Source organism: Diabrotica virgifera, chromosome 3 (assembly GCF_917563875.1).
Source record: "Diabrotica virgifera virgifera chromosome 3, PGI_DIABVI_V3a".
NCBI lineage: Eukaryota > Metazoa > Arthropoda > Insecta > Coleoptera > Chrysomelidae > Diabrotica > Diabrotica virgifera.
The window spans coordinates 31,694,664-31,810,193 of record NC_065445.1 but is presented as its reverse complement, the minus strand read 5'-3'; the positions used below and the strand labels follow the sequence as shown (position 1 = coordinate 31,810,193).

At 33.0% G+C, this 115,530-nt stretch overlaps 3 protein-coding genes across 4 annotated transcripts; 2 read left to right on the top strand and 1 right to left on the bottom strand.

The window, feature by feature from the left end:
• Positions 1-43,696: 43,696 nt before the first annotated feature.
• Positions 43,697-58,712, bottom strand: LOC114324251 (eukaryotic translation initiation factor 4E-1A). The gene is made up of 5 exons (XM_028272045.2): positions 58,547-58,712; positions 58,149-58,324; positions 53,077-53,254; positions 51,412-51,499; positions 43,697-44,485 (listed from the first exon to the last, which is right to left on the bottom strand). Exons 1-5 carry the CDS (start codon positions 58,571-58,573, stop codon positions 44,322-44,324), a joined length of 633 nt encoding a protein of 210 aa, XP_028127846.1. The 5' UTR covers positions 58,574-58,712; the 3' UTR covers positions 43,697-44,321.
• Positions 58,713-66,301: 7,589 nt separating this feature from the next.
• LOC114324249 (elongation of very long chain fatty acids protein 6) lies at positions 66,302-91,441 on the top strand. Of its 2 annotated transcripts, none has more exons than XM_050646399.1 (2): positions 66,302-66,371; positions 80,275-91,441. In XM_050646399.1, the coding sequence occupies exon 2, from the start codon at positions 80,791-80,793 to the stop codon at positions 81,655-81,657; it is 867 nt and encodes a 288-aa protein (XP_050502356.1). In that variant the 5' UTR covers positions 66,302-66,371; positions 80,275-80,790; the 3' UTR covers positions 81,658-91,441. The 2 variants fall into 2 exon arrangements, with proteins under 2 accessions (XP_050502356.1, XP_050502355.1); XM_050646398.1 differs by lacking the exon at positions 66,302-66,371 and adding an exon at positions 68,204-68,314 and having other exon boundaries at positions 80,683-91,441.
• LOC114324250 (elongation of very long chain fatty acids protein 6-like) lies at positions 68,311-69,743 on the top strand. The gene has a single exon (XM_050646397.1). The coding sequence runs from the start codon at positions 68,423-68,425 to the stop codon at positions 69,287-69,289; it is 867 nt and encodes a 288-aa protein (XP_050502354.1). The 5' UTR covers positions 68,311-68,422; the 3' UTR covers positions 69,290-69,743.
• Positions 91,442-115,530: the final 24,089 nt, after the last annotated feature.

Sequence of the window (115,530 nt, the reverse complement as noted above, 5' to 3'; positions counted from 1 at the left end):
ATTATGGTACATCAAGTTATGATTATCCTCTGTGTTTCTGCGACATTTCTTTGTGCTTTATGAGATTCTGTGTGTGGAACTGTTCGTATTGTGTTTGTGTATTGTGTGTTGCATATGTATCTATTGTGTTTGATTGAAGTCGTGTGTCTCACATTTTCTTATCCGCTATTGTTGGTATATTCTTGTTGTTCACTTCGTTTTAAGTATTGGCAACCAAAGCCTCCTTCATTCTGCTCATGGATTGGCTACACATTTTCCTTTATTTATTAGGATGAGAGCTACTGCTTCTTTGATCTTTATGTTTCTCAAGTCTTGTTACCTTGATAACTTCATAATTGATTTTTTTTATTTTTACATAGTGGACTTGATTGATTCTTATATTTATGGTTGATGTCAGGAATTTATTTAATGCTTCTGATCCGTGAGGCCAAATGGATGAGAAAACATCGTCTACATAATAATATGACCAACCATACTACAGTATGTTGGTTGTTTATTGTTTTATTAATTAGTGTACCTACAATATTTTGTTCGAAATCGTCCATGAATATATTCTGCTAATAATTGAGATAAAGTATGAGCCCATGGCTAATTCGAAATTTAGCTTATAGAAATCAATCATTGTTGAGTTGAAAATAGGTATAATATATAGGTATATTATACTTCATTGTCTGTGCGCAGTGTTATAGCACCGGTTATAGTAGCTCCATGACAGCTTTGATACATTTTTGGTCACTAAGTTTGGTTTTTGTTGTCCTTGTATCGAAGAAAATTTCCTAACAAGAAAGGTTCCTGTCCACTTTACATCAACAATAAATTGAATAAGAAATTGACAAAGTTATTCAAGGTCAAATTTGACTTATACAAAACACCCAATTTTGCCGTGAATAAAAAGAAAATAAAGAAATTTGACAAAATAAAACATATCCAATTGTTCTATTTCATCAAATTCCTTCATTTTCTTTTACAAACCATACATTTTGTACACGTTAAATTTGGCCTTGAATAACTTTGTCAATTTCTTATTCAATTTATTGTTGATGTAAAGTGGACATAAGGCATTCAAGTGTGATATTAAACCCAAGGAGATATCTTTTTTGTAATTGTTTTTGGCATAAAACCAAAACTTCCTTATATTCAGTGATATTCAGTAGGTAATTCAGTCAAGTTTAATTTTCAAATTGTTGCCCCACTTATTTTTTCCGCCCAAAAATTGCGCCCTCTAGCCAGTTTCATTCGTCTTAATTTTTTTTTGCTTTCCTTGATTCTTGATTTCATGACTGTTTCATTTCACTGACACAATGTCACGTCACTGTCAGTTGTCAAACTTCGAGGTATGAGGTCGGTGTTCAAAATAATAATAAAATTAATAAAACATGTAATAAGGTAATTCACATTTTTGATAATTATAAAATTATTTTTATTTTAGACGTATATTTTTAAAAGTTAAGACTGCGGGACGAACACCAGTAAAGAAAAGTATTGGCGAAATTAAAAATGATTGCTAATAGGAATAATTTTGCCAATTTTGCTGAATCTATAAACAATGATTTCTGTACAATTAGACAACTAGACTTTTTGAAACAATGTTTTAAAGACGACATCGACTCTAATCGTACATTTAGCAGAATTCATACTCTTCAAGATTTGAGAAATATTTTAATAAAACGTGATTGTGACCTGCAGTTATTAGCTCATAAATTAAATCAGATTAGACCAGACAGACCTAGCAACATAGTACAGCCTGAACAAGTTCCTGTACAAAATGGATATATCAGAAGAGAACCAGTGAATGTCCCCGATATTCCAGGTAAACATACATCCTTCATAATATAATTAATATACTGTACCTAGTCTTTTGAGTCCCTTTTACTTTTCAGTGTTGGGACTGACAGGTCTTTTCAGGCATGTACAAATGTTGACCATTGTTTCTTGTTATATGCTAATCTGCTTGCTTCTGCTTTTGTTTTTCCCCTTCCTTTGTATGATTTTCACCACTGCTGTATACCAATCTTCTGTAGGTCTTCCTCTATTTATTTTCTTTTGTATTCTGGCTTCCCATATTATCTTCACTGGTATGTTGTCTTTCATTATTTTCATGTGTCCCCACCAACTTAGTTGTTTTTCTTCAATATACTCAAGTACTGATTTTGTCTTAAGGTCTGTCCTTATATCTGTGTTTCTTATTATGTATCTCATTGTCACTCCTGCCCCTAACTCTTCATAAATATTTCCTCTCTAGGGTTTGTATATTACTCTAGTTTTCTTGTTAATATTAATCCATGATTTGCAGCCAATGAACTGTCAATACGGATGGAATAGGCACAAAGACAACTAATGCAGCCACGATACAAGAGAGAGGTCCTAGAGAGAGACAGACAAGGTGGTGGAAACTTTGACAGGCCGTGTAATTTGAGTTGCCTAATCAACTTAAATCGGGGAAATGGACCTCATATTTTTTTAACTGGGCTGATGGGGCAGTATTTCCAAATTTAAATACTTTTTTGTATTTAAATACGTCAGAACTCTCTTCTTCATTTAAAGAAGTACTCGTTTTAATCTGTCTTTTTGTCATTAAGTGATACACAATAAAAATGACATATATATCATGGCGTAGTTCTAAAACCTACAAAATAGAATATGCCAAAAGCAAAGACTAAAACCAGTACTTCTTTTAATGAAAAAGAGAGTTCTGACGTATTTAAATACAAATGAAGGGATTTAATGCGGTCAGAATGAGAGCAATAGCCAGGGAAAGAGGGAAGATAATCGCCACCTTTCGTAAACAAACAAATTCATAGTGGTAGACGGTAGTTGAGGGTTGTAGTAATAAATATTTTACATCAAAAGACATGAGAGACTATTTGTAGAGGATTGAAATCTATATTAAAAACAGCTGTTAAAATTGTTCTACAAACATATTCCGAAATTTTGTAAAAAATGTTATTCAGTTTTTAAATTAACATGCCACAGTTAAGTTAGGCCACACACATTGCAACGCTTTTTTCGAATTTAATTCTTTATTATAAAGCTTTTTTAAAGAAGTGGCACACGAAAGTTAAAAATATTGAACACAGAGGTGAAACTGATATTAATTCAGCAAATTTATTACTACATATTACAATGCTATTACCCTTAATAGACCTGTTGGAACCGTTTCCTAAAAGTGTTTATGCATTGTGGGAGTTTTTTTTTTTTTTTTTTTTTTTCTTCCGGAAGCCGTCTGTGCATGCACCCCGGTGGCACTGCAGCTTTTCAGCTTATTGTGCTTCCTTCCATTTGTTCTCATGACACCCAATCCAATAATGCAGTGCCCTTTACTAGCCTGTAAAGGTCCATTGGGTTAGTGCCATACACTGTCGGACTTTGTTTGCAGTCTCCATATATTGCTTGTCTCTTACGATCCAGCGCCTCGCAATCGCACAATAAATGTCTGACTGTCTCGGTCTCTCTATTGCATAGTCTGCAGCTGAGATCTCCGTTATATAGTCCTATCGTGTGTAGGTGTCCTTTTACTGGAAAGTGTCCAGTTAAGAAACCTGTAATAATTTTGAGCTGATTCCTGTTCATTTTGAACAGTTCTTCAGCTCTTTTTGCGCATGTCTGAGGTATAAATCTCTTCGCATGCTTTTGCGTGGGAATTTCTTCCCAGTATTCTTTGTGCTGTCTTCGTATCCAGCCTCTTAATCGGTCTCTGATTGTGCTTTTGGGCACTCCCAGTGCCGGTTCTGGACCGAAGTATCCTGTTGCTGATCCTCGTCTAGCAAGTTCGTCAGCTTTTTCATTACCAGCGATCCCTTGATGTCCAGGCACCCAAATGAGTTTTACCTCATTATGTTCCGCCAGGGTGTCAAGTTCTTCGCGGCATTCCCATACAAGCCTTGAGGTTATCCTTGGGTTCTTTAAAGCCCTCAAGGCCGCTTGGCTGTCTGAACAGATATTGATTCTCTTGTTAGTATAAGTCCTCAATCTGTTTATCCGTGCACAGTGCAGGATTGCATATACCTCCGCCTGAAATACAGAGGTATATTCTCCTAGTGGGATGGAACCGTTATAGTTCCTATCCTCACTATATACTCCTGATCCCGAACCATCTTCTGTCTTGGACCCATCTGTATACCAGGTGTGGCCCTCATACTTCAGATGTCTGCCAGGATCTTCCCATACCTCTCTGGAGTGTATTTCCACCTGAAAAGGTATTTCCATTTTATATTTGGGGATACAATGGTCTGTTATCATCTCCCATATTGGATCCCCGCATATATCATTGATGCTGCAGTGTCCTTTGCCCACTGCAATTTTGCTTTGATTACCCTGCAGTCTATGTAACCCCATCCTTGCCTCGCCCTTCACTGTGATGTGTAAGGGAGGAAGGTCTAGTAAGGCTTCCATTGCTGCAGTTGGTGTGCCTCTCATTGCTCCTGTTATGCTGAGACAGACAAGCCTTTGTATCTTGCCTAACTTCTCTATAGCATTTCTCTGTTGCACCTTTGGCCACCAGACCAATGCTGCATACGTTATTGTGGGCTTTACCATCATGTTGTATATCCAATACATCATGTCCGGTTTAAGTCCCCATGTTCTGCCATGTGTGCGTCTGGTCACCATTAAAGTGGCCATCGCTCTTTTGGTTATTCGTTCCAGGTGTTGATTCCAGGTAAGCCTTGAGTCTATTATGACTCCGAGATATTTTACCTCCCTCTCCACCTTTAGGGAGATCCCCATGAGATTCACAGGTCCTATTCCCTCTAATTTTGTCCTTCTGGTGAAGGCTACTATTTTGGATTTGTGAGGGCTTACGGACAATCCTACCTCACTTGTCCATTTTGATACTACATTCAGGGCCTGTTGCATGTTATCCCTGACAGTTGTATTGAACTTGCCCTGAGCCAGAATGACAAAATCATCTGCATAGCCCAGGACATTATATTTTTTCCTTTTGAGCGTTCCAATCAGTCCGTCCATAACCAGATTCCACACTAACGGAGATAATACACCTCCCTGTGGGCATCCTCTGGCAACCCGTGCTGACATGGTCTCGCCCATCAGTGTCGAATATACCACACGGCTTTTAAGCATGCATTCTATCCACCTGCAGCTTATTTCATCCACTCCTTTCAGCCGGATAGCCTTTGTGATTGCATCGAATGAGGTGTTGTTGAAGGCTCCCTCTATGTCGAGAAAGGCTCCCAACATCACCTCTTTGTTTTCCAGAACATACTCCACCCTCTGTACTAGATGGTGCAGTGCTGTTTCTGTTGATACACCTGGCCTATATGCATATTGGTCTTGTTCTATTGGTCTTTCAACCAATATTCCATCCCTAATATGTCTATCTACCAGTTTTTCCAATGTCTTTAGTACAAAGAACATCAGACTTATTGGTCTAAGGGACTTCGCAGTCATACGTCCACCCTTACCAGGCTTAGGTATGAATGCTACCCTTGTCGACCTCCAAGCAACTGGTACATACCCCAGCGCAATACTTGCACGAAGTATTGTACACATTTGCTTGTACATTGCTTCTGTACCTTTTTGCAAAAGTACAGGATAAATCCCGTCCGTTCCCGGTGATTTATATGGTTTAAATGAACTTACTGCCCATTTTATTTTGTCTGGTGTCACCATCTCTTTTGCAGCTCTCCAGCTTCCCCTATTTCCATATTTCATGGTAACTGGTCCTTCTTGCTGTAGAACTTCTGGTGTCATCATTCTGGTGACCGACCCAGGGAAGTGAACATTGAAGAGTTCCCTCAGCGTCTCTTCACTGGTCTGTGTGTAATCGCCTGACTCCATTTGGAGCGTGGCGATATTGCTCTTAGGTTCTTTCGAGAGAACCTTTTGGAGTCTAGCCACTACTGCAGTCTGTTCTATCTCCTCGCAGTGCTTCCTCCATGATTCTCTTTTGGCTTTCCGTAGAGCCTTGTTATATTCAGTCAGAGCTTTGCGATATTCGCTCCACTCGCCTGATCTCTTGGCAGAATTGAATTCTTTTCTCGCATCTCTCCTTCTTTTAGCAAGTTCATTGTTCCACCAGGGCACTTTCCTGTTGGAGCTCCTCACTGTTACGGGACAGTTATCTTTATATGCTTCTATGACTATATCCTGAAATTGTTCAGTAGCCATATCTAGCTCTATTGTGTTCCTTATCCTCTTTATAGCCCCACGAAAACTATATGTCAGGTCTTCTTGATACGCTTCCCAATCAGTTTTCCTGGGGTTTCGATAAGTCTCTGTTTCGTGCTCATAGCCCGTTATTTCAAAGTATATGTGTCTGTGGTCTGAGAAACTCGCCTCATCAGACACATGCCAGTTCCTAACGATGCTGCTTGCAAATGCAGTCGCCATCGTTATATCGATAACCTCCTTCCTATTAGCAGTCACAAAGGTAGGTTTGTTGCCTACATTTAGTATGTCTAAATTATATTCCATAATAAATTGTAGTAAGTGCTCACCTCTTTCGTTGTTTCCGGTGCTCCCCCAGCTGATGTGATGTGAGTTGGAGTCACAACCGATGATTATCTGTGATCCTTTGCCTCTGCAGTCTCTCATCAGCTCCTCCAATTCCCTTGGTGGTGGTGGGTTAGGATCATCATAGGGCAGATAGGCTGATCCGAGTATTATCTCCTTCATCCTACCTCCCTCTGTAACTTTTAGTATTACTGCTGTTAGATCCCTAGAACAGAAATTAGTTAACGGCAGTACCTTAATGTTGCTTTTAGCTATTATGCAGGTTCTTGGTACTTCAGCGGATCTACTGTAAATCAGTTCTTCACTTATTCCTGAGAGACCTTTTATTTTACCCTGGTTTACCCAGGGTTCTTGGATGAGAGCAACATCAAACCTTTCCATCGCCACAGCAAGTTCTGCCGAAGCTGCCTTACTGTGTTGAAGGTTGGCTTGGATCACTCTCACCTTTGTCATCTCCATCTGTCTCCCGCACGATCTTGAATGCTACCCTTCCCATCCTATAAAAGGCCTTGAGTTGGGTCTGCTTCAAAGCCCTAAAGGAGACCTTGTCGATCGAGTACGCAAGGATTTCTCCTTGCCCCTCGACCTTCTGGCTTTTCAGTGTCCAGTCTGTCGTATTGAGCCCTGCATTCTGCTTGCCCAAGCGACTCCTGAACACTTTTTCGCTTATGCCGGTCTCAGGCACGTGCACAAGCACAATCGGTCTTCTCAAGTCCTTGGATTCGATCAACTTCAAATCCGCCGACTCCCAGAGATCCCGAAGCTCTCGTACCGTCCCCTCCAGCCAAGATTTGGTAGGCTCATTCGCGCAGTGGATCCACAGAATCCCCGCGCTGAATGTAGTTCTTAGGAACTGCAGTGGATTCTGACTTCCGCCGGGTGCCTTATCCACTGCCTCTTCCAGTTTTGTTCGAACCAGTTCTGCTTGTTCCTGGTTCAGTTTTACCTCAGGATGACGTCTGTCTACCACCGCCATCCTCAGTTTGTCTGTCACTTCGCCGTAAGTGCCAGTCTGCGTTTTACTGCCCCTTACCTCTTTAGCGCTAGCAACTGTGCCAGTCTGCGTATTACCGCTCCTGGTCGCGTTGTTAGCTGCTTGTTTCGTAATTCCCTTCGGTCTTTTGGCCTCGTGGTTTTTTGTTGGGGTCGAGTTGTCAGACCGGGTCCTTTTCACTCCCGTGGTCTGGTCACTTTTCCCCTTTTGGCCTTTGGTCTTATGTGGGTTCTCTTTAACCCACGTCCCAGCAGCTATTTTTTCGGCTTTCTTAAGCCTCCGTTTTTAAGCCCCAGATAGCTTTTTTGTCCCGAGACTTAGTTTCTCGAGGCTTGTCTCTAGCTGGTCAGCTTCAATACCTCTCTCCTCGGCATGGTCTGCTGTTTCCACAGCTCCCTTGTCCGTGTGTTCTATATGGTCTGCTGCTCCCGCAGCTTCCATTCTTGTTTCTTCGGAGAGGTCGCCCATTTCTGAGTCCCTCTCCGCTTGTTTAATGTTTCTCTTTGGTTCCACATTGTGGGAGTTTAGTTACAATAGAATAAATTGTATGTATATACCTACGTAAAATTATTGAAAAAAAAAGTAACAATAACATAATCAAGGGCTTCTTCACTTTATATAAAACACTAATTTAGCATTTAAACAGTTTTAAAACTATTTAACTCCCAAATACTTTAGGAAAGTAGGTATTTGTTTTGATAAATACAAATAACAATTCTGAAAAGTATTTAAACACCAAGTATGGCACTGTGTACTCTATTTATCCCCTAAATACAAAAAAGTGGTTGAATTTTGAAATATGTACTGCCAATCAGCATTAGGCCTTAGCCAAGTTAAAATATAAGTTAAAATATTCAAGGAACTGTAAATACTGATTCAATCGGGTCCATTTATATAGGCAACTCAAATTACACGGCCTGTCAAAGTTTCCACCACCTTGTCTGTCTCTCTCTAGGACCTCTCTCTTGTATGTTGGTGTCAATCTTGCTTCACTATTTGAATGGGACATGGCCATTCCATCCGTATTGACAGTTCATTGTTTGCAGCTGTAAGTACAGGTCTACATGTGGTTTTAAATACAGATAATTTGGTTTTCCTTGTAATTTCTTTCTTGTTTAAGAAGCTATTTTTTATTGCATGGAATAGTTTTGATGTTTTACTAATTCTCTCTTCAATATCTTTGTCCTGCCTTCCATTATTTTCAATTGTAACGCCTAAGTATTGAAAATGGTTCACATATTCTATCTATTTCCTCTGCATTAATTTGCATATTTATTTCAAGTTGTTCTTACAAGATTGCTGTAGTGTAGTCTTTTATGTATTAATCTTCATGCCATGTTTATACAATGTGTTATTCTAGGTCCGCAGGTTATTTTGCAAGTCTTCTTCTTTTTCTAACATAACAACATCATCTACGAATGCACATTCCGAAATGCTTGTAATTTGGAGATTGCTGTACCATGCATGCAATTTCTTTAGTTACACTATACAATCCTTTCATGATTTCATCCATAAAGATGTTGAAGAGGGTTGGGCTCATGACACCTCCTTGCCTTATTTTTTCAGTTGTTTCGAATTCTGTTGATTTCATGTTTTTATGTAGGTATTATGTAATTCCTATTTTTCTAATATAGACTTTTGATGATTTCAACTAATTTTTCCTTAAACACCTTCTTATCAGGCTTTCTCACACAGTTTATATTAATGATCTTCCACAGACAGACCTTACCAGTTCATTTACTCTTTTTGCTGATGATACTACTATTAACTAAAATAGGACGGCTGCGTTGGATGGGACATGTAGAAAGAATGGAAGAAGGCGAAATACCAAACAAAATATTCAAACAGATGCCAGTAGGAAAAAGAACAAAAGGAAGACCGAAGCTGAGATATTTAGAACAAATAGAAAATGATATAAAAACCTTAAAAATAAAAAACTGCAACTGACTACTATTAACTGCAAAGATTGGGATTGTAATGCAGCAATAGTGGCATCAAAACAAGCACAAGATAAGGCAGAACAATGGTTTGCAGCAAATATGTTGCTTCTAAACATCAATAAAACCCAGTCTTTGATTTTTTCAACAAGACAGCTTCCATCCGGAGATACAGACAAACAAATAAAATTTTTGGGCTTGGATGCAGGACTATGTTGGAAGGCTCATACACGGTCCCTTGTTGCTAAGTTAGGAACTGCAAGTTTTCTGATTAGAAGACTTTCTGAGTGTGTATCTCAGTTCACTTTACAACAGGCTTATTTTGCACTGTGTCATTCACACATCAGCTATGCAACTTTGGCATGGGGTCACAGTGCTGGAGCCAAAGATGTCTTTTGTATTCAGGGAATAATAATAAGGATAATTGCTGGCCTGTCCTATCAGAAAGAATGTCGGCAAGCATTTGTTGCACTGCACATACTAACTCTGCCTTCGCTATTTATTCTAGAGAGTCTTGTTCATGTGAAACAAAATATAGATTGTCATCAAAGACATGTACACCGATATGAAACCAGAAATAAGCATGGCTTAATACTGCCCTAGACCAGGCTCCAAGGAAGTAGAGACGGACCAAACTCTTATGGTGTAACATTCTACAACAAGTTGCCTACTGAAATTACTGAATTGCCAATTTTACAATTTAGAAAACAACTAAAGAATTTTCTCATAAGTCAAGCATTTTACAGTAGTGATGAATTTTTAAATTTTAACTTTAATGTTTGGAACTGGGTTGTGAATTGTTGAATTGTACTTTGTTTATTCTTAGGAACCCAGAAAGTGTTTGTCTTAATTGATGTATGTAGTATTTCATATTATGCCTTGTGTTTTTATATTTGTATTTTATATCTTGTGTTTTTATATTTCTATTTTATATCTGAGAACCAAAGTTGTACACTATTTTTTGACGTATGTAAGTACTTTTGTATATTAACATGAATAAATGACTTGATTTGACTTGAGTTTCACCCTGTCGAATGCTTTTTCCAGGTCTATGAAGGCCATATATTATGCTTTCATTTTAGACAGTAACGTTTTTTCTATAATTTGTTTTACTGTGAAAATATGATCTTACTACTGTTTAATATTAATTTTTTGTATTCTAGCTTTTCCGTCTGTACCTACTGATCCTATTGAAAGAATAGACCAACTTATTTCTTTAGAAATAGGCCATAAATGGAAGGATTTGGCTCGTGCTTTGTTAATTCCAGAAGGACAGATTGATGAACTAAATAGAATTCCTATAGATGAAGCTACTAGAAGAGTCCTACGTTATCATCGCAATCGTGAGCCCATGTGGAAAACATCCCTTGTTAGAGGTTTGCAAATTGCTCGACGTGGCGATTTAAGTCTGCAGGTGCAGACTATTTTAGAACGTAGTAATTTAATTTAGCTAGATTAGATATTTGAAGGATAAACTTCAATACTCATACACTCTTACACTTTTATTTTGATCTTGATGAAATGCTTAGGGTCCACCTATACGATTTTTGAAGAGGTAAGGCATATACAGTGGAACCCCGATAAGTCGGCCCCCGATAACCCGGAAGTCCGGCTAACCCGGACCGATTTTCATCAGATAAACGTTTTGATTTTCAATATTTTGTATTTTTCAATTTAATTGTGGCTTATTTCCAATCAAAATAGTTAATTATCAGACAAACCTTTCAACAATAAAAATGTATGTAATATAATATTTGAGAGATAATGTGTACTTATGTGTGTAATTTAAACTATATGATATTAAAAATGAAAAAATGACTCATAGCACACGCCGCAAAAACAACAGCCACCTGTCTGTAGTATATATTCCTTTTTATTTCAAACTGTCAGCATTGTTTAGGAAAGACTATTTAAAAAATTCTTTTATAACAATGGTCTTTAGTATTGTGTGTCTTGTATTGTTCCCTTCCATTTGCTTATGTTTGGGTTTGGTGTTTTTTTTTAGTAATTTTAATGAGTAGGTACTGTGCATATTTATAAATATATTTCATGTTATTTCAATTCTAACGGAGTTTATCTGTAAGTATACCGTATTTTATTAATTTTTACCATATTCTCCGGCTATCTCGGATTTTCGATAACCCGGATCGGTCGCGGTCCCGATTAATCCGAGTTATCGAGGTTCCACTGTATAGAATAAGCTATTTATTTATGAAAATATTTACCCGCAAATAACTCGAAAAGTGTTAACTTAGTGAAAAACGCTATAGAACAAAAGTTGCCTAGAATTAGTCAGTTTATCCACTTCTGGACTTATTTTGAATGTATATTTTTTTATCCCCAAGAAGGGGTGATACTCACCCTCGAGGGCAATAGCACACATTGGCACAATATCACTTTTTTTCTTTGACATGTTAGCTACGTGTATGCTAAATTTAATGTGAATCCAAAGCGGTTCTTTAAAATTTGGAGCAAATACCGTGAGTAAATGGACTAAACTGCTTTCTGGTCTTTATTAAATTTATGGCCATATCAAAAGTAAATTTATAAGGATAAGGTGTATGTGTTGAGGTTTATCTACTTATTTATGATTATTTCTAAATCAGATCAGTATATGTATGTATATATACTAAAGTTACAATCAAGATGCAGTAGAAATAAACCAACCAAGATACGTTAAATGCTACTAGGGGCACTCCCAATTGATAATTTACAATGTATATACATTGTAAATTCCAAATCATGATTTCCAAAGTTTATACATTGTAAATTATGATTTGGGTGCTCCTAGTAGCATTTAACGTGTCTTGGTTTGTTTATTTCTACTGCATCGTGAATGTAAATTTAGTATAGTTTACCACTAGTGCTCACAATTTTTTTTATAGCAGATCATTGGTCATACAACCAGACTGATACATATTGGTTATACAAAGTCATTAAGGGAATTTGTAGTGTGGAATGTGTATATGTACTACAAGAATAAAACTCGAAGGCTCCCTGTCAGACGAAATAGGCATTCAGAACGATATACAACTGGGATGTATTCTCTCGCCAATTCTTGCCCAGATTAACTCGGCAAGTCGATTATTAGGGAGCCTATGGACTTGTGATTTAATTTCTTGGATGACGTTATATACCTGTTCGACAACAAGTTCTTGTCAATAACATCAAATATGCTGGCAATACAGCTATAATAGCCACAAATTTGAGAGACTTCTAAAGACTCTTTGAGAAAATATCAATGGTTAGGATGATTTACGGTTTACATATCAATATCAGGAAAACAAAAGGATGGTCGTTTCAAAAAATGTTCAGTTAATAATTTTGTTTGATTAGTGTTTAATGGACAGGTCAAAAAACTGTTGACAGCACCGTTTCTCTCTAGACTCTGCGAATCAGAATGGTATGTATTTACTTTTATACCCAGAGTGTCCTGGATGGATAGACTTCCAAATGAGACAGTGCTGAAAAGACTGAATATTGAACCTGAAATTATATTACTATAAAGAAGAGAAAACTTGAGCTCCATCTCTAGGAATCAAGATAATGAGTCCCTACAGCTTATATTCCAAGGGAAGATAGTTGGACGAAGAAGCATGGGATGTAGAAGAATTTCTTGACTGAGAAACCTTCGCGAAAAGAAACGCAAGACGACTGCAAGAAGAAAATGGTTTATGGTTAAACATTGTAGCACATTGTTATGGTTAAACATTGTAGCACATTGTTTGTTTTTAGACTAAAACTGAGGTACAGTTTTTAGTTTAAACCGACTTAGGCAAAATTAGCAGTTAAGTCCACATAGATTTTGTCTTTAAGGGTGTCACATTTGAGTAATGCAGACAAATCTTATTTGACTTCAAATCAATATATCTCTCTCTATCTCTCTCTCTCTCTCTCTCTCTGTCTCTCTATCTGTCGCTCTCTCCCTCTCCCCTAATAACCCTTAAAGACTCAATCGCTGCAATGTGTTTTAAGTCTTATACTTAAGTTTAGTTAGGAGTCCGTTATCCGGAAACACCTAAAATAAGTGAGAGTAACGTTTTTAATGGAGAACATAGAGTGCAGTTCTGCCATTTACATGCAGTTAAAAATATAGTTAAAGCATAAATGGTAATTTCATTTTTAAAGGGTACCGGCTAGATGCTCTGATAGGGACTGTTAGATATTTTTATCTATCTACTGGTTTTCTATCTTCATAGCGTCTTCCGTAACGGGTCAGTCAGCCTGACGATGCAACGAGACGCTCTTACTGTAAAACATGTGTGGCTTCAGCCTTGAATCCACTGAACTACTCGCACTAGAGTGAATCTGTCAGTCTGCTGAATTGTCGACCCGGCTAGATACTTTTTAACGAAATTTATCACAGCTGTAGATTTTGTGGCATGTCTAAGTTAAATATTGTGTTTATATGGGATTAGCCACAGTTGATTGTAAGGACAATTGCATTTTTACCTAAAAATATTTGACATTTCCATTCCGGAAATCGTTTTCAAAAAAGATTATTGAGAAAATTGTGTTGAAAGAATGTATAACCGCCAAGGTGTTAAGGAGGTAATAACCTCTGCTGTTCAATTTCTGCTCACGTGTTACTTTTCCTGGTACTAATCCGCATTGTTCTTCAGCTATCTCTGGAAGTAGAAAATTATTTAGCCGTCCATTGATTATATGTAGCAGGATTTCGCTTTCATGAGAAATAAGGGCAATGGTTCTGTAATTGCTGTATATGGTTAGTGATCCTTTTTTATGGATAGGGATAAAGGTTGACTCGCACCACTCGTCAGACTATTCACCTGTGATCCATATCATCTTAAAGAGCAGTGGATAAATAAATTGTTACAATTTTAACTCAAAGCTGCATATCCACGTTTCGGTATGCAGCATATCTATTAGGACCGTGCAAGTTCGGAAAAGCGACACCTGGTTTCATAGCTCGGCAACATTTTCGCACTTTTAATTATATTGGCCAATCATATTGGTTCTGGTTACTGGACAATTGTCAAGGCCATAGCCCAGAGAAATTATAAGAAGAAAAGTAATATTGAGGTTATGTTATTAAAAGGTAAACAGCTGTAAGTAGTAAATAAAATTAATTATTAAAATGCACTACTACAAGCAAAATACAATTAATTAAATTTAATTTTATATAATAATTGCATATCATACCAATATTGTGGAGCAACATATAATTTTTCTTCTTCATTGACAGTAGATATGAAATATACGTCAATTTGACAATGAATTATTTAAGAAAGTTGCAGGATTTTTCCGCTATTCGTGCACGATCGTTTCTCGTATCCCCTCCAAGTACTTGCACATGACGAGTATGTTGCGTTTAAAAAAAAATCTGATGTCATGGCCGTTGAATCATCAAACCAGTATGTATCTTTGTTATTTAACAGTTCTGATTTATGAAATAATGATAAATTACGGGACACACTGCATATTTTTTGTAGCTTTAAGACTATAATTTTAGAATAGATCGTAGTGTATTAGATATATGAGATTTTTAACGGATACTGGGTAGAGCACTGAGAAGTATAATATTTTCCGTGCAAAATGATCTACAAGTACAGAGAATATAAAAGGTATATTTAAAAAACAAAAGTTTTTTTATCGTATCATTGCTTACCAGAATCATTTAATGGAGAACTTTATTTTAAATATTTATTTACATTGCAATAGTAAACGCCACTGACAACATTGAAGATACTCGTTTTCGTACTAAATTTTAGATTTATCTGCCAACAAGTCTAATCCAACGTTATTTGCTGCTCTTTTCAACACTTCCGCTACCCTCATTTATATGTTACTCAGTATGGGTACGACTATATACGAGGATAGTCTTTTTAGTTTTGCATATAGCCATAAAGACAAATGATATATAGACTTAAAGTACTTAATTGCTTTTCAAAATATGTCCCACCAAAATGGATACACTTTTGCATGTTCAAACCAATTGGTAAAACAGTTATTGAAGTCTTCAGTTGACACTAGCAAAATCGCTGTTTTAAAGGCGTATTATTGATCTTTGGGAAAGTGAGGAAGTTGTTGGGACTTAGTGGATAGTTTAACAATTCGATGTTTTAAAGCTCCAAAAACTACTGTCTTTTAGGCAGTGTGAGCACTTGCATCGTCCCGATGTAGGATGATTCGGCGTTGTGTGTTCCTTTGTCGGAGTCTTGCGATAACTTCTGGTAAACAAACGGTTATATACCAACCAGAAGTAACCGTTCTTCGATCTTCTAAAGGAATTGTTGCCACGTGACCAGATTTTGACATAAAAGTTGCGACTATTTTCTTTGACACGAGGGAAATGAGGAATCCAATGGGAAACCAACTTCGTAACACCTAGTTCTTCAGGTAGGATCTTTTGGGCCGAGGTCTTTGAAATGCTCATAGATCTCCCGGTATATTACACGGCGGTCATCCTTAATTAGTTGACGAACCGCATCAATGTTTTGCTGTGGACCAGCGGGAAATAGTTGACTGGTGTGATGCTTCATTCCCAAATACAGAAAACATTTCAGCGAGACGTTGCTGTTGGGATAATTCTCTCCGAAAATTGTAAAAATTTCTGCTAAGATCTATTTCTCTCTCGACTTGCCAATTTAAAAAATTCACTGTATATGCACGACTTGTATCGCAATGAAACTCTGGATTTATGTCAATTAGGCAATCCATCGACCTGTCAAAGATAAACCACGTGATCTTTGGTTGGCACACAAAACTGTTCTTAACCTAAACTCAATGTAATTATTGATTTTTCTTATTTGTTTTTTGTCGTGATTTTGAGGTAGTATAGTATTTAAAGACATTCATTAGATTAATTATTTTATAAACTTTACGTTTTTGGTGATTTTGAGTGCTGACAACATGCCTGTGACTTGTATAGTAGTGAACTGTGGAAGTCCAACTGATCGGGATAATGTTAATTTTAGTTTGTTTTTTGTCCTGATTTTGAGCTAATATAGTATTTAAAGACATTCATTAGATTAATCGTTTTATAAACTTTACGTTTTTGGTAATTTTGAGTGCTGACAACATGCCTGTCACTTGTATAATAGTGAACTGTGCAAGTCCAACTGATCAGAATAATGTTAATTTTAATTTGTTTTTTGTCGTGATTTTGAGCTTAATATAGTATTTAAAGACATTCATTAGATTGATTATTTTATAAACTTTTCGTTTTTGGTGATTTTAAGTGCTGAAAACATGCCTGTAACTTGTATAGTAGTGAACTGTGGAAGTCGAGCTGATCGGATAATGTTAATTTTTTTCGTGTTCCCTCTATAGGGCTTTTCATTCACAGTCATTTGTTTTGAGCTTCTGTCATATGTCGTATAATCCGTGTATAGTAATATTATACACGGATTATACAACATCTAACAGAAGCTCGAAACAAATGACAATCGATGAAAAGCCCTATTAGAAACTCATTTATGTTTCCTCGCCTAACTAAATTATCAAAAACAGGACGCACTCATGCTAGGACATGGTTTTTATTAATATTATTACAATCATTTATATGTGACACTAACGTAACTAGTGACCTTAATTTTAGGCCAATGTGACAAACTTTATTAATACTAAATTTTAACATTTATCCCCTATTTTGTTAAAACAATATTATTTTGTTTTTCATTCTATTCAAAATAAATGCAGTTTTGACAGGGAATTTGTTTTGTTATTTATTTATTCCATATAGAGCTGGATCCCGCGTACCAAAAAAAAGTTGATTAATAGCAAGCTGAAAATTTATTAATAGCATAACGGTGTCTAGTCCGACAAACTTTGATGTATGGAACACTGGAAGTTTTAACTGTGGAACAGGTTAAAAATTTGGAACGTCAAACTACGAAAATGTTTATGTAATTTGTCAGATAAAACTTCCAATTGATTTGCTACCAATTCATTAAACTCTCATGCAAAACCAGACTGGTGAAAAAATCACCAACTGGGCATTTTAATGAGTAGAACACGAAGACCATGTCAAACTACAGGAATCATGTTGGTTAGTAATAGCAGTCTGATTTTTAACAGATCAATTGGATGTTCTGTCCGACAAAATATATGGGATGTTTTCGTAATCTGATGTTCCAAATCTGAGTTTTAAACTGTTTCACAATTAAAACTACCCCTGTTCCAGTGTCACAATACATCAAAGTTTGTCCAACTGGACACCGTTAAGCTATTAACAAATTTTCAGCTTGCTATTAATCAATTTTTTTGGTACACGGGATCCAGACCTAATAGGTTTGTTCGTAGTACGACACAAACGATTAGCAACTGCTGCCAACTATCAGATGCATGAGCAGTTAACAGTTAGCGTTGTGTTAGCTGTTAGCATTCATAGACTACGAATGCGCATGTGTCTGATGGTTGGCAAGAGTTGCTGATCGTTCTACGAACAAACCTATCAGTAAGCACAATTTGTGATATCCATGGGTAGTTACTAACAGAAAGAGGCAGGATTCGATTTTTAAAACATTTATTTTAGAGTCAAAACATAGTCATACCAAGGGGATTTTTCCACATTCTTTATTTCATTTGTTTAAACGATAAATGTATATTATCATTACAAGTTGATACTAATTACAAAAATAAATACACATTTAAAAGACCAATACATAATTACTCATGATGAAGTACATTATAATTAAAAATGAATAACCATTTTCATATCGCTGCAACACAATGCCAAACCCATCTTATATTTCAGTTCGTTTAGTGAGCGCAACAAGCACTCTGACCGAACAGTTTCAAAACTCATTAGTTTTTCATCAGAGAATGCATATGTTGCTATCTCCAAACCATGTAGCTGTAACATATGTACATGCATTGGGTTCTTCTTCGTCTGTCTTGCCCTGGGCATACTCAGCTAAAAATAGGATTGCTGCAGACTTCACTATTACCGGCCATACGCATACAATGTGCATTTGCTATGTCATCAGAACTGGCTATCACCCCACCCAAGCATTTAGTCGTTTAGCATTAGCTTTTTGGAAATGCTTCACCTAAAAAAAATATTTTATTTTTTTGGAAATTCTTCAACTACAAAAATTTATTTTTATTAGAGTATTTGCATTCTTTACAATGATTGAGAATATTTTATTTAAAATCAGACATTCATATAATATAATTTTAGAACAATCATGACAGTAATTCAAATAGATGGCAGTAATAAATCATTTTCAGAGAATTATGGAGTTCGTAGTTTACAGATTAGGACGACGATATGTCTGGTTTCATACAGATATATAAACGTAAATAAATCTAATATTTAGAACCAATTTATCCAAAAGACACTAATACTGTTATCCATATGTTTCTTAATGGTGAATAAATAAAATAAAGGCATACCTTTCCAACAATAATATGGAAATCAGGAAATCATTAACAATTTTTACTCCATTCAAAACAAATCCAGCTGTAAAATATTTATGTGCCTGAAGGCTTTTGTATGCTTTCATCTGCTGCTTAGAGTAGCAACTGTGTGACTGATGGACTGATGTGACAACTTGATGGACTGCACTTTACTGTAAAATCCAATTCTGACTGAATTGCGTATGGATCTAAATCCCCAATTATTTTCAGCTTCAATAAATATCTAAAACAATAAAAGAAATAATGTTATTGCTTGCAAAATTCATCATTATTGATAAATATCGGGGCAAACTGAACAGTAAATAAAAATTGTTTGGCCTACCTTTCTCGCAACATCTGGAGTTTCCAATAATAATTTCCTTAAATAATCACTTTGCATTGTGGTAAAGTTTATAAAGTTCACAAAAACAGGAAACGAAGTCCAAATGAATCCAAAATAGACAAAATACGACGATAAACAATGAAAAATCATTGAAAAATAGATACAAACATAACCTCTTTGTTAGTTTGTGTGCCAACCAGAGGTCACGTGGTTTGGATTGCCTAATCAAAGAATGAGGTTACATTTGTGTAGCAATGTTTTATTAGTTGCACCCACTAAGCGGCTATATGCAGAACTAAAAAGACAAACCTCGTATTCAGTTACTTTAGTGTGAAGCCTATACGAAAAGAACGTATTTCATTCCAGTTTATGAACACCAGAAGGCGGCAGTGGGACCTGATTTAAGTAGATCAAGACGCCTTTTGGCTACAGATGACACCGAATGTGATAACCTCTTCAAGCACTTCAGGATTTTCTTGCATGTCGAGTTTCTCTACTAAATATTTCTCTCGCTCTCTCTATAGGCAGTTTTACATTATGCTATTTTCACGCTAGGCAAGATCCATGCAAGACAGATCACATTACTGCGCATGCCCACGCGCTATTTCCGTGCAAGTCCTGTCAAAATTCATGTTGCCAATATGACAAAATTTATAGTTAGAAAAAAACTTAACCTTATTGTGTAAATTTAAATGGTATTTATCGGATGTAATATTTTTTTTTATTATCTCCCTTTATTGACAATCAGATATAAAACAAACATCTATAAGTCAATTTGTTGGTCTTACATTAAATTAAATTATTGTAAATGTGGTGACGTGGAGAGGTAAACATCCAGCGATGTTTCCTCAGTTACCTCTTAGGTCGGAGGGCCAGCTTCTTCTGAGTCTTCTATTGTGGACAGGTTGCAGTAGTGGATGAAGTAGTGGATTAGGATGGTCTTCTAGTTTGTTGTGGTGTTTTCTGTTGTTTTCTCGGATGACTTCGGTTACATATGGAATTTTTAGATCTTTGTGTAGAGTTTGGTTTGATACATACCATGGTGCATTAACTATTGCTCGAAGTATCTTGGATTGCGCTCTCTGGATAATCACAGTATTGGATTTGCTAGCACAGCCCCACAGTTCAATGCCATAAGTCCAGATTGGCTTTATCACTGCTTTATATATTAGCAATTTGTTTTCTATTGAAAGGTGGGATTTTCTTCCAATGAGCCAGTAAAGTTCTTTGGTTTTTAGGTCAAGTTGCATTCTTTTCTTTGTTATATGGTGTTTCCAGTTGAGTTTATTGTCAAAGTGTAGCCCTAGATATTTGACTTGATTACTTTGTGGTATTTTCATTTGATTGATGGTTACTGGTGGGCAGGTTCCAGTCTGGAGAGTGAATGTTATATGGGATGATTTTGTTTCGTTTACCTTAAACTTCCACTTCTTCAGCCATATTTCAAGTGAGTTTAGATGCTCTTGGAGATTTTGTGTTGCTGCAATAGGATCGTCATGCTTGGCAAAAATAGCAGTGTCGTCTGCAAATGTCCCGATGGTTGTTTTATCATTTGTAGGCAAGTCATATGTATATAGTATGTAAAATAATGGCCCTAGTATGCTCCCTTGTGGTACGCCAGAGTGAATAGGCTTGTATTCCGAGACTTCTTCATTAACTTTTACTTTAAACTGCCGTTCGTGTAGGTAGGCTTTCAGTAGGTTGTAGTAACTTGCTGGGAGAATTCTTTTTATTTTGCATAACAAGCCTGGATGCCAGACTTTGTCAAAAGCCTGACTGATGTCTATAAAGGCTGCTGTGCAGTACTGCTGATTTTCAAGTGACTGGTTGATGGCGTTGACTATGCGATGGCATTGTTGTATCGTTGAATGGCTTTGTCGAAATCCGAACTGATGATCTGATGTAATAATTTGTGATTTATATTTGAATATATTTAATTATGGACTGAAATTTCCAAGTGAAATATATACAGTTAATATTTTGATATATTTCTTCTATTGGCAACAATGAAAGTGGTATCTGAAATTGCACAGAAATAGCTCTGATGTAAAAAGACCAGGCTAGGCAAGAGATATGCCATGCAGGGTTGGCAAAAACCAAGGCTTTTTCGAAAAAACCAAAAAAAACAGGTTGTTTGGTTTAAACGAGGTTTATTTGGCTTAAACCAGGTTTTTTTGATACAAAGTATAATAAGTCTAAAAACTTTAAAAATTAATAAATTTATAAAATTAACTAATAAACAATGAAAAAAATGGACAGTTTTTATTTTTATTTACACATACAAAAAATTAATATAACAAAAAAAACATTATCAAACGTTATAATATTCAAAATAACTAAGTTCAAAAGTAAAAAAATAGAAATTATTTATCTTAATTTTCTTCATTTGCGGCAGCTGTAGTAAAAAATAAAAACACCAGTTTGGAGGCTCAGTAAAAAAAATAAAAATAAAAAACCAGATTTAAACTAACTGGTTTTTTTAAGAAAAAAGCCAGTTGGTTTAAACCAAGGTTTTAAGCATGTTGGTTTAATTAAACCTGCCAACCCTGATGCCATGCAAGACGGACTTGCATAGCATGAGACTTGCATAGCCTTGATGTAAAGCTGCTTTATCTCTCTCCGCGTTTAAGTATATATTTCCTTGCTTTCCCTTTCTCCTGAATGCTGTTATCACAAATTCATCTCTTTCATAGCCTTAATGGATTAGATTATTTTATTTTAGTCTTTCTTCGTGCATTCTAAAATTTATCTGAGCCTCAGTTATTCTTTCTGTATGCTTTCTATCTATTCCTTTTCTCCCATATACAGGGTGTAACAAAAATACAGGTCATAAATTAAATCACATATTCTGGGACCAAAAATAGTTCGAATGAACCAAACTTACCTTAGTACAAATATGCACATAAAGAAAGTTATAGCCCTTTGAAGTTACAGAATGAAAATCGATTTTTTCGAATATATCGAAAACTATTCGAGATTTTTTATTGAAAATAGATATGTGGCATTCTTACGGCAGGAGCATCTTATTATTGTGGTACCATTAGTTAAATTCAATATTTTTAAAACTTTTTTGGCTCTTAGTATTTTTTCGATAAGGCAGTTTTTATTGAGTTGTGGTTTCTTTTTTAATATGTTTACATAAAAATTTTATGTGGGTTTTGTTCCTTTAAACACTCCAAATGTTTGTGTACGCTCCAATTAAACTATTACTGCGATACCATTAGTTAAACAAAATGTTTTTAAAACTTTTTTGCCTCTTTGTAATTTTTCAAGAAGGCAACTTTTATCGAGATATGGCTTCTTTTTTAATACGGTTCAAAATATACCTAAAAATGTAAATCGTACATAAATTTTCATATTTTTTACCAAGTCTCCATAATCGTACTTAACCACATACAAATATGTGGTGGATTTGACAAATATTTAAAATATCTCGATAAAAACTGAATTTTCGAAAAAGTACTAAAAGCCAAAAAAGTTTTAAAGATATTGTGTTTAAGTAATGGTACTACAATAACAATTTATTTGGAACGTACACAAAAGTTTGGGGGGGTTTAAAGGAACTAAACCCCCATAAAATTTTTATACGGTGTCCAAATTTCACTATAATTTTTTCTTAAGATGCTACTGTCATAAAAATGCCATATGTCCATGTTCAATAAAAAATCTTTAATAGTTTTCGATATATTGGAAAAAATCGATTTTCATTTTGTAACTTCAAAGGGTTGTAACTTTTTTTATATTCACATTTGTACTAAGGTAAGTTAGGTTCAATCAAACTATTTTTGGTCCCAGAATATGTGATTAAATATATGACCTGTATTTTCGTTACACCCTGTATTTCCTTCTGTTGTCAATTGCAACTTCTCCTATTCATCACGACTCATTTATGTCGGAAATATGACATTTTTCTTATTTTTACTCACCATTCTCAAAATTTTTTCGTTCGTTATCACTCTAGTTTTTTATTATTTTTTTTAATGTACAAAATGTCGATGGTACGATAAAGCTTTAAATGTTACTCGAAGACTATGTGATTTAAATATAGGCCTGTATATTGTCAACCAACGAGACAAGCGAGTACTCGATTATCATAAATCTCATAATCTTCTTGTAATATTTATAGTTATAAAACTAATATTATCATATAAATATTCTATCTGTAACTTTTAAATGTCTAAGTTATAAGGTATAAGTCATATCCAAATATTTTTAGTTTTAGGAAAAATCAAAATTGACTGGCAATATTGTAGTATATTTAGTTTTATTAATTGTAATCACATTGTTAAAAAATACCAAAGTTAGTAGTTTATTTAATTTTCTTAATTGTTAACTGATTGTATTTGTCATATGGATTTTAACTCTATGTATGTTACCTACTTTAAATAAATATATTTTTTGATGTTTCTAATTGTCAAGTTTTTTTCTAGCTAAATACGAATAAAATAATAGTCCAGGAACCGAAGCTTTTCACCTCGCAATTTTTACAGAATGGATCGATTTGCTTGAAAATTTGATAATAAGTAGTGGATAGTCCAAGGATCAAAATCTATATAATGTCGAAAGGCGCTTTTCCCATGGGGGTGGTTGCCGCCCCATCTCGGGGGGTGGAAATTTTTTATTATATTTTGACCGCAAAAGTTGATAAAATCATTCATTCTAGGCAAAAAATGTTCTATATATTTTTTTGATAAAATTGATAGTTTTCGATTTATTCTCTATCGAAAGTGTTAGTTTTATATCGAAAAAATCAATGTTTTTCGATACGACATACTCATTTACGATCCACTTAATTTTTGCCGTAGAAAAAATTTTTTCAAGCCAAGTTCTTGGGAATTAAATAACCTACAATTTCATATTTAAACATTTTTTCGTATCTCTGATGCTAATCTTTCTATTCCGAAGAAAATGGCATTTTTTACCAAACTACAAAAATTCGTTATTCGCTTTACATTCTAAGCCAGTCAAACTTCTAGAATCTATTAATAATACACAAACAAAGAAGAATGAATAAGGCCAATGACTAAAAACACCGCTAACTTACATTATTATGCTTCCAATTGGATTTCTCCTTTTTTTTTCAAAAAATATATTGATTTTTTAATCATAACTTTTTTATTTATTTTTTCTTAGAAAGTTTGGTAAAAAATAATTTTGTAGTTTTTGACAAGATCTATAAGCATATTAATATTAAATCTCTTTACAATCCTCAGTCGCAAAAAGAGGTGACTTTGAAAGTGTTGGTAAAGGTGGTTTTTGCATGTTATTACAAGTTTAATTGTCAATAGCTCACTCAATTTTTGCCACACAAAAAATGTTTCCACACCAAGTTCTTGGGAATTAAATAAGCTACAATTTCATATTGAAATATTTTTTCGTATCTCTGATGCTAATCTTTCTATTCTGAAGAAAAGGCCACTTTTTTCCAAACTACAAAAATTCGTTATTCGCTTTTAACTCCATTTTTTTTAAACTAATCGTTATAAGCCAGTCAAACTTCTAGAACTTGTTAATAATGCATAAATAAAAAAGACCAAATAAGGTCAATGGCTAATTTTAATTAGGGTGGTGATTAGGGGGTTGCTTCCGATCACTTTTTCGTTGAAAAAAAATTTGGACTGACATTCTTTTCATTATAAGTCACTTAATTTTTGAGCTAGACTTTTTTTATTTCTGGAGATAGATACTTTAAATTAGTTTCAACAAGCTATCCTCGAAAAATGCATAGTTTTCCCGTCTTTTGACTTTGAAACTACAATATTTAGCATTTGACGAAGAAGAGTTAACATATAATAAAGTATAGCTCGATTACTATTGGTCTTAAAAAATTAAAAAAATAGTTTTGTTTATTTTTTCAAAAGGTACATTTTTGATAAGTCAAGTTGTTTTGATAAAACGAAAACTTTTGGAGTTATTAGCAGAAAACTTACTAAAAACATTAATTTTTTCAATATAAAACTAACACTTTCGATAGCGAATAAATCGAAAACTGTTAATTTTATCAAAAAAATGTATAGCACGTTTTTTGCTTAGAATGAACGGTTTTACCAACTTTTGCGGTCAAAATATAATAAAAAATTTCCACCCCCGAGACGGCGTGGCAACCACCCCCATGGTAAAAGCGCCTTTCGGCATGATATAGATTTTGATCCTTGGACTATTCACTACTTATTCTCAAATGTTCAAGCAAATCGATCCATTTACCATGCTTGTATCAACCCCTTACCAATCTCGCAAGTTCTTCAACCATGAGGTAATGAGATTCTTCTTCGTCCTGGACTGCGTTTGTCTGCTATTTTCCCTTGCATATTTTGTAAAACCTTTATTTGGGACATCTCATTACATGTCCGAAGTACTCTAGATTTCTCTTCTTGGTGCTTTTTATAATCTCGGTAGTCTTGAGACTGTCTAGTATTGTGGAATTTCGAATCTTCTTCACCCAAGAAACTTTTAAAATTCTTTCCACACCATATTTCGAAAGTCTCAAGGCGACTTAGATCGATTTTATTCACAGTGCAGGACCATGTACTATTTTCGGTGACTAAAACAGCGCTTCCAGTTGCATCTCTGCAACCGGAAGTCCGAGGTTAAATTTCTCACCTTTAATACCGGGGTCCGGACAAAAAATCCCCACAAATTATCCCCGGACAAATAATCCCCATAAATTTTTTTGGACAAAATATCCCCACAAAAAATTTCCAAGAAATATTTGCAGCCGAATAGTTCTCTAAAAGTTTTCCCGAAAATTCACCAAATCTCGAATTCCAATTCCTTGCTGAAAACCAGTGCCGGATTAACCATTAGGCGCACTAGGCGGTCGCTAAGGGCCCGCGCACTTGATGGGGCCCGCGTTTCACTCAAATGCATTAATTAATATTGAATTATTTAAGCAGTAATATTTAAAAAAAAAAAGTAAAATGTTAAATAAATCAAATAGAGCTAACGGAGACAAATAAAAAAGAGAATGGTTAATTTATGATTTCCAATCAAATTCAGATTTTTGTTTTGTCTTCTTTAAAATACGTCAGGAAAACACAACCGACTTCAAACCAAAATTAAGCAGTTATCTTCAACGGCATTTTATATTCCATGTTCTAATCATTCCTTCAATTTGGTAATCAATTTTACAAGCAAATTTTGCTTAGAAGCTGTGAATTATTTTGGTATGGTTCAAGAACTATTCGTTTTTTTTTTCAATTTCTACCCACCGATGGGCCTTATAGTCCATTCACTCACGGTAAAATATTGCAAAATCTCCGGATTTTAAAGAACCATTGGAATTTAAAAGAAGAGCTTGGACTGACATGAAATTTGGCACACACCTGTATGCCAAACATGTCAAAGAAATAAAGTGATATTGTGACGATGTGTGTGTTAAGTTCAGGGCAATCCCATCGGGGATGAAAAAATATACGGTCAAAATACGTCCAGAAGTGGATAAACTGACTAATTCTAAGCTACTTTTGTTCAATAAAGTTTTTTCACGAGGTGAATACTTTTTGAGTTATTTGCGAGTGAATATGTTAATTTTTCAACAAAAAAAACATGCCTTTTAGGCGGTTTTACCCAATAACTCAAGTAAGTATTTTATCGAAAAAAATATTATTAGTAAAAATATGGCTTAAGGTGATACAGTAGCGATCAACAGGTAGCACAAACGCGTTCCAAGATTGCGGCTGTAATTTTGAATATTTTTTCGAGATATTTGGCACACGTATTCGTAATATAATAAAGAATGGCGGTACAGAGCCCAATTTGAAAAATATATTAATATGTGGAAATTACTCTGTAATTAAATACAATATTAAAAAAACGAGCATGTACCGCCATTAAGAAGAACACAAAAATACACTTTCTTCAAATAAACTTTTTTATCCGATGCCTAGATTTTGTGTCATTTTGTAACTACTAAAATTTTTTATTTCATTACTAGTTCCAAAATCACACAAAATCTAGGCATCGGATAAAAAAGTTTATTTGAAGAAAGTGTATTTTTTTGTTCTTCTTAATGGCGGTACAGGTTCGTTTTTTTAATATTGTATTTAGTTACAGAGTAATTTCCACATTTTAATATATTTTTCAAATTGGGCTGTGTACCGCTATTCTTTATTATATTACGAATACGTGTGCCAAATATCTCGAAAAAATATTTAAAATTACAGCCGCAATCTTGGAACGCGTTTTCGCTACCTGTTGATCGCTACTGTTTCCTCTTAAAAAAAGTGAAAAAAATGGTGTATGTGTGAAGTCTGTAGACCCAGTAAAAGCAGAGTTGTAGCTAATGAAAAGTAGATTTTTATTCGTTAATTGAGAAATCGAATATTTCAACGTGAAATAACCAAAAAATTAAGCACTTTTGAAGTGTTTAAAAAAGCTTTATTTTTGTATTTTAAAAAAGTTTCTAGCATTAAGAGTAAGCAAGATGCGCTCAAAATAAAGTTGATCCCTTTTTTTAGGTAAAAAACTGGTGAAAGTCACCTCTTGATTAGCATCTTAAATGGAATTAATCGATACCGCTTCACATGCTACTTTTTTTCTTCTTTTATGGCCTTTAAGAACTGCGCCCATCTAGCCAGACCTGCTACTTTACTTTACTAAACAGCTGTAGTAGAAAGGGCTTGAACAAGTCATTAATCACGAGTGTATGCAAATTTTGAACATCCAATTTTTGTCTTACAGTAAAACAAAAAATCCTATTTAGAATAGCAAAACCTATATTTTTACGCTTGATTTTTGAGTATTTTTGGCATCACTAATAATTTAAGTTATTTTGGAAAAAAACATTTTTTCTAAATTTAAAAAATTGTTTTACTTTAAATCCCAATGTTTTGAAATATAAGCACTGTGAACCAGTGAAACTTAGAGATCATATAAATAATACATAAGTACAAACTGGGGGGTGAGTTTTAAGATATTTTTGAGAAAAAAAGGGACCAACATTATTTTGAGCATAACTTGCTTAATTTTAATACTAGACATAAAATAAAAAAAAACAAAATTTAAGATTTTTTAACACTTTAAAAAAGTTGTGATGAGTTTTCACCGAGAAGTGACTCATTTTTTGGTTATTTACGTTGAAATATTCGATTTGAAATGTGTCGAATAAGAATCTACTTTTCATTAGCTCCAGCTCTGCTAATACTGGATCTACATACTTCATACATACCCTTTTTTTACTTTTGTATACGCTATATTTTTTCTAAGAATATTTTTTCGATAAAGTACTTAATTTAAGTTATTTGCGAAAAACCGGCTAAAAACGTATTTTTTGTTGAAAAATTAACATATTCACTCGCAAATAACTCGAAAAGTATTGAATTAGTGAAAAAACTCTATAGAACCACAGTTACTTAGAATTAATCAGTTTATCCATTTCCGTACTTATTTTGAACGTGTTTTTTACCCCCGAACGGGTGGTAGTCATCCTTAAGGCAAAATCACACATCAGCACAATATCACTTTTTTTCTTTGGCATGTTAGTTATGTGTGCCAAATTTAATGTCAAGCCAAGTGGTTCTTCTATCAGAGCAAAAACCGTGAGTAAATGGACTGTTAATAACAAGTTGTTACGAAATGTCGCTTAGAAGAATACTAGATGGTATAGTAGATGATATACCATAGATGGTATATAAAATAGACGTATACTAGATGGTCAGCTAGATTTGTACAAATGTTATAATATAGGAAAATGAATAAGTATCAAATAGCTCTTTTAACCATTATGTGATCCAAAATTTTAGAACGTTTTAGTGCTGCTAGTAAACATTGAAAATTCTAACTATAAATTTATCAGATGCAGTTATTTTACTTAAATCTTTAGCAAAGTAACAGAAGTAAAAAAGAAAAATAATCTTTTTTACATTGTCGGAATTTATTTTTGTAGTAACTACTTTCCAAAACAACATAAATATCTGTGTTAAGTAAATGGTCGCTTTAAAGGGGCCTACTTCTTATGGCCGCCTAGGGCCCCATGATACCTTAAACCGTCACTGCTGAAAACTTCAAATTTTATATGACAAAAGAGTGTGTTTTTTTCAAAAATCGTGGAAGATATGGGGAATGAGCTAAGGCCCCGTTCTCATGACACGCGCTTCGCGCGCGTTTTTATAACGCTCCTTTACAACTACATACATTTTACTGAAGACCGTTCACATGCCAACGCGCGTTTTAATGACTTAAACCCAGGGCCGTGCGGTGCTATGATGCGGTGAAGCAGTCGCATCAGGCGGCATCACAAGGGGGCGGCATAATCAGTAAAATCAAAATACAAATTGAACCATTCAATAATTAAAAATATTTATATAGGACCAAGTGTCAGCCGAAAGTATAAATATTATATATACAATTCTTATCTATTTCTATATAATTTCTTTGTTATTCCGACATTTAGGTATACGATTTATGGATTTTTTTTAAGCGCTCATCAAAGGAATTATGGTCTGACAGCGTAACTCTATTATTTTTATATTATAAGGTCGGTGATTGTGGATATTTTGCTCACTGAAAATATTTGAATATTTAGTATTAATTGCTCTCCAGTAGTTGCAATCGACTGTGTTGTGTTTCAAAATCAGGTAAGTGAAATTTATTTTCATTTTGTCAAAGAAAATTGTTTGGGAAATATTTATATTTAACTACTTTCGCTTTGTTATTACTTTATTTTTTACTAAATTCATTTCAATAACGAGTTAAAGAAAGACAAATATTAAAAAACTCAATAGGCTATTGAGAGTATGTATTTATTATGTTCGGTTTCAAGCAAATTTTGTTATTTTATTTACTTTATTCAAATACTGTAATCGTATCATCCTATTTTATTATTTGCAATACCCGTCTCTTCCAGTCCTGATTGCATTTTTATTGTTTTCTTACAGTCTGTAAATTGTAAGGAACAAAAAAAAATGTCTGGAAGTCAATATAAAAAGAAACGCATGCAGAAAGATGAACAAGGGAGAAAATTAAGCAATGTTATGAAAGAATTCCCTGAGAACTTCTATAATGTTTATTTTAATAAGTTACAGGGGTGAAAAGCTAAGCGAAAATTTAGTGTTATTTTTAATTTCAAATATCTCATTCAAAATAAACTTTTGACTTATTCTAAGGGGCTTTCAGCCCTCGGTAATAATTTAGTCTTTCATTCTGCGTTTAGATTTTTCAAAAATATTTATTGGTTTTTTCAGGATTCGAAAAAAATTAACACAATGTCCGTGGTAATTTTCCAAATCTATCTTTGTCATACAACGCACTCAGTCGAATAGAATATTGTCAGTCAGGCACTGACAATCAGTGACCATTTTAAATAATTATTTGACATGAATCGGAAATATTTTAAGTTGTTGGTTAAATAATATTGATATACAGTGTATTTGATAAATAATTGATTTAAAAGGTGAAATTAATAAAAAGTTATTTATTGTGTATTATTTATGGAAGATAGAAGCAGAGAATACATCAAGATATATTCTGTGATCCAAGTATTTTGTTGTTAAAGATGTCCAAAATTGTAAGAGTTCCATAGTAACAATATATTATTAAAAAATCACTTTAACACTTTCCCTCTTTTCTCGATTGAGTACTAGTTTTTGTTGTAGGTACATATAAATTATTACAATCACTGAATACATAGCTAGTAAAAAAATTATCACATTTATTAACTGAATTAATAATTTGCAATTATACAAAAAATAACAGTTATCCAAGAACATTCAAAAGCTTTTTAAGCTAGTTATAACATTGTCAAGTAGAATGACATTCTAGTAATATGTACATATCCATACCAGTGTGAATTTTACTACACGTAATTTGCCATGTAAAGACAGAAAAGGTAGGGATAGCCGTAAAATATTTGCGAATTATGTACCCATGGCCTTAATAAAGGAAGGTGTAGAAATGAAGGTGTATGAATGTTCATTCAATAACTTCAATGGAAAAAGAATCGGACATAGAGGCAAATAATCTCCTGTCTTAGAAGAATTGCATGATATACCTATCCCAAATGATACCATATTCCATGAAACCTTTTCCAAAATTAAAGTCAAATGGTAAAATTGTAATTTTTGTAAATATTATTTAATGTTAGTATCTACATGCTTCATTTAATTTAAAATATGTTTTGTTTTTAAAATAAAACTTTCGTTCATTTTGTGTAATTTAATAAAAATAAAAGTTAAGTTTCAATAATATTTAAGGGGCGGCATTTAGAAGACTTGCATCATATTGACAATATGTACCGCACGGCCCTGCTTAAACCGTTCACATGCTAACGCGAATTTTAGGTCATTAAAATGCCATGACATAGCTGAATCTTTGAGTCAACATTTTTCGAATTCCGTAAAAAATTTAATTAGTCAAACTTCACCTGACTATAATCCTAAGAATCTTTCTTCGCCTATACACTCCCTTTTCCTTTATCCTGTTAGTGATGAAGAAATAAAAAGTATAATTAAAGATATCTCAAAAAAATCCTCGGCTGGACTGGATGAGATCCCATATTCTATGTTAACAGATGTATCTCATAACATATATAAACAATTGACATTTCTAGTAAACCTTTCATTTCAGGAAGGGATTTTTCCTCAAATTCTAAATACTGCTTTAGTTGTGCCTATACATAAAAAAGGTGACAAATCAAAATTTGATAACTATCGAGGCCTATCACTTATGAGAAGTCATTTCACACACGTCTCATCTCGTATATTAACAAGCACAACATTATAGAAAAGTCTCAATTTGGTTTCCGTGAAGGTATAAGTGTGCAAGATGCACTACTAGCGCTGTGCAATCATATTTTATCGAACTTTGATAAGGGTAATAAAGTTATCTGTTTGTTTTTTGACTTAGCACGAACTTTCGAAACTGTAAATCATCCAATGCTGCTGGAAAAACTTAGTGGTGTTAGAGGAACTGCGTTAAAGTGGATTCACACCTTTTTATCGAACAGGTTTCAAAAAATTAAGGTCAATGTGAATGGAAATATATTTTCTTCAGAAGAAAGTGTCCTCTCCGGAGTTCCACAGGGAAGTATCATTGGCCCTCTTTTATTTTTGATTTTCGTCAATGATTTAGATCAAATGATAAACGATAGCTCAACATGTTTGGTTCGGAATCCATTAGAAAATTTTTCTGATGCAATAAGCCTTCGAGTAGAAAAGGTGGAACAGCAATCTGGCTGTTATGTCCGCTCAATTTGCTGACGATACCACAGTTGCACTAAATTCCAATAATTTTTTTCATGTAGTACAAAAAGCAAACTGTCTTGTAAAAAGTATGACTCATTACTGCTTAAATAATGCCCTAATCTTAAATGGATCAAAGACCAATATGGTAACCTTTTCACCTTCTACTATGCAGATGAGTCCATTAGTAAAACTTGACAATGGGTCAGTGGTAAATAGCCACTCCACTATGTTGTTAGGTGTTTACCTGGATTCTAATTTGTCTTGAAGCTCTCACGTTGATTATGTAGTGGGAAGATTGTCTGTGCACTGTTATGTTCTAGTATTCTAGTGCAACTTAGGAATTTTGTCTCCCTAGATATTTTAAAACTTTACTATTTTGCTCATGTACAGTCAATTTTGCAAGATTGCTTAGTTTGTTGGGGAAATTGCTCGCGAATTAATGAGGTGCTTGTTCTTCAAAAAAAAAAAATCATTCGTACCATGACATTTAGAAGGCGCTTGGATTCCTGTAGACCAGTTTTTAAACAATTAAATATTTTAACTGTAATTTCGCTGTATATTTTCAGTTGTGTTGTTTATGTAAAGTCACATAGATGCAATTTTATTTCCAGAAATGATGTTTCCTTAATGAGTGGCTACAATTTTCGTTTCAGAAATGATTTGGTGACCCCTGTTCGCCACTTGACCATTGTGGGCAATGGTCCTTACCCAACATGCGTTCGTTTGTATAATAAATTACCTAGTTATGTTAAAGAGTCAAATATTTATGTATTTAAGAGAACAGTTAAGGACTTACTTCTGGAAAACACTTTCTATTCGTTTGAGGAATACTTGCAGGCATCTTTTTAACAATTTGTATGTTTTTGTGTATATTTTATATGTTTTTCTGTTAACTGTTTTTATGTACTTATAGTTTTTACTGATTATAGATTGTATTTGACGCATTTCAATACTTGTAAAAGTCAGATGAAATAAAGAATATTGATTGATTGATGCGCGTTGGTATGTGAACGGTCTCAAATAAAATGTATGTAATTGTAATCGCGCGCTAAGCGCCTGTCAAGAGAACGCGGCCTTAGCTCATTCCCCATATCTTCCACGATTTTTGAAAAAACTCGCTCTTTCGTCATGTAAAATTTGAAGTTTTCAGCATGGAATTGGAATTCGAAGTTTGGTAAAATTCGATTTTTTGTCCGGGATATTTTGTCCAAAAAAATTTATGGTGATTATTAGTCCGGAGATTTTTTGTCCAGGGGTAATTTGTGGAGATTTTTTGTCCGGGGATTATTTGTCCTAGCTTCTTATGTCATCATTACCAAAGGGAGGCATAATACATCCCTGCCTAACTCCTCTCCTGATTTCAATTTCTGGACTGGATTCGTTATCTATTACAATTTGTGCTCTACAAGCATATTGTGCTTGTGTTGGTTGGCTATATTGTTCGTATAGTTCTTAACTATACCTAATTTGCCAGTTGCTACTTTAGACCAAGAGGCAGCGCGAAAAATCTCTTTGAATTTACTAAAGCTAGATTTTTCAGTTGATTACTGTGATTGTGTAGAGAAACATACTGCGGTCGGTCAAGCGGAACGTAGAACAGGGGTTACTGAGAGGGTATCAAAGTTGCTTTCCTACGAAGGTAATTATTTCCATTTACTAAGGCTGAAAATCAGTACATACATTCTAAATTAAATATAAATAAAAGTTATTATACTCGGTCAGCTGTGACGAGACAGAGCCGGTCGGTCGGCCCCAATAGTCGATTGAAGAAATAAAGCATTTTGGTTCGCAATTTTTCGTCCAGCATGGATTTACTTGGAATTTTCACAGAAGGTATGGAATAGTCCAAGGATCATTTTATATATCATGCCGCTATCATACGCTAGAACCTTGGGGGTGGTTGCCACCCCATCTCGGGGAGTGGGAATTTTTTATTACATTTTAACCATGTAATGAGATGGAAAAAGTGATTCTAAGAAAAAAATGTTTTTTACATTTTCTTCGTAAAACTAATATTTTTCGAGTTATTCGCGCTTGAAAATAACAGTTTTTCGACGAAAAAAATCGACTTTTTTAGAGTTTTTTGAGAATACCTCGAAAAATATGCATTTAATAAAAAAAAACTGTAGATATCGAAATTGTATCTTTTAGTAACACAAACCAAATTCTTTTCTTATATCTTTAAGACCAATACAAACCGAGATACGGCATGTGAAAGGTTAGCTTTTTTCGTCAAATGCACAATATGAAATATGTATTCAAAGCCAAATAATGGGAAAAATTTACATTTTTCGAGGAAAACTTAAATAATATTTTTTCAAGCATACAATTAGACCTTTCAAAAAAAAAATGATAAAAAGTTTTTTATCATGAAAATTATGCGACTTAAAAAAATGTCGGTACCTGCTTTTCTCTACGAAAAAATCAGTGAAAACAACCCCCTAACTACCTTCCTAATTCAAAGTTGGTCTTCATCTTTCTGTAGTTCCTTTTATATTTATATTATCAATACACTCAAGGAGTTTGACCTATTTAAAATGCCTAATTTTGAAAAAATTGGAGTTTAAAGAAAATAGATTTTTTGCAATTGGGTATTTTTCACCTTTTACTTCAAAATATTTCCGAAAATACTGAAGATATGAAAAAAAATATATATATACTACTAAACTGTAGCTTTTTTAATAACTAAAATTACCCTGTGCATAGATTTTCATTACAGTGAATAGTTAGCAAGATATAGCTGTTTAAAACCTCTATTTACCAGCAAACACCCCCTTATTCGAGCCCTTTAAACCCGCCCCAATTAAAATCTAAGGCATCTTACGAAATTTAATTTACAGTCTTATTTTTCTAATTCTAATTAGCCTTCTTCGGTCCATCTTTGGACATAGGCCTCCCCAATCCTTTTCCATTCTTCTCTGTCTGTCGCTACAGTTATCCACCTAGAGCCAACGTGCTTCTTGACATCATCTGCCCATCTCATTTGTGGTCTTCCTCTGCTTCGTTTATATTGCCACGGTTTCCAATTTATGAGAATTTTGTTCCATCGGTCTTCCTTTTGTCTTATAGTGTGTCCGGCAAATCTCCATTTCAACTTTGCAACTTCTTGCCTAACATCCCTAACTTTGGTTTTCTCTCTTATCCACTCGTTTCTCTTTTTATCCAATAGTTTTATGTGCAACATTTGCCTTTCCATTGTTCTTTGCGTCTTTATGATCTTGCCCATGTTTGCTTTTGTAAACGTCCACGTTTGTGAACCATAAGTGAGAACAGGGAGTACGCATTGATTGTATACCTTGGTCTTAAGATGTTGTGGATATCTTTTGTTTTTAAGGATGTAGCTTAGTTTTCCAAATGCCGCCCATGCCAGTCTAACTCGTCTTTTGATCTCTGCTGTTTGGTTTTCCTTGTTAAGTTTTATAATTTGACCCAGATATATATAATCGTGAACTTGTTCTATTTCATCTTGTCCGATCCTCATTGTGATGTCCTTACAGTCTTATAGCTCTTTAAAAATTCTACAAAACCATTTTTGAGGGGTCTTATTACTGAGAGGGTATCAAAGTTGCTTTCCTACGAAGGTAATTAAATCCATTTACTAAGGCTGAAAATCGGTACACAGTGAGATATATTTCTCCAAAATTAGGCATTTTAAATAGGTCAAACTCCTTGAGTGTATTGATAATATAAATATAAAAGGAACTACAGAAAGGTGAAAACCAATTTTTTGAATTAGGAAGGTAGTCAGGGGGTTGTTTTCACTGATTTTTTCGTAGAGAAAAGCAGGTACCGACATTTTTTTGATTAAAGTCGCTTAATTTTCATGCTAGAAACTTTTTATTATTTTTTTTAAGGTCTAATTGTATACTTGAAAGATTATTTAAGTTTTCCTCGAAAAATGCAAATTTTTCCCATTATTTGGCTTTGAATATTTCAAATTCAAATTGTGCATTTGACGAAAAAGGCTAACCTTTCACATGCCGTATCTCGGTTTGTATTGGTCTTAAAGATATTATAGGAAAAGAATTTGGTTTGTGTTACTAAAAGATATAATTTTGATATCTAGTTTTTTTGATTAAATGCATATTTTTCGAGGTATTCTCCAAAAACCCTGTAAAAAAGTCGATTTTTTCGTCGAAAAACTGTTATTTTCAAGCGCGAATAACTCGAAAAATATTAGTTTTACGAAGAAAATGTAAAAAACATTTTTTTCTTAGAATCACTTTTTCCATCGAATTACATGGTTAAAATGTAATAAAAAATTCCCACCCCCCGAGATGGGGTGGCAACCACCCCCAAGGTTTTAGTGTATGATAGCGGCATGATATTGGGACCGTGCAAGTTCGGCAAAGCGACCTCTATTTCTACGCTCTGTACTTTTATTCGCACTTTTAATTATATTGGCCAATTATATTAGTCCTGGTTGCTGGATAATTGTCAAGGCCATAGTCCAAAAAAATCGTACCATCAATGCAAGACTATCACAACCCAAAAAATTACCATTTTTTGTTTTTTATGAATCTGTAATGGTAATGGGTAGTCTAACATAATGCAAGAGTATTATAACTTAACATTAATATTGTTTAATAATGTCTTATATTAAATTTTGAGTTATAATACTCTTTCATTATGTTAGACTACCCATTACCATTACAGATTCATAAAAAACAAAAAATGGCAATTTTTGAGTTGTGATAGTCTTGCATTGATGGTGCGAAATAATAAGAAGAAAAAATAAGATGCAGGTTATGTTATGCAAACGTAAACAATTGTGTGTAGTAAATAAAATTAGTTATTAAAATGCAGTACTGCAAGCAAAATACAATTAATTAAATTTACCTTTATATAATAATTGCATATATCAATATTGTGGAGCAATATATAATTTTTCTGCTTCAATGACAGAAGGTATGAAATATACGTCAATTTGACAATTTCAATTGACAATATGAATTATTTAAGATAGTTGCAATATTTCTCCGCGACTCGCGCACGTTCGTTTCTCGTTTCCGTTCCAAGTACTTGCACACCGCGAATAGAAAATGATCCATGGACTATTCCCTACCTTCTGTAAAAATTTCAAGTAAATCCATGCTGGACGAAAAAATTGCGAGCCAAAATGCTTCATTTCCTCAATCGACTATTGGGGCCGACCGACCGGCTCTGTCCCGTCATACAGCTGACCGACTATAAAATAACTTTTATTTATTTAATTTAGAATGTTTGTGCTGATTTTCAGTCTTAGTAAATGGATTTAATTACCTTCGTAGGAAAGCAACTTTGATACCCTCTCAGTAACCCCTGTTCTACGTTTCGCTTGACCGACCGCAGTATGTTTCTCTACACACTCACAGTAATCAACTGTGAAAACTCTAGCTTTAGTAAATTCAAATAGATTTTTCAGCGCTGCCTCTCCGTCTATTTTCACTTATTGAACCCAGTATCCTACATATTTTTCTTTCAAGCACGTCTAATGTATTGGCAGATTTCTGTGTCACAACCCATGTTTCACTTACACGGTAACTTACTATGGGCCTGATTATTGCCTTATAGACCCGGTGTTTTGTTTCCCGGTGTACGTCTCGCGACTTTAATATGTGGCCCATCGCGAAATAGGCTTTATTTGCCAGCATAAGCCTCCTATTTCCGGTTCTTTTTCATTGTTTGCAACCGGGTCCATTCCTCAGTATGTGAATCTATTCACGTGTTCTACATTGTCTATAAACTGTTGTTTTTGCGATCTGGTTTGTATGAGTAGTTTCGTTTAATTTAATTTAATTTAATTTATTCAATTTATTCAATAAACGGCAGAGCCAATTTACAAAAAATGTATAAAAAAAATGAAATATTATGGTAAACAGTAAAGATAACCAATTTTAACCTAAAATAACAAATAACAAAAGATAATAAAAATGACAACAATAAAAACCAACAAAATTAAATTAGTAACAATAATAAATAATTAATAAATTATAGGAACTTAGTACTTTACTGGATATCGGAGACCAAGATCCGGCAGGGGAGGCAAATCACAGATAGACCACAGGGCCTCTCAGGTCGATATCAAACGAAATCCCTGTGAAATACCCATCAGTAACACATCGTCCAAAAAGAAGACTAAAATCGACAAAAAGTGCATGAAGGTAGGCACGTGGAATGTTAAGTCAATATACCAAGCAGGTAAAGTCCATAATGTCATTCAGGAAATGGAAAGACTTAACATAAAAATATTAGGATTAAGTGAGACCAGATGGCCCAATTCAGGTGACATATTAGTAGGCCAAACAAAGATATACTACTCTGGTAATGACAATGACCCAAATCACTGGAACGGGGTAGCGATATTAGTTGATAAAACCACCCAGAAATTTGTAACTGGCTTCTTACCCATCTCGGATAGAGTTATGATGGTAACACTCAAAACAGCCCAGTCTAGAGTCAATATAATTCAAGTATATGCTCCCACAGCAGATAAATCGGATGAAGAGCTCGAACAGTTTTATAACGAATTACAACAAGCTTTAGAAGTAACCAAGTCTAGAGACGTTACAATAGTAATGGGAGATCTAAATGCAAAAATCGGTAGAGGAAGTCAAGGGGATTTTATTGGAAACTTTGGACTGGGCACTCGTAACGAGAGAGGAGAAAGATTGGCTCAATTCTGCCAAGAGACCGATTTTATTGTCACGAATACTTATTAAGGCCGCGTCTCACCATCAAATAATTTGATCAAACAGTTTGAGCAAACTTGACGTACTTGAGGAAGTACGTCAAAGTGACGTCACAATTGCAGTTTTTTTGAAATTCTAAAAATCTGTGCTCTCACTATCAGTCTAGTTTGATCAAATTTTTTGTATTGAGTTGTCTAACTTGTTTGTACTTTATTTAAAATTAAAATGTTTCATTATTATCCACAATGAACACTCAGGATGTGACGTCACTAACTGTCACTTTCAGTTTGCTCAAACCAGTTTGATCAAATTATTTGATGGTGGGACGCGGTCTTTATGATCTGCCGACCAGGAGACTCTATACATGGAAATCACCAGCAGACAACCAACATAACGTCATCAGAAACCAAATTGACTACCTTCTCATCTGCAAACGATACCGAAATTCCATATAATCAGTAAAATCATACCCTGGAGCTGATGTGAGGTCAGATCACAACCCAGTTGTAGGAAGGTTTAGAATTAATCTAAAGAAGCCTGTGGTTAAAACTAAAGTAGAGACGATACAAGTATCTCGTTTGAGAGATCCATCAACAAAAGAGCAAGTCACACTAAAAATTAAAGAAGAGCTCACCAAAATAGAAATTATTCCTACTGAAGATGCGAACAGGAAATGGCACATGTTAAAAGATGCTCTTATCCGCACATGTGAGACAACACTTACACCTAAACTAATTAAGAATAAAAATGAATGGATGACCGAGGAGATTCTAGATCTCATGGAAGCAAGGCGATCTTATAAAACCAAAGACAAAAACATGTATAATATTATACACACAGAAATAAGGAGAAAGATCAGAGAGGCAAAGGAAAGATGGTATAGTGACAGATGCGCAGAGATTGAACAGTTGGTAGAGAAACATGATAACTTAAACCTTCATAAGAAAATTAGTGAAATAGCAGGCACTAATATTAAGAAAAAATCAAACATACTGCTGGATAAAAACGGAAAAATAATTATAGACGTCGGTGAAAGGCTTAAAAGATGGCAGGAATATATTCAAGAGCTATTTAAAGACGAACGGACTGAAATAGTACTAGAGCAGGAAAAGTTCGACAACGGCCCAGACATAACAGAAGATGAGGTACTAGAGGCGATAAAGCGAACAAAGAACAACAAGGCAACAGGTCCTGACCAAATACCTGTAGACATAATACGGTTAATAGAGGACCAGCAAATTGGAATATTGGTCGACTTATTTAATACAATATACAGTACAGGAATCATTCCCAGAGATTGGCTGCTGTCAACGTTCATAACACTGCCAAAAAAACCAAATGCAAAAGAATGCCAAGACCACCGGATAATAAGTTTAATGAGTCATACACTCAAAATATTTTTAAAAATTATACACCGGAGAATACATAACAAACTTGAGCAGGACATAAGCGACACGCAATTTGGATTTAGAAATGCAATGGGAACGAGGGAAGCCCTGTTCGCTGTAAATGTACTTGTGCAAAGGTGCATGGATGTTAATCAGCCAGTATATATGTGTTTCTTGGATTACAACAAAGCCTTCGATAAGGTCAGACATAACCGCCTTATCGAATTACTTGAAAAGAAAAACTTAGATATGAGGGACATCAGGATCATTAGTGCTATCTATTATAATCAGATCGCTGTGGTAAAAGAGAACAACGCCTTTTCAAATGAAATACGTATTGAGAGGGGCGTCAGACAGGGCTGTGTCCTGTCTCCTACTTTGTTCAATTTGTATTCAGAGGAAATAATCCAGGAAGCACTAGAAGACCTAACCACGGGAATAAAAGTAAATGGTCGACCAATCAATAATATACGGTTTGCCGACGACACTATTTTATTAGCCGAATGTCTTGAGGATTTACAACAAATGGTTGACAGAGTGGTAGAAGTCAGCCAAGAAAACGGACTGTCCCTAAACACAAAAAAGACACAATTTATGGTAATCACAAAAGTTCAACAGCGCCAAGAAAGCATAACAATACATGGAGAACAAATTAAAAAGGTTGAAAAATATAAATATTTGGGTACAATAATTAATGAAACTAATGAGTACACAGAAGAGATTAAAGCAAGAATAGGACAGGCAAGAAATGCTTTCAACAAACTAAAAAAAGTACTCTGTAGCAGGGACATTACAATTTCTTTAAAGATAAGACTTCTGAGATGCTACGTGTTCTCCGTATTATTCTATGGGTTGGAGTCTTGGACATTAAAGAAGGATGTTTCGGACAGATTAGAAGCCTTCGAGATATGGGCCTACAGAAGAATATTAAGAATAAGTTGGGTGGATAGAGTCACGAATATCGAGGTGTTGAGAAGAATGGGAAAAGATAAAGAGGTTTTAAATACAATTAAAGTCAGAAAACTGCAATATCTGGGACATGTTATGAGGGGCGAGCGTTATAACTTGTTACAATTGATAATGCAAGGAAGAATACAGGGTAGAAGGAGTCGCGGAAGAAGACGCATCTCCTGGTTAAACAATTTGAGAGCTTGGTTTAATTGCACTTCTGCTGATCTCTTTAGAGCAGCGGTATCGAAAGTGCGAATTGCCGTGATGGTTGCCAACCTTCTTAGAGGAGATGGCACATGAAGAAGAAGAAGTACTTTACTTCAGTTACTGAATTATGTATGCTTCTTTTAAATACACGAAGACTGTCCACAAATGGATCAAGACTGTTTTGATTATGATTAATTAGACGCAAGGTGCGTGACAATGGGGAGTAAAAGCAATAGTTCGTATTATGATAAGGTATGCGAAAAATTGGGGAAACCCGTCTTTGGACAGTATTGAGGCTTATAGCTTGTAAGATAGTTGGGCAATGATATAGACCATTTAATATTTTATAAATGATTGTTAAATCTGATTTAGCCCTTCTTACTTCCAAGCTATCCAATTTAAATGTTTGATTAACAAGATCATAATTAATGTTAAAACCCTGACAAATATTGATATGAGCTCGAAATGCCAAAGAACGAAGAAATGTTTTCTGGACGGACTCAATATTTCTAATGTGACAATCATAGTAAGGTGACCATATAATTGAGGCATATTCCAGCAATTAGCGCACAAAAGAAACATATAACCTTAAAAAACAATTCGGTGACAGTTGAGAACTATTACGTGTTATAAATCCAAGATTTCGCATACTCCTATTAATCATGTCTGTAATATGTGGTATAAAAGTTAATTTTCTGTCAAACAAAACACCTAAGTCTTTAATACAGTCCACAGATTCAATAACAGTATTGTTCAATATATACGTTTTTACAATGGTATTGTTAGAGCGACTGAAGGTAATACTAAAGCATTTTTTAACATTTAATTCTAGACCATTATCAGTACACCATACACATAAGTTATTTAGATCCTTTTGTAGCAGTACAGTGTCTAGTTCGGACTCAATAACCTTATAAAATTTGAAATCGTCCGCAAAGGCCAGAAGTGCAGAATGTAATGTTATAGTACTCAGGTCTCTAATAAACAAGTTAAACAAGACAGGGCCTGAGTGAGACCCCTGTGGAACACCTGAAAGCACCTGAATCTCGCTAGATAAGTAATTGTTAATCCGAACGAACTGAGTACGCCCAGTTAACAAACTATACGAAAATCTTACAAGGCTCTCACCCAAACCCATTGCACTTAGTTTGGCAACAATATGTTTATGACTAACTCTATCGAATGCCCTTGAGAAGTCCGTGTAAACACTGTCTACCTGTTTGGAGCTCTCAAAGGCATTCAACAGGTCAAACTGATACATTAAAAGGTTGGTCACGGTGGATCTACCTTGAGAAAATCCATGCTGCTCGTCATTTAATATTTTGCGACAGTGCCAGGATAGATGGGTGGAAAATAATTTATCAAAAAGGTTAGGAATAGCCGATAGTATGCTAATCCCTCGATAGTTACGAACGTCACTCTTATTGCCACTTTTATGGATAGGTGTAAGAAAGCTGACTTTCCAAAAGTCGGGAAAAATACCAGTGGAAATGGATAAGTTAAACACATGCAGCAAGGGTTGGCTCAACGTACAAACACATTTCTTCAGCAGCACAGAGGGAATACCATCTGGGCCATGTGAATACCTACTCTGCAAACTATTTATACCATCAAAGACCTCTGTTAAAGAAAATTGCACTGTATTAAGATCCAAACTATAATTGAAGTTATAGTCAGGAATCTCCCCATCATTGTTTTTATATGATAAAGCAAAATGTTTTGAGAATAAATTTACAATTTCTTGACCACTGTCGGCAGTCTCATTATCAAGAAACATACTATTAGGATATGCACTTGATCTCCGTAAATTATTCACATGTTTATAGAACAGACTAGGGTTAACGGACAATTCTGTATTTATTCTCATTATGTAGTTGTTGTGACATTCATTGCGTAAAATTTTACATCTATCTCTACTTTGTGAAAATAATTGATAGTCCTCATAATTCCCAGTCTGCTTAAATTTACAATGTGCTTAATGTTTATTTGTATTTATTGCTCGCCCTACAGCTTCTGTACTCTGTCGGTTTATTTGACAGCATTTTTTTGGTTTCGTTCACATGAAAGGATTCATTTTTTCGGGCATGCATATTTCCAAGCTTTAGCAGGTTTAAAATTATTGTACTTATCCCTCCTCATCTCTTTTTTTCTTTTCAAGTTTCTGCAACAGAAACCGAGTGATTGAAAATACCATTCAAGTTTATCGGTTTTATTCATATAAATACAGAAAAGCATAAATATGTACCTTTTTGCTAGTTAAAAAAAATAAACAAAAAAAATAACCTAAACAAATATGTAGAATTTCATTCATACCAAAAAAAAATCTAAATTTCTGTAACAATAAAAAAGTCATTCAAACTAAAAATTATTATTGAGTACTAGAAGATACAATTTCAAATTAACTATGAATGTTAACATTAACTGATTAATTAAGTTGACAACACAGATTTCCAAAAAATCGTCCAGATGCAACGTTAGTAATAAGCAAATTCCCATGGATCAACCAGCAAAAGAGAAAACAAAAAGTGATATAAATGTTTATATTATGTTGTCTGTTATGGCAAAAAAAATAAATACTGGAACTACTTTTGTAGCTTTGTAACAACAATCAATGTGTTACTATTTTTAAGTAAAAGTTAAGCATGCAATGATAAACTTAACATTTATACCACCTTTGAATCAAGAATGTGATTTGTTGTATGATATATAAGTTAAGTTTAAAAACGTTAGATGTATAACAATAAAAGTATGTGCCATTAGATTGGTTGCATCTGAATTTTCTATTGCTTATCCGTGATATCTAAAATTCCCTGCAGTATTATACAGTATATGAATATTTTGAGACGGATCCAGTCTTCTGAATCGTATCTTTATGTAACTGGTAACCCAATGTAACTCTAGAAGGTATATGAAGCCTTTCCTTTAATTTACTTCCAATCTCTAGAACTGCGTGACTGTTCTGGGCATCAGCGGTCCAAACAGCTAAAAATAGTATATTTTAATAAAACGTGAAATTGGACAGTTAATTAACTATTTAGATGGGAAATGTAACTATTAAATTTAACTATTTAGATGGACAGTTAATATTAATAGGTGCTCAACACAGTATTCTAAGAGAAGTGTCTGAGAAAATATTATTTAATTCTTTTTTGCGATTAAAAATGCAAACAATTGTATGTAGTAAATAAAATTAATTATTAAAATGCAGTACTGCAAGCAAAATACAATTAATTAAATTTACTTTTATACAGGGTGAGTTTTTAGTGCGGGATCGGTCGATAATTCCATTACGGTATAGAATATCGAAAAAAGTTATTTAGAAAAAATGTAGGCAATGATATTCTCCACGCTTGGAAAATATGTCCATTTCTACAGGGTGATCAATAATAGCGTGGTATATCAAACATATAATTTTTTAAATGAGACACCCTATATATTTTTTCATATTTATATTCCCCTCATAATTCTTGTTCATATAATATAGGGTTTTGCATTACTATCAGTGTATTTAACAAGTTATGACCATTTTTATTTCGAAATCCCTATGAGATTAACACCCTGTATATAAAGAAGTAATTCATAGACAATAATTTGTTTTATGTAGTAAGATAAACAATATACTGTAGTTTTTAAATTAAGTCCAATTGAAATCATTGACGAATGTTTGTATACAGGGTGAACTACAAAACCAAATTACGATTTTCTCTATTTTTTTAAATGGATCACCCTATATTTTATTTTTCAAAAATATTGTATTTATTATACTCTTTCATTTTTATATAGCATTCCCTATATCTAAACTTATTACTTTCGGAGATATTTTTAGTTTTCTTCAACTTTCGGGAATACATTCAATTTTTCTAGTAGAAATAAGTTGGTATTGAATGATAATTAAACAAAATTATTTTTATTCAATAAATCACTATCACAAAATATAAACCATAGCAATATGCAATGAATGTATCAATAAATGTGATATTAAGGAATTATCATATTTCCCTAATATACAAGAATCATACAATTCCTACAAAAAAAATATAGGTATGTTGTGTATAATAAAATTACAAGATTATTTTTATTTAATAAACAACTCACACAAAACATAAATCAAAACAATATACAACTAATTTAATAGTTTTTAGATTATTATATCAACAGCATTCTAAGCCAAGAAGTTTTTACTAACACATTCCTAATAGCAGATTGTGACCCGCAGTTATTAATAATATAATTTTCATATTAAATTTCATTAATATGCATCAATAAGAAATTCCTACTTTGTTAACACTCAAACTAGGTGATCTATAAATGTTTAAGGTGATATTGTTAGAGATTATGTGATTGGTCCACATTTTTTGACGGTTGAGGTTTTTATACGACGGTGCTCCAGTTCTTCCAAAATTGATTTTTTCAAGTGGGGCTATATAAAAAACCTTGTATACCAGAAGCATCCAACAACGCTTGATGATATGAAAAATGGAATAAAAGAAGGTTTTAATAATATTGACTTACAAAAATGTTAGAAATGTGGCTCGGTCATTTGAATATCGGTTACAAAATTGCATATACAGTAGAACCCCTCTAATCCGTCACCCTCGGGACTAGGAGTATGGTCGGAACGCAAAAAAGGTCGGATTATCAGAAAAAGTCATTAAATACGTCTGTACAAGAAAAAAGCCTGTATTATTCTCTTCAGTGATATAATAACCATACATATGTACATAATTATATTGCATTAAAATGCCAGAATTCTTTGTTATGTATTTATTAAATTAATTGCAAAAAAAAGGTACATATGTACTGAAAAAGTTAGTAGTCTACTTGGAAAAAAAGTCAGTGATAGATTTCTGTTTACAAGACGAAATTCTGGAATTAGCTGCAATGTTTCTCCAATTTTTGATCCACAAGATGTCCATCGGTGTTGATGCTGAATTCTGCTCTATGTACTGAAGGCCGATTTCAAATGCATTCTTGGCATCGGTGTGTGAAATCTGGACAGGAGGCTCGTCAACATCACTGTCGGATTCTGAGTTCACGTTTTCATCACCACCATGTTCCAAAACCGCGGCAACAATGTCGTCATCATTCAGCACTTCACTGGTTTCGCAGTTTTTGTCGCATTGTTCAATCCACTCTTCAACTTCACCAGCAGGGATTGAATTATTCAGGGTTTGAAGATTTTTAACGATTTCCTGTATGTCGTTTTGCTCATCTTCGATCTGGTCAATTTCGTTCATAACTTCTGGCCAAAGCTTACGCCAAAATTTTCTTAGCGTGTCAGGATTCAGTTCTGCCCATGACTCAGCCATTGTATAGATAGCATCTTTAATGTTGAAGGATTTCATGGCTTGAAAAATGTCATATCCTTCTTCGGATTTTTCTAAGATAGAACTTATGTATTTTCGGCGATAACGCCTCTTAAAACATTCTATCACTCCCTGGTCCATTGGCTGGATAAGTGATGTGACATTTGGTGGGAGGAAGATAGCTTTTATATCTCCTTTTACTAAATCCTCCTCAGAGGGATGCGATGGTGCATTGTCCAATAGCAGTAGAGCTCGAACGGGAAGATTTTTCTTTTTCAAATCCTTCTCAACACATGGCACAAACTCGTCAAAAAACCACGATTTGAAAAGATTGCAGTCAATCCAAGCAGATTTTTGATTGCGGTAATTAAACCGGCAATGATGATAAATTGATGTTTCTGAAAGCCCTGGGCTTCTTAGATTTGCCTATAACAAACAGGGAAAGCTTGTGTGTACCATCGGCATTGCTACAAGGAGCAACAGTTAACCTATCTTTTAAGAGTTTCGTTCCCGCTACGGTTTCATTTGGCGCACTTAAGGTTTTACTGGGAAGCATTTTGTAATTTAGGCCTGTCTCGTCTATGTTATAGACTTGGCAAGGTAACAGTTCATTTTCTTTTACGATTTCTTGAAACTTCACCGAAAACTCGTTAGCCGCCTCAGCATCAGCAGATAATTTTTCACCACAAATTGAGATAAACCGGATACCATGACGGGTTTTCCAGCGATCAATCCAGCCTTCACTAGCTTTAAACTCACTTCCGACTTCTAGTTTTTTGTGCAAAATTATTGCCTTTTCTTTTATGATTGGGCCAGATATCGGAGTTCCCTTCCTTCTTTCTTGGCTGAACCACATCCATAAGCACTATCAAGCAGTTCAAGTTTAGGCTTTTTCAATGTTTTTTGATTCTTAAGAGCGTTTTCTCCATCTATCGTCATTGTATGTGATTCAATGTCTTTCCGATTTTTTCTCCAATCCTTAATTGTTGTCACGCCTACGTTCAGTTCCTTGGCAATTTTTTGTAGTGATTCACCTTTATCCAGCCTTTGAAGCACTGCAAGTTTTTCACTTAACGAAAGAGTAATGTGTTTACGTTTCGCGGACATTTTGAAAACATATGTACACACCACAAGGTTCGAAATAACACTGAAAGAATTGCGAGCAGGCACTGAAGGAATTTGCCGGGGCATGCGGGCAGGTCGGATTACCCGGAGCGTCGGACCATCCGAGGGCGGATTAGAGGGGTTCTACTGTACGTTGAAAGTGGTCATTTTCAACATTTACTTTAGACTTATATCCTTAACATCATATTAATTGGTACATTCATTAAATTTTGTTATGGTTTATTATTTTTTTGTTAGTTATTTATTGAATGAAAATATTTGTTATATTATTACATAATACTTATTTGTTAAGTTATTTACATTTATAAGAATATGTAATTGAATGTATTCCCGGCAAATGAAGAAAACTAAAAATATCTCAGAAACTAATAAGTTTAGGTATAGGAGATGCTATATAAAAATGAAAGAGTATCATAAATACAATATTTCAAAAAAATAAAATATAGGGTGATCTATTAAAAAAAATTGAGAAAATCGTAATTTTGTTTTGTAGTTTAAAAGTGCTTATAAAAATGAATGTTCTACTAAAAAATTCTTGGCTTAGAATGCTGTTGATATACCAATTTAAAAACTGTTACATCAGTTGTATATTGTTTTGATTTATGTTTCATGTAAGTTATTTATTGAATAAAAATAATCTTGTTATATTTTTATATACAATACAAATTTTTTTTTGTAGGAATTTTACGATTCTTGTATAGTAGGGAAATATGATAATTTCTTAATATCACATTTATTGGTATATTCAATGCGTATTACTATGGTTTATATTTTGTGTTAGTTATTTATCTAATAAAAATAATTTTGTTTAATTATCACTCAATACTAACTTATTTCTACTAGAAAAATTGAATGTATTCCCGAAATTTGAGAATAGAGAATAGAGAAAATCGTAATTTGGTTTTGTAGTTCACCCTGTATACAAATATTCGTCAATGATGTGAATTGGACTTAATTTAAAAACTACAGTATATTGTTTATCTTATTACATAAAACAAATTATTGTCTACGAATTACTTCTTTATATACAGGGTGTTAATCTCACAGTGATTTCGAAATAAAAATGGTCATAACTTGTTAAATACTCTGTATAGTAATGCAAAACCATATATTATATGAACAAGAATTATGAGGGGAATATAAATATGAAAAAATATATAGGGTGTCCCATTTAAAAAATTATATGTTTGATATACCACGCAGTTACTGATCACCCTGTATAAATGGACATATTTTCCAAGCGTGCAGAGTATCATTGCCTACATTTTTTTTAAATAACTTTTCTCGATATTTTATACCATAATGGAGTTATTGACCGATCCCGCACTAAAAACTCACCCTGTATAATAATTGCATATCATATCAATATTGTGGAGCAACATATAATTGGGCGTAGTTAAGCAGAAAACGTCCAACCCACATATTGTCAAAAATGAGATTTTATTACCAGCGAGTACAAAATTCCTGTTTCTGTAATAGGTGTGGATCCCGCGTATGAAAAAAAAAAGTTGATTAATAGCAAGCTGAAAATTTGTTAATAGCTAAAGGGTGTCTAGTCGGACAAACTTTGATATATGGGAACACTGGAACAGAGGAAGTTTTAATTGTGAAACAGCTTAAAAATTTGGAACGGTCAGACTACGAAAATGTCACATGTATTTTGTCCGACAGAACATCCAATTGATTTGTTACCCTTTCATTAAACTCTCATGCAAAAATCAGACTGATATTTATCACTTGTCATAATTCATTATAATTCCCAGTTGGTGATAACTCGTAGCAGCCTGATTTTTGCATGAGAGTTTAATGAAAGGGTAACAAATCAGTTGGAAGTTCTGTCAGACAAAATAAATGTGACATTTTCGTGGTCTGACCGTTCCAAATTTTTAACCTGTTCCACAATTAAAACTTTTCCTGTTCCAGTGTTCGTATATATCAAAGTTTGTCCGACTAGACACCCTTAAACTATTAACAAATTTTCAGCTTGCTATTAATCAACTTTTTTTTCATACGCGGGATCCAGACCTATAATGTGCAGAAACCGTCCAAGCGAAAACACTACCTTTTTCTTACAGAATAGCCAAAGATTTAATCCACAATCATGCCTAACTCAGATTTCTAATATGAATAATAAGTTCCAGTGGTTTGAGCGTTTTCTAAAAAATATAAATTGATTTCAATAACCGTATCAAAATAACCATTGAAGTGTGCCAAGTGGTTTGAATCAATGTTTTATCAAAACATTTTCTCTTATTACCATTTAGGCAGTATACGTCAAACCCGTAATTTTGAATATATCTTTCTTAAAAAATGCTCTTTTGAAAAATTACCTAACTAAACTCTTCATACAATTAATATCAAGTATTATAGTCACTGTCATAGTAATCAAAACTATTGTGTTTTAGAGGGGTACGATAATAATACTTAATTCAATTTCTCAACAATTGCTATTTGTGGGTTGGACTTATTCTGCTTAACTACGTCCAATTGTTCTTCTTCAATGACAGTAGGTATGAGATATTCGTCAATTTGAAAACTTCAATTGGCAATATGTATTATTTAAGAAAGTTGCAAGATTTCTCCACTAATTGCGCACAATTGTTTCCCGTATCCCCTCCAAGTACTTGCACACTGCGAATACTAGAATGTCTCAGCAACACTAGCGAGATTATAAAAAGCATCAAGAAGAGAAATTTGGAGTACTTCGGACATGTAATGAAAGGTCCAAAATATAGGTTGCTACAAAATATTATGCAAGAGAAAATAGCAGGACGAGGAAAGACTACATGGTTGAAGAATTTGTGAGATTGGTATGGTATTGATACAGAGGCATGCTACTTGGGATGGCAGTAAATAAAATTAAGATAGCTATGATGGCGACCAATGTTCTGAAAGGTAATGGTACATAAAGAAGAATGGCATCAAGAAAACATTCAACTAATGAGAAAGAAGTGGATGATGTAGATTATAAAATTAGATTTACCCAGAATGATTAGAATTTAATGATGATCAACCAAGAAACAAACATTCCAAACCACTTGAGGTAGATTATAATTACGCATTGAAGAAAAAGAGATGACAATTCGGACATAATAAAATGGTACTGATTCATCTGCAAGTGAAAATGACAAGAATGATTAAGACTATGTAGTTGCTGCAAGGATGTATCCTGCTGGATAAATTCTGTATCCTGCTGCAAATAAAATCATAACATAATCGAATCAAAAAGAAGCCAGCAAAAGGTCTGCATAAGTTCTAGAACCATGGATTGTTTATTTGAAGATACCATGTTAGTGATGATCGTGACACATATTAACCAATACACTGACAGCATAAAAAATGATAATCACTCCCTATGGATTCTGCAAATACGGACATTGTTGAAATTAGAGCATTCTTAGGCTGCTGCATTTCACAGGCAGAGTAAAACTAAAGGATATAGATTGACTAAAATCATTAAAAAATCTAATATCTTACCTATTTTGTCGCCCTTTTGCCTTATATTAACAACTGCTCCACATATTTCTTCAGAATTTTCAAAAGCTTCACCAATAAGGCATAATATCTAAAAGTATGTTTTCTATTATTTTCTATTGCTACTCTAATTTATAAAAATAAAAGTTTTATTTTTTTATGGACAGTGGCAGATAGAGATGTTGAAAAAGTATCTATTCGTTACAAAGTACTTGTTACTTACGAATACCGAAAGTAAGGATTACTATACGAGAGTCAAATCGTTACTTTGATTACTCTGATTACTTCGTACCAATCGTATCAAAGCGAGTAACGACTAATATATCTACTTTGATTGCTCTGAATACTTCGTATCAGAGCGAATAATGACTATTGTATCTACTTTGATTACTCTGATTACTTCGTTACTTCGTACCAATCGTATCAGGGCGAGTAACGACTACTGTATCTATTACCAGTACACTTAATTACTTTTTACCAATCGTATCCCAGCGATTAGCGGACAGGACCGGTATATTACTGTTATCAAATATCGTTATCGGTATGAAGCGTTTTAAGGGTATGAAGGTGAGGAAAAGATAGAAGATGAAACAGAGGGAGGTATAATGGTATACGTAAAATATGTAAAGTATGTCATTAACAAAGATCGAATGCGAGAACCCTATATTTTTATCTAGATCTATGCGATTTACCAATGTATATTAGATAGTAGATCTTGTTATACGGAATACCTATACAAAAACCTACCTACAGTGAAATAGAATTCTTGATATGATTACCGGTACTCAAATACAAAAGTATTAAAAGTAATCATAGTAATCAAATCATTTTTATCCCTTAAGCCTTAAACAGATCGATGAAGGTCGTTGTTATATTGGAATACCTATACAAAATACCTACTTACTGAGAAATACGATTCTCGATATGATTACCGGTACTCAAAAATACAAAAGTAAGAAAAGTATTCATAGTAATCAAAGTAACGAATACTGTAAATGATTACTTTATATAAAATTAACGATGTGTAACGAATACTTGAAAGTTACTATAATCAACATCACTAGTGGCAGACTCTAATAAGGGTATTAACTAAACTGCGTATTTATTGACAATTTTAGGTATGTCGATGGCACAGTGATAGTGGTGGATAGCATCAAAGATCTTCAATGTCTTTTAAATGATCTGACTCTTGCAAGTGGAGCTTTGGGTTTGAAAATAAATATCAAGACAAAAAAAATGAGTAGCAGTAGCTGGAGGAGAAATCAAGCAGTCAGGCAGTTTAAATAGTTGGGGTGTCTGCTAACTGACAGTTGGGACTCTGAGACTGAAATAAAGAGCAGAGTAGAACAAGTGAGAAATTATTTTTTGAAATGTTGTAAATTTCTGACTGATAGCAAGTAGTTGCATTTCAACCTGATATCCAAGATGGTAAAGTTTGATGAAGTTTTTAAAATGTGGTGGCTGCTTAGAATACCATGGAAGGCCAGATTCAGAAATTTGGAAATATTGCGAAAAGTGTTCCTCCAGGATAGAGAACTTTTTGATTAATTTTACAGGTTGGAGTAATAGTTAATAAGGTATGAAATATACATTTTTTGGACTGCATGTTGATCATGTTAAAGATATATTTATTAATGAATATAACCAAGAAATGCTTATGATACTTACAATATCTAACCAGTATCTATCTAGATCATTGTTTCTTTGTTTCTTTTCTAAGCTGAGCAGCCATCTGCCTCCTCGTTTATTGGCATCATCTTCCCACATGGGTCTAATTCCTTTCTTGAATAAGGAATAATCAGTTCCTTGCCTTAATTCACTTGAAGGTTTGATGTGGTTGTAAAGGCTAAATAAATAAAAAGCATACTTATTATTTGGATACATAGAATAAGCCAGAAACAAAAATCCAGCGTATGGAAAATATATTAATAAAGTTCAACAAGTCTTATTTTGATTTTGCTTTATTGGCTTCAAATATGTAGTGACTTTACACAAAGTCACTCAGTATAGTTTATACTAAAATATAATTTAATTCATTTGATTCTGTATATTTAGGAATTATGATTCTTGGTTTTGTTATCAAATTTTTGTACTGAAATTTATAAATTATTAGTAACTTATTTTTGTGTAATTCTAAATAATTTTGCATCTGTTAGTGGGAGTGAATTTTTTATTCCCAATATTTATTAGTTAAGTTTTCAATGGTTAATAATGCCACATTTGTTAAAAGATCTGACTTAGTGTTTCTTAGCTTTATGCAGTATTTTTGAGCTAAAAGTTATCTATGTAATTCTACTGGGATTTTATTACTCTGTTAGCATAAAGTTTGTTGGAGTTGATACCATTGCACTTATTCTCCTAACATGTTCTCAAGGGCATATACATCCAAGGACCTAATACAAGCATTGTAGAACAATAAAGCTATTTTGGGCAATATAAACATATAAGGGCTAACATATAAAGCAAACTGTCATTATTTTTTCATGCAGAATTACCCCTTAAAGTTTGTCCCACTTATTTAGAAACACTGTGTATTGATGAAGAACATGTCTAGTTGTTAAAGTACCTAACTTTTTTATTATCCAACATAAACGAATGAATCAAAAAACAGAATGTTAAGAAAACCTGAGGCTATACTTTGGTTTTAATTTCAGTATTCCACAGTGTGATGCGAACTTTGAGAAATAAACACAGTTTGATTCGTACACCAGGTATACAATAAAAATTTAACTGTTTATCAGCAATATTATTACAGCAATATTGCTGAAGAATCAGGCTATAACATATTTAAAAAATCACTTAAATCGGCCAACAGGTTTAGGAAATACGAGACATCAAAAATGACCAAATTTTTAAGTGGGCCAATTTCTATGCACGTAAGTTTATATTATTATTAAAATATGGTCAATGGTCATATGGTCTGCCAACCAATTATGAGATATATCAGATTATTATTAACATCCTAAGTGCTCTAAACTTTGTTGCAAACATGGGCTAAACACAGTTGCTCGAAATGGCATAGTGTAGTTTACCTCCGACGTCCAGATATAAATTTATTATTTAATATATTGAAAAATTTCAAATCCTAAATATTGAAAAGGTTCAAAACAAATTTTTACGTTTTGCAGCTTTTAAGATGGGTTTAACAGTTAGAAATTATACTTATGACCAGTGCTGTTTTTGTGACGGTACTCGCTGGTACGCTGTACCGGTACCTCGTGGGACAACAAAAAAACAAAAAAAAAACAACAAAATATTTTGTCAGTTTTTTCCATTAAAAGCAGACATAACTTTTCAGAAACCACAAGTTTGATAAGAGTAAAAAATTTCCAAATGTCTCGGACAAATAATCTTTGTACTCTTATCAATGATGTAGCCAAGCAGGGATGGTCTTAGATTTTTTATAGTGTTCAGGACAAATTATAGACAAATTTCTGAATTTTTTCCTTGCTCTCAAATAGCTTTAAAATGGCCTTTTTGAGACTAAATTTAAAAAGTTCTCAGGGGCGGACCCCCTTCTAACCACCCCCAGACTCCCTGGAACATTGTGTACCGAAACCTATATTGTTACAAAAACAGCACTGCTTATGACAATATATTAATGAGATTAAATTTACAAACTCTTGAATGCAGAAGAGTCATGTTGGATATTTGTTATCTTCGCAAAATTATCTCTGGTGTTATTAAGGGGGGGGGGGGGGTATGGTTTGAAATATTTAATTTTTTTTATCATTTCAAATAAAAGTGCATACTTCCAAGAATACTCTCTGAAAATTTCAAAATAATCGGAGTAAAATTACCAGAGATACAGGGTGTTGAATATGCCTACCTTCGACTCGCGTTGCCGCGGCTTCGCGCCAGCACGCTTGAGCGTAGTGAGAAACGTTAAACAACTATTTGCCTTCTCTTTTGTAGATTACTCCTCGATTTAAAAAACATATTCCAATGTGCATCACTTTACGATTTGGCAGACAAATAAGAAGATGAAGATGCAGTTGTCAAAACTTTAAACGCATTTTTCTCAAAACTGCTTTTTCAAATGCGGTGGACATTGTAACTAAAAAACTACTGGGCCGATCTACCTGATATTTTGCAAATATTTTCTTTAGACATTTCATGAGGTAACAACGTCGAGATATTTTTCTTTTTTTGCTTATTTTTTGTTCAACAATAATAAGTCTGTTGATTTTCACAAAATTTTTACCAAAAATTTCATTTTTTTGATTTCTGAGTGATACCAAAACTTCAAAAATCATTAAAAATAAAAAAAACTCGACGTTGTGACCTCGTGAAACTCATAAGCTAATTAAATCTTTTTGAATTTTTTGTTTCGTATGATCGAGTGACGAGTTCTGATGTCCACCGCAAAATCCATTCTTTTGTGAGCTGCCTGTCAAAATTTGTCACCAATGGCTTATTTTCCAATATTTTGGATTGAATTTTTTTCTAAGCATTTTTTGAATTGTACTTAATATGCTTATTTAATTTAAAAATAAAATATTTGTACCAAAACTTCGAAAAAAATTCACAAAAATGTGCTTGATATGTTGATTTCAAACCATACCCCCTCCTTAACTCCTAAGAATTGATAAGTCTTGTGTGCTTTAATATACCTGCTAGATTGACACGAAATCCACAAATATTCAAAGAACAACGGCATGCTACAAATTATGGTCAATATGCACCAATTAGTAGATTGACCCTGTATGGAAACAAGTTTAGTCATCTAATAGATCTGTTTGGTTCTTCAATTCCCTCTATTAAACAAGAACTCGGGCGCCTTGAATTTTGAATTTGAAAAAAAAATTAAATAGATTTAACTGTTGTAATTGAATCAGTTGTCTTCATAATTTGAAAATAATTTATATTCTTTTTTATTTTTTATGTTTGTGATTTATAGTTTTACGTGTATCTAATTTTTAAATTTTCATTATAATGACGAAAGCTCTGCTTTATTGTATTTTGTATGTATTGGGTTTATCCCGTTGATGAATAAATAAAATCCCTAGATACTTATACTGATTCAGCACTGATGTAGTAGCCCCGCCAAAGGCTATGTTCCCTGGTGTACACAACCTATGCCTGGTATTGTTATTCATGTACCATGTCCTTGCAGGACATTGGTTAGCATCATAGCTATCTTAATTTTATTCACTGTCATCCTAAATAGCATGCTTGTATCAATATCATGCCAATCTCGCAAGTTCTTCCACCATGAAGTCCATCTTCATCCTGGACTGGGTTTGCCTACTATTTTCCCTTGAATAATATTTTGTAGCAACCTATATTTGATAACTCTCATTATATATCTGACATACTCCAGCTTTCTTGGTGCTTTTATATTTTCAGTAATCTTGCTGGAACATTCTAGTATTGTGGAGTTTGGAATCATCTCTACCCAAGAAACTTTTAAAATACTACTATAGCACCACATTTTGAAAGCCTTCGGTTGATTTAGATCAAATCTACATGTACGTATTCACAGTGCAAGACTCTACACCATAAAGAAGACTGAGAACATATAGCAACAAAGTAGGTGGATCCTCAATGCCAATTTTAAATCTGTTATATATATTTCCTTGGAAATACTTCTAAAAGTGGCTCTGGCCTGCCTTATTTTAGTGATCTATCACTGTGGTGAAAAACATAATAATAGATCTTTTCGTGGACATTGTCATATTATTTTCATTTGTCCACTGTATAATAACTTCAACTATTATGTGAATATAAACCCTTGTTTAAATTTAAGCAGTTTTAATTTACTTATAAACTTATTATGTGTGAATAATGTTTTCGTTTAAGTTACAATTAACATTGGAATAAGCACTTTTACTTGGTTGTTATAGTAACTTCCAGCCACTTCAAGCTGAAGTCAAAATTTAACAAACATAGCAAAAAATAAGTACAGTATACTCTCTCTATAACGAACACGGGTATTACGAGTTTTCGCTTATAACGAAGTACATTAGCTGTCCCATGAAATTCCTATTAAACTATAACCCTCTACAATGAGGCATATTTGGTTATAACGAGGGAAAATGAGATCGAAGAACATGTTTCTTTACTGTTTTTGGCACAGTGATGACTATAAATATCACAGCTGCTTTTATACAGAAATGCCTAAAATCTGTGTGCTTATCAAGGCCTGTGATGTAATAAACTCCACTGCCTGTCAACTTCGTCCTGCTTATCCACCGACTATGTCAGAAGCGCCATTCAAACAATTTTTAGCAACTTATATTGCTCGGAATGGCTTCACTATAGGAAGTAAATGTCTTAGAAAACTACATATTCACATGTATGCACAACATTATTGTTGTCTGATATAAAGAGGTAATTAGTCTGCCATTTCAGTTCTCGTTAGTGGCGAATCCAGGGGAGGGCGATCAGTCCCCCCTCTCAAACCAAGTTATATATAAAGATTATAAAAACATTCATTTATTTTTCATAGAAATTTAGCCAATCGGGCCCCCCTCTTGATGATGCTGGATCCACCACTGTCTCGTTATAGAGCGAGTCTACTATACTAAATTTACTAGACAGTTAGGACGGGTATCAGTGAAGGGAGTGTAAAAAAATAATTAAAGTAATTTACTTAAACTAATTTTGTGTGAATTTGCATTAGAATCCTGATTAGTTTGTTAGTAACTAACAGAGCTGTATGCTTATCCTAAAAATAATGACAGATACAACTGCTCCCTATTTTGACATTTATACCAGAATAACCTTTTATTGCATACCTCCAGAAGTCCTCCACAGTTTGGAAAGTGGCAATTTCTTTTTGGTTTTTCTCCCATGCCTGGGTTCTATCATTTTCATAATACCATAGAGTCCAAGCATTTTGTAAGGGATGTTTTATAGAAAAGTCCATGGGTATTTCTAAATCGTTGTCGTTTTTCTGTTCGTTTTTGTCGATCTGAAAGGAAGTCATTTGTTATTTCAACTTAACTATCAATGGGATCATAGCTCACTGAACTGATTTTATACAAGTTTTTCTTGGAACTACAATGACAATATGGCAGTTTTTATCATCATGTGAAAGTTTTTTGTGTTTCCTCGGTAACGTAGCAAAATATAAGTCTTTGATTATGTGAAGAGCTTAATTAATGAAAATTTTATAATTTGAAAAGTAATTTACCTCATTTTCTAGAGAATTTGTAGACATTTCGGAAGCAAAATTATAATCCTGTAAAACGAATTTTACAGGTTATGTTAAGAAGGGTCAGGGAGCAGCACTGCCAACGTTTTAACGACAAATGTCACTAAATTATTTTTTGTGTTTAAAATTTTAAAATTACATGTGAATTTATAAAATTATTATAATACCAATGTTTATAGTTAGAAGGACATAATTTATTTTTTATGTTTGACACTTTTTACAGTGCCATTGACGACAAATTGATGAAATGTTTATGAAATGAAAATGTTTACATATCTAAAAATATTTTTTTTTTATTATTTTTCAAATTTTTGTAGACATGTGCAATATGTGCATATTAAAATTTCAAAACTGTGTATTATTTAATTATATTAAACAAATGCAGTAAAATATATTCTGTTAGCATAGGCAATACTTTTTACACAGTTGTAACATATCTTTGAGCTGAATTGTGTATGATTTGCTGCCTATACTCCAGGAAGATTCGAAGAAATAAATTAATCAATAAATTAAATACAAGATGAGCAAAATTTAAGAGGATTGAAAACTTCTCAATAACTATAAAACTATATAGGTATTTGACGAATTTTTCCGTTAATATATGCGTACAATTAGCAAATCTACGTTTTCTGCAGACATTTCTGAGTGTTTCTTTTTATTATTAACAATTTAGTGCGAAAAATGCGATATTTTGTGCAGGACAAAATAACAAATAAGTTTTTCGTATCCCTTCTTTTACATAATGTTTTAACCACCAATTGAAGAAATAACTCTTAAAATTCTTGGTTGTGGGTCAAACACAAAATGAAGGAGATCCATGGTTCAAAGAAGAGGTGTCCTAAAAATATGGGTCTATCTATAGTCCTGCATAATTAATTCCTATTAGAGCTAGCTAAAAATAAAGAGATAACAGGCGTTACAAAGTACATGAACAACGATTCGATATAGTATCTATTATCTTATAATAGTTCTACTAGCAGAGTTAGGCAAGAAGTATACAACAAACACACCATAAAAAAGTAATTTAAATCGAAGTTTGTATGGTCAAAGTAAAAAGTAGGTAATTGTTTACAAAGTGTAACAAAGTAAGTTTTATAAAAAAAAAACTCATATACTCTACTGTTTTTATAAAAACTCATACACTGATAAAGAATTTATGAATATTGATATCAGATACAAGACCAGAGGTCGTTCCATTGTTCCCCAACTAAAAAATTATACAATACCTTTCCAAATACCTACATCTAATGAGAAAAAGAAAGATTTGGTAGATTTATGTGTGACTAATCCAATTCCTCAACAATTTGAAGGCGCAAGTCCTAGTTGAAAATTTTAAACCAGTGGAGTAGAAAAACAACCCTAGAACTCTTCACAAACGCTGCAGATAGAGTAAAATGCTCCGTGATGATCGACAATCCTTAAAGGATGAGACACACGAAGAAGAAAAGCACACATCGAATCCCACATTATTACACCAAAAGCGGATATACGCATCTCTGATACTAACAAAATGATAAAAAAGGCTCAATAATACAGCGTATCTAGTCTGTTGTTTGTAATTTATATAGTATTGTGATATTGGTATATTTTTACTATCTTTTACAATCAGATACGCGTTCATTGAGGTCTTAAGAATGTTGGTATCGAATGCAGTTTCATTTTGTTTTCTGCAAAAAGCGTAAAATGGATACTTCATTATCTCCTCCCTCTCCAGAGAAAGCAACAACAGTAAAACAAATTCAAAAGCCAAAACTGCCACCACCGGTTGTAGTATTTCGAAGATGCACAATAGAACTCGTGGTTGAACCTTATCCTTCACATACCCAGTGTCACAGATATGTCCCAATATCCTTCTAATACCTTTCTTTCAAAAGTATTGATGAGATTTACTGTCTTTTCTGTCATGATCAATGTTTCTACGCCATATGTTGGATTGGTCGTATGATAGTTTTATCTACTTTGAAGTTTACCTCCCTATAGATCTTTGGAATTTGGAATCCAAATACCTGCGATAGAGAGTAGTATGCTTTGTTGGTAAGCAGTATACGTTTTCGTATTTCCTCCTCCTCGTTGTCGTCCTCAGTTATCCGGACGTCCGGGTACCGTAAAATGGGGTGAATAGGAACAGAGGGGTAAATAGGAACAAAACTTTACTAAACAATTACAATAATCTTCCTAAACATATGCTAAACATATATATTACTTTCGTTGGGCTATTTAATTTTTTTCAAGTTGGCTAACGTGATATGGCTTTAGGAAATTTAGGTTTGTGTTGTTGGCGTCGCTGGTTCCTATGTTCTCGGCGTGCAAACAAAGTCGTTAATTTTGAGGATATTTCTCATCCTAAAAAACTTTCCCAGTAAGTACAACATATCTGTCAAAATAGATTGAAGAGTATTGTTTTTTTTTTGGTTATTTTAACCTTTACAACAATATAACATGATAGTATTTTGATTTATCTGTTAACTTTTTTTGTTAACAATTTTTACTGTTCACGTCATGAATTTGAGATATGTGGGGTGGATAGGAACATAATATTTACCGTGTTGCCATTCACCCCACATATTAGAAATTACTTTTTTATTTAATATCTCCATAGAGTAAGACCAAACGAAACAATATCTCATCTAACAACAAATTATACATATTATATTGATCCACACAAAAACGTGTTTCTAGCGGTTAGATATAGTCTCCAATCCAAAACAAACTTCTACCAGGGTTCTCAACCACAAGTGGTATTAACAAATACAATTTTTCCAATTATTATGGGCATTAATTATCATCATCCGGCTCGAAGGACCAAATTTGGATTCCGTAAATTTTAAATAAATATTTATGCGGTTTTCTGCAATCATCAGAACTGCTGTCCAAATAGTTTAAATGTATGTCAAGACTAGCGTTGCCAGGTGTCCCGATTTGCGCGGGACGTCCCGATTTTGACCCACGAAAACCAATTTCACGACTTGCAGTGAATTTTATAACTATGTTATAAAAACAAGGCACTCCTAAAAGCGGCAAAATCGAATGAAAAATATAATTTTAATAAAACATAAATAATTTACTTAATCTACGATATTTTTTTTGTAATTTCGTCTGATTATTATTATTATGTAGGATTAAATGCAGATTATAGAAACACCTTGTAGCCCAGTAAATGAACGGGAAATACGGCGATAATGTGTATAATTTTCAGGATCAACTCCAACTGCATGAAAAATTGGACGGCCTGTGCCGTTGGTTGCTTTTACTAGGGGGTGGCAGTCACCCCTAGTTAAGGGGGAAAAACCGCGCGTTTAAATAAGTCCGGAGATGGATAAATTGACTAATTCTAAGCAATTTTAGTTCTATAGAATTAATTTTAACTTAGTTATTACTTTTCGAGTTATTTACGATTGAAAATGTTTATTTTTAGACAATAAAATCACATTTTTAGGCGATTTTCGTAAATAACTCAAAAATTAAGTATTTGATCGAAAAAAATATTCTTAGCAAAAATGTAGCATAATATAAAAAAATGGAAAAAATTGTGAACTCGTAAAGTCTACAGACCCAGCAAAAGAAAAGTTGTAGCTCATGAAAAATACGTTCTTATTCGTCAAATTCCAAATCAAATATTTCAACGTGAAACAACCAAGAAATGAAGCACTTTTCGGGAAAAACCAATTAAAACTTGTTTAATAAAGCTTTATTTTTATGTTTTAAAAAAGTTTCCAGCATCAAAACTAAGCGAGTTATGCTCAAAATCAAGTTGACTTGTTTTTTTTTGTAAAAAAAAGTAAAAATCTCCCCCTACTTAGCACCCCAAATAAAATTAATCGTTACCCCTTTACAAACAATTTACTTTACTTATGTATTTTTTACATGATTGAAAGGGCCTGAACGAGTCAATAATCACGAGTGTATGCAAAATATGAACAGCCATATTTGAACCAATTTTTGTCTTACATAAAAACAAAATGAATCTATCAAACATATTTATAAAAGCAAAACCTACTTACTTTTTACTCCTTGGGATTTTTAGTATCCCTAATACTTCTTAAGTTATTTTGAAAAAATGGCATTTTCCAATATTTTAGGAATTTTTTTTGCTATAAAAACAATTTTTTTGAAAACTAAGCACCCCCAACCAGTAAACCTTAAGGCCGCGTCCCACCATCAAATAATTTGATCAAACTGGTTTGAGCAAACTGAAAGTGACAGTTAGTGACGTCACATCCTGAGTGTTCATTGTGGATAATAATGAAAAATTTTAATTTTAAATAAAGTACAAACAAGTTAGACAACTCAGTACAAAAAATTTGATCAAACTAGACTGATAGTGAGAGCACAGATTTTTAGAATTTCAAAAAAACTGCAATTGTGACGTGTCACTTTGACGTACTTCCTCAAGTACGTCAAGTTTGCTCAAACTGTTTGATCAAATTATTTGATGGTGAGACGCGGCCTTTACAGATCGTATAAACAATACGCATATAAAGTAAATGGTATAGCGGTAACGATTAATTTTATTTACGGTGCTAAACAGGGGAAGATTTTCACGATTTTTTTTACCAAAAAAAGGGGCCAACTTTATTTTGAGCGTAACTCGCTTAGTTTTAATGCTTACTTGCTTTAAAGAGACCTTTATATAAAACAAAATTAAAGATTTTTTTAAACACTTTCAAAAATTTTAATAGGTTTTGCCCGAAAATTGCTTCATTTTTTGGTTATTTGAAGTTGAAAAATTCGATTTGGCATTTGACGAATAAGAACGTATTTTTGATGAGCTACAACTTTGCTTTTACTGGTTTTATAGACTTTCTGAACATACAATTTTTTTTGCTTTTTTAAAGCTATATTTTTTCTAAGAATATTTTCTTCGATAAAATTATTCGAAAAGTATTGACTTAGTTTAAAAATTATAATATAATATAGAACAAAAGTTTTTTAGAGTTAGTCAGTTGATCCATTTTGGGACTTACTTTAAACGCGCGTTTTTTACCCCCGAGAAGGGGTAATTGTCACCCCCCAAGTAAAAGCAACCAACGGTACAAGTTTAACTTTGAAATAGACAGTAAGTAGAACCTAAAACCAGATTTTCACGCAATTCAGAGTTGACTTTGAAAATTACACTCCAAAACGGTAATTTACTGAACTATTGTTGTTTATTTGTCCCGATCTACAACCCTAAATCCCGATTTGTTTTTGCTTATGTACCGATTAAGAAAAAATCGGACCTGGCAACACTAGTCAAGACGCAACAAGACCCATGATGATTATGTGGCGCAAAATAGTTGAGGAATGAAAAACAGGACCAGCCAGGAATGAATCAACAATAGCTAAAGATAAGTTTCCTAGACTATTAAAAAACTGGTTAATAGTCTTTCAGAGAAAATGCCAAATTAGAGTTTAAAAAATATTTTTCATTTCAACAATATATTTTTTCAACAATACAAACTTTATATTTATTTGTGTATGTTACTTTACACCTTAGACACTTTTTATCTGTTTCTATTGACTATATAAATGTACGAATAGGAACACAATAGTTTTTAATACAGGTGTTCCCATTCACCCCACTTGGTGGGGTGAATGGGAATTCACCCCTATCTATGTGAGCATGTGAGCTGTTTTACTAGGTAGGTACTTCAATATTAGCGTCGTCTATTGTCAAATTCTCCAATCATTGCAGATATTATGCCTTTAGTTTTATCTACGTTGACAGCTAGGTAACCCGCCTATTTCTTTTGCATTTTCACAGGTTCAGCCAACTTTTCGTTTTCGTCAAGGCTGGCTGGCATCTGGCTGCTTTAGTTCGAGATTGCCGGAGATTGCTTTCTTGATTGCGTTAAACGCTCTCTCGGCATCGTCGTTAGTGGTGTGACCATCTGGGCGAAGCCTGGTATAAAGCCTCGGAGAAAGCTTGCGGTATCGATGAATCCTCTCATCTTCTTGATGGTTCTGGGAGTAGTAAAACCTTGAATTTTCTGGCGGTGTTTGTCTAGTGGTTGGGTGTTGGCTGAAGTATGCGATAGCCTAGGTATTCCAACTCGTTGGCCGCGAAGTTGGATTTTTTCAGGGAGACCCAGAGACCATATGTGTTCGTAGCCTCTCGAGGACCAAAAGTAGGCGACGTTGATGCTCTTCCCAGTCGTCCGAGAATATGATGATGTCATCCATATATACTTTACCGAGCTTCTGAAACGCTGCGGGGCCGTTTTTCAATCCGAATGGCATCACCGTGAACTCGTATGCCGATGTCGATCCGTCTGGTAGGTTGAACGCTGTATTCTCGTTGGACTCCTTGTGCAGCGGAATCTACCAGAATCCGCTCTTCAAGTCGAGGGTTGATATCTTTGTTGTTCCTAGCTCTTTGATTGAATCGTGGATCGGTGGATGTTGGATGTTTTGTCCACAGTGATGCCGTTGATATTGCTGTAGTCTACACAGAACGGGGGGTTCTATCCTTCTTGATGACTCTCACGACAGGGCCTTTGTAGGGGCTCTAGCTGGGTCGTATTACTCTGGCAAATAACATCTCCTGCATCTCTTGTCTTTTGGTCCATTATCCACTTCTTCTTTTGGGAGTATTTGTACGGCCTGCTGATAGTGACGGGTCGGTCGTCTGTGAACTAGATTTGCATGGTTGCAGCTTTCATATTTTCTTTCATTATTTTCTTCAACATCACGTTCTGTGATACTGTGATGTCTTTGCGGTTATTTCCATTAAGTTTACATCGTCTGCGTACACAGTCTGCTTATAGACTTACTAAACAATATTTTTTCTGGATTGACGGATATTTTTCTTATAACATATTCCATACATACATAATATTAAGCAGAATCGGAGCCAGCCCATCTTCCTGTTTGTAGTTATCTGGAATGGATCTGTCAATTGATTTTACCAATTTTCTTGCTACACCAAATTCTTGCATAATTAGTCATTTCATTTTATTTATATTATCATAGGTTTATCGAACATCTACGAAGATTTTGTAAATTTATGTCGTGCTCCCAGGCTTTAGCTAATATTTGTTTTACGTTGAATAGCTGGTCAATCTTTTTTAGAGCAGTAGTGTGCAAAGTACAGATTGCCATGATGGTTGCCAACATCCGAAACGGATAGGCACTACAAGAAGAAGAAGAAGCTGGTCATAGTAGACCATCCTGGTCTGAACTGGCCTGCTTTTATTCTTCTCTGTCGAGTGACTTAATCTTCGGTTTATGATCCATCTAAACGCCATACTCACACAATGTTAGGATATGCCTCTATAGTTCTTGTAGCTGAGTTTGTTTCCCATCTTATGGATTCAGCATTTAGCATAGCTATTTTCCAGTCTCCTGGATTTTCTTCTGTATTCCACAAGTGTGTTATTAGTTTATGAAATCTATCTATCAGTCTGTTTTCCTCCAATTTTGAGAATTTCAGCTAGTACGTTATTGTCAATACCTTGGGCATCCAAATATTTTTCTACCCATCAATAAGTATATATATATATATATATAAAACAAGGAGATATATATATATATATATATATATATATATATATATATATATATATATATATATATATATATATATATATATATATATATATATATATATTCATATGCGAATTAAAAGGGGAAGTGCATATTACAAGAAACAAGAAAGTGATTTACACAATCTCTCTAGAGTAGCTGCATATAGGCAACCATTACGTCTACATAATTCAATTCCATAATATGATATTACATAATTTTGGCTTTCTTGCCGTAACTATAAATACGATAAGGCAAGAAGTATTTTCGATAGATAACAAGTATTTTGAATTGATTACAGGTACGTTGTATAATATAGGTATGATTTTCCCAAAGAATTCAAAATATTGATAAAAGAGACATTTTCTCTAGATTTCTAGATGATAGATGAGCGTATTTCAAACAGAAGAAGAAAGTGACATAATGGCATTAAATAAAAGTGTCCAATAAGCGTATACAAACAGTTTAATCTGAGAACCGAATATACAAAATTAGGGGCCAGTTGTTCGAACGCTAATCAACGTTGATCCATAGAGTTATATATTAGCATAGAGAGAGTGTCATTCAGAGCGAAGTGACGACACCATCTTTTTTCTTTGGATTAGTGCTGTTTCACTCTTACGCATAGTAAAGCTGCTGCAGTTGTCCTCCTCTTCCGTGCCTATATTCAGAGTGAATGTCATCATAGATTTTCGATACAATGTGTTAGAAAGAGATGCAGCAAACCAGTCCATGAGATCTTGTCGTCAGGAAGCGCGGAAGGTAGGCTCCCTCTATGTTAATATATACCTCTATGCATTGATCACTATCAAATACTTAATTACTGTCACAACTGTCAATGTCAACTTTGGTTGGGTTGCCGAAAACATAATTATTGATAACAATTATGAAATTAGTTAATCAATTATGTTAATAAATGTTATGTTAATTGACTAACTTATCTCATAATTATAATTAACTATGTTTTCAGCAACCCAACCAAAGTTGACATTGACAGTTGTGACAGTAATTAAATATTTGATAGTGATCACTGTTGATTAGCGTTCGAACAACCGGCCCTAAAGGCCGCGTCTCACCATCAAATAATTTGATCAAACAGTTTGAGCAAACTCCGGAAGTACGTCAAAGTGACGTCACAATTGCAGTTTTTTTGAAATTCTAAAAATCTGTGCTCTCACTATCGCAGTCTAGTTTGATCAAATTTTTTGTATTGAGTTGTCTAACTTGTTTGTACTTTATTTAAAATTAAAATTGTTCATTATTATCCACAATGAACACTCAGGATGTGACGTCACTAACTGTCACTTTCAGTTTGCTCAAACCAGTTTGATTAAATTATTTGATGGTGGGAGTATCAAAGAACTGCAATGTTCAAAATATATTGCAACATCTTACTCATGAACAACTAGAGGCAGTGATTATTCATTTAAATATTAACAAAATTAATTTATGAATTTAAAATACTTCGACCCGCACTTACTTCCCCCAATATTCCCCTGGTTACATGGTAAATGCCTCTTGGTAAATGTCGATCGGATAGCTCAGTGCGACTAGCAGCTGACCCACACTTCACTTCGCCGTGAGGTATGTGCGTTCAAGCCCAGCCCAGGCCGTCGGAAAAACAAAAAGGCTAACGCGCCAGTATAAAATTCTAAATATGAATCTGGCGCTTAGACTGGAATATGCGGGCATCTGATCGACCTATGAGGGAGCAGTACGGCAAGGGATTATAAGGGCTTGCGGCTCGGTGAAACTCCCCCATAGATCCCTACCGAAGGGCTTTGACGCCTAAGAACGGTGTATACATACATACTTGGTAAATCAAGGCAACATTTTTAGGTTTTCATTTCAGTGTTGCAGCATTGCTTAGAGCAAGACGAGCTGCAATATAATCAAATGTACTGGCAGATGCACAAGTGTGCAAGCCAAGAAAGAGAGTAAGAAGAAGAAAGTGTTTCAGGTGAATCTTCCGTATTTCCGTATTTGACAATGAAATTGTAAGTGAAATACAGTAATAAGCATAAAAATAAAATTATCAGTGTAATTATACGTTCGTATCGCTAAATATATTTTAATTTTAATTTACCGCGGGCCAGCAGTGAAACGCAGACGCAAGTATACGTCGAAAAATAACTTACTATTTATTTAGCGTGTGGTCCAGTTTGGGCGTACTTACATGAGTAAAATCGCTTGCTAACGGTGCTGCGCTGATGAGGTTCCAGCTAATAGCGCACGTATAGGTAAGTGGTAATAAGTGTTGTGAAAAATTCAAGTAAATTTCTAATCCGCTAATAAAGTGTGCCGGTACCGGTCATTACCAGATAGTGAGAGTGTCAATAATCAACAAACACCATGAAGGAATACACACAAGTTACAATGCCAAACTATTCGTATATGTTCAATTTCGAGTCTGATTTCATTCATCAAAAGAGCCGCACGTGGATGCAAGACAACTGGACCTCAGGCTTCTGGGCTGTGGGCGTTTACATGGTGCTCATCTTCGGAGGACAATATTTTATGCAGAATCGGCCTAGATTCGAACTGAGAGGTCTTTTGATTATATGGAATACTCTCTTAGCGACTTTTAGTATAATGGGTGCCTTTAGGACTCTACCAGAATTTATCCACACATTAACTCATCATGGTTTGTACCATTCTGTATGCATTCCTTCCTTCATTGAAAACGATAGGGTGTCAGGCTTCTGGACTTTTATGTTTGTACTTAGTAAACTGCCAGAACTGGGTGATACTATATTTATAGTTCTTCGTAAACAACCCCTGATCTTCCTCCATTGGTATCACCACATCACTGTGTTTTTATACTCTTGGTTCAGCTACACGGAGTATACAGCTAGTGCTAGATGGTTCATTGTTATGAATTATTGTGTTCATTCTGTGATGTACTCGTACTACGCTCTAAAAGCCATGAAATACAACCCACCAAAGCAAATCGCCATGCTTATTACTTCACTCCAGTTACTTCAGATGTTGATAGGTTGTGCTGTTAACTTATGGGCCAGACAGTTACTCCAAAACCAAGCAGAATGCCATATTACACCATTCAATATCAAGTTGTCAATTACTATGTACTTCAGTTACTTCGTGTTGTTTGGAAGATTCTTCTACAAGGCGTATATGTCGGGAGAGAAGAAATGGGGCAAAGCTAAGAACGCTCCAGTTACCGCAGAGTATCCACTATTAAAATCTAAGGTGCAGTAGGTTATTTAAATTAATGATACATTCCAAAAATTGCAAACATTCTATTGTAGTGCTATTTTACATCAGTTTCATTTTTTAGAGCATTGAAAATGTTGACTCCATAGTATGCTTAATTAAGCTAAACGAATTACAGAATATGTCATACATATTTTTAAATTCATTCCCTATCTTTTAGCAAATTATCACAAATAACGTCCAGAGTTCACAAAATTGGACGTCCATAGAATGTCCGCAACAAACGTGCAGTGTACGTTGTTGTAGCTTTCAGTGTACGCCTTATGTACATTCAAAGTACATAATCTGATGTACATTCAATGTACGTCTTATGGACATTTTTAGCATACTTTTCACAAAGCAATCTAGTATCTATAATTTTGTGAATACATAGCAAAAAGCCTTTATAGGAAATAGTTCCTTGAATACTAAAACTTATACATTAAAATATTACACAAGAGACGTTTTTTATTTTTCTTTACTATAACAATTTTATTATAATATTATACTTAGGTATGTACTTTATTATTAGCCCAATAAATGGCCGGTTTGGAGTGTAATTTTCAGGGGCAACTCCAATTGCATGAAAATTTGGATTAAGGTTCTACTTACCCTCCACTTCAAAGTTGAAATTGTGCCGTTGGTTGCTTTTACTTGGGGGGTGAGAGTCACCCCTTCTCGGGGGTGAAAAACGCTTGTTTAAAATAACCCCGGAAATGGATAAATTGACATATTATAAGCAACTTTCGTTCTATAAAGTTTTTTACGTAAGTCAATACTTTTCGAGATATTTGCGATTGAAAATGTTGATTTTTCGACAAAAAAACTACGTTTTCAGACTGTTTTTCGCAAATAACTCAAAAAGTAAATATTTTATCGAAAAAAATATTCCCAGTAAAAGTGTAGCTTATAAAAAATAGAAAAAAAATGATGTATCAGTAAAGTCTATAAATTGAGTAAATGCAAAGTTGTAGCTCATGAAAAATTCGTTCTTATTCGTCTAATTCCAAATCGAATAATTCAACGCACAATCGCCGAAAAATCAAGCACTTTTCGGGAAAAGCTTATTAACATTTTTAAAGTATCTAATAAAAGCTTTATATTTGTTTTTTACAAAAGTTTCTAGTATCAAAAATAAACGAGTTACACTGAAAAAAATAAGTTGGCCCACTTTTCTGGTAAAAAAATCGTGAAAACCTGCCTCTATTAGGCACCCTAAATAAAATTAATCGTTACCGCTTTACCATTTATTTTAACTCTATGTGGATTGTTTATATGATCTGTAAGTTTTATTGGTTTAAAGTACTTATTTTTGAAAAAATTTGGTTTTATAGTAAAAAAAAATTTTCTAAAAATTTTTGAAAAATTTCCTTTTTTCAAAATAACTTAAAAAGTATTAGTGATAAGAAAAATCTTAACGAGTAAGAAAATGTAGGTTTTGGTATTGTTAATATGCTTGTCTCATTTTGTTTGTCCGTAAGCCAAAAATTGGTTAAGATATGGCTGTTCTAAATTTGCATACACTCGTGATTAGTGACCCGTTCAAGCTTTTTCACCTATAACCCTTTCAAAAATAAGCACTTTAAACCGGTGAGACCGACAGGTCATATAAAAAATAGATAAGTAAGTAAATTGTTTGTAAAGCGGTAGCGATTAATTTCATTTGGGGAGCTAAACACGGGGAGATTTTGATAATTTTTTTTACCAAAAAAAGAGGGCCAACTTAATTTTGAGCGTAACTCGCTTATTTTTAATGCTAGAAACTTGTATAAACAATTAAAATAAAGCTTTTTATAAAAACTTTAAAAAAAGTTTGACTGCGTTTTTCCCGAAAGGTGCTTAATTTTTCGGTGATTTCACCTTGAAATATTGAATTTGGAATTAGACGAATAAGAACGTGTTTTCCATGAGCTACAACTTTGTTTTTACTAGATTGATGGACTTTATTTATACACCATTTTTTTCAGTTTTTTATAAGCTACAGTTTTGCTAGGTATATTTTTTTCGATCAAATATTTACTTTTTGAGTTATTTGCGAAAAACCGTCTGAAAACGTAGTTTTTTTGTCGAAAAATAAACATTTTCAATCGCAAATAACTCAAAAATTATTGACTTACTTAAAAAACTCTATAGAACAAAAGTTGCTTAAAATCAGTCAATTTATCCATTTCCGGTCTTATCTTGAACGTATGTTTTCTCACCCCCGATAAGGGGTGACTGTCACCCCCCAAGTAAAAGCAACCAACGGCACAATTTCAACTTTGAAGTGGAGGGTAAGTAGAACCTAAATCGAAATTTTCATGCAAATCGGAGTTGCCCCTGAAAATTACACGGTATCGCCGTATCTGTCGTTCATTTACTGGGCTATATAGGAACTTCATTAATACACAATGCACGACTGAACTTGCACGATAAACAGCAAACACAAGGGTATTATCACAGGATGTATTATATTGTATAATAATTTAATAAAAACGAGATTCAGTTAATGGCGGCATATGCAGCATCATGTACATAGAAAAATTGTTTAGTTTAGGAGAACGAAGATGAAGTCATGAAGATGAAATACGCCGCGCCGGACCAGTTGGTAAATTGGTAACTAAAAAGACATTCGATGGCGGACAAATATTGCAAGGCATTGTTAGTGTCTAATTCTTTTAAGGTCTAAAATTACCGATGTAGCTCTGTTATACTGAAAAAGTTTACGATCATTTTATCATCGTCTAATATTATTGTATAGGTTTAATTAAAATAATTTTAGTGGTTCAGTGAAAATATGTGCCTGCGTTTATTGGAAACTTTTTATATTCTACTAATAATATTGCTTTGATTAAAACAAGAAGCTAATAATTATGAGGTATGAATAATATAAGTACTCATAATAATAATCGCGTTTTGCTTAAAATCTCCATGGACGACAAATGGACGTCCGATGTACGTTGAAATCGCAAACCTCCAATGGACGGCGCGTAATGTACGTACATAGTACGTCCAGTTTTAGTCCACGGGCGTTTGGATTTTAAATGTACGTTTCATGGATGTCCATCGGACGTTGTGTGCTATATGGGAGTTGGTTAATAGCTCCTTTCAATATTGCTCTGCAGCTTTATATTATATTATTCTCTCCGAGGTGGAAGTCGAAACGTCAATAAAATTATTTTTAGGTTAAATTGTGGCTTATTTCCCAGTTAGAATAAGATTCTTTCTTTCAAAGTTGCCGATCATTATAGATATCCAAAATGAATATAAATAGATACTATTATGTTTCTTTTAGAACTGCATATTCGGATATCATCATCATCATCATCAATGGCGCTACAACTCTTCGTGAGTCTTTGCCGCGTTTACTATTGCCTTCCATGTGGGTCGGTCCTGTGCCACTAATTCCCATTGTCGCATTCCCATTTTCTCTAGATCTTCTTTGACTGCATCTTTCCACCTTTTTCTAGGTCGTCCAACAGACCTTCTTCCACCGAGAGAACAATTTCTTTTCTCCTAAAACACCGATTTCTTTGAGCAATATTTCTTAAAAGTTAACATATCCTATTAACTTAAACATACCGGTTCACATATAAAGAAACGAGTTTTTTAAACACAACTCAATAATTTCTTACAGATAATTTCTTCAATACTAAGAAATGCATTAATGGTTACATTTAATTTTCTTGTCCTAAAGTTTTTATTTCTTAAATTGAAAACTACAAATATTTTGCAGTATAAGAAATATAATGTTAAGTTAATCCATATTTATATTTGTGAACAAGAAATTTTCTTGTAATGAAATAAATATTTTAAACCACAAGAAATAATTCTTCAGAAATACCCTCTGTAGTAACTGTGGTTATAAAATAAAAACTTTGTCATTAATGCCGAAATGTTACTTGCAAAGAGATTTTCTTCCACAAAAGAATTGCGCAGATTAACTATTTATGATTTAGTCGTCAGTGTTTGTCAAGATGGCGTGATATGTTCATATTCATATAGATGGATGTTGTATTTATTGGTGTACTTTAAAAATTAACGGATATTTTGAAGGTACGTACATATATAGGTATTAAATAAAAGTAAATTGAGTAATTTAAGATGTAATAATAATATTGTTGCGTATCCGAATGGTTAAAAAAGAAACATAATAGTATCTTTATATGTTTTTTAGGTATAATGATGGACGACTCTGAAATGAAGGAGCTTATTATTCTAACTGGGAAATATGCCACAATTTAAAGCTGGGACAGAATGATATAATATATAGCTTCAGAACAATATTAAGAAAGGAGTTATTAACCAACTGCTGGGCCTTCCAGAAATGGTAGAACTTCATACATGTAGGTAAGTACCTTTTTAAAAATGTGTATACTTATGTATCAACTATAATACGTTTCTTCAATGTATCGTCTTCTATAAAAATATACAATACAACGCTATATCAAACACGGCGGGCGCAACGCTGAGGATTTGTTCTGTTAATTTATTTGAGATAAAGAAATCAGTTAGTCTAAAAGAAATATATGTTTATGGTTAAGAAATGTTATTGTCGAAAACCGTGAATTAGTTAATATGTATTAAATGACTTAGATGTAACCTAATAATACTTTCCCGTAATAAAATTTCTTAATGATTAGGTATGCTGTCTCTTTCTGATTATAAAAATTAAGAAAATTACATTTTATTATGTCTGCTTCAATGTTTTACATTGGTTGTATTTTCCCTCTTCTTTTAGCTAAACAATGTTTATTGTGTGACTTAATATTATACAGATAAATAATTAATATTTCATTAACAAAAAGAAAAAAATAAACAAAGGTGTGTAGGTTAAATAATGCCATGTTTAAACTAAATGTGATTGATTATTATTAGTATTAATAGTTCTTATGTGGGGCCGTGTATTTGTTTTTTTTTGTATTTCCTAAATTTGTCAAAATAAATATCTATATCATTATAAAATTTTTTTATTAAAGTAAGTTTACTCTTTCTACATAACGATTTTGTTTTAGTGAATTGCTGATATACAAAGTGCTATTAACAAAAGAAGGAACATTTGAGGAAGTTGGATTTGCCTCTCCATCCTTTTATTGTTGTGTAGAAGATGGTAGAAGCCAGTGGTTTAAGAGTGGAGAAAATATTTGTATGTAATAATAACGTTTTATATCTTGTTTTATTAATAAATAATGATTTTACCTTAACACAATGATTTATTTCGCCGTATGTAATATCACTTTATTTTCAAGAAATATTAACTTAACTCTAAATATACGTTTATTTCTGCGAAATATATTTCTTAACATTAAATAAATTAATTATTAATAGTAAAATAATAATAATCCTTACTAAGAAATATTATTGCTCAGAAAGAATAGTTTTCTAATGTGTAAAAAATATATTTTTATGACTAATAAAATTAATTAACATCAAGTGTAATTTCTTTCTGATAAATAGGTTTGAAATTTGCCAGAAAGTGATAGTTCAATCATGTTTAAGATATATTTCTTTGGCTATAGTAGAATTTATTTGAAATATTTTAGAAAATTATATCTTACATACAAAGATATATTTCTTAGGCAATATGCCAAGTCGATCTTTCTTAACTATTAATAAAGTTTCTTTATGTCAAGAATTTTTTTCTCTCGGTGTCCATCTGGCCTTTCCCAGAACACATTGTTTATAAGGCGATGGTCGTTACTGCGTATCACATGCCCTGCCCATCTGAATCTATTAGCCTTTATATATCTGACTAGATTTTCCTTTCCGAATAGAGACTCTAGCTCGTTATTGTATCTGCGCCTCCATTCGTTTGTCACGCTGTCTCTGCAAGGGCCATATATCATTCGAAGGATTTTACGTTCCCACACCAGCAATTTATTCACTTCTCTTTTTGTTAGCGTCCATGTTTCGCTTCCATACGCGACTGCTGGTCGTATTCTGGTCTTATATATCTGGATTTTTGCACCTCGTGAAAGAAGTTTTGATTTCATTAGATGTTTCATTGCAAAGAAAGATCTGTTTCCTGCCATTATTCGCGTTTCAACTTTTCGCTCTAATTTGTTGTAATTTGTGATTGTTGCTCCTAGATATTTAAATTCTTTAACCACTTCGAAGTTATGATCGTTTATAGTAATATTTTGCCTTATTCGCCGTCGTTCTTGTTTTGAGACGACCATGTATTTTGTTTTGTCTTCATTTATTTTTAGACCGATGTTTAATGCAGCTTCTTCAAAGCTCGAGAAAATATCCTTAATTTCTAATGTTGATTGTGCTACTGCGTCTACGTCATCGGCAAAGGCGAGTATGATTTTTGCTCCCCGACTAGTTATGTCTGGTTTGATTTTGGGATAAATTTTTCGCATGACATATTCCAAGGCCAGGTTAAATAACAATGGGGACAACGGATCTCCCTGTCTCAGTCCAGAATTTACGCAGAAAGCATTTGATATTTTCCCCCTATTCTAACTTGTGCAAAGGAGTTACTTACACACATTTGTGTTACCGCAGCTACTTTCTTGGGTACGCCGAGCTCGATCATTGCCTTCAATAATGTTGCACGATTAATTGAATCATAAGCCTGTTTGAAGTCTATAAACATCTGATGAACGTCCCGATTATATTCCCAATACTTTTCAAGCATTTGTCTTATTGTAAATATTTGATCAATAGTCTATCTGCCAGGCCTGAAACCACACTGGTAGTCACCAACTATTTCTTCGAAGTATGGTACTAATTTTTTTAATAATATCGAAGCCAATATTTTACACGTAGTGTTGATTACTGAGATTCCTCTGTAATTCATGCATGATTCGGATATGCAACAATATTATTATTACATCTTAAATTAATCAGTTTACTTTTATTTAATACCTAGGTATGTACGTACCTTCAAACTAGGTATCCCTTAGATTTTAAAGAAAACCAACAAATCCAAAATCCATCTATGAAAATGAACTAATGCCACGCCACCAAACACTGAGATTAAATAAAAAGAATGTGTGTGTACTTTGTACGCACGTAAGAAGTTATACTTCTATTATATGATTATATGATTATAAACGAAATTAATATACTTTTTATTTATATTTTATTTAAATATTAAACTAATTTATACTTACTACTTCTCAAACATTTTTATTAAAACAGTGCCAAAAATTAAAATAATAAAAGAATAAAACACACACAAACACATTAAAAATGTCACAAATGATTTCTGAACATTAATTGTCGGAAAATTTTTTAACTAAATACGTATTTTCTGAAAATAAAATTATATAATAAATATACTTACAATCATAAAATGTATAAAAAAAATAAAAAAATAAAAGTTTTTATAGGGATTCGAACCAGCTCTCAGCGCGGTTGGTATACTGGGGTTCATTCGCCTTAAACGCTTCGCCACGGAGGCAATGTGTCATTATGTGCGAAGATCGACTAACTAAACGGATTAAGCTTTTGACATTTTTGAATTAAATTAAATTATTTTGATTTTGAATTGAAATGATTTAGAATTGAAAAAATACAACAAAACATAGAGTTAGAAAACAATATATTAGGTGAACACTGATAAAAATTTTTATGGTAATCAAATTATGTAAATAAAAGTATTACATACTATGTATTTTGTTAGGTTCAAATAGGTAGGTACCTATGATACATTTACAATTATTACGTATCTGTTGCTTTTAAAAACTATTTAAATGTCACTACAATTATAAACTTTTTTGTTTATGTCTTCACAACAATAAAACTAATATATTATACATTTGGTTACCTTCATATCGAACAATTATTTATTATTGACAGATCATTTCAACACCCAATCAGAGCCCGTATAATGACTAATACCATACTGTCGGTGTGCGCATGCGCGCAGATCAATATAAATTCACCCTCAATCTCAATCGCGCCTAAAGAAGTATAACTTCAAAAATCATAAATATGTAGTGAATAATGGTTACTGCGCAATTCTTTTGTGGAAGAAAATTTCTTTGCAAGTAACATTTCGGCATTCATGATAAAGTTTTTATTTAATAACCACAGTTAATTATTAAAGAGGGTATTTCTGAAGAATTATTTCTTGTGGTTTAAAATATTTGATTTCAAGAAAATTTCTTGTTCACAAATATAATAAATATGGATTTATACCCGCTTTACATCAACAATAAATTGATAAAGAAATTGACCAACTTCTTCAAGGACAAAGGACCTTGAAGAAGTTATTGGTCAATTTCTTCATCAATTTATTGTTGGTGTAAAGCCGGTATTATAGGTACTGCAAAATATTTGTAGTTTTCAATTTAAGAAACAAAAACTTTGGGATGAGAAAATTAAAATGTAACCATTAATGCATTTCTTAGTATTGAAGAAATTATCTGTAAGAAATTATTGAGTTGTGTTTTGAAAACCTCGTTTGTTTATATTATGTGAAGCGGTATGTTTAAGTTAATGTGATATGGTAACTTTTAAGAAAGATAGCTCAAAGAAATCAGTGTTTTAGGAGAAAAGAAATTGTTCTCTCGGTGAGCTCTTTAGTTATCTGGAACGGATCACGGATCTGTCAATTGATTTGGAACTCGTAGTTGCGCTTCTATATGTGAATCATGGTAGCTTAAACTAATTTTACCAATTTCCTTGCTACACCAAATTCTTGCATAATTAGTAATTTCATATATGTGTATTATATACACCGGTATTTTAGGCGTCAATGCCTTTTCGGTAGGGATCTATGGGGGAGTATCACCGAGCCGCAATCCCTTATCCCTTGCCGTACTGCTCCCTCATAGGCCGATCAGATGCCCGCATATTCCAGTCTAAGCGCCAGATTCATATTTAAAATTTTATGCTGACGCGTTAGCCTTTTTGTTTTTTCGATGGCCTGGCTGGACTTGAACTCACATACCTCACGTCGAAGTGAAGTACGGGTCAGCCGCTAGTCGCACTGAGCTATCCGATCGACAAGTAATTTCATTTGTGTTTATATTATCATAGGTTTGTCGAACAATCAGATTTATGTCGTGCTCCCAAGCTTTAGCTAATATTTGTTTTACGTTGAATAGCTGCGGTCAATAGTAGACCGTCCTGGTCTGAACTGGCCTGCTGCTATTCTTCTCTGTCAAGTGACTTAATCTCGCCGGTTTATATGATCCATGTAAACGCCATACTCACACAATGTTAGGATATGCCTCTATAGTTTTTGTAGCTGAGTTTGTTTCCCATCTATGGATTTAGGATAGCTATTTTCCAATCTCCTGAAATTTCTTCTGTATTTCACAAGTGTGTTATTAGTTTATGAAATCTATCTGTCAGTGTGGTTTCCTCCAATCTTGAGAATATCAGCTGGTACGTTGTCAATAACTGGGGCGTGCCTGGGGCTTCCAAATATTTTATGAGTTTAATTTTGTAGCTTTGTTTTAAAACGATCAATATTCATTTTACTTGCATATTTCTTTACATATTCAAGAATGCTAATACAGTATAATACATCATTACTGTTTATAATTACTGTTTTCCGAATTATTCCACTATTGTATTCTGTAGACTTCCAATGAACCATTTACTTAATGTAAGTCCAGTTTCTCATCGAGTTGTTGAAATATTTCGGCAATCGACGATCCACTTTCCGGTTCGACCATTTCTTTTCAGGTGAAGGTTAAAATTTAATATCTATTATATAATAAGTACATTCTGGTTTTTGCATGAAGGTTCGAGAAGTATCTTATTTTCATTTTAAACCAACAAAAATATTATATTAACGACTTTTAGGACAAAATTTGTTTCGATTAACGATTAACAATCTCATAAGTCCTTCATAATGGAGTTTAATAACATTAAATGAGATCAAATTAGTATGCGAATTAAAAGGGGAAGTGCATATTACAAGAAACAAGAAAGTGATTTACACAGTCTCTCTCTAGTAGCTGCATATAGGCAACCATTACGTCAACACCATAAGATATTACATAATTTTTGCTTTCTTACCGTAACTATCAGAACGATAAGGCAAGAAGTATTTTCGATAGACAGGGTTGCCAGACCGATTTATACAATTCCCCCAACCTGAACTACAAATTCCCCCAAAAATGACATTTTAAAAAAAAAATCCCCCAAAATTCATCTGCCATTTCTCCTTCCTTTTTCTGAGCTGTCATCTGTCATTTCTTCTTCTTTTTCGGCTGTCATCTGTCATTTTTTTCTTCTTTTTTGCCTGTCAAGTGTCATTTTACCAGCGTAGAATTTTAGTAGATTTTATAAAATATATTGTAAATCTGCCATTTACATATCTTTGATTTTGTGTCATCTTCTGATACAGGACCAATCCATCATACATAGAATAATTAATTATTAATGACCCACACCATTTAAATTCTATTAAACAGATTACCTTTCTTTAAATTCAGCATCCGATTCCCAAGCAAGTCGGTATTTTCGGGTTATACTCCTTTTCTTTAGGCATATTTTTAGATTAACACGTCTACAAACACTAATTTAAATTAATTATGCGTATTATTGAACACACCAGAAATATAACCTTCTTCAAAGTTAATTCTAGAAAAGTAAATAAAGTTAAACTTGGAGTTGGAGATACAATTTTCTGTGTTTCACATAGGTACCATTATGAATATTTAAATACACCATCAAGCGCCCAAAATCCAAATTTTGTTGTGTCGCTATTGAAGAAAACTGTAATGCTTTACAAAATAAGTTAAGTAGTTTGTATTAGATGGCAGAATCGACTGTAAATGAATTTATATCAAAGATTTTTGTGAATTACAGTTTAACTTGAAATTCAAAATCGACCAAGCAATGGAATGTGTTAGCAATGGAATGTGTTCTTAAAATTATACCCCAAAAACCCCAATGCGAAAAAATGTTCCTCCAAAAATCCCCCATTCAGTGTATACCCCCAAAAAATCCCCCAAACAAGAAAAAATACCCCAAATTTGGGGGAAATTCCCCCAATCTGGCAACCCTGTCGATAGATAACAAGTATTTTGAATTGGTTACAGATATCTGTATTTCCCAAAAAATTCAAAATACTGATAAAAGAGTGAGTTTTAAGCTAACGTAGATGGATAAGAGACGGTATTTCAAACAGAAGAAGAAAGTGACATAATGGCATTAAATAAAACTAATTTCAGGTGAAACTTCCGTATTTGATAATGAAATTGTAAGTAAAATACAGAAATAAGCATAAAAATAAAATTATCAGTGTAATTATACGTTCCTATCACTAAATATATTTTAATTTTAATTTACCGCGGGCCAGCAGTGAAACGCAGGCGCAAGTATACGTCGAAAAATAACTTACTATTTATTTAGCGTGTGGTCCAGTTTGGGCGTACTTACATGAGTAAAATCGCTTGCTAACGGTGCTGCGCTGATGAGATTCCAGCTAATAGCGCACGTATAGGTAGGTGATAATAAGTGTTGTGAAAAATTCAAGTAAATTTCTAATCCGCTAATAAAGTGTGCCGGTACCGGTCATTACCAGATAGTGAGAGTGTCAATCATCAACAAACACCATGAAGGAATACACACAAGTTACAATGCCAAACTATTCGTATATGTTCAATTTCGAGTCTGATTTCATTCATCAAAAGAGCCGCACGTGGATGCAAGACAACTGGACCTCAGGCTTCTGGGCTGTGGGCGTTTACATGGTGCTCATCTTCGGAGGACAATATTTGATGCAGAATCGGCCTAGATTCGAACTGAGAGGTCTTTTGATTATATGGAATACTCTCTTAGCCACTTTTAGTATAATGGGTGCCTTTAGGACTCTACCAGAGTTTATCTACACATTGACTCATCATGGTTTGTACCATTCTGTATGCATTCCTTCCTTCATTGAAAACGATAGGGTGTCAGGCTTCTGGACTTTTATGTTTGTACTTAGTAAACTGCCAGAACTGGGTGATACTATATTTATAGTTCTTCGTAAACAGCCCCTTATCTTCCTTCATTGGTATCACCACATCACTGTGCTTTTATACTCTTGGTTTAGCTACACCGAGTATACAGCCAGTGCTAGATGGTTTATCGTTATGAATTATTGTGTCCATTCTGTGATGTACTCGTACTATGCCCTAAAAGCTATGAGATACAACCCTCCGAAGCAAATTGCCATGCTTATTACTTCACTCCAGTTACTTCAGATGTTGATAGGTTGTGCTGTTAACTTATGGGCTAGACAGTTACTCCAAAACCAAGCGGAATGCCATATTACACCGTTCAATATCAAGTTGTCAATTACCATGTACTTCAGTTACTTTGTGTTGTTCGGAAGATTCTTCTACAAGGCGTACATGTCAGGAGAGAAGAAATGGGGCAAAGCTAAGAACGCTCCAGTTACCGCAGAGTATCCACTATTAAAATCTAAGGTGCAGTAGGTTTTTTAAATTAATGATACATTCCAAAAATTGCAAACATTCTATTGTAGTGCTATTTTACATCAGTTTCTTTTTTTAGAGCATTGAAAATGTTGACTCCATAGTATGCTTAATTTAAGCTAAACGAATTACAGGATATGTCATACATATTTGCAAATTCTCTATCTTTTAGCAAATTCATATTTTCTTTTTATCTTTACTCAAAAATGTTTTTTAACTAAGACATGTACATTTTACAAAACATTTATTATTGTTTTTGTCTTGTTTCCTACCATATTTTTTAAAATCAAACATGACTTTGAATTTTAACATTTAATATTTTGTCAGTAATAATTATTGTGTTCAATATTTTATCATCAAATGTTTTTGTTTAGTCAAGCTGAATCATATTTTAGATAATTTTAAAAAAAGTATGATTCAAACATTTTACCAAGAAAGAGTAAGGTTTGCAGGCAAACCTAATTATGATTTTTTTTAAATTATCTGATATTTAAGTTGTAAGAATGTGGATGAAATGAAGCTGGTTTTCCTATGGTTGTACCCAATTATTTATTTTATTTTAAACTTTTCATTTAAAATAAAGATATGACTTGAATATTTTTTAGAATTCCACAAAAAATATACTCTGTGTATTTTTATAATATACCTAATTCATAGAGTTTGATAGATTTTTGTAGACAATTTTCTGCTCCTACTAGCTGTCATTCTGCTCTTCTATCCATTGCATTTATATTGCTTATCACCTTTTCTTTATTTCTGTGTTTAGTTTATCAAATTCTTATTAGTATATAGCTGTCAAAGTTCTTCACCTTCACTGTTTCTAATAAAATATTACCAATAATAGAATTCTGTGATAATTCATTTCCAAATTTATTGGTGGCAGAACCTTCTTTGTGAAATTTATTTCTGATGTTTTGACACCTTTACTGCATTTAGAGATATTTATAAACTTACGTTAAGTGAGTTACGAGGCATATATGTCCTGTAGTGAACATTTGCCACAGTGCATTACGACAGTCGCCACAGCCAACTGTTAGTGCAATACAAGGTCTATTTGTCTTGTAAAGCAGCCAAGGGGAACAGAATTTATAATTTTACATATTTATAATATCCTATATTATACCATTCTTATGTTTTCTCCTTATTTACTACTATTGGAGGCTTTGTCAAATGGTATATACCTATGTGGTTTAAAGGATTATCTATTATAATAAGACCACAACATGACATATCCTTGATTTTGCAGTAGTTGTTTAACTCAACACACGAAGTAGATTTTAAAACTATTTAATAGTTAAAATCATTATAGTTACCAGATGAAACTGATCTATGTTTGACGAATATTTTCAAATGGTCAGAGCGAGAAATAATAACAAGGTAATGTGCATATTGAATCTCAACTAGAGTTTGGTGCTTTTAAAAAAAGAGTAAAAATCTGATCAACAGTATAAACTTGTCCAGTGTATATTAGTTTTTAACGATGATAGGAGATGATATAAGTATTTATTTTTATTTTTAGAGCTTTTGGTCACTAAAATTTAAGCATTGAAATGGTATTTGGTATTACAGTGGAACCTGCTTAATTCGAACTTCCATAATTCGAAATCTTCTTTAATTTGAATTTTTATTCTGGTCCCTAGCATTTCCTATATAAGTAATGGTAAAAAGTCGTGAATAATTCGAATTATATTTTGGATAATTCGAACTTTTCTGCTATCTTTTCTGAATATCTTAGAATCTTTTGTCACTACTGAGAAGCTAAATTCTAAAAAGCAGCTAAAAATTTCGGATCTCTTTGGAAAAAAATAAAGTCTGTCTTTTTTATAGCTTGCAAATGTTTTAATTGGTATTTTCGGCCGAATTTTGTTAGCCAATTTTTTTAGGTTGACAAAACTCGGGCAAGAATAGGAACAAAAACATCTCCAAGCCATAAAAATGATCAACTACTGTTTTTTTTTTGCTGATAAACTACTGATATTTATCATTTCCAGATGTTTTTGTAGGTAATCCTTGTTTTTGTAGATTTATTTTTTAATTCGAATTTTTGGATAATTCGAATTTTTTTAATGGTCCCCTGAGATTCGAATTATCCAAGTTTCACTGTATTATGTACAGTAGAACCCCGATTATCCGTGCTCGGATTAAAAGCACGGATTATAATCCGAACATTTTTTCTTATAATACACATTTATGTACATAACATACATACATATGTATCTACCATAAAAAGATAACAGAAAAAATAAATCTTTCATTATGAGTCTCCCTCTCTATGTATAGAGTTTCTGTCGAGTGATTTACGGTGACACTATTTTGTTAAAACCTCAAAAATACAACTTTAGTAATAGAAAATAATAGTACAGATAATCTGCAGCCTGGATAATTCTCACACGGATAATCAGGGTTCTACTGTATTTATGATCTATTATTCCACTACGTTTTGTCACCATATCATCATTTGACAAATTTTTTAGCTCTATTGAGTTTTAAAATATACCTACTTTTGTTATATTTGCTCTCTTTTATTAAAAAATAAGACATTGCTCAGGATCATAAATGTTAAGCAATAAATCGTGTCTTACTTTTCCAAACAGAGAAAAGAGTCAGTAATATGTATGCCTATATCGTTGCCTTAATACTATAACTTGATAACTCGAAATTAGTAGTTTTGAGATAAACGAGTTTAAAGATTTTAAAGATATTTGTGCTGCTACCATGATGTTGGTAAATATGGAATTCACTCTGCGGTTTGAAAATACTGTTCCTTAACTTTTTGGCAACCAATCTATTTAGGAATATGGTGTAAATTTGTTTTCCAATATGGAAAAAAACATGAAAAATTAAAGTTATCAACTTTTAGCACTACCATAATGTTAACATTTGGTAATGTCGCATGTTGTGCTAAGTCGCATATAAGTGAACTTTTTAACATACCTAATATTTTAAACATTATTTTGTTGAAAATTAGCCCTCTGCCATGGGGGTTGCCAGATCTGCTAACAATTCTCGAATTCTTGCATTAAAATGAACCGAATAAACAGATAGCAATTATGTGGTAAGTTCAATGGTTTCAGAGAAATATGTGCTAAAACTAGATAACTCGAGTTATCTAGTTATAGCATTCAGTGTATGTCGTATTCACAATTATTTCGATTAAATAATAGCTTGGTAACTTATCTTGTCAAGTTTTAGCACTGAATATTAGTGGCATTTGAGTTTTATCAACTTTTGTCAATCATAAATGAATACTTAACCCGTTTGAAGTGAGCTATCAAGGTTTTACACAATATGGAGGCAAATAAAATACATCTTGTGAACTAGTTATCTCAAAAACGTCAATTTTGGAGTTATCAAGTTATAGTACTAAGGCGATGATATGTAATATAAATGTCGCTAACAATCTTAAGTTACTAGAATAGGTAGAAATTTCAGCCAATACAAACGAGGAAGTAATTCACAACTATTATCAATGACGCTCAGTGGAGAGATAAGTCTGGAAGTTGGTTATTTGCTGTTCTATATTGTTGATAGATTGAGAATTACAAATGAATAAAAATAGAAAATAATACAAAATATTCGCCTTCGGATTTCCATAGATTCCTAAAGGAGAAATATTAACACATTGACGAACAGTGCGTAAAATGTATAAGCAAGTGTTGTGACACTAATATGTATTTTGCACAGTAGAATAGGAAAATTTTTGAATTTCTTTTAGCACATGGATATAGTTTGTGGAAACAATGAGTTTTTTAACATCTTTGTAAACATGTGGACAATGACCATGGACATCATGTCACATTTCATATATATCTGTAGATGTAATGTGTCAAAAAACCAGTAGATTTATTTAAAAATAACTCGTTTTTTTAAATGTCTATAGATATTGTGTCATATTACTTCAATGAAAATTAGATGTCTATAGACGTTCTGTCCGTCAATGTGTTAAAGGCAACAGTTATAAGAAAAGTAAAAAATCTGCTATATATCTCAATTTAAAAAAAGGGATTGTAGGAAAAAAGAGAAATCTAATAGGCTATTTTGTACATGAATGGCAATCTCATGATACTGTTTTAGTAGTATAGAAATACTTACTAGAATTTTTTCATATACAAATATGTTACTGTTAAAACTACAAGACTAGAGCAGGCTACAAAGAGAAGTAGTTGAATTTGTTATAAATATATAGTTCAAAATACATAGACTTCTGATAAAATTATAGTAAATTACATTGCCAAATATGCTTCAAATAGCCACTGCCTCCATGAAAATGTGCCAAAGTCTATTGTCAAAAAAATTTTATTTTCCAAACTTTTAAAATGTTGCTGAGTTACCAAATTTGTTATTATCTTTCCTCAACTTGTTTGGTACCAATTAAGTTCTATCGCAGTTGTCTTTAAGAAGGATATACATATAATTTATGAAATTATTTCTAATTCCTAATAGTTTGATGGTGATGTAATGTGGAGTAATAGATTTTTAATTATTCAAAATCTGAGAAAACAAGTATTCTAGTAAATTTAGTATATTGTGGAAGCTCAAATTGTTGCTTCATAGGTTACAATTATAAATTCAGCACCACATTAGGATGGGATATTTAAGCACAATATCTAGATATTTTGTTTACTTTTATATGACGTTTTTGAAAAAAAGAGTGACAGAGAATGTTTCGGTTTGTAAATACGAGTTCCATTAAACACACTGTAAATTGCAAAATAGTTTTCTTTAAATGAAAAAATGTTGTTTTTAAATGCATTTACGTCTGCGCATTTAAATGCATTTACATGATACTTATTAACAACCAGTATAGAATACATAATTTACTTAGTTGTTCAAAGTTTGCATTGCTTGAGTTGTTCCACAGTTGGTAAGGTTTACTGATTTTATAAGCAAGTATCAAGAAGGAGAGAAATAAAGACAGAAGTGTTCAATATATTTTACGGTGTGCTATTAAATAAACGTATTGCCATTGAAAAGCATTTTATTTTGATTTCAGACATTTTTACTAACATATCGTCGCCTCAAAGCAGGATATGTACATATCCTACTGTTGCACGAGCAAATTTTGTGTTTTACTGAAAACAAAACATGATAGTGATCAAATTCAATTACAAAAATTAAAGCTCCTGATGAAGGGGCACCTTCAAAAAATAATTTATTATTTGCAGTATGATTTTTGAAAAAAAAACTTAATTCCATGAATAAGAATATAGATGAGATCTTCAAATTTTAGCGAATCTTGATACTTGCTTTAAGTGAATGAATCTTTGTGAAATAACTCAAAAGAATTTACAAAACAGTTTGAGATATTTTATAAATACTTAATAATATACCAATAAGACTATATATTGAAATGACTCCATTATTTGATATATCTGGAATGGTTTATATTCCTCTTTACTGTTGTACTTGTTCGATAGCTTATGGCTGAGTTAAATTAATGATATGGGTAGCTACTGTAAGTGGGCCTTTTTATACTGAAATATTTTATAATGTAACTACTATTCACTTTTTTGAATGGTTGATTTTCTTTAAATACTTTTCATAAATCTTTGACATTATTACATTTTGCTGGCCCCTTTTAAACAAAAAAGTCAAAGAGTGTGGATTAAATGTGGGAACCATTGTATCATTATACAAGAAAGACAGTTTTTAATATAATAAAACGATTTGCAAGTAATGCTAAAATACTGATTAAGCGAATTACTCATTTTTGGTTAATAGATATGAATGCTTTGGTTCATTAATTTTATTATAGCATATTAATAAACCAAAATAACATATTATGATACATATGGAATATTTTGATATTGGATATATAAAAAATATGAAATATAAACATTGATAAGCAATATAGGTTTATCACTTTTCTAACTTACCATAGTTACAATATCAGGGACCTTACATTGTTATTTACATAATATAATAAGTTACTAACTTTTTTTGGAAATAAATATTTTATTTGCTATCTTATCATATTTTTAAAACATTCATGGTTAATTTAAACCATAAAATTACTATAAGTCACAACTATTTGTACATAGCAGAAAAACTTAAACTGTTTTGTGATATAAAAATGGTCTTCAGATAGGAATGTATGAAGTAAATAAAAGATCCTAGTCATTAGGTTAAATGCTGTTTATTTTAATATTTATTTTTCAAATTTGTTGCATGTCTTGAAAAAATCATACAAGAAATTTATGAGCTTAGGAATTTTGGAACTATTTTATATGAAAACTATGCATTATTCCAATGTATATACTTAAGTAGAACAAGTTATACATTATTGAGCCATTATTTTAATTTTTTGAATTGTAACATTTGCATTTTTATTCATTATTTATAAATTGTAAATTTAACCGCACTTGAACATTGAATCGGAATTATTGGAAATGTTTCAAGCACCCCTATATTTGTTTACATTACTTCCACTGCTTATTGATTCAAAGTGCAAATCAGTCTTTTGAGATAATTTATATTTTTATTTTTCACTTGCATATTATTTGTTTATTTTACCTTGGATATGGTTACCATAAACACACTTGTTATATCCTAGGGCATAATAAGCAGGAGTTATGGCCTATAACGCGCTTTTTTTCGGTTTTTGTCTCTGGTACTTTTAACCTTTTGACCCATGCTTCAAATGTTTGCTTAACTTAAGGTAATTAGTGATGCTAATATTCTTACTTACCACTAAAATCTTCTTTACCATTGAATGCTTGGACCATAAGGAACTCGGAGAAAACGTTTCAGCAAGATTGCCGAAGTATTTTCAGGGGGGCGCCAGACGTGAAAATGTTGCACATTATATTTTGTATACTTTGGATAACCATATATAGTTTAAAGCAGCCGAAAAGCTAGGGAGAGCCACGGCCCCCCTGCCCATGGGTATGAGAGCCCATGAAAGTAGGGGAGCATTGGATGCTAAATTTGCAGATACTAAAGCGTTATGGGGACCTATTGCTTTTGGGTTGTAAAAATTAGGTCCGAAAACCAAAATAAATTAAGTTTTCCATTTTAATGGGGAGCTTCCATTTTTCTATTTAATTTTCAATTTCCAAAAATTGAAAATAATTTGAAAAAATGTCTCAAATAAAAGTTACTTATTTTTACGTAAGGAATTCAAATCTGCAATAAAAAATGGTGGTTCCTATTTAAGATTTCAAAGTAACCCCCACCCACCTCCGTGGGGGTCATGTTTGGTACCCTTCGATAATTTTTGAAAAATATTAAACACATATTTTTCAGTCTTTCGATCTGATATCGCGAAATATCGCGGGGTTCTTATTTAAAATTTTAAATTCCCTATATTTTTCGATAGTACTTTTTCCATTGGATGTGTTGTTAGTGAGGGCAAACTGGTCCAAAATGACATATTTTCAAAAACACTCCCAAAAAACTTTATTTATGTGTCTACAAACATTCATTTAAGGCCAAAAGGGTTCTGTAGTTCATGTATCTTTCTATTAAGGAGACAAAAATGTTGTGTTATTTATTCAACTACTTCATCTTTAGACGTTTATTAATTATTATAAATTTTGATTAGATACACTTTTCCAAGAAATTAATACACCACCTTAAAAATTGGTTATTTTTAATGTCTGTAATTTCCTAAACCTGTTGTCCGATTTAAATGATTTTTTTAACATGTTATGTTTAACGTGCTTTATTTTTAATATGCTTTATTCTTTAAACAAAATCGCTGTAATAATATTGTTGCTAGACAGGTAAATTGTCATTGTGTACCGGGTGTACCAATCAAACTGATTTTTTGTCGCGTCACTCTGTGGAATATTCTAGCATTTATAAATACTGAAATTAAAATCCAACTATAGCCTCATGTTTTTTTAACATTCTGTTTTTTGATTCATTTGGTTATGTTGGATAATACAAAAGTTAGGTACTTAAATAACTAGCCTTGTTTTTCATCAATACAGGGTGTTTTCAAATGTCCGATATGCTCGCTAAGAGCGGTTCCAGACCCGTCGGCTGGAGAAAGAGGAGGTGGGTTTAGTCGGTAGGCGGCTCGTGATATAGATAGGGCGGGCCGAATCCGACACACCTGGGACACCTTCCCAGACGGTCTTAAGAAGATATCCACCTCCAAAAAAAAAAAAACAAAAAAAGGGTGTTTTTAAATAAGTATGGCAGACTTTAAGGGGTAATTCTGCATGAAAAAATATCCTAGTTTGCTTTATAAACGTATGTCCGCAAATGCTTCGTTTCCGAGATAGGGGATGTTGAAATTTTTCTTACAAACTGACGATTTATTTATTGCTCTAAAACCGGTTGAGATATGCAAATGATATTCGGTGGGGCTTAAAACGTAGTTATTGCGCATTTTTTGACATACAATTAAGAATTTTTTGAAAATGGTTATTCATTTTTAAGAATTTTATATTTACCGTTGGCGCGCATAAGGGTCATATTACCCGTATGCGCGCCAATGGTGAATATTAAATTCCTGCAATGGTGTGTTAATTTCTTGGAGTAGTGTATTATATATGAATAAAGAATTTATATTGTATTGCTCGAATTAACCCTAAATAAAGTTGAAGGCTGACATAAAATAGTTCCAGTTTTTAAGTGCATATTATTCCTATTTTTTTTTTGTTGTTTTTGTGAAGAACAGTGTTTTTGTGCAAGGTCATATACATATATACACACAAAAGCTTTTACAAAAATAATAAAGTACATTGTTCTGGGTAATTACAAGTATCACATAAACCTTGTTAAAGTTGTTTTAGAATTTTAGAAAAGAATATAAGTAGCAGTGTGATATTTATATTAAAAGTTTCTTTACATATTAGAAGAATTCATTACTAAACATTTAAAAGACCTATTTGATTACTTCGAATTAACTACAAAAGGCTTTGCACCTTTATTTTATTTCATCAATTCAATATCAAATAGGCCTGGGTCCCGCGTACCAAAAAAGAGTTTATTAATGGCAAGCTGAAAATTTGTTAATACCTAAACGATGTCTAGTCGGACAAACTTTGATGTACGGAACAGGATGTACAAACAGTGGAACAGGGGAAGTTTTATCTGTAGAACAGGTTACAGGTTCCGAAGGTCAGACTACGGAAATGTATTTTGTCAGAAAAAACTTCCAATTGATTTTTTACCTTTTCCTTAAACTCTCATGCAAAAATCAGACTGCTATTATTTATCACAAACATAATTCCTGTCATTTGACTTGTTCTATGTGTCGGGCTTATTAAAATGCCCAACATATTTGTCGGGCAAACATTTTTTCATATATTATATAAAGTTTGCTATTGAATAAACTTAAAAACAACCTGCTAGTTTTCACAATCATAAACTTGTCAGGATGACAAGTTCCACAATTAAAATTACGTTCCACAATTAAAACTTCCCCTGTTCCAGTGTTCCCATACATCAAAGTTAGTCTGACTAGACACTGTTGCTATTAACAAATTTTCAGCTTGCTATTAATGAACTTTTTCTTGTACGCGGGATCCAGGCCTAAAAGCTGTATAAATTTATTAAATAAATTACACAATGATTGTACCGATGTTAGATTGTGTAATTTTTGATATTAACTTGATGAAAGTTGTACTGTATTGTTACAGTTAGCCTTCGATTCATACTTCTATCATTTAATATTTATTTTTGTAGTTTTAGCATAGTGGGTACTTATTTATTATAGATTTACAGTAAATTTAAGTGATACATGTTGCTTAAAATTGTTTTCCAAGAAATGCAACCAGTCTCGTTGCTTAAGCGGTTGTGAATAGTACCTAATAAATTGTTGTTTATTTTTCTTCTGACTTTTAATAAAAAATTTCCTTCTATTCTCCTAAAACTTTTATACTGTAATCCTGGCCACTCATTTGCAGATATCGAACAGGCCGGGCCACTGACAGGCCGTTAACTGAAGGCCAAAATCACCACATACACGCAGTTTTCGTAAAGGCGTTGGCACGCTCGATCACGAGACAGCATGTGAGGTGTCTCAACTGCAGTTCATTAAGTTATCTGACAAAGTTGGGCAAATCTGATTTTTTGAAGACAAAATGGCAAATAATCCCGAGTTTTTACGTAAATTCACTGATATTTATCAATCACACCCTTGTCTATGGAATTTTAAATAAAAGTTGTATATTTCACGTCTTCAAAACTGCTAAAAACCTTAATGTTGCAATTAGTCTTTCTTCTGCAGTAATGGCACTTGTCATTCTAGTACTTATTTTGTTTTGTAATTAAAGGTGTCACTAATTTCAGTAGTTTTTTAAAACATGTTTCATCCATTCGTTTGGGTTTCTAGCACAATTGAGGGGGTTAGAAGTAAAAATGTTTAAGCGCACTTTTTTAAAATTTTACTCTAAGTACAGATTCACATACTTAAATGGTATTAGAACTTAATGGTAAAACGATTTAAGCATATTTCGCCCCTACAGGCGCCATCTATCGCCATTACATTTAGTTCACTGAAAACAAATGCAGTTTGCTTTGGTAGTAAACAGGTTTAACCGTGTGCTTGAACCGTTTTACCACAAAACTATTTTTAATATCCTGTAAAAACAAATAGTAATAAACGGGTTTAAGTGCGCTTGAACCATTTTACCACAAAACTATTTTTAGTATTCTGTAATTTGTAAACACATGTTAATACAGGATTAATTTCAAGTAAATAAATATTAGATTTGTGCCAAATTTTGAAGACTAATTAAGTATTATGCAACGTGCCAGTTGTAGTTACACTGTGGATAACAGCTGGGACAAAAATGATTAGTAATATGCAATTAACATCTGCACTTGAACCGTTTTACCAGTAACATTTATCAACACCATGTACCGATTCAAGTACATTTTTTTAATTATATGTAATTGAAAAAAGGAAGGATATAGTAAGAATAATAATATACCCTTATATGTTTATCATTTTATAGTACATTGTACACTAGACACATTTTAGTTTTGAAGCTGATTATCTCAGAACTATCAAAACTGCACTTAAACCCTTTTACGTCTGGCCCATCTCGTCGATAACTGTACTGTGTGTGGTAAGAGTTGCGATTCCTTACAGATCTTTAACTGAAGGAAATGGTCGTCGGATAACGAACTGATTCTCGTTTGTGTCAGTTTTCGATAACGGCCTTCAGTCTTGGCCTGCATGCCATGGCCTCTTCGATATCCGCAAGTGAGTGGCCAGCATAAGACTAGTCGTCAAAGACGAAAATGCCACTGAACCTCTAAAAATGATACGAACCAACTGAATTAGCTGAGAATATCAATTTTGAAACCTCAAGAAAGATGCAAAAAGTTTTTCACTCCTACCTCCGGACTTCCCCTTTAGGAGGGGGGAACATCGATTTACCAAGAATCTGAAGGTAACCCGCAGAAACAAAATGTTTCAAACAAGAGTAGGTGAGATACTTTTGGACAAAAATGATTACCTAGCACTTTTTGTGTAAAATCGACCTTTCTCTCGGAAACAACCGGTGATTTTGGATGTCGGTTAGCGCTATCAATTTTTTAAATAAAATTTTTATCAATTTGACGGTAAAAATTAGATTTCTTTTGATTAGAGTGTCCTATCGACAATAATCAAAATGCATTTTAAAAATGAAGAGTGCAGCTTTCAATGTTGGCATTTTGTCGCAAATGAAGTCAATTCCTACACATTTCATATCAATAAAATTTCTCATTTCCATTGACAGTTCACTATGAAATTTCCATTATTAGAGCTATTTTTAGAAAGGAACTACAACGTTAACAGGGTTTTATTGTTTCATATAGTCAATGGACCTCTATATTTGAAAAAACCGCGGAGTGCTACCATTTAAATTGATGCGTTTTTGAGAAAGGGGTGAATTAGTCCCTAGGTACAGGGCGAATTAGGGTGAGTTCTATGCACATTTAGTGCAAACACTTCTATAGGAAAATTATTCCAGGTTAAATTTACTATCGAAATATCACATTTTAAAGTCAAAAACATTTTTTTACAAAAATATATACAAAAGAACAGCAAGAAAAAACATGAAAGATAGCAATTTTGTTTTTTGCCCCCTAACTTTTTTCCACGGGGATATAAGTATAGGCATTGCTTCACAGAAAAAAAACTTCCATCTTTCCTCTTTAAAATGGCGTTTGGTAGAAGTCCCTGTGATTTACAATTTACAAAATATGATTTTTCAAATTTCGCCATTCACAGCGATTTTAGGATATTTTCCTTGTTACTTCGCAAACATTGTTCTGTAACTTTTTTCTACGCATTTCTAGGTATACGCAATGGTACATTTAAAAGAAAGAGAAGTCAATTACCTTTAAAATGTTATATGTGGAAGAACTTCCCGTCGAAGGCCGTATGGCTATATTTAAGCAAGATATGGTTTTTTAAAATTTTAAACTTTTAATGATTTTTGATATATTTTACGATTATTTTTAAATTTCTCATTATAACTTTTTTTAGTGTATATTTGGGTATATGTATTGTATAATAAAAATAAAAGCTCATTTTCTTTACTTTAAAATTGTGTACAGTAAAAAATTCTAGGACTATTTTTAAACAAGATATGCTTTTTCAAAGTGTGACATGTACACTATACACATGTAATAGTTGGAACCATAATATGGAAAACTTTTTTAGTATTAACTGTATGAAAAAAGTTATTCTTTATAAAATGCTCTGCCTAGTCTGAAACCTAAAATGCAATCATCAGATATAAAATTTTATTAATAGTGTACGAGGTATGTTAAAAAATATGAATTTGCTCAGGAGTAAAGTACCTTTATATTTCACAATATCGAAAAGTGTTTTTAAGAAAAATTATTTGGAATTAAAAATTATATTATAATATGCAATTATACTCTTCTAATTGAAAAAAAAATTAAAAATTTTAAACTTTTTGCAAATTACGGATACTCTTGGATATCCTACGAATATCTTGTTTAAAAATAGCCCTAGATTTTTTTGGAATACACCATTTTAAAGTAAAGAAAATATGCTGTTTTATATTATACAATGTATATCCCTAAATGTACAAGAAAAAAAGTCATAATGAGATATTTAAAAAATAATCATAAAAAATATCAAAAATCTTATTAAAAGTATGAAACCTTGAAAAATCAGAACTTGTTTCAAAATAGTCAACCAACCTTATACAATAGACCATTTTAAAGGTAATTGACTCCTCTTTCTAATAAATGATGTATTGCATATACCTAGAAATGCGTAAAAAAAAAGTTACAGAACAATGTTTGCTAAATAATGGTAAAAATGGTCCAAAAATGCTGTGAGCGGCGAATTTTTAAAAATCCTGTTTAGACAAGACGAAAACGGCGGGTTCGTTGGAAAAAATATTCCCATGAATTTTTTTTACATAATCACATTCGTGAGACATCCCAGAATAAGGTTCAAGAAGTCGCCCACGCGAAAAGTGGTCCAAATTTTTTTGAACAAAAAATATTTTTTTGTTCAAATTGCAAAAAATCAATATTTTCGGTCCGTACTAATTTTTTTTTAAATTCTTTGGACCATTCTGGACAAAAAATATCTTATAATTTTTCTCTAAAGTTGATCTTTTTCGAGTTATAAGCAATTTAAAATTGAAAAAACGAAAAATGGTGATTTTTAAGGCTTAATAACTCGGTTAAAAGTTATTATCATGAAAGTCAGAAAGTGACTAAATCAAAGTTTAAAGCCCCCCCCTACAAGATCCTGAAGAAATTTTTGTCATTATTTTATTACTAAGCTGTTATTTTTAAGTAATAATAATGAACGGTAAGATCGTATTGACGCGGCTGTAAATGTGAGTGCGAAAGAGATGCCATTCCAGTAGTCCAATCGTGCATCTTACTCGCACTCATATTTACGGCCACGTCAATACGATCTTACCGCTTATTATTACTTAAAAATAATACCTTAGTAATAAAATAATGACAAAAATTTCTTCAGGATCTTGTAGGGGGGCTTTAAACTTTGATTTAGTTACGTTCTGACTTTCATAATAATAACTTTTAACCGAGTTATTAAGCCTTGAAATCGCCACTTTTCGTTTTTTTCAATTTGAAATTGCTTATAACTCGAAAAAAATCAACTTTAGAGAAAAATTATAAGAGATATTTTTTGTCCAGAATGGTCCAAAAAATTAAAAAAAAAAAATAGTCCGGACCGAAAATATTGATTTTTGCAATTTGAACAAAAAAAAATTGTTCAAAAAAATTTGGACCACTTTTCGCGTGGGCGACTTCTTGAACCTTATTATGGGATGTCTGACGAATGTGATTATGTAAAAAAATTTCATGGGAGTATTTTTTCAACGAACCCGCCGTTTTCGCCTTGTCTAGTTTAGGAAAATATAAATCCTAGAGACTTCTACTAAACGCCATTTTAAAGAGAAAGAATGTAAGTTAATTTCTGCTGAAGTAATGTCTATACGTATATATATTCCCGTGGAAAAAAGTTATGGGGCCAAAAACAAAATTGCTTTCTTTTGTGTTGTTTTTTGCTTTTCTTTTCAATATATTTTTGTAAATAAAAATATTTTTGACGTTAAAATGTAACATTTCGATAGTAAATTTAACCTGGAACAATTTTCCTGTAGACGTCTTTGTACCAAAAGTGCATAGCACTCACCCTAATTCACCCTGTGCCTAGGGACTAATTCACCCATTTCTCAAAAACGTACCCATTTAAATGGTAGCACTCCGCGGTTTTTTCAAATTTAGAGGTCCATTGACTATATGAGACAATAAAATCCCGTTAACGTTGTAGTTCCTTTTAGCTCTCTTATTTTGAACATAATCAATAGCCTAAACCTATAACATGAAATTTCGATTTTGAGTTTTTTTGGCAACAAATATGAAGCATTTGAAATATGCCTAATAATGCTGAATTTAAACTTTCACATTACAAACGATCTAAAACATTAAAACTGCTTCTATCGATTGCACAAGTACCGAGCTGCTGCAGATAAGGTAAATTTTGCCATGTTGGTCGCTAACATAGGTACATCAAGAAGAAGAAGGATGTGTTTTTGTCTCTTCGATTGTTCTTTTAATATCATCTTTACTTATTTTGGAGGCCTTTGTTTTTTATGTACGACTCACGAGCAACTCTCTGCCTTCATGTCAACATATCTCTCTTCAGCTTCATTTTCTTCATGACGACGTCTCTCTTCAGCTTCCTTTTCTTCCGGTCGACGTCTCTTCAGCTGTCTGTTCTTCCTGATAGCGTCCTATTACAATTTACAATTACCTACTAATTGCACTAATAATTATCGTTTACAAAACAATTCTCACCGATACGCATAATCGCCAATATTAATCTAATCTAAAGCTGCCTCGGCGGGTTTATACAGGGTGTTTGGTAAAGAATGGTCGATAGCTTAACCTTAGATTTGTGAGCTCAAAATAGGTCGATTTTAGCTAAATTAGCTTAGTACTAAAGTTGGTAATAACCGAAATAACGGGTGTCAAAATTAAACTTTTATTTTATTTAATATTCTTGAATATTTCCATACAGGCATGGAATAACAACACGAAATTTGGTAGGTGGGGGTCTTTTGGGACAAGAAATCTAAGTTCACCACCAAAAATTATGTATTACCCAGAGGGCACGACATACGTGTTTCAGCGCTCATTTAATATGTTCAATTTTTTTATCCCCAACTCTACTTACTTTTTGAATCAAAACTTTTATTCTCTTATTATTTTTACTTAAAAAAGGTATACTACATTCATCTCGCTAAACTCAACCGTTTTCGAGATAAACGCATTTTAATTCTGCGGTGCAACATAATTTTTTGCATAATATCATTGTAGTTACAACCGAAAGATAAACTTAAAACCATAATAATTGTGCAAGTTCTCTATTCATGTCATTGCATCGCAAATTCCTCGCAAATTCCATTTGAAGGAATTTGCGATACATTTTTGGAAATTATTATGGTTTTAAGTTTATTTTTCGGGTCTAACTACAATGCTTGGTCTAAACCCAAATGCGTTTATCTGGAAAACGAATGAGTTTAGCGAGATGAATGTAGTATACCTATTTTAAGTAAAAACATTAAGAGAATAAAAGTTTTGATTCAAAAACGGTGTAGAGTGGGTAATAAAAAAATCGAACGAATTAAATGCGCGCTGAAAGGCGTATGTGGCGCTCTCTTGGTAATACATTATTTTTGGTGGCGAATTTAGATTTCTCGTCCCAAAAAACCTCCACTTACCAAATTTCGTGTTGTTATCTCATGCATGTGAGAAAATTTTCAAGAATAAATAAAATAAAAGTTTAATTTTGACACCCTGTATTTCAGTTATTATCAACTTTCGTACTAAGGTAAGTTAGCTTAAATCGACCTATTTTAAGCTGAGGAATCTAAGGTTAAGCTATGGTCCATTCTTTACCAAAGACCCTGTATAATCATAACGTGATATTCTTGAACCGCTCTCGGGCGATGGTGATCGTCGAATCTACGCGAAAATCCAAAATTCTAAAAGGCCGGCTTTTTATCCATGCTCATGCTTTTTATCAGTGTTCACGACGGAGAAGCTTCTCGAAGGCACAGGGCCGCAATCAGGAGTCCGTGACACAACAATATTTTTCAAAGTGTTCGCTTAAGAGGAAACAGTAGCGATCAACAGGTAGCAAAAACGCGTTCCAAGATTGCGGCTGTAATTTTGAATATTTTTTCGAGATATTTGGCACACGTATTCGTAATATAATAAAGAATGACGGTACAGAGCCCAATTTGAAAAATATATTAATATGTGGAAATTACTTTGTAATTAAATACAATATTAAAAAACGAGACTGTACCGCTATTAAGAAGAACAAAAAAATACATTTTCTTCAAATAAACTTTTTTATCCGATGCCTAGATTTTGTGTCATTTTGGAGCTACTAAAATTTTTTATTTCATTAGTAGTTCCAAAATGACACAAAATCTAGGCATAGGATAAAAAAGTTTATTTGAAAAAAGTGTATTTTTTTGTTCTTCTTAATGGCGGTACAGGCTCGTTTTTTTAATATTGTATTTAATTACAGAGTAATTTCCACATATTAATATATTTTTCAAATTGGGCTCTGTACCGCCATTCTTTATTATATTACGAATACGTGTGCCAAATATCTCGAAAAAATATTCAAAATTACAGCCGCAATCTTGGAACGCGTTTTCGCTACCTGTTGATCGCTACTGTTTCCTCTTAATGGTAGCAAGTCATTAGCAAGCAACATTATTTTTAAAGAGGAATAGAGGGCGTGCATTGTCATGCATCAGTATGAAGTTTTCTCCCATAAATGGTGCATATGTGGCAACATAATTTTGCAGTATGTCGTTTATGTAACTTGAAAACTTACTCAAGGACTAAAAGTACACTTTTTTTTTCTGTTTTTTATTGGCTTTATGGCTTTAGGATTAGACCATGCGGCCAGAAACAATGTAGGTAAGTAGTACATATGTTACAGTTCAAGTTGATTCTCAGTTAGAGTTGACTCCAACTAGTTGGAGTCAACTCCAACTGAAACGAGCAATAAAAGTTGATTTTAAAAATTTAAATCAACTTTTACTAGTTGGAGTTGACTCTTCCTGGATCGATTCAGTAAATGTTGATTATACGAGAATCTCAAGTGCATTTTTAATGAGTGTGCGTTTCTTTGTTTTGACCGTTTCAACTGCTTATTAGTATAGTCTGTAACGTCGCCCCCGTTAGTTAAATTATTCTGATTCGATTTTTTGCACAAACTTACTCAAAGAAATACATTCGTATAACAATCCTTATAACAAATACACAGGGTGTCACGCGAAAAATTGTTTAACCAATTTCAGTAGTCAGTCAGTAAAGTGACTCTTTATCGAACGAGTCTGATATTACGAGCAGAGGAACAGACGCGTTCGATAAAGAGTATTGAGGTGGTGCGTACAAAATTGTATCTTCAATCATAAAAAAACATTAGCACTTACTTACAACTTTGAGGAAAATTTTTTAATTTTAGACGAAATAAAAAATTCGTATGACAGTAACGAGAGTAATCCCAGATGACTTTTGCATGATGGTCGGTTTTGATGTTTAATCGATAGTTATCAATAGTGTACACCTACCTAATTACTAAATCTGTAAAGTTTTGATTTATTTTGTATGAATATAATTGCGAAACACTACAGAATTTTACTTTTTGACATAAATTTTATTAATAATAAGATAAATTTTATACAATATTTTTAATAATTAAAGTAAATAAATTTTAATTTCACTCAAAACTTACATTCAATCTCGGTTAATTTGATTAATTATCGCGGCAGGTAAAGTAACATTCTTCTTTCAATACAACAAAGTGTTACTTTACTGCCGAAAATGAGGCAAATGAGTACAATAATGAATGATTTTAGTGACGTTTGGCGATAAACAATGATTTTAAACAAATTCGCAAAAATATGTAATTTTTTCACTTCGTACAAATTTTTTTTTTAGATCCGTTGGGCCCTTTTTCTCTAAAATTGACTGTTGTCGAGTTATTAGCGACTTAAAAAAATTTGAAAAACGCCAAAATAACCATTTTCAAGATTTAATAACTCGATTAAAGATAATTATTGTGAAAGTCGAGCGAGCGGCCTTGGAGTAACGGCATAATCGCTGGCCTCATACGCCAGTGCACGTAGGTTCGAGCCCTGCTAAAGACAAACCATTTTCATTTCCAATAATGACACGAGCCGTCTCACCGTGCCTCGGAAAGCACGTTAAGCCGTCGGTCCCCCTGGGCTAGTGTACATCGACACTAGTTACTTGAAACAGGGTTAAAGATGTAAATGGCGCCGGAACTGTCCGAAAAGCAAAAATGCCATACGATATAGGTCTGGATCCCGCGTATGAAAAAAAAGTTGATTAATAGCAAGCTGAAAATTTGTTAATAGCTTAAGGGTGTCTAGTCGGATAAACTGTGATATATGGAAACACTGGAACAGGAGCAGTTTTAATTGTGGAACAGGTTAAAAATTTTGAACGGTCAGACCACGAAAACGGCACATTTATTTTATCCGACAGAACAGACTTAAACTCTCCGAACAGAGATTAAACTCTCATGCAAAAATCAGACTGCTATTTATCACCTGTCATAATTCCTGTCATGTGACATATTCTACATGTTCCACTCATTAAAACGCCCATTTGGTGATAAATAGCAGTCTGATTTTTGCATGAGAGTTTAATCTCTGGAGAGTTTAAGTCTGTTCTGTCGGACAAAATAAATGTGCCGTTTTCGTGGTCTGACCCTTCCAAATTTTTAACCTGTTCCACAATTAAATCTGCCCCTGTTCCAGTGTTCCCGTATATCAAAGTTTGTCCGACCAGACACCCTTAAACTATTCACAAATTTTCAGCTTGCTATTAATCAACTTTTTTTTCATACGCGGGAGCCAGACCTAATATTATATATTATGAAAGTCAGAAACTAAAAAAAATCAAAGATTAAAGCTACCTCTATAAGATCCTGAAGAAATTTTTATCATTATTTCATTAATAAGATATTATTTTTAATTATCAACAATGAGCGCTAACCGTGTATTGAGGCGGCCGTCAATGTGAGTGCGAGTGAGATTCACCATTGGACGACTGGAATGGTGCATCTCTTTAGCACTCACCATTGACGGCCGCCTAATACGCACTTAGCGCTCATTGTTAATAATTAAAGATAAAGCTTAGTAATAAAATAGTGACAAAAATTTCTGCTGGATCTTGTAGAGGGGGCTATAAACTTTGATTTGGTCACTTTCTGACTTTCATAATAATGGATTTTAACCGAGTTATTAAGCCTTGAAAATGGCTATTTTCGCATTTTTCAAATTTTAAATCGCGTATAACTCGACAACAATCAATTTTAGAGAAAAATCACAAAATACCTTTTTTTGCTCAGAATAACCCAAATGATCTAAAAAAAAAATTGTTTGAAGTAAAAAAATTAATTTTATGAATTTGTCTAAAAAAAATTTTTTAAACAATTTATCGATCAAGGTACTGCCTGGCACCCAGTAGATTTGTTATAAGGACCTCTTTTTGAGTAAGTTTGTGCAAAAAATTCGAATCGGAGTAATTTACCTAACGGGGGCGACGATACAGCCTAGACTAATTTGAACATATTCAGTAACATTTAATTTCTAGAATCGGCTGTTTGTGTGAATCAGAATCAACTTTTACTAACTGGCATTGGGAAGAGTATACTTTTCCTAGTTGGAGTCTACTTTTACTAGTAAATGTTGAATATAAATCTTCATTTTATATTTATAATCAACTTTTACTGAAACCAGCCGTTAGAGTTGACTCCAACTAGTTGGAGTCAACTCCAACTGGATAATCAACTTGAACTGTAACACATACATAAACATAATATATCTTATCTAAATGATCTAATTACTAATCTAAGTTAAGGTTATCTAAGTTTGACCGACCTTTTTGTTAAGAATAGATATAATAAACATTCTTTTTTTTTCAAAGTGAATTTTTGTTAAATTAATCTTAATAAACATTTTGGGATAAGGACAAGGGTCACAGTTTTCTCATCCAAGGGTTTTTCTTAGCATTTTTTATTAATTATTGATTACCTATATACCCACCCCACACGGTAAGGCAGGCATGTAGGCAATCAAAAGGAAAGACATTTAGGGTACAAGCCTAATCTAGTCATTCTATAACTTAATTTTACAGTCATATAGGAAAAACAAAATAAAATCAAAAATACGTTTATCACTCAGTGCCAAAAGATACATCACATGTTAAAGTACACTTGGCATATCGTTCACCATCTCTTCTCCAGACTCTTCCGCGATCATCCGGAAAACGTAGACAAAATCTGGACTCATCGGTAAATTTCACATTTCTCCAATCCTCATGCTCCCTAGCGAAATGTAATCTATCTTCACGATGTTCCCTAGAAAGTTAGGATCCTTTAGTGGGGCTTAACGTTTATGACATGTTCCAGACTGTTTCTAAATTCGATAGCAGTTGAATGGCGATTTCTTAGTACTAAACCGAAGACACTAAAAAAAGGGTCGTCCTGGTGACCTGTTCCAGAACATCGAGTGTAAGCTCCTTCCTGTCCTGTCTCTATAAAACGAGCAAAGATACGTTGCTTTGTTTAAACTCTGCATCTGTTAGTTACGTACCTAAGCTTGACTTCTTCCGGTTTGAATAAGAGCAACAATAGATGCAACAATATCTGCACTCAAAGACATCTTGAAATTACATAAGATCTAACCGAATAAACACCCTTGAATCAATTGAAACATGGCATAGAGGCTGGAGCTAGGTCATTACTACAGATTTGTCAATGAAACGTGACCCACATACACACACACACACACACACACACACACACACACACACACACACACACACACACACACAATAATATATTGTACAACAAGTGAGAAAAAAGACATATTTCTCACGAGCGCAGAAGTTTCACGAGGCGAGTGCCGCAAATCAAGCGAGGGAGAAATATGTCATTTTCTCATGTGTTGTACACTGTATTTTTTCTATGGATGCGTTTTTGTCAAGAGTTCAAACTTCAAAATTAAATAATTAAGCTGCTTTTAGGTATATGCCTAAATTGAATAAAATATATATACCTACACATATGTAGGTATTTAATATTCTTAATATTTATAGACTTTATTTGTTTAAAATTATAATTTAACAGTTATATTTGAATCGTTTTAAAAGGTAATTCCTGGTAAGTTTTGCTTCAACCCATTTTGTCTAACAACAATAATTGTATTTGTATTATGCATGTTACCATGGAAACGGTGATCATATGTATTTAAGCCGGCGGAGAACCCGTGAGAAAAAATATTTCTCAATGCAATGGCCGACTTTTCTCACTGCGTAGGAAATTGTTCGTTTTGAATGTATGTAAGTAGTGACAGAAGTTGTACATTGTATAGCATCCATAGAAAAATACTTTTTTTCACCATGGTCAGTGTATAAATCATTTTTAATGTTGAGTTTCCCACAGGGGGAATCAAGTTATACAGTCTTGCTACGTAATAATTAAGTCCAAGCATTATAAGTCTGGATCCCGCGTATGAAAAAAAAGTTGATTAATAGCAAGCTGAAAATTTGTTAATAGCTTAACGGTGTCTAGTTGGATAAACTTTGATATATGGGAACACTGGAACAGGGGCAGTTTTAATTGTGGAACAGGTTAAAAATTTGGAACGGTCACACCACGAAAACGGCACATTTATTTTGTGCGATAGTACAGACTTAAACTCTCCGAACAGAGATTAAACTCTCATGCAAAAATCACACTGCTATTTATCACCTGTCATAATTCCTGTCATTTGACATATTCTACATGTTCCACTCGTTAAAACGCCCATTTGGTGATAAATAGCAGTCTGATTTTTGCATGAGAGTTTAATCTCTGTTAGAAGAGTTTAAGTCTGTTCTGTCGGACAAAATACATGTGCCGTTTTCGTGGTCTGACCGTTCCAAATTTTTAACCTGTTCCACAATTAAAACTTCCCCTGTTCCAGTGTTCCCATTTATCAAAGTTTGTCCGACTAGACACCCTTAAGCTATTAACAAATTGTCAGCTTGCTATTAATCAACTTTTTTTTCATACGCGGGATCCAGACCTATTAGGCTATAAGCAAGATATTTTTCATGCTCCGCTGTAGCATTTAGATTTAATTTTTTCTTTACATTTATTCTTAAAATGTGCTCGTTTTTATTATACAATGTTTTTTTAATACTAGAATACTCTTTTACCGTTGTACATAGTTGCCAAATGTATGCTTCTTCCTTGTTGTAATAGTTCTTTGACACCAAACAAATTATTATATTAATTTATTCTTGCATTAAACCCAACAAATTCTAATAAATAATCATTAAGCGTAAAAAGCAAACCTCAATAAGTGTGAAATAATTTTCGAATTACATGAGGCACCGTTAGAAGAAGAAGATACCGTTTTATTGTATGAATTCAAAATTACCAATTACCATACACCTGCCTAATTGTTTTCTTCTACTTAGACATATAATTTGTCTATAAAACAAATTGCTATAAGCTTATAGGACCACAACAATTTTGGGTTTACTGTCTTATTTATTTGTTTACAAATTAAGACAGTGGCGTACCGAAGTAATTTAATAGAGAAAATTTTTAGAATTTATCAAAATTACTTCCTTGTTTTATGGTTTTACTCTACTTTAAAAATTTTTGAAAAAATGAAATTACGCTTAAAACAACGAGTGAGGCATGTGAGTACCAAAGATTTGAATGTGTTTATGGCACTAAAAAGTGTGTGAAAAGTGTCTTAAATCTCATCGTTTTAACCCTAATTTTTACAAAAATTTCCCACAGACCCCCCGGTACCCCCTCCAAAAATTCATCGAAATCGGTCCTGGAGCCGCCTTTGATAGCTGCTCAATAATAGAGCATCCTGGTCTGAATCCGGCCTGGTATTCTCATATGATTGCTCTGTAAAGTTAATTAATCTTGTGTTTATGATCCACGTAAATACCTTATTATGACAACATATTATTTGGTAAACCCTGTAGGTATAATTTTATGCCTAATCGTGAAAACTTGAGCCCGCCACAGGACTCAACCATCTGTAAGAACGCTGCTGCCCACTCCAGGACGGAATACCAGGACAATATGGATACGATACAAACGTTGGTGCTAGTGCATGAAAGAATATTCGTGAGTTTAATTTCTAGAAAGACGTTTTTTTTTATCTTTTTTCATAGTTATAAGTTGTAGATATACAATATACAGGGTAGCGAGAAAGTATGGAAACACGGTAATTTCTCGGAAACCGCTGGAACGATTTTTGGCCGTATTAGAAAACATGGGTTTTCTAATGCGGCCGATACTATAGTGGTAATTACACTGTTGTCAAATCTTCCGTTTTTCTGTAAATCTAATGAACTTTCTTATTTCAAATGGAACACCCTGTATATTTTTTACGTTTTGACGTCCTTAAGAAATACTGATTATTTTTCTAGTTATATTTCTTATACCCAGTGCTGTTTTTGTGACGGTACGCGCCGGTATGCCGTACCGGTACCTCTTGGGAAAAAATAAAAAAAAAAAAACAAAATTATAGACAAATTCCTGAATTTTTCCTTGCTCCCAAATAACTTTAAAACGCCCTTATTGAGGCTAAATTTAAAAAGTTTTCCCGGGAGCGGACCCCCCTTACGAACACTCCCCAGACCCTCCAGAAAATTGCGTACCGGAACCTATATTGTTACAAAAACAGCACTGCCTATACCTAAATGCCATAATTTCGGAGTTATTGCTACAATTACTAAAAAAATTTTTTTTAAACAAATTAATAAAATCAAATTTTTCGGCCCGAATAGACGTTATTTTAGGTTCTTTGAATCATTGGGAACAAAAAAGTTTTTTTCTAATTTTTCTTTAAAATCAATCGTTTCCGAGTTATAAACAATGTAAAACTGAAAAAAATCGAAAAATTACGATTTTCAAGGTTCAAAAATACACGTAAAAAGATTATTTTTGAAATTACAAAGTACCTTACTTCAAGCTCAAAGCTTCTTTTATCAGCTCCATATAAGAATTTTTGGCACGTTTTATTCTAAAACATTGTTTTTTTTTTAATTGTTAATGAAGCGCATAAGAGAGGGCGGGCGATCGGGCTGCATTAACAACTAGAAAAGAGTATTTTAAAATACAATAAGCCCAAATTGCTTATCGGTAACTGATAAAATAGTACCCCAGGCTGTGGGTGAAAAAACGTGATATAATTCAGGAATTTTTGAAACCTGTCAGGTGTTGTAAAGGACGATGCCAGGAATAACTTCTACTAAAATGTAACCAAAAATATTGTGCGCTTTTTTTTTAATTGCGATTTTCATTTGTTAAATTTGCAATTTTTATTAATTTTTAATTTTGTAGCTTAGGATATTGATTTTAGAGAAAAACTTTTTAATAGAAAGTTGTAGTAAATTAAAAAACCTACAAACTGAGGTACGGTAAGTTTAATTTGGTTAATTGGTTATTGCAAAACAGCCTGCGAAAGGTCCAAAATGGCCGTTTTTTACAATTGCATTATTTATTGTACAAATAATTTTTTTTTATTTTTTAAAGCTTTAAATGAAGATCTTTCGATTCCAAACATAAAAAAAAATTTAAAGCCAGATTAACGAATTTGTTGCTTAGATATTATAAATTGTTTATCCCAGGAGGTCAAATGTCGAAGGCTATAACTTTTTGAAAAAAATCGTAGAAAGTTAGTGAAACGTCCAATCTCCTTTAAAAGAGTTATATTTTCATATTCTGATGTAAATAAATGCGTAAAACAATTGTAAACCTCCAATTTTTGGATTTGAAAATAAGGGGGCAAATTTCGTTATAAACATTTAGAGCTGAAGCGGCCCTGTACATCCTATGAGTTTTTAACTTACATATTATTGTTGCTGAAGATGAAACGAAGATTTATAAAAAAATTAAAAATTTCTACGACCAACTGAAGCCGAGATAATTTTTGGGTTTGAAAATAAGGGGGCAAATTTCGTTATAAACATTTAGAGCTAAGGCGGCCCTGTATATCCTATGAGTTTCTAACTTACAGATTATTGTTGCTAAAGACGAAACGAAGATTTATAAAAAAATTAAAATTTTCTACAACCAACTGAAGCCGAGATAATTGTTTTTTTTTTCTTAAATAATAGTGCCTTTATTTATAATAATTAAGAATTTATTTTACAGTCATTGACTAAAGAAAGACTTATGTTATCTTAAAATAAAAATTATTATAAAATAGAATTACATTTAATTATTAAAAATTATTTTTTAAATCGGTGCTTTTGCAAGCGGCCGAATTTTGCAAATCGCCCGGCTCGCTTCAAATCCGCGCGCTCGGAAAATTTTTACGTAACTTGTATTAAATTTTGACAGAAAACAATTTAATAATATTACCATTATGATATACAGTCTATTTACCACTGTATTTGTTTTTCTTGATAAACTTTTATATGTGAAATCCAAAAAGAATAGTCACTACAAGAAGAAAAAGTTTTATATTGTATATTATAGTAAGAAGTAACATTATTATTATTATATTTATATAACAATGAAAAAATTAAAATATAGTTATATATTTCATATACAGGGTGTTTCATTAATAATTGTCCATATAGTAACTGGAGAAACCTTAGCACAAAATACGAAGATTTAACCTGAAACACTTAAATAAAATGTGGTTCCTTACTGAGTTACAGAGTGTTTTATCTAAAAATTTAAAAAATATTTTTGCTCAGCATTTTAAAACTATTCGACGTATCTTTTTCATACTTAGCAGAAAGTATAGGTACTACACAAACTACTAAATTACCTTAAAAAAACTTTTCTGGCTATTACCAGAGGCGCACGACGCGGGAAAGTGAATGGTTGACCCTTTTCAAATTTACGCCACTGGCGAAATTGCTATTTTAGTTCAATTTTTGGAGTCTCCAATACTTTCTATCAAAATAATATACTCTTCATTCGTAACGATACAGTCATTAGTTTTCGAGATATTTGAATTTAAAAATGAAACGACACGGTTATTTTGATTAATGTACTGTGTCGCTGCATTTTTAATTTCAAATATCTCGAAAACTAATCATTTTATCGTTACGAATGAAGAGTATATTATTTACATAAAAAGTATTGGAAAATCAAAAAATTACACTAAAATAGCAATTTCGTCAGTTGCGTAGAATTTGGGAAGGGTAAACCAGCCACTATCCCCTGTCGTACGCCTCTGGTAGTCGCTAGAAAAGTTTGTTTATCTTAATTTAGTAGGGTGTGCAGTGCCCACACTTTCTGCCAAGTATGATAAGGATACGCCAAACAGTTTTAAAGTACTGGGTACAAATAATTTTTAAATTTTAATCATATGAATCATATCATAAATTAATCAAAATAACTGTGCCGTTTCATATTTAACTTCAAATATCTCGAAAACTAATAACTTTATCGTTACCAATGAAGAGTATATTATTTACGTAGAAAGTATTGGAGAATCCAAAAATGGGACTAAAATAGTAATTCCTCCAGTGGCGTAGAATTTGAGAAGGGTCAACCAATTACTATCCCCTGTCGTACGCCTCTGGTAGTAGCTAGAAACGTTTGTTTATCATAATTTAGTAGGGTATATAGTATTCGCACTTTCTGCCAAGTATGAAAAGGATACGTAGAACAGTTTTAAAATGCTGAGCAAAAATAATTTTTAAATTTTTAGATAAAACACCCTGTAACTCAGTAAGGAACCACGTTTTATTTAAGTGTTTTAGGTTAAATCTTCGTATTTTGTGCAAAGGTTTCTTCAGTTACTTTATGGACAATTATTAATGAAACACCCTGTATATGTATCATTTTTGTAATATTATTTCTTCAGAAATGAAATTTCACATATAAAAGTTTATCAAGAAAAACAAATACAGTGGTAAATAGACTGTATAGTATAATGGTAATATTATTAAATTGTTTTCTCTCCAAATTTAATACAAGCTACGTAAAAATTTTCCGACCTCGCGGATTTGCAGCGAGCCGGGCGATTTGCAAAATTCGGCCGCTCGCAAATGCACCGATTTTAAAAATAATTTTTAATAATTAAATGTAATTATATTTTATAATAATTTCTATTTTAAGATAATATAAGTCTTTCTTTAGTCAATGACTGTAAAATAATTTCTTAATTGTTATAAATAAATGCACTACGACTTAAGAAAAAAAAAAAACAATTATCTCGGCTTCAGTTGGTTGTAGAAAATTTTTATTTTTTTTATAAATCTTCGATTTGTCTTCAGCAACAATAATCTGTAAGTTAGAAACTCATAGGATGTACAGGGCCGCTTCAGCTCTAAATGTTGATAACGAAATATGCCCCCTTATTTCCAAACCCAAAAATTATCTCGGCTTCAGTTGGTCTTAGAAATTTTTCATTTTTTTTTATAAATCTTTGTTTCATCTTTAGCAACAATAATCTGTAAGTTAAAAACTCATAGGATGTACATGGCCGCTTCAGCTCTAAATGTTTATAACGAAATTTGCCCCCTTATTTTCAAACCCAAAAATTAGAGGTTTAAAATGTTTTACGCATTTAATTACATCAGAATATGAAAATATAACTCTTTAGAAGGAGATTAGATGTTTCACCAACTCTCTACGATTTTTTTTCAAAAAGTTATTATAGCCTTCGACATTTGACCTCTTGGGATAAACAATTTATAGTATCTAAGCAACAAATTCGTTAATCTGGCTTTACAATTTTTTTTTATATTTGGAATTGAAAGATCTTTATTTTAAAGCTTTAAAAAATAAAAAAAAATATTTGTACAATAAATAATGCAATTGTAAAAAACGGTCATTTTGGACCTTTCGCAGGCTGTTTTGCAATAACCAATTAACCAAATTAAACTTACCGTACCTCAAATTGTAGGTTTTTTAATTTACTACAACTTTCTATTAATAAGTTTTTCTCTAAAATCAATATCCTAAGCTGCAAAATTAAAAATCAATAAAAATTGCAAATTTAACAAATGAAAATCGCAATTAAAAAAAAAAGCGCACAATATTTTTGGTTAGGTACATTTTAGTAGAAGTTATTTCTGGCATCGTCCTTTACAACACCTGATAGGTTTCAAAAATTCCTGAATTATATCCTGAAATCGACCTATTTTTCACCCACAGCCTGGGGTATAGGGTTTGATCTTGAACTAAGGCCCTACGTTGTTTCAGAAATAATATTTTTACTTGTGTTTGTGAACCTTGAAAATCGTTATTTCTCGATTTTTTCAGTTTTAAATTGTTTATAACCATAGGCGTAACCAGGGGGGGTTTTGGGGGTTATAACCCCCCATTGGGATGTACTTTGAGCTCTATACGCTTAACACCATGGTCTTCCAGTAGTTGTAACCCCCCCTTTCAGGTAGTTGTAACCCCCCCCTTAGGATCATCCTGGTTACGCCTATGTTTATAACTAGGAAACGATCAACTTTAGGCAAAAATTACAAAAGACCTTTTTTGTTTTCAATGATCCAAAGAATCTAAAATAATGTCTATCCGGGCCCAAAAATTTGATTTTAATAATTTGTTTAAAATTTTTTTTAATAGCTGTAGTAATAACTCCGAAATTATGGCATTTAGGTATAGGGAATATAACATAAAAAATAATCAGTATTTCTTAACGTCGTCATAACGCAAAAAATATACAGGATGTTCCATTTGAAATAAAAAAGTTCATTAGATTTCCAGAAAAACGGAAGATTTGACAACAATGTAATTACCACTATAATACCGGCCGTATTAGAAAACTCCTACACACCAAAATCTATAAAAATATTTTCAGCGGTTTCCGAGAAATTACCGTGTTTCCATACTTTCTCGCTACCCTGTATAGTTAAAATTTTGTTCCAAATTTTTTTGGAGAGAGGAGGGTGTGTCGATAATATGTATAATTTTATCGTCTAGAGTACTGCAATGTATTAAGGCCATCGGTACATAATTCGCAAATATTTTACGGCTATCCCGGTATGGGATAGCCGTAAAAAAAGCCGTTTAAAAGTATAAATATATATAAAAAAATTCAGACTGGTATGGATATGTAATCATTACAAGAATGTCATTCTAATTGACAATGTCATGATTAACTTTACAGAGATGGCTTTTGAATGTTTTTGGATAACTGTTATTTGTATAATTGCAAATTATTAATTCAGTTAATAAATGTGATAATTTTTTCACTATGTATTCAGTGATTGTAATAATTTATATGTACAACAAAAACTAATACTCAATCGAGAAAAGAGGAAATGTGTTAAAGTGATTTTTTAATAATATATTGTTACTATGGAACGCTTACAATTTCGAACATCTTTAACAAATAAATACTTGGAAAACAGAATATATTATCTTGATGTATTCTCTGCTTGGATCTTCCACAAATAATACACAATAAATAACTTTTTATGAAGTTCACGTCTTAAAACAATTATTTATCAAATACACTATATATGTATATCAATATTATTTAATCAACAACTCAAAATATTCCCGATGCCATGTCAAATATTTAAAATTGTCACTGATTGTCACTGTCTGACTGACAATATGCTGACAATATTCTATTCGACTGAGTGCGTTGTAAGACAAAGATAGATTTGGAAAATATTACTACGGACATTGTGTTCATTTTTTTCGAATCCTGAAAAAACAAATAAATATTTTGGAAAAATTTAAACCCATAATGAAAGACTAAATTATTACTATTACCGAGGGCCGAAAGTCACTTAGAATAAATAAAAAGTTTATTTTGAATGAGATATTTGAAATTAAAAATCACACTAAATTTTCTTAGTTTTTCACCCCTGTCACTTATTAAAATAAACATTATAGAAGTTTTTAGGGACTTTTGGCCCTCTCTGATAACGTAATCTTTCATTCTGCGTTTAAATTTTTCAAAAATACTTATTAGTTTATTCAGGATTCGAAAAAAATGAATCCTCATTTGAATAGCATTGCAGCCGAAAATACGTACCCATCCCCTTAAGGAAAACGTGTTTTTATATCGTCTCTGGCAGTATAAGAGCCGGAACGGAAAACCGTTTGATTATTTTCGGTGTGTTGAACGGAGAATAATCAACAAGGTATAATAGGTGAGTTAAATATATCCCGATCATATTCCGAAACCTTCCGAACCCCGTCGTCTTGGCGAGATGAGCGATTTCGACGTTTCACAACCCCATCCCTTACGCGAGCTGAGCGTAGATCTTTACATGATTTACCCCTGGCGAAAGCGAGATTTGCTCTCCTTATGTATCCATGTCGCGTTAATAAATAAACGCTATTCCTAATTCGACCGATCGTCGGTTAATATAATTTATTCATGTATTAAATATCGTCACATCGACCCGACATTTACGAAAGTCCGATATGTAGATTGTTAATATATTTTGAATAACGAAATTAACGCTAATTACCTTATCTTTTGTTTTGGTTCTAAAATAAATATCTTAAAAAACGAATACTGACTTCGACTGTATTTGTTACCCGAGATCATCACAAGATCAAACGAATTTATATCATTGTCCTGTCAAGTACTTTTTATATAAACATTTTTGCGTGATGCGCCGTGTGACAACATACTATTTGGTAAACCCTGTATAATTTTATGCCTAATCGTGAATTTTATTCTTTTGTGATAGCTTAGTTAAAAAAATTATAATTTTAATTTAGCTACTATTCATCGCAAAGCGGTTAACGTACCTATATTGAATATTTATTGTGAAGTTTGAAGGTCTTCCCATTATTTAAACTTAAATTATCCATTTTAATATTAAACAACCATATAGTAGAAGTTATATCATATATCGGTGTATTATTATTAATCAAACTAGTATTAAACTGACATTCTTGATGGACATTACGAGTTGATATAATAAAAAGTTTATCTTAATCGATAGCTTCACTATAACTAATAATTATAGTAAGACCTCAATCGTACAATGCAGAAATAAATTTTGGACATGACATAGAGATCAATTATGTAAAATACAATATTTACGATGAATTTAATTTCTTCTTCTTTTTCTTTTTGTATGGACATGATTCTGTCTGTTTTTTCAATGTGCCTCTAGTAAGTTGTCGTTCCATCGTTTTTGTGGTCTTTCCACTGATTGTCTTCCTATTGGGGAACAGTCTTTTGCTGTCTTGACTACCCTATATGTTGTCATTCGGCTTGTGGTCATCCCATTCTATTCTTCTGTTTCTTACCCAGCTTTTAATGTTACACACCTTGCATCTCTGTCGTATATCTGTACTTCTAGCTATGTCCCGTAAAGTCATACCATCGATTTTTCGAAGGGATTTCATCTCCCCTGCGGAATTTAATTTACATAAAAGAATTCTTCTTAAGAAGCCGTCTTCTCTCGAAGGTTGGTGATCATTATGACTATTTGTATTCTGTTTACACCTGCTCCAAAATGCTGGTTAGACGAGCAGTTAAACCACTCTCTGTACTGAGATTGCATAGTCATGACATACTTACGTCACCTTCCAACGCTATGCGTTTTCAAAATATTTCATAATATCACTTAACGAAGGTATTGTGGTTTCGTATCTTTCATTCATTAGTCAGTTCTGTTTTCCCCCCTTTTCTTATTATGTCTTTAGTCAGAGTGGCTGCGTCTATACCGTGATACTATATCTTACTTATAGGGAACATCCATCAACAACGTCGTAAAAAATTTGGACATTTTAATACCCTCCCTCCCCTTCGTCGTAAAGCGTCGTTCGCAGTTGAGTGTGAAGCCTTTTCCCTCCTTTCCATGTATGAATCTTTCTTGGATGCAATTTAACAAATGTATTCCTTACAACTAAATCCGCATCTTGACAGAATTGGATTTCTTCACTTTCGTTTTTTGTGCCAAGACCATATTATGTTCCCACAGCATTCTTGACTGTACCTACCTAGTTGTCCTATTTTGTCGTTTAAATACCCCATAATTGACACATAGTTTGCGAAGTTAAAACTATTTTCTTATATATCTGAGGAACAAAGAAGTGTTATCCTTTAGAACCAATAACTTTATTCAATAAATTTTGTGCAAATTGAATATCAGAAGATATTATTTGGAGGGGTTCAGTGATGATACAGACCACCCAAGAATTTCTTTAACAGGAGGTACCATATCTAGTAAAGTCTTGACAATCATTGTTTGTAATTTCAACAGTTGTTGAATCCGGAAAATTATCGACAGACAAAACATATTAAGACACAAAAGTTTTATGTAAGATAACTAATTTCAGAAGAACTTTGAGTAGAGAAGGGAGATACAGAAACTCAAATTGTCGATATGATAACTAAGGCAATATTTACAAAAAAAAAATTGTAATTGTCAAAATTAATTAATTCAATAGTCAAGTTAAAATGTTAAAAACCGATCATAACCACTGAATATTTGAATAAATACAAAGGCCAAATTATTTAAATACTGGGTGTTATTAGCATATAAAAACATTTTTATTAATGGAACTTACTATTGTTTTACTTATCGTACAATTATTTCTTAAACCCCACTCGTCGTGAAAGTGCTGTTGAAGTAAAATTCCGATGATAAGCATCTAAATATTATTTTTTACAATTAATAACTGATTGTAGAAATGGGTAGTGATGTGCATATTTTTTTAAAATAAAAAATAGATGCCTCCTTTCAAGCACATAAACTAGTGGCCAAAATTCTAGAAACTTTGGTTTGGTTTTTTACAAAAAATTTGTTTTTTTCTGCAGCCGTCCCTAAAACTATACTTTCGGTATGATTTATATACCACTCATCAGCTGTAAAAAACAGTAAAACCGTGAAATTTTGAGAATCAACACCGATTTTAATAAAAATTTGGGTTTAAGCTCTGTTGACACTCTTCTTCAAAATCTACCTTATGCCGAACTGCGCTTTTGCCCGGGGGGTGAAAACAATCCCATCTAGGGGATGAACATGTTCTAATAAAAATAACTATGGAAATCGATACAGTGGCCAATTTTGAATAAATTTTGTTTTATAAAATTTTGCGATAGAAACTATGCGATTGAAATTATGCATTTTTAGTTGAAAAAACTTACGTTTTATATACGTTTCTCATGAGCAACTTAAAAAAATTTAATTTTATAGAAAAAATTATTAACAATAAAATTGTGGCTAATAAAAAACAAAGAGATTCGCGTCGGAAAGAGGTAAACGCAATAAAGACTGAGTTATTGCTTTTTAAAAGGTGGTTATTTTTGAAGAACCTCGAAATGGAGAACCTTCAATCTCAAATAACTCGAATGTGGTGCAATTTTTTGGGAAAACTTAAGACATCTTTTAAAACTCATTAAAAAACCTTCGAAATAAGCTCTG

What these genes read in the sequence shown, in the direction of transcription:
- LOC114324250 (XM_050646397.1), top strand. Translation starts at nt 68,423, where the DNA reads ATGAAGGAATACACACAAGTTACAATGCCAAACTATTCGTATATGTTC.
- LOC114324251 (XM_028272045.2), bottom strand. Translation starts at nt 58,573, where the DNA reads ATGTCTACAAATTCTCTAGAAAATGAG. An exon ending in CAAATTCTCTAGAAAATGAG is followed by an intron (nt 58,325 to 58,546) that starts GTAAATTACTTT and finishes ACTTCCTTTCAG; the next exon opens with ATCGACAAAAACGAACAGAA. An exon ending in ACTGTGGAGGACTTCTGGAG is followed by an intron (nt 53,255 to 58,148) that starts GTATGCAATAAA and finishes TTATTTATTTAG; the next exon opens with CCTTTACAACCACATCAAAC.
- LOC114324249 (XM_050646399.1), top strand. Translation starts at nt 80,791, where the DNA reads ATGAAGGAATACACACAAGTTACAATGCCAAACTATTCGTATATGTTC.